Genomic DNA, 144,179 nt, shown 5'->3' on the forward strand with positions numbered 1-144,179 from the left:
GTTTGGAGTACAACATCAAAGGTAAATATTAATAGAATCCACATATTACAGAAAAAAGCTCTCCGGCAAGTTGCGGGAGTTTCTTGGGACGCACCATCAATGCCTCTTTTTCAAGCGTACAACGTTTTACCGTTCACTAACTTGTACAGCTACCGACTGATAACGCGATATAAGACATGCCTGAAATTCAATAATAAGGCATATCTATCACTGCTTAATCTGAAACGGCCTCCTGACGTGCAATATTCTCTTCGGAACCAGGAATCATGGTTGGTTCCGTTTTCTAGGACGGGTCAGGGGTGGAACAGCATTGAAAATCATATAAGCAGGCTTCTAAATGAGTTAATCTCAAAAAATGTAAATGTATACAGCATGAAACCGGCCGAACTTAAGACGTATCTGTTGAATTTTTAATAAATGTGTATGCAACTGATCACTCCTCAAGGTCAAAACAACTAAATCTTTGTAGTAGTTCTTTTGTGTACCTAATTTCGTTTTGATTGTGGTAATTATGTCATGTTATTTCAGTCCTTAGTGATGCTTTTTGTTGCACTGTACGCCAGCAATTTGTAAGGGCGCAGGGGCCCTGTCAAGCTGTCTTCTGACAAGCTTTTTTGTCCCTGTGCCCTGCATTTCTTTGTATGAAGTGCAAATAAACCATTGATTTGATTTGATTTGATTTGAATGAGTCTACTGCAGGCACGTATCTAAGGGGAGGCCTGAGGCCCCCCTTTCCCCCTTCCAGCTAGAAAATTACCTTGGGCCACTCCTGAAAAGAATTCCTGACTACGCACCTGGTCTACGTATGCTAATAGCTAATCTGCATAAATCTTCTCAATTTTCTATACTCATTGCAGTTGTCTTGCTCACATTTCATTTGGCATTAAGAGTACTCAGCGCTGCAGTTGTGTGATTAAAGGCATGCAATTCGTAGTTTTATTTGCACTGAGCATTTGTATGCCAATATTATTTGATGATGATGACAGTGAATTTTTATGGCACAAGGGCATCTATGGCCAAATAGTGCCGTGGCGCAAGGTATTTTCGTTTTCTCAAGGTGGGGTCAGAGACCCATTTCCCAAGCATTTCACCCTGATTAAGCCGAGCAACAGGCCAGGGGAAGCTTGTACCCATTGTGACATCAGTGGGTACCCGGCGGCACTGGGGATCGAACCCCGCACCTCCCGCATGCGAGGCAGATGCTCAACCACTAGGCCACCGCTACGGTATGCCAATATTATCTGCATAGCTGCATCAACTGTAGGACAGCGGCCTGTCCCGAATCCCTCTAACCCTGTCCTGTGCTCGTTAAACTTGCTAACCCCATCCACTCACCTAACCCTTCGACACCACCGCTATGCTTATCCTAATACAAATGTAATGGTACGAACACCCAAGCTCTAATGGGTTCACAGTAAAAGTAGAACCAATGTGCTCTGAGGAAAAAAACTTTTTTTTCACTTTCATTGCTTATTAGAGCACATGTACATTGTCGTGCACTCACTAGCAGACACAACCAGTACAGCCTAAAACATTTTTACACGTATTGCAAAGTACCATTAAGGAAACAAAAACAGGGTGTTAGCTGTCATGCGAATGGGTCAGAAAAAGAGGGAAAAAGAAGCAAGGCACCACATGACAACCTTCAGATCAGATATATTATCGTGGAAATCAAAATCACTAAGCACAGATATGATTACTTGACAGGATACTTGCGCTTTTTAGAAGTTTTTGGTGTACATTGTACAGAAGAAAGTCTGATGAACATACATTCAAAAATAATTGCCCATATGGATACAGATGCAAAAATCAAACAGCACATAAATAAGGAACACACAAGAAACCAAATACTGTGAGGACATTCTTGCAGGCTAGTTGCCATGCCGTTCAAATGTTAGCACACAAAATACAAGAGGCCTTTCAAAGCCCATCAAGACGACAAGAGAGAAAAAAGCTCAAATGGGATACTGAGGCACGAAATCAAAGCAAACAAACAGGGGTTGAGTTGGGATCTCGGTGCACTAGCCAATGTTTCGACAAGTGGACTTGTCTTCATCTCAGCCAGACCCAGACAAGTCCACTTGTTGAAATATTGGCAAGCGGACTGAGGCGCACCCTGAACGCCTCGCCTCGTTCAGTCTGCTTTGATTTTGTGCTTCTGCAATGAAAATGTCATTCTCAGTCAAATGGGACTACTGAATTGCACAGGTTGGTGAGTGCACAACATATGCGTGCGATTTTGTCAATTTGGCACTCACCATACTTGTTTAGTTTCAGCACTTCAACTGGAAGACTTCCACTAAGTATGGTATACTTGTTGCGTACCATTCCAATGACTCTTTCTACGTGTATCCGCGCATTTGCAATCTCTCTAGTCATTTCAATGTCTTCACTTGAAAGCTGTCTCTTTAATTTAGTAAAGGCAAGAATAGCTAGAGTTGCATGGCACAGTCCAACACTTTCGGAGATTAGGAACCCCGTGTCGGCAAGTACAACGTCTCCATATTCCAGAAGGTCAAGCACTCCACATTCCTCCGTGATGAATTTGTCGCTTGCCCGACCGCCATAAGCTTTGGACAAAAAGGTCACAACTCCTTGTGGGCTCACTCCCAAAAGAAATTTCACTGTGTTATGGTGTTTATAATAGGACCATGTTTCTGCCCGAGGGAGGTAAGAGCTTGCCCTGTCAATGAAAACCTCGAAGCAATCGAGAATAACCCTAACTTTTACACCAAAGTTATCAACGATAGCAACGGGCATTGTTTTTATTACTTGTTCTTTGTCAGGCCAGTGCACAAGAGGTCCGATCCGATGAAAGAATACATTCAACCATTTGTCGCAGATCCTCGATGCTGTTGATACCGACACACAGAAACGGTACGCCAAGTCCTGGTACTGGCATCCTAGCCTCATTCTCATTAAAAAAAGTACCATTTCCTGAAACTGTGTCAGGGAATGTTTTCTTGAATGAGATATGTGGTCCTTCACTAGCTTAAATAATGAATGAAGCATTACAAATGTTGGTAGCCCAGTGTAAAATGCCACTCTCTCGTCACAGCCATGTAGTGCCTCTTCAATAAAACTTGTTGAACGTGAAGCCTCTTTAGATGCTTGAAGTTGTTGTCTCAGGCCTGAAATTTGGTCTTCCAGGCTCCTGATGTCTGCAGCACCCAAGTCTGTCTGGCAGGCTGTATCTGTTTGGCAGAGGGTTTGAAAAGACCATCGAAAATTTTTTATTTAAACGGGCCATAAATCTTGTCACTGAAATTTGCATCACATTCTTGTGCACACTAAAATAATGAAAAAAGCTGCAAGAGGAGACATTGCTTCATTAATTGCGCCTGCTGCCTTTGACAAGCACTTACCAGCTAGAGAGCAAACCAGCGGTTCAGTTCCTTCGTCGCACATGGACGCGTCTTCGCTTGTTGCAGGCTCATCGGGTTCAGATCCACCAACTGCACCTAAAAAGAAAAAGAAAAGTCGGAATGCGGATTGACGGCAAACACGTTTTTTCTGTGTAGAAAACCAAGCGGGCTTACCAGCAGAACTGAACTGGCGATGGGATCGTGCTTTGCGACGATGATAGCGCGACTGATCTGGTTTTTTTAAGGCATAACCCAGGTGCAGCGATGGGGTCCAGTCGGGGCTGGAATCGTCGAAAAGTTTAGACGGCCGACCTGGAAATAAATGTACGCGTGTCACCAAGAGTGATCACTTTCGGCAGCAGTTCCTAACTTTCAAATACATTCGAGGCGCATGTTTAGGAAAAACTACGAAGAGACGCGTCGCGAGGTGCCTATTTTGCAAAGCGTAAAGCGCGTGTGCAGAAGTAAAAAACAAACGCGCAGTAAGCCAAGAAATCGTTGTACGCAACTGAAATGAAGTGGAGTGCACAGACTTTATACTTGTCTGGATTGGCGTCAGTCTCACTCCTGTTAATACGGGCCAGCCACTCGCGTCGGCGTCGATATGAAAGCTGCTTTGCTTTCTAGCACTCGTGCAGGCGTATTTCTGGAATCTTGAAGAACCGGCAGTCGGCCTGTCCTTTCTTCAGTTTCTGCGCTTTGCTTTGTGTTCTGCTGGTGCAGCCCACAACAGCACAGTACACCATAACGCCAGCACTGTTGCACGCACGTACTACGCGAGCGTAAAAACCAACGTGCGCTTTCTGCGTCGGCTGCTACCAAGGACGACAAAATGGCGGACTACCCAGAATGCATAGAGCCGCCGGCTTTCGTGCAAACTCCCTATAGAAGAAAAGCTGGCAGCGCTGCACTTCATCCACCAAGGGCATGCCGGAAAGAGGAAGCTCGGCTAGTGCTGGGCCGCAAACGTGGACAATATCCGTGGCAATTGGACGAAAACGGGATACAGGGGGGTTCAGAGTGCCGTGGAACGCGTAACGGCGAGAACAGTGGGCTGTTGCGCTGGCTGACGACGGCCTGAATATTCCAACTGACAACTGGCTTTGAGCATTTCGTTATAATGGCAAGAGTTGAAGTTTCTTTGCGAGAAAAGTGCACTGTGAATGCATAGGTTCCGGTATTTTCACTCTGCTGCCCCGTAACCGCCGACTGATTAGAGAAAACGTGTTGCGCTTTGAACTAAATTTGAAACGATGCGCCGCAACCACGTTTGCTGCACCGAGTGACTTACTGTGAGGAAATGTGGATCACATGGGTCCCTACGTCATCTAAAGATTGCTATATGAAGGGACTGACAGCATCGGCAACACATTCACTCAGCCGCGGTGGCGCCATAGCAGGCAAATCTCCAGCCGCTATGCTGCTCACTGCAATTTTACAGGTTATTTTCTTTTTCGTTTCTCTTTTTCAAAAACTTTTTTTCTTTTACATGGCTACCACTGCTGCTGCGTGAGTGTTTCCTTCACGATGGATACTTGTCTTGCCCATCACGAGTAGTTTCTCTATGAGGACGTTTTCTTTTCATAAGCGCAATGTATTTTTTTTACCACATCGACACTTGTTGCAGTGTTGCTGAAAAAGCCTGCAAGAAAATGTCTCAGGGCGCGAGGATAACCTGGAATTGTCCGACATGTAAAACCGCGAAGACCCGTCGTGGCAACAGTGCAGCAGAGAATACTGAAACGGGAGTAGGTCTTGCTCAGGAAATAGCAGATATTCGCCGCATGCTTGTCCAAGTTCTCATAATCAAAGAGAAACTGGACACGCTCGATAAGACAACAGTAGATGACATTGAAACATCCATTCAGATGATGTCAACAAAGTTTGACAAAGTGTTAGCACGAATGAAAACAAAAAGTGCTGACACATGCGGTCTTGAAAAGCGTGTGGAAAAGCTTGAGACAAATATGAAAAATGCAGAAATTGAAAGATTAGAAGAGAAGTAAAGAATCTTGAGCACTAATCAAGGCGCCAAGACATCTAAATGTGGAAGAATACACCGCCTTCCTACAAAAGAAAAAGAGGAAAACAAAGCTTATAGAATAGCTCCCGTGCTTGTACGTTTTACTTCACGCGTTGTCAGGGACACATATGGCTTGCCAAAAAGGGTGAACTGAAGTCTGCAGAATCAAATTTCTTTTTCAACGAGAACCTCAAAGCCGCGAACAAGAAGCTTCTGCGGCTCATGAAGTGCAACGCCTCCTGTGTGCGCCGTTCCAGTTGTAGTTGTTGTCGGTGGGTGGCGCGTTATTCACATCAAAGGAATAGAAGTTTGCCTGGGTGTAAAAATGGAAAACTGTTTGTGCGACGAAATCCCCGTGAAATCCCCGTGCAACCCTTCAAGACTTAGAACTCATATGATAAACCATGACCGAAAGGAACTTTCACAGATGGCTGTTATAAACCATGACTTGTTTCCCGGAGATAAACCTTCCCCCGACTATCGGAGCTCAGAGTCCTTTAGGCGTTGCAAAGCTCAGAATAACTCAAGTTTTTCATTGCTCCACTTAAACACGCGAAGCGTAAAAAATAAAAGGAACCTGTCGATTTGCTTTTACAAACTCTCCATCAGGAGGCTGATCTCTTAGCATTTGCGGAAACATGGTTCTCCAATGATCTGAATGTGATAAATTTTGCAGGATACAAATCTACATGGTAATGCAGCGATGGCGTAGAGGTAGAACATCCGCCTCGCGTGCAAGAGGACCGGGGTTCAAATCCTGGTGCCGCGCAATTCTCCACCGGGTTTTAAAAAAAATCCGCGTGTCGATGGAATTGCATTACCAGGCCTGGAGTGCGGCCTGATCTCGGTGACCAAAAACCGACAACGCACTCCCTCACCAGAGCAGGATTTGGCCACCCTGGTGTAGTACTTGGCCACAACCTTCTATGATCAAACCAATTAATAGCTGGCAACGTAGAGGAGTTCTACAGTATTAACGAGAGGGTAGCAGCTATAGTAATTAGGCTGAATAGGAGGTACATGCTGAAAGTGGTGCAGGCCTACGCACCCACATCCAGCCATGATGACCAGACCGTTGAAAGCTTCTATGAGGACGTAGAATCAGCAATGAATAAAGTAAAATCGCAGTACACTGTACTGATGGGCGACTTCAATGCGAAGGTGGGCAAGAAGCAGGCTGACGACCACGCGGTAGGTGACTATGGGATAGGCTCTAGAAATAGCAGGGGAAAGTTATTAGTCGAATTCGCGGATAGAAATAATTTACGGATCATGAATACCTTCTTCCGCAAACGAGAAAACAGGAAGTGGACCTGGAAGAGCCCCAATGGTGAGATTAAAAATGAAATCGACTTCATACTATGCGCTAAACCTGGCATCATTCAGGATGTGGCCGTCCTCGGAAGGGTGCGTTGCAGCGACCATAGAATGGTAAGGTCTAGAATTAGCTTAGACTTGAAGAGGGAACGGAAGAAGCCAGCGAAGAAGACCATTAACGAGTTAGCCGTATGAGGGAAAGCACAGGAGTTTAGGATAGCGCTGCAAAACAGATACTCGGCTGTAACTGAGGAAGATGATCTTGATGTTCATTCAATGCACGATAACCTGACATCAATAATTACGGAGTGCGCAGTAGAAGTAGGCGGTAGGACAGTTCGAAAAGATACCGGGAAGCTATCTCAGGTAACAAAAGATCTGATTAAGAAGCGCCAAAACATGAAGGCATCTAACACTACAGATAGAATAGAACTAACGGAGCTATCAAAGTTCATAAATAAGCGCAAGGTAGCCGACATAAGGAAGTTTAATATGGAGAGAATCGAGCATGCTATAAAGAACGGAGGTAGCCTAAAAACAGTGAAGAGGAAACTAGGCATAGGTAAAAACCAGATGTATGCATTAAGAGACAAGCAGGGCAATGTCATTAGCAATATGGATAAGATAGTTAACGTAGCCGAAGAGTTCTACACAGACCTGTACAGTAGCCAATGTAATCAGAGCGCTAATGAGAAAGACAGCACAGCACAGCAATGCGTCATCCCGCCAGTAACGAAAGATGAAGTAAAGAAAGCCTTAGAAGCAATGAAAAGGGGAAAAGCAGCTGGGGACGATCAGGTAACAGCAGATCTTTTAAAGGATGGAGGGGACATCGTGCTAGAAAAACTAGCCACCCTGTATACGCAATGCCTTATGACCTCGACTGTACCAGAAGCTTGGAAGAATGCAAACATTATCTTAATTCATAAGAAGGGAGACGCCAAGGACTTGAAAAATTACAGGCCGATCAGCTTATTATCCGTTGCCTGCAAAGTATTTACTAAGGTAATCGCTAATAGAGTCAGGGCAACGTTAGACTTTAATCAACCAAATGATCAGGCAGGCTTTCGTAAAGGATAGTCCACAATAGATCATATTCACACTATCAATCAGGCGATAGAGAAATGCGCAGAAGATAACCAACCTCTATATATAGCTTTCATTGATTACGAGAAAGTATTCGACTCAGTGGAAACCTCAGCAGTCATACAGGCATTGCGTAATCAGGGGGTAGAAGAGCCTTATGTCAAAATACTGGAAGATATATATAGCAACTCCACAGCTACTATAGTCCTCCATAAAGTCAGCAATAAAATTCCAATAAGGAAGGGCGTCAGGCAAGGCGACACGATCTCGCCAATGCTGTTCACCGCATGTTTGCAGGAGGTATTTCGAGGCCTGAATTGGGAACAGTTGGGAATAAGAATAAATGGAGAATACCTAAATAATCTGAGATTTGCTGATGACATTGCCTTGCTGAGTCACTCGGGAGGTGAACTGCAAATCATGATCAACAAGTTAGACAGGCAGAGCAGATCGATGGGTCTAAAAATTAACATGCAGAAAACCAAGGTAATGTTCAACAGCCTAGCAAGGGAACAACAGTTCACAATTGGCAGCGAGAGCCTAGAAATTGTGCCGGAATACGTCTACTTAGGGCAGGTAGTGACAGCTGATCCGGATCATGAGAGGGAGATAACTAGAAGGATAAGAATGGGGTGGAGCGCATATGGCAAATTCTCGCAGATCATGAGTGGCAGTTTACCAATTTCCCTCAAGAGGAAAGTGTACAACAGCATAATCTTACCGGTACTCACCTACGGGGCAGAAACGTGGAGGCTAACGAAAAGAGTTCAGCTTAAGTTAAGGACAACGCAGCGAGCCATGGAAAGAAAAATGATAGGTGTAACGTTAAGAGATCGGAAGCGGGCAGAGTGGGTGAGGGAACAAACACGGTTTAATGACATCCTAGTCGAAATCAAGAGAAAGATATGGGCTTGGGCAGGGCATGTAATGCGAAGGCAAGATAACCGCTGGTCTTTAAGGGTAACGGAGTGGGCTCCAAGAGAAAGTAAGCGTAGCAGGGGGCGGCAGAAGGTTAGATGGGCGGATGAGATTAAGAAGTTTGCAGGCAAAGGGTGGATGCAGCTGACAAGGGATAGGGTTAATTGGAGAGACATGGGAGAGGCCTTTGCCCTGCAGTGGGTGTAGTAAGGCTGATGATGATGATGATGATGATGATGGAGGCGTACCAAGTACTTAAGAGTCTTCAGTGTTACCGCCGTAGGCCTCGTACACTGCCCTGGACACTTGGTGGTTTGTGTAGTTTTGACCTGGAGACCCTTGGTTTACATGATGATTTTGAAGTCGCCCTTCGGAAGCGGCAGCAGTTTGTGGCGTTTTATAGCCGGGGTGTTGGTTTAGAGGATGGGGTGGAGTAACAGGAGGTGTAGATTTTCCTCCTACCGTAGCGTTTTCGCCCTTGACTAGGCGACGTTTCAAGCGCTTGTAGTGGTTGAGCAACCAGTTGGAGTACGTGTCCTCCTGCGCCGTCCCCTGTGGTAGGCATCCCTCCGGTGGATGTGATTGCATGTCGGAAAGTTCGTGACCTACCTCCGCTTCCGTGAGTAGCGAGCACGACCCGCTGTGGCAGGCTGAGGAGGCTTCGGCGTCGTCCATATGATGTGTTGAGGCCGCGGAGGTCTTTGTAAGTTGCTTGTGCGAAAATGAGGCGCACTCACAGGCAAAGAAGTCCTCGTGGAGGTTCCTTCATCATCATCATCATCAGCCTGACTGCACCTGCTGCAGGGCAAGGGCCTCTCCCATGTCTCTCAGTTGATCCTGTTCTTTGCCAGATGCATCCATGCTTTGCCTGCAAACTTCTTAATCTCATCCGCTCTCCTGACCTTCCGCCGCCCCCTGCTACGCTTACTTTCTCTTGCAATTCACTCCGTTACCCTTAAGGACCAGCGGTTATCGGGCCTTCGCATCACATGTCCTGCCCAAGCCCATTTCTTCCTCTTGATTTCGACAAGGATGTCATTAACCCGCGTTGGTTCCCTCACCCACTCTGCCCGCTTCCGGTCTCTCAACGTTACACCTATCATTTTTCTTTCCATGGCTCGCTGCGTTGTTCTTAACTTAAGCTGAACACTTTTCGTTAGCATCCACGTTTCTGCCCCGTAGGTGAGTACCGGTAAGATTAAGCTCTTGCATTCTTTTCTCTTGAGGAATATTGGTAAACATTCAAGGTCTGAGAGAGCCTGCCATAAGAGCTCCACCAAGTCTTATCCTTCTAGTTATTTCCCTCTCATGATCCGGATCAGCTGTCACTACCTACCCTAAGTATTCCTTTACCAATTCCAGGCCCCGCTGCCAATTATTAATTGCTGTTCCCTTGCTAGACTGTTGAACATTAGTTTGGTTTTCTGCAGGTTCATTTTTAGACCCAGCATTCTGGTCTACCTGTATAACTTATTGATAATGATTCGCAGTTCACCTCCTGAGTGACTTAGCAAGGCAATGTCATCAGCGAATCACAGATTATTTAGGTATTCTCCATTTACTCTTATTCCCAACTGTTCCCAATTCAGGCCTCGGAATACCTCCTGTAAACAGGAGGTGAATAGCATTGGCGAGATCGTGTCTCCTTGCCTGACGCCCTTCCTTATTGGAATTTCATTGCTGACTTTATGGAGGACTATGGTAGCTGTGCAGTTGCTATATATATCTTCCAGTATTTTGAGATAAGGCTCTCGTACACCCTGATTACGCAATGACATTATGACTGCTGCGGTTTCCACTGAGCCGAATGCTTTCTCGTAATCAATGAAAGCTATATATAGAGGTTGGTTATATACTGCGCATTTCTCTATCACCTGATTGATAGTGTTAATATGATATATTGTGGAATATCCTTTACGAAAGCCTGCCTGATCATTTAGTTGATTAAAGTCTAAGGTTGCCTTGACTCTATTAGCGATTACCGTAGTAAATACCCTGTAGGCAACGGACAGGAAGCTAATCGGTCTGTAATTTTTGAAGTCCTTGGCGTCTCCCTTCTTATGAATTAAGATAATGTTTGCATTCTTCCAAGATTCTGATACGGCCGAGGTCCTAAGGCATTGCGGATGCAGGGTGGCTGGTTTTTCTAGCACGATCTCCCCTTCATCCTTCAACCGATCTGCTCTTACCTGATCCTCCCCAGCTGCTTTTCCCCCTTACATTGCTTCTATAGCTTTCTTTACTTCCTCTTTCGTTACTGGCGGCAGGGCGCATTGCTCTGCGCTACTGTCTCTCTCATTAACGCTATGATTCCATTGGCTACTCTACAGATTTGTGTAGAGCTCTTTGGCTATTTTAACTATCTTATCCATATTGCTAATGACATTGCCCTCCTTGTCTCTTAGCGCATACATCTGGTTTCTACCTATGCCTAGTTTCCTCTTCACCACATTTAGGCTACCTCCGTTCTTTATGGCATGCTTGATTCTCTCCATATTAAACTTCTTATGTCGGCTACCTTGCGCTTATATAGCTTCGATAGCTCTGTGAGTTATGTTCTATCAGTAGGGTTAGACGCCCTCATGCTTTGACGTTTTTAATCAGATATTTCGTCACCTGAGATAGCTTTCCGATATCCTGTCGAACTGTCCCACCGCCTACTTCTACTGCACACTTTGTAATGATGGCTGTCAGATTATCGTTCATTGTATGAACATCAAGATCGTCTTCTTCAGTTAAAGTCGAATATCTGTATTGCAAAAATATTCTGAATGCCTGTACTTTCCCTCTAACCGCTAACTCGTTTATGGACTTACTCTTCACTAGCTTCTTCCGTTCTCTCTTCAAGCCTAAGCTAATTCGAGACCTTACTATTCTCTGCTCGCTACAGCGCACCTTTCGGAGGACGGCCACATCCTCAACAAAGCTAGGTTGAGCGCATAGTATGAAATCGATTGCATTTTTAGTCTCACCATTGGGGCTCTTCCAGGTCCACTTTCTGTTCTATCGTTTGCGGAACGTATTAATGATCCGTAAATTATTTTTATCTGCGCATTCCACTAATAACTCTCTCTTGCTGTTTCTAGAACATATCCTATAGTCACCTACCGCTTGGTCGCCAGCCTGCTTCTTTCCCACCTTCGCATTGAAGTCGCCCATCACTACAGTGTAGTGTGATTTTACCTTATTCATTGCCACAGAAACTTTCAACGGTCTGGTCATCATGGCTGGATGTAGGCGCGTAGGCCTGCACCATTTTCAGCTTGTACCTCCTATTAAACCTAATTTCATTAGCTGCTACCCTCTCGTTAATACCATAGAGCTCCTCTACGTTGTCAGCTATGACCTGGTGGATGAGGAATCCCACACATAGTTCTCGTCTGCCCGCTAATCTGCGATAACACAGTGTGTTCCCGTCCTTTAGTACTGTATGCACCTCACCTGCCCTGCTAACCTCACTAAACCCTATAATAGCCCATTTAATTCCCGCTAGTTCCTTGAACAGCACTGCTAGGCTAGCCTCACCAGAGAAAGTTCTAGCGTTAAACGTTGCCCGGTTCACATTCCAATGGCGGCCTGTCCGGAGCCAGAGATTCTTAGCACCCTCCTCTCTGTCACAGGTCTGACCGCCGCCTTGGTCAGTTGCTCCGCAGCCGCAAGGGACTCAGGGCCGAGGGTTAATTGGTTTGTTCATAGAAGGTTGTGGCTAAGTACAACACCAGAGTGGTCAAATCCTGTTCTGGTAAGGGAGTGCGTTGTCGGTTCTGGTCACCGAGCTCAGAGCCGCACCCCAGGCCTGGTTATGCAATTCCATCGACACGCGGATTTTTTTTTCAAACCCGGTGAAGAATTGCGCGGCACCAGGATTCAAACCCCGGTCCTCTTGCACGCGAGTCGGGTGCTCTGCCTCTACGCCATTGCTGCCATCCTTGGTTCCTTGGATGTTCACAAAGCCCTGAGGTAGGAATCTCGGGTACTATGAAGGGTATTTGGGAGAATAAAGCAGGAAGTTCGCAGAGGCCATGTGAAGCGCGTCCGCTCCGCTCGACTACCAATGGTGTTCTAGCGGCGCTGAAACTTTTCACTCAGTCTGCCGCGGCGAATGGGCGTCCACACTCGCACACCGTCAACCGGCTCGCATACCGCATATCGTCGGCGTAGGTTGTAGCGTCGTGCGTCGGTGCGCTGTTGGCCTAATTCGCAGGCAGGCCAGGCTTCGTGCTTCTTCCGCGCGCTGTAGGTAGGTGGCGACGTCGATGTTTTCTTCAGTAACGTTGGGCACCATGGCGTCTAGTGTGGTCGTGGCCTGCCTGCCATGGACGAGCCTAAGAGGCGTCATCGGGGTGGTCTCTTGCACTGCGACGTTGTGTGCGAAGACAACGTAGGGCAGGATGTCGTTCCAAGCGTTATGTTCAGTGTTTACATAAAAAGCAACCATGTCTGCTATGGTCTTGTTCAAGCTCTTCGTAAGACCTTTGGTCGGCAGATGATACGCAGTTTTCCCCCGGTGGCTTGTTTGACTGTAATGAAGGATGGCTTGCGTCAGTTCCGCTGTGAACACTGTTCCTCTGTCCGTGATGAGCACTTCGGGGGCGCTGTGTCTCAGAAGCATGCATTCCACCTAAAATTTGACGACTACTGCTGCTGTTCCGTTCGGTGGAGCTTTTGGCCTCAGCGTATTGCTTAAAGTAGTCGGAGGCTACGATGATTTTCTTGTTTTCAGACGTTGTCTGCGGGAAAGGGCTAAGCAGATCCATGCTGACATACTGGAAGAACATTGACGGGGGTACAATGGGGGTTCAGGAATCCTGCCGGTCGAGTGGGGGCCGTCTGTCGTCGCTGACAATCTCGGCGTGTTTTTACATAACGTGCGACATCAGCAGAGTGCAGTGGCTAGTAATACTTGTCGTCAATGCGCGGAGGGTGTGAGAAAACTCTAGATGCCCAATTGTCGGCTCATGGTGCGATGTTCGCAGAACTTCACCGCAATGAGTGGCGTATGCGAAAAGAAAGTAAGCGGTTTTGTTCGATGCGAAGTTTTAGAGCGAAAGCTCACTACGCTAGTGCGAAGAAAATTTTCGCTGCGTGCTACCGGAGCCTCGAGCGGAGTAGCAGGTGGTTAGCAATGGTGCCCCTAGCAACCGGATCTGCGTCTATCGAAACAGGTGGCCGCTGCGCCGAGCTTCGCCGCGGCGTAGCTCCGCTGGATCGCTAGACTAAGTATATAGTCGTGTATATATGGCAGTTAGTGTGGTTAACCATGACGACGTCATATTAGAGCAATGAGCGTAATTAGTAGTACACATTAGAATGTCTCAGTTATACAGCACTGGGAAGAGCAAGTTCAGCCTAGTTAAGGAACACAAATTAGAATTATTACCGCAATTAATACGTTGATATGTATTTTGCTACACCAACAAATAACAATAAATGCTGAACACGTGACGTGACCTTCAGCTTGATCTTGAATTTAGCAAAATATAAGAATAACAATGGGTGAACGGATGACGTCATATACGGTATAACGCAATATAAGTCACGCGACTAAACATGACGTCAGTCGACGTGTTGAAAAGGCGACTACCGAGGCAGCTCTCGCCACAGGCGGGGGCGACTTTGACGGGAATGAAGACGCAGCCGCTTCGACGTGCTCCGGTGATGGCAGTTTCCCGGCACGCACTCAACGTTACAAACGTCAAGCCGCGTCTAGTTGCCCGATACATCAGAACTTTCGCTCTTTAACCAGGTTCAACAGTAGTTAAACCACAGCTAACTTAATCTTCACGAGGATATTATTGTGTAAGCAGAACTAGGACAATCCCCGTTTGAACGAGGCTGCGAGTGAAAAACCTTGATTTGTGTACGTACGTACTTGATGAGGCGTTGGATGCCGGGATGCGAGTGTCCCTGATGTACAGAGTTGTGGGTAGACACCTGGCAGGTGTGTATACAACACAGTTATACAACAGCTGTATCTTACCGGTGCTCACCTATGGGGCAGAAACGTGGAGGCTAACGAGAAGACTTCATCTTAAGTTAAGGATAACACAGCGAGCCATGGAAAGAAAAATGGTAGGTGCAAAGTTAAGAGACCGGAAGCGGGCAGAGTGGGTGAGGGAACAAACGCGGGTAAATGACATCCTTGTCGAAATCAAGAGGAAGAAATAGCCTTGGGCAGGGCATGTACTGAGAAGGCAAGGTAACCGCTGGTCCTTAAGGGTAACGGAGTGGATTCCAAGGGAAAGCAAGCGTGGAATGAGGCGGCAGAAAGTTAGGTGGGCGGATGAGATAAAGAAGTTTGCGGAATACGGTGGCCGCAGCTCGCAAAGGACAGGGTTAATTTGAGAGACATGGGAGAGGCCTTACAAGCTTCGCGTTATAAGACACTGTGATCGACCTTCAAAGAGTAGGGTGATGTGATTTCTCATCAAACGGTTTCTTCTTTATTACGAAAAAAAACACCAGTAAAAACGCTTTCACAAGGGGAAGGAGCAGACAGGACGGCACTCGAAACAACTGAATTTTTTCTAGGAGAAAGTTGTCACAAGAGAGCCGTGCGCAAATGCGCATAAGCAACAACAATGCTGACGCTGTTGAGAATAGCACTCCGAGAGAACAGCAATGGATAAGTTCTTTGCGAATGATTTCATTCAGTGGTGTGGAATATACCCTTTCAAACATTCTTCCTTCATTTAAATCTGTTAGAGAAATTGTAGAGTTGTCATTCGAATTAATGCAACTGCAAAACGTTTTTGGTTTTTCAGCGAGTATTGAATACAGAGCCAGTATTTTCTAGAAAAGTATACGCAACGGCAAAAGGAAGCTCATGTAAGCATCGGCTTCAGTTTTATTTGCCAACCAACATTCTCCCGCACCAACTCTTCGCTGAACTATATAGGAATTTTTGGACGTTAAACAGCCTCCTGATGATTTTGTTGTACCACGGAGCTTCTGGAGTCGAAAGTATCCTGCAGTGTGGAATTTTTTAACCGCACAAACTAAATCTTCCACTTGACCTCACTATTTGAGTGTGAAATTTTTGCAAAAACTTATCTAGAAACGGGAATAATTCCACAATACGGCATCATAATTGGCGCGGTTATAATCGTGGAATGTTTTAGTTTTGCATCCAAAAGTTTATTAACGGCCATCACATAAAGGTTCAAAGAAATCTCACTTGGACGAGGCAGATCAGTTAAATCGGTGGACAAGTCAGGCGCATTAGTTGGGACTAAATCAAGAAAGTTTTTAGTTTTACCCAATGCTCTTGTAAATTTCGCTGGCTACTTCCCTGGGGAGGTCAGGGTAGTCTCCCCAGCCTGTTACCCCGGCTTTGGGCCCCTGTAGTAGCACCTCTATTAATTTCTCCTTCGGGTGGCAAAATCGCTACTGCCTACGGACCTCATCTCTTGTACAACAATTGAGGACATACCCGCGATACAGTAGCGCTGTGGATAACGCCATTTTCCTTATCCATTTAAACCGCCTCAAACCATATCCTGTACATGAGCTTAAGGCTGCTTCAGAACAACAGTCTGCTAGACAGGGCAATTTAGACCGAAGTATGGAAGACGTCAAAAAATGTCACAATGCATTGGATAAAAACTCGATGACATATGCAAACGCCTTCTTGCATGTAACTGAATAATCACAGGACGATCACGGTCGAGTGTGTAGCGCGAATGTTGGAGCGTTAGGTGTGGTGTGACAGCAAATAAAGGAGCCGGAGGCAGGGCAGATGGATGCTCACACCGGCAGTAGGGTTCGAACCAACTACCTGGGACGCCCAAGCCACTGATTCACCCGTCCGCTCCCAACTTCTCTTCCCTGTCCCTCCTGTCCTCAAAATGTGAAGGCGGGGATTTCCATTTCTCCACTCTTCCAGCGGCCGCCTCCTACCCTCTTTCCTTCTCCCGCCTGTCACAAATCTAGGTTTCTACCGTGCAGAAAACAGATTATCTAAACGATTCCTCGGTCTTGTAACAGTTACTGTGTATACTATGTCGGGCAGACCAACCGTTGTTGGAATGTCCAACTATTTGAAACAAGAATTCTCCGACGCCAGCCGCACTTGAAAACTTAGCTGAACGTTGTGCACAACGTAAATTCTGGCCCCTTTCTGATGGAATTAATGTGCTTAGTAAAGCTCGAAACCAGCGCACGAAGAAAATAATCGATGCCCACCATATCATTAAAGACGGGGACACTTGTGTAATGGAGCTTACTTCGGAAGCACCGGCGAAATAACCGCCTCGCAAGCATATGTTTCCATGTCTGCTTTTGACTCGCTTTTAACTAACTACCCTCGTATCACTTCTGTTTGTTTTTTTACCCTTTGTCTGTATAGTTCTTTTCTCATTCTCCTCCTATATATCTGTAACCTTCCTAATAAAATTCAGCTGTGAGAAAGCGCTCGGATATGTAATTTTACTTTATGTCCTTCTCTTTTTAGCGTCGTATCTGGGAACATGCATCGCTCCAAAATCGCACAATTAAGCATCGTTTTGCAGTTCTCTACACAAATATCCGAAGTTTACTAAATAAACGTGGAACCCTTTATTCTGTTATTGACGCATGCGAAGCTGATATCGTTGTTCTCGAGAAGACCTTGTTACGCGGCGATATTATTGATGATGACGCCTTTGAATCTGCAAGCAATTTGAATCCACATGAGCGCGAACGCGTTTCCAGAAAATCAGGCGGAACTCTTATCGCTGTAACCTAAGAATATCACTTCATCACCAGTTCACTTCCTTTGCTCATTTAAAGCAACTTAGGTCTGTGTTGAAACCACCGCGAAAAAACTTATTATGCGCCAGTTAGGTTCCCGTTCTGCAAATAATCCGGCACTGTCGTCAGCGGAGGCGTGACCAAAAATCTGGATTGGTCGAAAAAGTTGCTACGTGGTACACACATATCAGGCGGGGCTTTATATTAAAGCCACGTGGTCTTTGACACCATTATTGTGATTGTGAAAGAGAATTCAGTGTCGGTGTCTGCGTGGACACCAGGAACCCCTGACGGGACCAATTAACGCTGTCGCGTCATACCTTTAAATGCGAAACTAAGTGTCCCAATTTGTTTTTCTTTTTTCTTGCTACAGACTCTCTAAATCCTCAACTCACTGCGGTGGCTCAGTGGTTAGGGCGCTCGATACTGATCCGGAGTACCCGGGCTCGAACCCGATCGCGGCGGCCGCGTTTCGATGGAGGCCAAACGCAAAGGCGCCCGTGTGCTTTGCGATGTCAGTGCACGTTAAATAAGCCCAGGTGGTCTAAAATATTCCGGAGCCTGACTGACTGATGTTTCTGAGAGAAAGAAGGGAAAGGAAAGAGCACGAGCCTGCCTACTGGCTCAAGCCGAGCCACACTCGCTGCCGCGTGCTGAAAGTAGGAGGGGTAAAGCATAGGAAAGCGAAGATTGAAAGAAAAGACGCGCCGCGCTATATGCCCATGGCCGATCCCGGAGGCAGTGCAATACCGGGCCGACCCGCGCCAGAGTGCTTCAAGCCATGCACTCCTCCATATTCCAAAAATAAGTTTAAAATCTTAGGTCCAAGGACCCGTTGCAGATATTAAATCCGGATACCCGGATACTAAATCTGGAGATATTAAATCCGGATACAGATATTAATTCTGGAACCCTCCACTACAGCACCTCTCTCCAATTCTTCTTTAACCCTTCTCTTACGGCACGGTTCGTGTGTCCGCCGAGATGTGAAAAAGATACTGCGTTATTTGCTTTCCCCAAAAACCAATTTTCATCTCAATTTTCATTTGTTAGCAAGCTGAAGGACTTTATTAGTTTTTTTCCTCACAAAACAGAATCAAATCCTTGCTCTGCAGACGTGGCTAACGTATGTTCACGCGGTAAAAGCTAAAGAAATAGCCGTAAACAGGGATAAGTGCCTTTTATAGCAGTCGCTTGTGTCATATCCCGGCAGTGTTGAAGCGGCTTCGTTCACTAAATGGATAGATTGAAGATTGGCACATCCTCCTTGAAACGGGGCTGTGGCAGTTGCCGCCTTGCTTGGTTTTTATTCTTTATTTATAATTACATAAGCAATCTGTCAAACTTAACGACGTTATCTATAAATTCACTGTTTTTTTAATTTTTAACACTCAACCTGTAGCCTTACGGCGTCTTCCTGCTTTTGAGACGTCAATCTTCCACTTGCTATTGGCTGACTTCTACCGCAGATTTCTTCACATGAACACTGTTTTGCGGAAGAGTGACTGCGCATTGATCGATATCCGAATGAATACCGGCCCATTTCAGTATTTGATGCTCTACTAAAGGAAGCCTGTTCACTAGCCACTGTGCACCTAATAGCAAACTCTGTACCTTTTTCAAACTTTCTCGGAAGCTTCATAGGGAGTAAAAAGGTACTGAAGGGCTCTGGTACCTATAACCACCACGACATGCCGACTCTGCCCCAAACCACGTAAATCTGTGACTTTGACCTGGCTGTAATAAACTTTACCGTATCCCTCTCACCGCAAAACAGGAAGAGTCATATACGTCTTCACTGAACAGCTTGACAGAGAGAATGAGGGAGACCCTTCGCTGAGCAGTAGGCAGGCGCTTCTTGAGAACCTCTCCGTTTTCATCGTTCCTTTCTGGTGCTCACGATTCCTCTACTTCTCCACCACGAGCTCACGACTTGCAGATATGAATGAGTTGACATCATCATCATCAGCCTTACTCCAGCCACTGCAGGGCAAAGGCCTCTCCCATGTCTCTCCGATTAACCCTGTTCTTTGCCAGCTGCATCCACGCGTTGCCTGCAAAATTCTTAATCTCATCCGCCCACCTAACCTTCTGCCGCCCCCTGCTACTCTTACTTTCTCTTGGAATCCACTCCGTTACCCTTAAGGACCAGCGGTTATCTAGCCTTCGCATGACCTGCCAAAGCCCATTTCTTCCTCTTTATTTCGACTAGGATATCATTAACCCGCATTTGTTCCCTCACCCACTCTGCCCGTTTCCGGTCTCTTAACGTTACACCTATCATTTTTCTTTCCATGGCTCAATGCGTTGTTCTTAACTTAAGCTGAACTCTTTTCGTTAGCCTCCACGTTTCTGCCCCGTAGGTGAGTACCGGTAAGATACAGCTGTTGTACACTTTTCTCCTGAGAGAAATTGATAAACGGCCAGTCATGATCTGAGAGAACTTGCCAAATGCGCTCTACCCCATTCCTAACCTTCTAGTTATTTCCCTCTCATGATCCGGATCAGCTGTCACTACCTGCCCATAGTAGACGTATTCCTTTACAACTTCCAGTCTCTCGCTGCAAATTGTGAACTGCTGTTCTCTTGCTACACTGTTGAACATTACTTTGGTTTTCTCCATGTTAATTTTTAGGCTCAGCCTTCTGCTCTGCCTGTCTAACTCATTGATCATGATTTGCAGTTCACCTCCTGAGTGACTCAGCAAGGAAATGTCATCAGCGAATCGCAGATTATTTAGGTATTCTCCATTTACTCTTATTCCCAACTGTTCTGAATTCATGCCTCGGAATACCTCCTGTAAACAGGCGGTAAATAGCATTGGCGAGATCTTGACGCCCTGCCTGACACCCTTCCTTATTGGAATTTTATTGATGACTTTATGGAGGACTATAGTAGCTGTGCAGTTGCTATATATATCTTCCAGTATTTGACATAAGGCTCTTCTACCCCCTGATTACGCAATGTCTCTATGACTGCTGAGGTTTCCACTGCGTCGAATGCTTTCTCTTAATAAATGAAGGCTCTATATAGAGGTTGGTTATATTCGGCGCATTTCTCTATAACCTGATTGATAGTGTGAATATGATATATTGTGGAATATTCTATACGAAAGCCTGCCTGATCCTTTGGTTGATTACCGTACAAGGTAGCCCTGACTCTATTACCGATTACCTTAGTAAATACCTTGTAGGCAACGGACAGTAAGCTAATTGGCCCGTAATTTTTGAAGTCTTTGGCGTGTGCTTTCTTATGAATTAAGGTAATGTTTGCATTCTTCCAAACTTCTGGTACGGTCGAGGTCATAAGGCATTGCGTATACAGGGTGGCTAGTTTTTCTATCATGATCTCCCCTCTATCCTTCAACTTATCTGCTGTTACCTGATCCTCCCAGCTGCTTTTTCCCTTTCCATTGCTCCTATGGCTTTCTTTACTTCATCTTTCGGTACTGGCGGGATGACGCATTACTGTGCACTACTGTTTTTCTTATTAATGCCCTGATTATGATGGATGTTAATAAATGAGTTGTGCAAGCTAGCAAATCGCCGCTGTAGCAGATTTTAAGACTACAGATTTCCCGTATTTCTTTCGCTGTGTGTTCCTTGTGCCCTCGTGTTTAAGATTGCCCTTTGGCAATACATAAGAGAGCAAATAAAATTAGAATGTGCTTACCTTTGGAGGCAAACAGGGATCACAGGGGCCGAAAGTGAACTGGACAGACGGATACAGAAAATTCTTCTTCCACGCCAAGTCCGACGCTGTAGCCTTGTTTCTACGACTCTGTTCTTGGCTCGCTATGGACGCGCTAGTTAAATGGAGGGCTAATAGAATAGGAGAAGGGCACCGCATTTGTCGCGTGCGTTTTATAAAGCTCTGAGGAAAGAGAAAGTGAAAGTGCAGAAGAAGAAAAAGAAGTATCCCAGTGTGTGGCGACATGTTGCTCCCACTGCGCAGCGCAATTTATATAACGGTGGTGCTTCCCGTAGCAGTGTGCTCTTCAGACCTGTTCACTTCCACCCAGGATATGCAAGAGTCCATCGACGCAGAAAGCACTGCGCTTGAGGACGGCCGATTCTTTCTGCTCCTGCAAGAGCACCTCCTGTACGAGGCAGAGGCTCTCCATGAAAAGCTCCAGGCCATTGTGCGGCGACGAGGCGGTCACGAGGTCTTGGGAACATTCCTCTCCGTCAGCAGCCTTGCAGCCTTCGGCATATACTCACCGCTCTGGAAAGAGCGTCCCGTCTCAAGCCGCCTCCGCGCTGCTTTCAGCTCGCCTTCCTCGAGGAAGTGGTGGCCTGCGGACAGTGACGTCACCGGAGCGGCCGCCGGAATCTGCAAGCTCCAGCAGGTGTACGACATTCCGGCTACAGAGATGGCGGCCATGAAATCTCGTCTGCTGCCGGCCGCTTCGGCTGAAGACCTCAAGGAAGTGGCCAGAGGTTGCTACATTGTGGGGCCGTTCGGGAACACGACAGCCTGGTCCTGTGCTGCGTTACAAATAGCTTCTATTCTAGACAGCGGCAGATCCCGCAAACTGCAGTTAGGTCTTCGCTGGCTGCAGGACAACGACAAGCGGTGGCCGCGGCTGCGAAGGTCGAGAATGTCCCATCGGCCTCTTTACTACCCTGGACCGCCGGATTCCGACGTTGGTGAATACAAGTCCGTGTGCGTTCAGGAGGGAGATCTGCGGCCCTCTGGCGGACGATTATTCTGCACTATGTCTACAAACTATGGAGACCCCCGTCTGATCCTGCAGCCCTACAAGATTGAAGTGCTGTCGTTGCAACCACGCATCGTAGTCTTCCCCGGCTTTCTCAGCTCGGCGGAAGTGGATTACATCCGAGCCGCAGCACGCAAGGGATTCAAACGGGCCGGCATCTACTCGCCCACAAACGTTTTGGGTTCTCCCAGTTGGAAACGAATTGGCAAGGTGAGAGAGAGAGAGCAACTTTATTTTCATGAAGATTGCGGCCACGAAAAGGAGTAGTCCTCTCGTGTTCATGCTGGGCCTCTTCCTAGGCCGGATGCGAGGGGAGGGCGCCCTTACTATGCTGGGTTGAAGAAGGCAGGAACCAGGCCTTTGGTACCGCCGCTGCCTCATGTGGCGAGATTTTTCATCTTGTTTTGGAATGTTTAGACGCAGGAGATGGAAAGGATGCCCTTTCTACAAATTTTTATTTTGTATAAACAGCTGATTAGCCTTAAGGCACTGCGTCTGAAATGGTGATGCTGTCGGGTGCTCATGTTTTTTTTTAAGGCGTTCTTGACCAAGTAGCGATTTCTTCGTTTCAGACCAATTTAGCATCCTATATCCTACTTTTAGTGGTAGAGGAGGAGGAAGATAAACTTCATTTCAGTCGAGAAAAGTGGCAGATGGTGTGGGGTGTAGCCCCATGAAGTGGCCATAAGCCCTAGACTCTCGGCGACTTCTAGGGATGTTATCGCAACCCGGATCTGTGTGTGAAAGTCGATATTGTTACTGGCACCTCCTAGTATATCAACTTAGTAAATATATCGTCCTAGTATATCAACTTAGTAAATATATCGTAAGTCAAGCAACCGCAGCGCCATCTAATAACTGCACATGCAGTCGAAGTATAGTAACATAGCTCCGTACTGCCGTGAGGAGGCAGCCCCCATTCCGGGACGTCATTTGCCACCACCGCTGCCTGTGCTCTCTGGACCAGGGCCCGCTGGGCCTCCACGTCTGAGCTGGACAGGGCCGCCTCTCAGCCCTCCCTAGTTGGCTGACTTAAAACGGTTATATGTGTATTGAGCTGGCAGGCCCACACCATGAGGTATAGATTAGCATACTGCCCGCCAAAGTTCCACCTGCCCTTGAATATTGGGTCCACGTGCTTTAGTATGGCGGAATTTAAGAGAGAGACCCGGTATTAAACCGTCTAAGGTGGCACTCCTCGATTCTGTCGAAACCCTTGGCAGGTCCGAAGAGTACCCTCGGGAAGAGGCGTAAATGGTTTGTAATATCCGCGTAAGATATTGACGGGCTTGATATGATTGCTGCGGCAGAACCGGAGGACTGAGTGGAATCCGGGGGAAGGAGTGCTCGGGCAGCTGAGTGAAGGGCCCCATTCCACTCAACCCTCTGGGAACCGGGTACCCATACTATGTTTTTTACTAATCGCCGAATCCGAATTGCTCTCAAATGCTAACAGTATCCTGCGGGCGAGTGGCGATATATCCTACCCCGCACGTAATTTCGCCAGGCCTGCTGCGAGTCCGACATTATGCAAGCTGCGTCGGAGTGGGTGGCGGCCAGTGCAATCGCCACTTCCTCCAACATTAGCGCGTCGCTAGTTTTTACTGTTCTTCTGGCTTCCCTAGTGGAGCGCCGCAATGGTGCATATTACCTTCTCGGTTGGACCCGCTGCATCCACGTAGTATATGCCTGTCTTATTCCGGTAGTAATTTTGAATAAATTTTTCCCTGGTTTCACGCCTCTCCTGATTATACTCTCAAATCATATGTTTGGGGAGCGGCTTAACTATTGAAGTATTTTTCCATGCCTCCGGGATGTCGACTCTTCGTTCGGTCGTGGGGAGCAACGCGTTGCTGAGATCCCGGAGGACTTGTCTGCCGGCGCTGGTCACCGAAAGCCTGGCAGTTTGGCTTGTTTTGTGTGCCTCAATCAGCTCCTCCGCCGAATTTCGGGCACCAAGTTGGAGCAGGATCTCCGTAGACGCTTCGGCAGGGAGCCCTAGTGCCTTTTTACCCGCCGCCTGAATCATCGTGTCGAAGTTCCCGCGGTCGCTCTTCCTCAGCTTCAGGTAGGGCGCCACATACACCACGCGACTGACGATGAACGCCTAAACCAGGTGAATGGTTTCTTTTTCGAGAAGTTCATCGTGCTTGCCGGATATCCTGCCAGTCATCCTACTAATCTGTTCGCAGGTTGACTTTATTTTTTGCAAGGCCGCGGCATTGTTACCCTGGTTGATTATTTGTAATCCCAAAATCCGAAGTGTCTCCCCCACTGGTATCTGGGTGTCGTTGACGTAAATTTGCATCTTCTCACCTAGGCTCCTATCCATTCTAATATGTAAGAGTTCTGATTTGTTCGGAGTGCATTCCAGACCGCACTCCCGAGCGTCCCTACAGCATCTTCAATTGCATTCAGCCGCTGATCATGAGGACGCTGGATGAAATTTGGTGTTCTGTCTTCTGCGGCGTTCACTAGCTGACCGTAATGACGCAGTATGAATTCGAAGGCGTGGCGGTAGAATTTTTATGAAGGCCAAACGCAATGATGATGAATCGACTTTTATTAAGCCCGAAATAAATCGGTGGTGCACGCAGGCACCAGACTGGTGGTTCCCTGGTTACGGGACCCATATGTTTCCAGCAGCTCCTGGCCCCTGTCCGTCAGTGCGAGCTGAATCGGTTGGGCGGGGCTGGATAACAAGTTCTCCCATCTCTCAAGTGGTTGGGGATTGGGGGTGCTGGCGGGAAGGGGAGGAGGGGGTCCTGAGTTTTGTGCATTCTGCCAAGACGTGCGGCAGGGTGCCCTTTTCTCGTTTGCAAAAAAGAGAGCATATCATGTTCCGCACGGTACATGCGGTTCATCAGTACGGGATGCGCAAGCGATCCCGCCTGCGCTCGACGCAGGATCGTTTCTTGTTGCCTGATGAGTTTGGGGTGCGATTCTGGCAGTCTGCACCTTTCCTCGCTGTGCATGCGGGTAATGTCCCGAAAGCGGGTAACCGGTTGCGGTAGCTCTTCGGGCTCGTGCTTGGCCCGGATTGACATTTCTCGGGCATGGTAGTCGGCGATGATGTTGCCTGCTACCTCCGAGTGAGCCAGGACCCACACAAGCTCTATGGCTCTTCCTGGAGGCTTGCACTTGGATAGAATGACTCGGGCCGCGGAGGAGATTACTTACCCCCCCCCCCCCCCTGCGGAAGATTCTGTAGGCTGTCTTTGAGTCGGTGACCACGGTGTCCACGCTCGGCTGTGCAAGTGCAAGGGCCACGGCCGCTTCTCCGGCAACAGCGGGGTCTGTTGTCTTCGGGGACGCGCTGACGATCAACCTGTTTTTGACGTAACCACCACCGCTGCACGCTCACTGTTTTCGGAACGAGGCGTCCGCGTAGAGGACCCTGGGGTTCTCTTCCAGCTTCCGGGCTATGATTTTGGCCCGCGCGGTGCACCTCTCGTCGTCCTTGCCCGGCGTCATGTTCCTGGGAAGGGGTTTGGTCTGAATGGTCGTCTTCCAGTCCTCCGGAAGGGCCGCCTTCATGGGTACTGGCTCGATCTGCCATCCTATCTTGCGTAGGACGGCTCGTCCGCGTTCCGCGTGACTGAGCCGGATTCTCTGATTAGAGAGGTGGGCTTCGATGAGCTCCTCCACCGTGTTGTAGGCGCCCATGTCTAGCAGTCTGTGCGTGGACGAGCATATGGGCATGGCCAGTGCTTGTTTCGTTGCCTTACGAAGCATCGTGTTTAGAGTGTCCATATTCGCCTCCGTCAGCTGGAGATACGGGCGGAGTGGGTAACCCGCGACACGACGAACGCGCGTAGCAGGCACATGACATCGTCCTTTGAGGCCTCGGTTTCTGTTAGATACCCTCCGAAGCATACTACGTATCTGTTGGGTTGTAGTCTCGATCTTTGTGACGGCGGCGAGTGCCTTCCCGTCGCTCTGAAGTAGTAGGCCGAGAATCCTAATCTGCTGTGTTGGCTTGATGACCGTTCCGTCGATGGTGATGATCACATTCGGCGGCAGCTCCTTCTTGGATTTTTCCGGTTGGATCGTGAGCAGCTCTGATTTCTGGTGAGCGCAGCTCAGTCCGCATGACTTTGCGTACTCGTGCACGGTCGTTGCCGCCCGCTGCAAGGCTTCCTCCGTCCAGTCATCGGACCCGGCTCGGGTCATCCACACCGTTATATCGTCGGCGTAGAACGCGTGGTCCACGCCTTCGATTTGCTTGAGTAGATCAGGCAGGGACAGGAGCGCCAGATTGAAGAGCAGGGGCGACAAATCCGATCCCTGAGGGGTGCCCCTATCGCCGAGCTTGACAGGGTCCGACTTCTCCTCCCCTATTCTGAAGGTCGCCGTTCGGTTTGACAGAAAATCTTTTATGTAGCCGATGGCCTTTCGGTCACACCTGGTCTTGTTCAGACTCTGCAACACGCTTGCGTGGGACAAGTGGTCAAACGCTCCCTTCAGGTCGAGGGCGAGTGTCCCGCGCGGCGCGTGCCTCGTTGCGGGCTTGACCACCAGTTCGTAGAGTTGGATCAACACGTCTTAGGTGCTGAGATGTTGCCTGAAGCGGTACATCGTCTCCGACATAGATGCCAAACGCAAAAGGCACCCTTCTGCGCGATGCCACTTCATGCATGGTATGAACTTCGTTCTTGGTTCTTGCGGAATGTCTGTATGGCTAAATGAAAACTCTCTGCATTTAAACACCTCTAAAACTAGATATATTTTCTCCTCCAAATAAACGTGACCAACACGTGATGCAAATTATGTATAAAACTACGCGCATTCAGAAAACATCAGAGGAGAAATTCCTAGGAGGTTAGTTCCACGAGTCTCTGGCTTGAACATGTCTTGTTGAGCACTTGGCCGCCGATATAGCCCAATTGATCGGATACATTGCAAAAATTTCTACAATACCTTTCTGGTAAAAAAAGCTCTTTATTACAGTTTAATTTATTCAAAGCTTTCCTATTGTTCGCTAGTTTTTGGCACCACTACTCAGCATAGCTATAAGAAATTCATGGTATTACCAAAAAGAGTGCTATGCATTTTTCAAAATTATGCAGGAGACATCTGTGATTTACGCACTAGAGAGCTATTTTTTAAACCACGATATAATCATAGGCAACCAAACATACTTCTATAAAAAAATTCAACATATATACGCCACACACATTTACAAAGATATCTGGGTAACAGTTGATAACCAGTAAGGTTTCAGGCATCACACAAGAAGGCTTCTGAAGGTTCGAACAAATTATGGCAAACAGTCATTGGCCTACTAAGCAATCAATATTCTAAGTAAACACGAAGGCGTAATAAAATGTACAGATAGCCTTGATAAATTAAAAAGATTGTATAGAACTTGTGACAACCACATGCGCTATGTAGATTGCTCCATATTGCTGTCATAATATGAGCATTTTATTTCTGATTTACTGTTTTTCTGTTTTTATGCGCAGTGTGTGCTGCTGCATCAGTGCGCACTAAATAACTAACTCGTTAAAATTCTTACGAAGTTTGTCTGGGCATATGATTTTTTGCCAACTGTGTATGCGTTTATGCTGTTTCTTTTCCTGGTAAATTTTAAGTTATTTTTGTTGGTTGTCGAATGGAAAACCGAAATTCCTATATCAAGTGCACCTTTTTGCTACTCTGTGCGAAAAAAGCGGGGGCAGAGACCTCGTCAAGCTGTATTAACCTTTAGTCTCTGTCTCCCCGGGAAATGCCTTGAAATAAAATGTTCTGATTTTATTTGATTTAATTGGAAATGGCGCAGTAATTGTGTGACATCTCGGTGAACAATCCCACCGCGCTGTAAGAGAAAGAATAAAAAAGGGGTAAAGAATTGAAGAAAGAGGCACCGTAGCGGAGGGCTCCGAAATAACTTTCACCACCTGGGGATCTTCAACGTGCACTGACATCGCACAGCACACGGCCGGCTTTGTGTTTTGCCTCCATCGAAATGCGGCCGCCGCGGCCTGGTTAGAACCCGGGAACTCCGGCTCAATAGCCGAAAGCCTTAACCACTGAGCCACCGCGGCGTTGACATTCCTGGTTCGAGGGAGAGACAGAGAAAAACTTTATTGGCGCCAAAAATTGGTTGATTCAGCGGGACCCGGGTGTCTTTATGTTGAAGTTCCGAGTCTTCCAGGGGTGGTGCCATTATTCCAGGGCCCCACTGAGTCTTGCTACCTCATATGCATGCTGGACCAGTCCTTTTTGGACCGCCAGCACGCTGCTGGTGAGCAGGCTCTCCCACTGTTCCGCATTGGGCTCTTTTAGTTTATGGAATAATTGTTTTTACACTCCCATGTAATATGGTATAAAGTGGGGGTGGCTCCACACCACTTGCATGTGTCCGCGTACTGGTTCGGAAACATTTTGTGAAGTATGTGTAAGTTATGAAAGCTTCCTGTTTGCAGTCAACGCCAACCGACTGCCTTATATTGCGTTAACAGCTGGTGTGGTGGAGGATCCTCTGTCCTCTGTAGAAATTTAGGATTTCCGAATACGATGGTTCCACCGTTGTGGTGGGCTCAGGGTCACTTGATGTATCTGCGCGGTTGGTAAGCTCGCGAGCTAGATCGTAGGCCCTCTGATTCCCAGTCACCCCGGTGTGCCCCGGCACCCAGAAAATTTGTGCTGAATTTCTTTGTTCGGGGGTCCCGCCGGGAGGATGATGCGTAGCGCTTCCTTGCTGATCCTACCATTAGTGTAGTGCCTGCATGCTTCTTTGGTGTCAGTGATTATTGTGAGCGATTTATTTCTGCGGTATCCTTCAGCTACTGCTAGCGCAATAGCAGCTTCTTCCCCCTCGGATACTCTGCAGCCGCTCTGTGATATACCGGTGACTAGGTCCTCTTAATTGTTGACCACCACCGATATTACTCTGTGTTCCTTCGTGTTTCTGTTCCATCGATGGAAAGCCGCATCTGTGTATGCTACATTTGTTTTTCAGCTAAGTGCTTTTCTACATACTCTGCTCTCGTAGCCCTTCTCCCTGCGTGCAGATTAGGGTCCATGTTGCGTGGGATTGGGCACACCCTGAGTGTTTGGCGAATGTTGTCAGGCATGCCCGCAACCCTATCAAGCTTCTAACCTATAACCCTATGTAGCTTCTGCCTTGTCTGCCTCCTTGTCTCCCCCTTTTGTATGCCTTCCTTGCCAGTCTCCGGTTGCGTCACACCGTCTGCGGCCGCGTTGACTGTCGCCACTTTGCTGTTGTTGATGATTCCGAGCAGGGGTTGGGCGCTGTCTTTTCCCATCTGCTTTGCCCTCTTTTTCTGTTTCCTGGATTGGTATATTGTCCATCCTGGTTCTGTTTCCATGTCCCATCTGCTAACGCTCATCGCGTTGTCTTGTTGCATGGCCCCTGCTTCTTTAGCTTCCATGGGTTCGCCGTCCGGTCCCACGCCGTTGCACGTGGTCGTCGGCGCGATCGCCATTTCCTGGTAATTGTCTTGTTCCTGGATAAATCCAGGTTCCATATTGCTTGCAGTACGGTTATTGTGTGCCCGAGTCGCCGTTATCATCGATCCGAGAGCTTCCGGTCCGGCGGGGCGCCCCTGTGGGCTCCAGGGTGGTTAGGCCTAACCGTTAGGCCTAACTTCCTGCCACGTGGTCTCCGCTTCTATCCTCGATAAAAGTCCAAAATTTGGGCCTACCGGGATGAATTTGGTGTCCTCGTGGTCCTGGTGACTTGTTCTTCTGGATTCTCCTAAAAATTTGGGTGGCCCGATGATTAGTCGAGCTTGAGTTGCGCAAATTCGCGGAGGCCATGCGACGCACGTCCGCACGCCTCGCTTGCGCCACAGCGCCCCTGTTCTGGTTCGAACAAAAATTAAAACAAAAAACTTGTTTTTGAGGAAAGGCTGCCTCGACTGTCTCACTCCTCGGTGGACTCCTCAACCGCTCCGTGAGGGAAGGGGCGAAGGGGAGAGTAAAAGAAAGCAAAAATTTTAAATCGCGGGGTATTGCACTCTGCAGCAACAGATGGGGGAGGTCTGGGGAATTTTTAGTCAACCTGAAGTTCGTTAACGTGCAGTAACATGTGCCATAGAGGAGGGATTCATAATAATTTCGACTCCATGAGGCATCGCACAGACGACGAGGAAGTGGCGCAGGCAGTGTCTCCTCAAAGAGTTCGGGGAGGATACTCTTTGGGAGCGCAATGGAAAGAGAGGCTTCCTCCTCTCTCGCCAGATAAACCTGTTACCTTGCACCGACAGCTGTCGCCAGCGCCATCCATGACTCGAAGACGACAAGGCAGCTGACACAGGTCACTACGCACGGGAGAGAACGTAGGGACCAGCTGGTAACCACTACTGTCCTAACCACTACTCTCCAAACCAAAGCACTGCGATAACCACTAGTGTCCTAACCAAACACTGCGAGAAAGCACGGTGGTCATCGTTGATGGTGCACTTCGACACACGGCTGTCACTGGTGGTAGGCATTTCGATTTATAAAACGAGTGGAGCCGAAAACAAATCGCCACTGAAGAGGCTGTGCCGCGTGAACTGCAGAAATCCGACCTTTCAAACTAGCAAATATATGTTATACGGGGGCTGGTGATGTTGCATTACGGTTTATGGTTTCTGGGGTTTAGCGTCACAAAGCGACTGAGGCTATAAGGGACGCCTTATTGGAGGGCTCCGGATAATTTAGACCACCTGGGGTTCTTTAACGTGCACTGGCTTCGCACAGTACACGGGCCTTTAGCATTGCGCCTCCATCGAAATTCAACCGCCGCGTCCGAGATCGAACCCGCGTCTTTCGGGCCAGCAGCCGAGCGTCATAACCACTCAGCCACCGCGGCGGCCCTGATGTAGAATTACGTTGGTAGAGAAGTTTGTTCTGATTTTAAAATAGTTATGTTTATTGAGGAAAGGAAATGGCACAGTAACCATCTCACCACTCGGTGGACACCTTAAATGCGCTCTAAAGAAAGGAGAGGTGAGAGTGAAGGAAGAAATAGGTGCTGTATTGGAGGGCTGTGAAAAAATTTCGACCACATGAGGATCTTTAACATTCAGACATGGCATGGGCGCCTTTTGCGTTTAGAAAGTCACGGGACGACATTAAGGAGAACTGTGCTTCGCAGTGTGCACTTCACTGTCTGTTTTATGTTGTCCTGTGAATTTCTAAGCAGCGCACAAGCTTCTCTACCAATGTATTAAATTTAATAATAATAATAATAATAATTAGTTTTTGGGGAAAGGAAACGGCGCAGTATTTGTCTCATATATCGTTAGACACATAAAGGCACCGTAAGAAAAGGGATAAATGAGGAAGTGAAAGAAGAATGGAAGAGAGAGGTGCCGTAGCGGAGGGCTCCGGATTAATTTCGACCACCTGGGGATCTTTAACGTGCACTGACGTAGCACGGCACACGGGTGCCTTAGCGTTCTGCCTCCACAAAAAACGCAATAGCCGCTTTTGCTTTCACACCATTGAAAATTGTTTTTGAGGAAAGGAAATGACTCAGTAACTGTCTCACCTCGCGGTGGACATCGACGGAACCGTGACGGTAGGGGGAAAGTGAGAGTGAAAGAAGAAAGAGGCGGTGGTGGTATAAACGTTTGTGTCCACTGATATAAATAAGTGGTGGTGGGGTGGTGGTGAACACATTTATTGGATATACAGGAGACTGGAGGTATGCTTGGATCAGCCCGTAAGGGACCGGTCCTTACAAGCACTAGGTGGAGGTCACTAGTTATGGGGAGAAGCCCCCTGCATGGCACTTGGGTGCGCCCTCGCTGTGGAGGCACCCTCACAAAGCAGAGGATAACCCTTGGAGCGCAATCTATTGGAGAGTCTCGAGTGCAAGTGCTGGTCAGAGGAGTCTCCCTGTAAGACTCCGCCGTGGACAGTGATGGGAGATGAGGGAAGGTGTGGCATGTGAGGAGGGAGTGTAGGAAGTCTCCTTCTTTGCCGAAAAGTTTGCATGAGGAAGGCAATTGGTCTGGTTATCGGGCATGTAGTAGTTGGGGTATGGAGCAGTCCGAGTTTGTAGTCGTCGCAAGTGCGTGGCCTGCGCTATTGTGAGGAAGGAGGATGGGGCTGCTTATGCCCCTCGTTTGTTGCGGCAGTACGAGAGAATACCATGCAAGGAGAGCAGGCGCTCACATAGCCGTAGAGGGGCCTCGCCTCCTTCCCCGAATGTGAGACCTCGAGCTAGGGAATGAGCCTCCTCGTTGCCAAGGAGACCAGCATGTGCTGCCTTCCATATGGGGGTTATGGGGCTCCGGGGCTTCCAGAAGAGTAGTTAGCGAGCAGTGGTTTGGGACCAGAGGTTTCGTAGTGGAGGGCTGCGGGTAATTTCGATCACGAGGGGTCTTCATCGTACATTGAAATCGCACAGCACACGGGCCTCCAGCATTGCACCTCCATCGAAATGTGATCGCCGCCGCCGGGACCGAACCCTCGTCTGTCAAGTCTGCAGCCGGGCGTCATAACCACTGAGCAACCGCGGCGGGTGTAACATTACTTTGGTACAGAAGTTTCTGTGCTGCTTAAAAAAATTACGCTCTTTGAGGAAAGAAAATCGCACAGTAACTCTCACTTATCGCTAGACACCTCAAATGCGCTGTAAGAGAAGGGAGAAGTGCGCGAAAGAAAAAAGAGGTGCCCTAGTGGAAGGCGGCGGAATAATTAGAGCGCACTTGACTACTTACCTGCTGTGAATGCGAAAACATGCACGCGGAGTGTTAGACTGCGGCGATGGCGTACTACTTTAATGCAGAGGCCGGCGAAGCTGATCTCTCCACACCGGCTGGGGTTCGAAACCAACTTCGGAACGAACTGTTAATTTTTCTCTCTTTCCTGGTGATGTAGAAACTCCGATGACGTCATGAGGTCACGTGAGGGTTTCGGTTCGTTTACTCGCGGACGTTTACCAAAATGGCTGCCTCCGCTGGTCGCGTCCGCTTGTTGGGGAAGCTAGCAAAATTGCTCACGAAATCCGGCATTAGTGCTGTTCAGTCATGTCCCAGGGTGGCATTCGGTTAAAAGCTTTGTTTACGTTTTGTGTGGACAAATTTGTGTGCACATTGACAATGATCACCGTGTCGTGTCGCCTACTGCGTCATCGCTCCGTGCTGTCGGGATTCGGGAGACCACCTCCGTTAACTGTGATATTCGCACCCTTCATTGGTGATTCAAAACGCAGTGTGCCGTTGAGCAGCCGTCATCGGCCTTTGCGGATGTTTGTTTCTTGCGCGTAAACGTCTAAGTACGTGTGCACGGATTTGGACGCGTCCAGCGGCATCTATCGTACGGCTTTTCGTCTACTGCGGCACAGCTGAGGGATGTCTGGAACCACCGGTGTTTACTGGACAGCATTCACGCTGCTTGCTCACCGGTGATCCAGTACTGCGTGCGGTATAAAGCAGCCATCGGCATATTATGCGAACGTTTTCTGTGTTGTTCGTGAAAAAGGCGTGTGTCTATGAATGTGTGCACACCGCTCGCGAACTCGTTTCAGCCCTAAGTTTCCGGTAGCCCCCCCGTATACCTCGCCACTGAGAACTCGTTAGCATGTACATCTTATGCGCGCTCTTTCAACGGTCAAAATTATGGGAACCGGTCATGGTTATAAAATAACGTGGCAATACGATCCAAACAAATTTACACTAAAAACTTTGCCTAGGGATCTCGTGGGTGAAGTGTTTAAATGCATTCTAGCAAAGAAAGATTTTCTGCAGCCTCATGAGCATATATCACAACTCTCCAGTGAAAAGTCATTATGTTTTCATAGCATCAATTGTTGCAGAGGGCAAGTAAACATACAGACTCAACCAGCAAGCCGGACAAGGGAAAGCTTCTAGGATAGCCATGTACAGGAACTTCAGGAAGCTGACTCAGTTTAAAGCAGTACTTTACACTGCATTAAAGCGGACTATCTAGTGCAGAAACATCACGAAGCATACAGCGTGGCCCAAGATACACACTCAGGCAGAAACAATAGAATATAGACGGTGCAGTCTGGCAAATAGATTTCTTTTGGTAACACTATGTATAAAGTACTGTCAGCAAAAAAAGAAAGAACCACAACAAGTGCGCTCTTAAATGTGCATGCTAGTTTTAGCTCTCACTTGTTCTTTTATATTTTTGCTGGAGCTATGTACGTATGTATGCAAAAGGTCGCTGAATGACAACTTCAGTTGTGAATGCGATGTATATAGCTTCGTGTGCCTTCTGCAGTCTGCAACTGGTATTATGCTAAATGCATCATGAGGTACTTTGAAGTTTTATTGTATATGAATGCTCATTTCATTCTTTTACGAAAGAGGAAGTAAAGAATCCCTTGGGAGCAATGGTAAGGGGAAAAGCAGCTGGGGAGGGTCAGCTAGCAGCAGATATGTTGAGGGACGGAGTGGAGATTGTGCTAGAAAAACTAGCCACCCTGTCTACGCATTGCCTTATGACCTCGAGCGTACCAGAAGCTTGGAAGAACGCTAACATTGTCTTAATTTATAAAAAAGGAGACGCCAAGGACTTTAGATATGACAGACCGCTCACTTACTGTCTGTTGACTACAAGGTATTTATTAATTGCGAATAGAGTCAGAGCAGCCTGCGACATCAATAAACCAAATTATCAGGCAGGCTTTCGTGAAGAATATTCCACATTCGATCATATTCACACTGTCAATCAGGTGACAGAAAAATGCGCAGAATATAACCAGCACCTATATATAGCCTTCATTGATTACGAGAAAGCAATTGACTCAGTGGAAACCTCAGCAATCATGCTGGCATTGCGCAATCAGTGTGTAGAAGAGCCTTATGTCAAAGTACTGGAAGATACCTATGGTAACTACACAGCTACCATAGTCCTTCATAAAGTCAGCAATAGAATTCTGGTAAGAAAGGGCGTTAGGCAGGGAGAAACGATCCCGCCAATGCTATTCACCACCTGTTTACAGGAACTATTCAGAGGCCTGAATTGGGAACAGTCGGGGATAAGAGTTAATGAAGAATACCTAACTGATCTGCGATTCGCTGATGACATTCTCTTGCTGAGTCACTCAACATATGAACTGCAAATAATGATCAATGAGTCAGACAGACAGAGCAGAACGGTGGGTCTAAAAATTAACATGCAGAAAACGAAAGTAATGTTCAACAGTCTAGCTAGGGAACAGCAGTTCACATTTGATAGGTGCTGGAAGTGGTAAAGGAATACGTCTACTTTGGGCAGGTAGCGACAGCTGATCCGGGTCCTGAGAGGGAATTAACTAGAAGGATAAGCAGGGGTGAAGCGCGTATTGGAAGGTTCTCTCAGATCATGAATGGCAGTTTAGCAATATGGTTCAAGAGGAGGGTACACAACAGCTGTATCTTACCGCTACTCACCTATAGAGCAGAAAGAAGGAGGCTAGCGAAAAGGGTTCAGCTTAAGTTAAGGCTAACACAGCGAGTCATAGAAAGAACAATGATAGGTGTAACGTTAAGAGACCGGAAGCGGGCAGAGTGGGTGAGGGAACAAATGCGGGTTAATGACATCCTAGTCGAGATCAAGAGGAAGAAATGGGTTTGGGCAGGGCATGTAATGCGAAAGCAAGATAACTTCTGGACCTTAAGGGTAACAGATTGAATACCAAGAGAAGGCAAGCGTAGCAGGGGGTGGCAGAAAGTTATGTGGACGGATGAGATTAAGAAGTTTGCAGGAATACGACGGGCGCAGCTGGTAAAGAAGAGTTTTAATTGGAGAGACATGGGAGAGGTCTTTGGCCTGCAATGGGCATAGTCAGGCTGATGACGATGATGAATGCTCATTCGAATTATTTGGTCAGTTCTTGTCAATTCTCTCTTGAGCTGCACTCAAGTGACTCAGATTCCTCATGCTGTAGCAAATAAGGCTTTCATAGATGATATACATAAACTGCTCAGGCACTTCATCATAATAGCTATGTTCGTTGTGATAATAAGTGCTGAAGATACAGTGAACAGTGATAGCGAGTACATTAACTCTGTTACGTTCTTCTGCGCCAGCATGACACCAATCGCATTACGCGACTCGTGCATGAAATGTTTAACTAGTACACATGAATGAGAACCTGCCATATTCCGTGGAGGTTTATCATCCAGAAGCAGAGCTGTGGCTACGAGATCTGGGGTTATGGAAATCAAACTTACTCTAACCTTTGCTATTCACCTGGATGATTTTGTATCCCACTGCCACTGAAGTATGGTTGCATTGACGAGGGTCAGATTTGCAATCGATGCTGTACAAACGAATGTCCTCGCCTGTGGGCCGGCATTTCCAGAGAATAACCATGAATTATGAGCGAGTGAAATCTGCCCGACACATAATTTCGTTAGGATAGCACGCTGTTTCAATACAGAACTGGTTTGTATCCCTCATGTGCCATAGATCGCCTTTCCACGGCATGGGCTTTTGCATTGAAATATGGTATCACATATTTAAAAAAGACGGCACTGCTTTTTCTTCTTATTCCTGTCAGTATAGTGTTCGCATTTGAGGCAATGCATTACTGGCAGAAATAAGAAGAAGAAACAGCAGTGCCGTCTTTTCCTCCGTTCTACTCTTGTTATCGGGCGAGCTTCCGATAGGCTGGCCCGGGAAATTGTAGAGGGCCTTAAAATTAGTACCACGGAATGCTGCGTGAGTTAAGGCTTCGGTGGCCTTTCTCAAAAAAGAACTCGCCTTTCTCCGCAATGGATAGCCTCCTTTTGTTGTTCTATTCCGATTAGTTCTGATAAGATTCTGCGTGTGCCTATTCTTGACGCAATTTTTACTGTACCTATTTGCGTGCTATTTTCTTCCCACACGTGATGTTGTGGATTTTGTACGCTTGCGCCCTTTCTGCTTCTTAAGGCGGTGTATCATTTCTGAAAATACAGTTGCAAGTTTGCGCTCGTGTGTGTGTGCGTGTTTCTCCCTCCCGTCCTGTGTTATTCTGCGCAAAATTGTTTAAATATGTCGCTACACAAACTGGCCTAACGTTCTACCCTATTATGGCATCACATCCTGAGTTTTTTTTTCACTGATAGTATGATTTGTATTTTAAGGATGCATGTAGACCACATTTTTATATCGTCGTCACCAAAAGTTTTTTGGCGACAGGGTTTGTTTTCCGGCCGCATGTTGAGCGCTAATGACAACCTTGAAGACCAAACAGCCTTCAAAGGCTCGTACATAGGTTCTTCTCGCCTTCCTGACGTTTACAGTTTTCTGGGTTCTTTGAATGCACCACTGCACGGCTGAAAAGCAAATTCTGTGCCCTGAAGACTTGGCAGGGAGTGTACTTACTTTGAAGCTGAATATGCGTGGACAGAGTGCAATGAGCACTCACAATTAGCATTGCGCTTTCGGCTGCATTTGTGCTCGAGGTAGCTGTCCCTCTGGGCTTCCCATATTAAGGCGAAAGCCTTTAATGGCTCGGCGCCGCGGTGGCTCAGTGGTTATGGCTCTCGGCTGCTGACTCGAAAGACGCGGGCTCGATTCCTTCCGCGGCGGTCGAATTTCGATGGAGATGAAATTCTAGAGGCTTGTGTGCGGTGCGATGTCAGTGCACGTTAAAAAACCCCAGGTGGTCGAAATTTCCGGAACCCTCCATTACGGCGTCCCTCATAGCCTGTGTCGCTTTGGGACGTTAAACCCACATAAACCGAACCTTGAATGGCTCATACTCGCGACCCTATCCGTCCGTTCGTTACACTCAACTCGATAAGAAAAAATCTTTGTGCACGATGGGATTCGAACCACCATCCTTCCGTTCCGCAGCCGAGCATGCAAACGGCTACGCTACTTCATGCCAACGCGTATGTAGTTATCCTTGTCTAGGACGCTGGACAGTGTTTGCGGAAAGATGTCGAATCAGACGGATGCCTCCCAAACGCCCTCTAGAGTCTCCAGCATTTCAGATTCAGAAACAATTGTATACTTAATTCTCATCTTAACCACACATCAGTGACACAAGCTGCAGCACCGCGCAAAGGCTTTCCCCTCACCGCACTTTAGGTCAATTAAGTGACCCCCTGAAATTTTTTTATTGGCTTACTGTTAGCATCACCAGTAGTTCCTCTAGGGGGCACTAGCTGCATTTTGTTTGGCCGAGATAGACTCAATACAAAGTTTTGACTAATACGTCATTGTTGCATTACTCTGACCTTTATAAAACGTTAATGCCCAACGTGATGCATAGAAAAACATTGCACATGCTTTTGACAAGACAGACTCTGAAGCCCATTGAGGTGAAAGTCGAGTTTTCACCGAAAATAGGTTCCTGCACAAGTATTCCCAATATATGAAGAACTTTCAATGGCATTACCCAGTTCATACATGAACTAGGATTTTCCATTTTGTGGGGCTTGACAACAAAAAGCTAAAGCATGGCTACGAGAGTCACTGTTGTCGGACGCTTGCACAGATTGACTTGGACTATCTCAGGTATCTATTATAGATTTTGCGATGCAAAGCACACTGGTGTTTTTGCATTTCACTGCAAATCAATAACAATAGCTGGGGTCCAACCTGCAAACTACACTCGCCTGTCGAACGCCTCAACCCACTTGCCATCACGGTCAGTGAATAAGCAATTCGTCATGTTGCCGGGAAGCTTTGCAATATTTATTTGTTCGTGTTTAACGCTGCCGGCACGCGGCTTTATCGCTTTATTTACAATGCAAGGCGCGATCAGATTTATCTCGAGTGATCGCAGCCAGGCTAAAGCGATTCTACGTCGTTCCAGACTGTTGCGGCTTTTTTGTGGTGCTTGGGTAATCTGTATGCGCGCAGATTCTGCGAGGCAAAACGGTTTATCTTGCGCACGTGGGTGGCCCTTTAACATGTCATCCATTCTCTTTGCAGAACTGCCGGTGAATGTACCATTATTACCAAGCAAAACAACCCATCCTCGCCTTTAGTGTCTGAACACTGTGCAGTAGAATGGCGGCGATTTTTTTCCTGCCATTCCAAACGACTCATAGTGTGTGGGAAGTGTAAGCTAGGGCTCCTTGTGTTATTTTACTATCTAGGCTCATATCAGGGACGTATATCACTACAGCACGCACACTAATACTTTTTTCAAGCATAGCAGATCAAGTATGTGTATATGCGACCCTGCTAGTGATCTATGCACTAAAAATATGCACTGGTCGAGGCATGGGATATGAATTGATGTATATAAACCTGTAATGATTTTCTGCGATCGCGCTTTATGCCATCCTGGAATGCATGGTTTACGCTACACAGGGCTCCGCGCAAATTGATCTGCAGTTCAGTGCCGCTATTCGATGTGTATCATGCTGTAGTTATCACACGAATGCCGTAATTATGCATCTAAAGGTGCGTCATTCAATGGAAATGATACCATGTATTAAGAAGTGTGCCTAAAGTGACTATTTTAAACACAGCACTTCTACATAAAGGCATACGTTATATATGTCACCCAATAGACCAGACAACAGATTGAAATCTGGTTGCTTATCGTAATTGGTATATTATACTCTAACAAGCCATGCAACTGGCAGATTAACCTCCACATACACACAATGTTATGCTAAACATAAAATCAGTTCAGAAGTGGTAGACTGCGCCAACTTCTCTCATTTTCTCTTCTGTATCAGAAGACGTTTACGGCTTGACGAGCCGCCCCTCCCCCCCCCCCCCCCCCCACACACACACACACACAAACACGCACTGTTGAGTTAGTCGGAGCAAGTGAGATGGGGAATCAATTGAAGCAGGATTTCTCATCTTTGCTCTTTCAGAAGGCAATTTTCGGCCGGCCAGCTATACAGATACGCACTGTTTAGCTAAACTCTCAAATGGGCATACTTAGCACCACTTTCAACAAATTCCGCTCGCCTTTAGTGTCGTTTGTGCAGTGTCAGGAGTTGAACCTCAGTACCATACCCTGCAGGTAGCATTCAGCTCACTTTGACGAATTCACACTAGTCCGCTTGGGTGCACCTGACACTGTACACCTGAGCAGTCAGCCTCCATGTGAGGCGAAAATTGCCGTATAGTGCGAGAGTGCGGCCTTAATTCCAGCGCTTGGTTTGAAAAAATGGCGGGGTTCTCTAGCCCAAGCAAATGTGTAGTTGCCGTCAATACACAAAACTGCAGCGCAGTGCACTGCATGTGGAACACTAAATCCGCTTAGCTCCAGACTGAAAAAAGCAGGTGAACTGACTATCATTCTCTAGGCTGGTCAGTGAGGGGACCATACGCATGAGTGTAGGCTGAGAAGATGTTAGAACTGTGCCTAATATATCTCTCACACTGGGCCTCTTTGATTTCCCGCGCTCGGGAAGCCCGCTGGCTGCCAGAGAAAATTCGCCCGTGACAGGAAAGCGCATCATGGTCACATGGGCTGGCGTCCACCGGATACAGATGCTCTCCGTAGCTTTGCGTTCTGCTGCCTCTCGTTGCTACGCTCGCGTACGGCAGAAATAGTTCAAAAACTAGGACCTCAAGTTATTTAGAGCGGCCGCAGAACAAACAGCTGATGATGCTCGCACACGTACACATGCAGGGAACGCCGACGCGAATGTGCGCCTTCCGTGCGCCGTGTAAGCTTCGAGAAATCCTCAAAAGCGTTCGATGCGCAATCTCCGTCTAACGTCTTTCAGTCGACATCACATCGGATGGAACAATTGCCCGTGCTTTGGTCATCAAACGTCACGCCGCACTCTCGGAGTGTTTCTTTTTACTACGCAGTAAGTGCGACTGGTATGACAGCAGACCCTGCATGGTGATTGACTCTGCTGTGTTTGTTGCGATTTATAATTTCGTCAACTGCTTCCTGTGGGCTGCAATCATAAAAGAATTGGGATAAGCTTCGTTCAACTTAGTCTGACAGTCGCTGGTTGCTGCCGGTTAAGAATGCATGCATTATCTCCACAAAAGCGCATATCAGCTGGTTGAGCGTTCATCTAGAGCAAGCGGGCGTACTGTACAAACTTAGCCGCGCATCATATTTGCAATGCCACAGCTTTACCGTAGAGGGCTGGTGCTGAAATTAAGGGCGCTACAATCCGGCCTTGCGTGTCGGCGGAGCGTGTGCTTGCATGATAATCCGTGCTGGAAATCTTTCTCATTATCTCTATATTGCCCCAACGCGAGGAGATGCGTGCGTACGGTTCTTCTGAGATATTTTAAGCATTTGTAGGAGAAGGTCCGAGCATCAAGTTGTACGGCAGTCGGCGACAAAAGAATCTGCACTCGCCTCGGCTACCGTAAGCGCCACCTGTGTGGAGACACATATATGCCCTCACAGATGCCTCGAGCAATGTGCTCGTGAGGACTTTTAATAACAAACATGTTTCAATCAATCAAGCATTTTCATGTTTCAATTGCACAGAACTGAGTGAAAACCATACGCTGCCGTATCGCGCTACACCTCGCCAAACACATTCAGCGTACCGCGAGCTGGAATTTCTGGAAAGGCCTTGAACACCATCACAATATCAGCCGAGCGCACGAAATTAACAGCCGAGACATTCTGTTAATCAGAACCATGCGATCAAAATATGAAGCGAGCATCTGTGCTTGTGAGGTGGTGAACGATCGAACTGCGATCACACACAAACACGTACGCAAAACAAATAAACAGCGAAAACCACCTCCAAAGCCGCCATAGCAGGCGACGAGGACGATATGCACCGTGGTCTAGTGGAAACAAGCGCTTGCATCGCTCAAAACATCGCATGAAGAACAGCCGTCCTTCTAGTCCATATAAAAATGGCCGCATGTGCTTCCCGCTACCATACCATACCATTCCACACCAGCTCAAGAGAGTGGCAAGCAGGCATGGGGTCCCTCTGGCGTTTTTTGCGCCGAAAAAGCTTTGCAAGCTGTGCTCCCGCACGTGCGGGGATGGAAGGCATGGCTGCCAAATCAGGCGTGAGACAACCGTTGTTTCTTTCACCACCAGAGTTGTGTATGTATTCCCACTCTCGTGTGGAAAGATGTACATCGGGCAAGAAGGGCGATATGTAAATGAGCGACTCAGGCATCATGCGCTAAATGTAAAGAACAAAAGTTACAAAGGTGCACATCTTTTGTTGCACATTAATGACTGCAGAAATTGTGCACCGCGATGCAAAGAGACGGCGATTCTGCGCAGAAGCAGAAAGGGCCACGTGCGCCTGGCTCTCGAAGCATTTCATATTAAGAAAAAAGCTGAAGGATGCACAGCGATACTTGCATATCTCTCTACTCAGCCGAGTTTAAGTTTTTGTGCTCGCGTTGTTGCCACTAATCTCAGATGACTTGCGTTTTGTTTTTGTTCGCTTGCGCAGGTGTGGCAAAAGATATATATATATATATATATATATATATATATATATATATATATATATATATATATATATATATATATATATATATATATATATATATATATATATATACATATTCGCAGACAAGTTAAAGGAAATGAGGGGCCCGTTTGACAAATTTATGAAGGGAGCCAACAGTCACCGAAACCAAGGTGCATAGGGGAACGTTAATTTTTTTTTTAATGTGTTATGCTTATCAGTGGGATAATAATACTTAGATTAATAAATCGCTTAAAGAAAATTACTTATAAAGCAGCAGAAAAAACAACCATGCCGCCGGTGGGATCCGAACCCACGACCTCCGAATATCGTATATATATATATATATATATATATATATATATATATATATATATATATATATATATATATATATATATATATATATATATATATATATATATATATATATATATATATATATATATATTTATATATATATATATATATATGCGCGTTGGTTTAAGAAGAATGAAGTAGTTGTGTTGCGCCTTTCCTTTTGTTTCCTCGTGTACGTGGATTGTCTAATGTTCTGCGCACATCAATCGTCTCTAATATTACCACGAAGAGAAGCACGGCACCCGCTTAGAAAGGCGATTTGATGGCGTTCTGGATAAATTACGGCAAGGTAGTGTTTTGTCGTGGACAATGCCTCGTAACACTCGCGGTTGGAAGAAGCAGTGCCTACGACTGCTTCCTGCAAGGAAGTCGCGCAGGATTCGCTGACGTCAAATAGGGCTGCTTGGGAATCGAAAATGTTGTGAATGGAGCTCCTGAACCTTGTGGCCTCTACGAAGGTATCGTGTTGATAGCGCATTCGAAAAGGTGGATGCATTGTGCTTAGGCTGGCATCCTACCACTGCGAATTCAATCCTGATGAAGCATGTTGTGGCAGCCAGAAATGCCTAATTTATGCTGGCAGATGTGGAGGTTCCCTTGAAGAAGCCGCCAGAGTAACTGCAGAGCACCTGGCTAAAGCTTTCATAGCAGTGACAAAAAGTTAATCCCAGGCAGCAGCGGAAGTCAGAAGTGCACATGTTGAGCCCATCACTATCCAATTGGATAAAGACGGTATGGATTCTAAATGTGACATTTCTGTTGTTTAGGCCCTTGAATACATGCCGTGTGGAAGCGGTGGTGCACCTAGTCTTCTCCTCTGCCATTTCATAAATCGAAGCTGCTGCACCTGTTAGTACACATAATGCATTTCTTTGGTCAATGGCGCGGCACACAGGGCTCAGGGCAGAAGTGCTATTCCTGGTATTCACCGGTCTTTTTACCGGGACAACCGTCGACGAAGCCGTCCTCGCTGTAAAGTTTTACCGAAATTGATCTTCCGGCTCACCTTCCTGTACCTGACGATGTCATGAAGGTAGCTTTGCTGCCAAGCGACGATGTCGTCCAGCTCAATCAGCCGGAAGTCGCTACCGTCTCACTTCTGAAGGCTATATTATGTAGCAGTCGGCGCTCACTCCATGGTTTTACGGGGACATCAGCGGCCATCTTCTTTGCAGTCTCGATGGTCGGGATCTCGCTGCGACGAAAAAACCGATGCACCAAGACCGGGAAGTCGTCGTCCTCTTCAGTGCATCCTCTTTTGCTTGCACTTCATGGGCGCCTTCGGGAGGGTGCTGAAACATTGCCGTCATTTTCCTTCATCTCTTGCTTGGCATCCATCATCAGCACCACGCCGACTCCAAGAAGGTCACTCACCCCTGCGCATGTTTCTTCTACTCTGCGCTTTAACTGCTGATACCACAAGCGAACCTACGCATTCCGAATCATCTCTCATCCGCAACTGCAAATGACACGGCCGCTCTTCATCTTCTTGTACTACCAGCGTGACGTAGACCTTGACTCTCCGCAGATCTCACTTGAAAAGGATGAAGCGCATTTCGATGTCACCTCTTTGGACTCCATGGCGGAAGAAAGATGCAGCGATGGGCACAAATAAGCCTCTGAAGGGGCTGCGTGAAAATCCAGAAGAGCTGGAATTCTCGGCCAACATCAAACTTGTATTGAATTAGTAGTTCTACCTGAATCACTCAGATGGGCGAAAGACGAGTTGGGCTAACATTCATGTTTTTGCTGGAAAAGACGACGTATTAAGGTACTACTTGCAAGCGCGGACGCATTCGAAAAGGCCACGCTCGAAACGCTATTCATAGATGCAAGGTGGTCGGCCGGGACATCACGGTAACAGGCCAGCGCTGTTAATTTTGGAGGAGGGCCCTTGGAGGGATTGTTGCTGGTGCGTTCTTAAGCTGTATCCGATTATATTCTCGAACACTGGGAGGCTGCATTGCTCAGCTATGACACGGACGTCTAGCTCCGGGCTGAGACAATGGCCACTGCAGTCACCGAACGCCAAGGGCTCAAGGCCATCCCACGCTCGATAATAATAAATGTCGACGAATGAAGGTGTTCCGCCTCCTTCAATAAAGTGCACTGACATCCCACTGAGAATTGGTAGTCTTACGCGATAGCCTAAGGAGTTCGTTCTGCTCAAGCCTCGGCGTCGTCCTGCGTCTGTCGGGAAAAAATCCCAGAATTTTCAAGTAAACTAACGAATTGGCGAAGAGGTTCCCCTTATGGGGGTGTTTCACAACGTAGGAGTAACCCATAAAAAAGAAATTAGCCGCCACTGGGGGTCGAACCAAAGCACACTGCTAATTTATTTAACCAGTTTCTTTTTTATATTTTTTTTGGAATACAGCCAGTCTCTAATTGAGACCTTATAAGATGGGCATTACATGTATCATAGTTATCAAAGGATAACATTTCTAAAAGCAGCTGTGCAAAAGACAGCAAGAATCTAAACAATTCATAGCACAAAAAAACTGAAAGAAGTTGACAGATTTGCTCAAGTAACTAAAAAAATATGCATGTTCAAAAACATTAACATTAATATAGGCAAAACACATCTTCTACTCCTGGAAATAAACAAAAGTGGAGAAAAAAGCTATCTAACCAGAACATTTGATTTTAAAACGGTGCTTCTAGAGAGGAAAAAAAAATTGAAAATGAAGCAGCGTTAGTTATGGATGCGTCTAGACGGTTTCATTCTCTTGTTATTAGGAGGAAGAAATAATCTTTGAAAGTGTCACTGCAGTAAGGATATTCAGTTAACGTATACGCGTGCTGGTTCCTTAATGCGCGCTTTTGTGACAGTGAAGTGTACGTTCACGAATCATCTTAAAAGTGCTTTTAAAAACCTGATAGAGGAATTTCAGTCGCGCGCACTTTGCCCTTGTTGATAGTGTTTCGAGACTGGAGATTACAGCTAGTTGTGCTGTTGAGTCGATTTTTTGGTTTTACGTTCTATTCTTTCAAGTCGGGAATAAGTGGTTACAGGTTGAGGAAGCCAAACAAACAGTGTTACCATATTGTGGTACAGGTCTAACAAACGTTGTAAAAGCTAAAAGTTTAGTTTCTGTTCGCACAAGATGAAGAAACCTTTTAAGAAAAAACAGCTTCCGTAGTGCAGTTGAATTGATGTTGTCGATGTGTTTTCCCCGTTTAAGATAATTATTTTATGTAACTTCCAAGTATTTGTGTTCGTTAACGAAGGCCAGTGGAGTACCAGTGATTTTGTACAAGAAATTTTACGGGTTATTTTCTAGTTACTGCAATTGCTCCAGATTTAATCTTGTTAATTGGCATTTACCAGTCATTACACCGGGTGAAAGTTTTTGTAATGATCTGTTAAGTATGGCGTGATCTTCATGGCTGCTGATTTCTCTGTAAGCTATAAAATCGTCTGCAAAGAGTTTGATGTTTCAGGTGATGTCGGTGGTAATGTCATTAATAAATATAAGAAAGAACAATGGCCCAAGGACAGAGCCTTGAGCAACTTCGGATGTGGCTGGTACCGTTTCAGATTGAATGTTATGATACAAAATGAATCCGGAACATTGCCGCAAGAAATCCTCAATCCAAGCCAAAAGTTCCCCATCACCGATGAAACCCCGTATGTTTGCGATTAGTTTGGAATGGTATACGCAGTCGAAGGTTTTAGCGAAGTCGAGTAATATGATGTCAGATTGGCTATTCTTGTCAGTACTTAAAGCCAGGCCATGCACAACTTCTGTGCATTGAGTAACTGTTGATAACCCGCGGCGAAATCCATGCTCATGAGGTGATAATAAGTTAGTGTGCTCTAGTACGCGCTTTGAAATTATGTGCTCTTGTAGTCAACATGTGCCACTAGTGAGTGATATCGGCCTGAAATTCGAAAAGTAAGAATTATTGCCTGCTTTATGGATCGGTAATAAATTGGGGATTTTGCAGTCCTCTCGTAATCTGGAAGTTGCAAGGGATTTACAATAGATTGGACCTAGGTACCTCTTTCAGGGTTCGGCATATCGTCTTAAAAAGGCATTTGGAATTTCATCTGGGCCACTTGCTCTTCTACTCTGTAATATTAAGGGGATCAATTTCCGAACCATTGCATAATTCTGTTCTGCGTATAACCCCGTTATCTACAGTGAAAACTGGTTTATGGTTTATGTGGGTTTAACGTCCCATAGCGAATCAGGCTACGAGGGACGCCGTACTGAAGAGCTCCAGAAATTTCGACCACCTGTGGTTCTTTAACGTGCACTGACATCGCACAGTATACGGGACTCTAGAATTTTGCCTCCATCGAAATTCGACCGCCGCGGCCGGGATCGAACCTGCGTCTTTTGGGCCAGCAACCGAGCGCCATAACCACTCAGCCACCGCGGCGGCTCGACAGTGAAAACTGAACGAAAGTAATCATTATAAGCGTTTGCTTTTTTAAAGGACTATAGACATCTAATTTTGGTGGCATGTTTTTTTCTTCAGTGATGCGGAGGACATAGCTACGCATGAATCACCATGTGATATTCGCCTACGACCGCTAAATAATTTACAATCGAATATTTTCTGTCATGCTGTTTCGGTTTCCACAGCCGAACGATGGCTGTGACGTCAAAGAGTGCTTTTGTGTCACATGAGGCATGGAAAGACGTCCATAAAATCGCTGTTTTATTGTTTTAATTTACAGCAGTGTTGAAGCTAGGCTTCCTGAGCAGCCGGGATGACAACCAATGTGGAAGCAGCGACTATACTGCAGTTTTTTTTATGTCTAACGTGACCTGTAAGCACACGTTGACGTCACAGTCTTCATTCGGCTATTGAAACCGAAACCGAGAAAGCATGAGAAAGAAATGCGATTTTGTATTATTTAGCGCTCGTAAGAGAATACCAGCTGGTAAGGCATGTATAATAACGGCTTCCGCATCATTACAAGAAAACACCCACCAAAAAGCTAAGTGCCTATACTCCTTTAATATTTTCTTCAACTGGCAAATGAGAAGTATTATTTTTGTTGGCGCTAAGATGTTTCCAGAACAGTCGCAGATTATTCGTGAGAAATTTAGGAAACGTAACCTGAAAGTAGCGTTGTTTGGCCTCTTTTGCTTAAACTGTGAAGAAGTAGCATATACCAGTCTTCTTTCAAGTGCGGTTACTCCTTTGGATTTCATGTTCTGCCTGAGCAGTTTAGCTCGTAATTTTGCATGAATGACCTCACGTGTAATCCAAGGATTTTTCGTTCGAGGGCGTTTTGCCAACACAAGTACAAAATGATATGTACAGTGACCTACAGTGTTCTTAAACGTAAGCCAGAGAGCGTTAATATCTGTATATGTGTTGCATGAAAGCGTGGAAAAAAGGAGTGAAATTCATGTTCGAGATAGGTAAGTATGCTAGCATCGTCAACTTTGTCAAACTTAACGCATGGTTGCTAATCCTGATCGAGGCGTGATAATGATTTTCAGGGGTAGTACGCTAATGGGAATATCATGGCCAGACATTCCTTTGATGATGTCAACCTGTGACTGACCCAGCGGAAAATTATCGCTGAGAAATATAAGATCCAGTATTGTTTTCGTTCCATCTTGTGCGCGCTGTATCGTTTCGTTATATCTTGTAATTTATTGTGAAAAATATCCGCCATGGTGCCGCACATCGGAGTCGGTGCCATGGCAGCGTCCTCTTCTCTATTCCGGCTGGTGTAGTTAAGAGGTGGGCAGAAAGAAAAAAAGCTCAAGAGAAACCTCCTCGGTGCAGGAGTTACTGCTTTAATTATCACCTGTACCGCTGGCTGTCAGAGACCGACTTAATCGGTGTGAGTCACTATTAATTATCGTTCTCAAGTTAAACAAGTTTGCTATTTCCACAGCGAGAAAATTTTCGCTTTATTAAAACGAGATTTCTCATACAGTAATTTTCGTTTTGATTGAAATGGAAATTTTGGTTACTTCCTCGTATCCCGCTTCGTTATACGTTATAACGACGTTCGACTAATTTCCCAATATGCAGGTATCATGGCTTTGGGACGTCCAACACCCCCTGCTTCAGCGCCTGACTCGACGCATAACCACAGCGACGAGTCTATCGCTGGAGTCGGCCGAGGCATACCAGGTGTCCAACTACGGCCTCGGAGGTCACTACACGCCGCACACGGACGCTCAAAGCTTCGAACAAGCTGCCGACAAGACCAACGTCAACGACGGAGCGCGGTTGGCCACCGTTATCGCATACCTCACCGACGTGGAAGCAGGTGGCGCCACCGCCTTCACTCATCTGGGTATCGGCGTGAAGCCGCGTGTCGGTGATGCCCTCTTCTGGTACGACATGGAACCGTACGATGGAAGCGAAGCCCCCATACACTTCTCTTTCTGGCACCAGAAGAGGAGGGTAGACGAGCGCACGGAGCACGTGGGGTGTCCCGTACTGTCTGGCTCCAAGTGGATCACGACCAAGTGGATCCGAGAGAGGACCAACGTGATCGTCCGCTACAACACGCCCGGCTGAGCACAGCCATGGGTTGGAGCAAACAATAATTTTGAACGGCTGAGGGAATATTTTTAATCTTGGATATTCCATAAAGCTTCCTTTTTCTTCTCCCTACTTTGGCTGTTGAAATGAAATTCGGCGCGACACACTGAGAGTTGCACAGCAGAAGTGTTGGAGTCGGAGACGCTGACGATGCTTGCCGAAGGATCTGGCGTCGTCCAAACAGCGCATGCCCAGCTTCGAGATGTCCATAGCTTGTCGCACCAGTGCTTACAGTTGCATCACAGTTTCAACTGGTCAGATCCGCAGAAAAAAATGCTGTTCGTATGAAATAACGGACAGAGTATTTGCATCCACGGGTGTTTATTTCACGATGCAGTTAAAGCATTCCTTACTGTGTAAACTGGTACCGTCGCTCTCTTTTTATCGAGTCGTGAATGTTTTCACACAGCGTATTATTCAGGTTCTTCATCCCAGCACTTCTTTCACTATTGTTAACTTCCCCCATTGCAAAAGAGCTGCTGAAAATAAAATTGCACAATGTCAAGGGTGCACGCGAGCTGCATCTATAAATGGGTCTTCTGCAGCAACTTCTACTTTCTCTGGAGTGAGCCTTGGTTTGGCTACTTCGGCCGTGCCACTCTTCCGTGGTGCAATACCGCCCTTCACACTCCGCATAGCGAGGCCCGACAGAGTCCACATTGTCTGGGCCGTCTCTTTCCCAGGTGAAAATTTCTAAGTGGTTTCCAACTGGTCCCAGTCCACCTGGTTTAAGGAACAGATTTCCAGTTGCAACTGGGACCAGTTGCATCTGGGACCAGTTGCATCTGGAACCAGTTGCAATCCCAGATGCAACTGGAACACGTTGCAATCCCAGATGCGGCGGGGGCCTAATGCAGCCCATTCACAGACGTCTTCACGGGAGCGTCGGGACGTCCAAGCACTCTAGCTAGCTCAAATACATTTGAGTAAGCGATTGTACATGGCCGTCACGGGAGATCAAAACACTGAAGATAAGCTTTGAGTGCGTCAGTGTTTATTGCCCATTGCACCTTCACTGAATCTTGAATCTTCTCGCTGAGCCCGTTCGTCATGTTTTAAGACAGCTGCGGGGGCATTAATACTCTTTGGCCGAGCCTCATAGGTCGGCGTTGCTGCAAAACATGATAGTTCATTTTTATAGGTGAAAAACATGAGAATCGCACACAGCAAGTACAAATAAAATTTACGCTATTTACCCACGCAAGTCTATGAGGCGTCCAAGGGTGCTCTTTGCAGCATTAAGACGCAATCGTGCTGAGCGGAGTTCGCTTCCACATGCACTTCGCACACGATCCGAACGCATGCCCACTTCTCGTATAGTAGAGATCAGTTGCATACATCACCAGCCTTTGTTTCAATGAACAGCGAGGTTGGAAAAACAGCCAAACGAGTGAGCGTAAAAATATAACGCGCCATTAAATGCGCTAGAATTTTTTCATTACGAGCGCAAAAATAGCATAAAATACACTTAAATGAGTGAACTGAGTGCGCACCTGGAAAGGGCATGATTCCATCCGGTGAAAACGGCTTGTAGTCTTAATTGGTATTGACGGGTACACTTTGCCGAGTAGTCAAAGCAAGCACTCTCTTCCTTCAGCACCATCAAGGAAAGAACTGCTGAACAATCTCGCCAACAATAGTATGCGAAAAATTAATTCTATGTCGAGGTTCTTCAAACACAACGTTCCCGCGGAAAACGATGAGCAATTGCACACGCCATCCGCGCGACTATTGCCGCAATGGCTACCCTAGCACGGACGGCGTGTGCGAAACTGACGCTTGTTTCGGCAACTTTTTTTACTTACTACTCTGGCTTCACTAGCATAAAAAATAAGTTAATAATTTTTAAATTGTAGCAAATTACTTTTCTCATAGCTGTAATTCTCATGCATAGTTTGTGCTATTATTGACAAAATACGTTACGAACGTCAACGCGATGGCGGCGCAGAGAATACACCCGCACCCGGTCTGCTGATGGCTGAAGACACGGCATGTCGCGGAAGTCACGATCTTGGAAGTTCGTTTTGGGATGGTTCGGCAATTATAAAAAATAAATATAATGTCACCATGTCCGAAACGGCTATGTCACAACGGGTTGAGACAGAAAGATAACAGGCTTAATAAAACAAAAAATTAAGCAGTAATGCGTGCACACGATATTTTCGCAGCATATGCGTGTCGACACATGTTTTGAGGGAAGTGGTGTTATTCGCCAGGAGAGCGCCTACGGGCGTTTTCACATGCAGTGCACACAGTGCAATCGGAATGATGCTCGCCAATAAGCCAGCTTCCATCTAATTTCGCATTACGTTCACTTCTGCGCCTAATGACTCAATGTGCTGAGCCGCAGCAGCATTTATTTCCTTCTCGACATCCCTCCAAGCAGTAAAAAACTTACCATTTGGTTTTAACCCACGACCAGTTCTACCCAGTTGGCCCTAAATTGGGAATTTTTGCTTCCCACTTGACCCACAAATGGAACCACTTACTTCCCAGTGGGTCCCCAGTTCCTACTGCTTGGCTCTCAACTGGGAATTGATGTTTCCCAGTTGGTGGCCTCCCACTTGGTCCCCAACTGGGACCAGTTGGGCTCCATCTGGGTTTCCAAGTGGAACCAGTTGGCTTCCATCTGGTACCGGTTGGTCTCCAACTGGTTTCCAACCGGTACCGGTTACTCCCAGTTCAAACCAGTTACTCCCAATTGAATTTCGAGTTGAAGATTTGCACCTGAGTTAACAACACGGGTTGACGTCTTGTGCGTCATAATTTGGTTGGCTTGCACTTTTGAAAGTATAATGCCACTCTAGAGGTGAAGCTGTTATCAAACATTTCATGCTCAAAATATGAGCCTGAAAAATGGGCTGGTTTTTCACATGCAAATTCACTTAAAGCTCAAGCCTCGTACTGTCGTGCACAGACTAAAATAGACCGCGCCTCCGGATTGAAAACGCGGAACAGCGCCATCTTGTTTACGGGCCACCTGGTATCGAGAGGTCAGCTTGCGCATGCGCGTCCTGTCTTGTGTGCAGTTTATCTGATCGCTCGCTTCCGCTCGATGCGCTCTTTGATCTTAGCGAGTGGCGCTGCATCACGCCACTGTACAGAAGCCATTGCCTTTGCGCCATCGTTTTTAGATAAGGACACAGCCGCCGCGGTGGCTGAGTGGTTATGGCGCTCGGCTGCTGGCCCGAAAGACGCGGGTTCGATCCCGGCCGCAACGATTGAATTTCGATGGAGACGAAATTCTAGAGGCCCGTGTACTGTGCGATGCCAGTGCACGGTAAAGAACCCCAGGTGGTCGAAATTTCCGGAGCCCTTCACTACGGCGTCTCTCATAGCCTGAGTCGCTTTGGGATGTTGAATCCAAGAAAAAGATAAGGACAGTTAGAAAACTAGCTCCCAGGAATCGCACCCACTTCCGTAGCCGGTTTCATCGATCGATCGATCAACAGACGGATGGATGGATGGATGGTCGGACGGACGGACTTGCTACAGCACGACAGGGCTCCGGTAGCACTGTAGCAAGTACAGACCGTCTGTGAAAGGCCCTTCCGGCACGCAAAGAAGCAGTGTGTGCTCCAGGATGCTGCAGCAACGCGCATCCGTGAGGCAGCCCTCTATGCGGACAAGCAGGCCCAGGCCGTCTTTGCTTATAGCGCCCCACACATTCACTCAGCAGGACCCGCTGGCAAAAAGGCTTCTTGTGTAGCCTTCGAGGCATCTACAGGAATACAGAAAAAACAAGCGAGCAGGATATTTTTACGTTGAGCAAGCAAAGCGTGCTTACACAGAGGAATCCTTGCAGATTTGTTTTCTTATAGGTGCTTATAAAAGTAAACAGCAAAAAACCTATGCAGAATCCGGTTTTTAGTCTTGAGTGCTTGCAGTCGAGTAAGATAATGTTCATGGCGGCATGCGAATGTAAAGGGCTTAAGGAGAATGTGTGGCATCTGCTGCAGAACATCACGGCATTCTTTTTGGTGTGCCATATATTAATCTCTCATAAAAAATTCTTCATTTTACCGCTGCCCATTGCCACAGGTTAGCTTTAAATTATAAAAAGACCGCATAGTTACATACCTGAAATGGAAAGGACGCCAGACGTTGCTGTTGGTTCCAACGTGTGGAGAATGCTGATTCTTTCGTAAGTACTACTTCCTTCCAGCTTGTGGGGTATATAATTGGGAAGATAAATACGTTCGCCCTGCTTAACCGCGGCTTACAGAGTACAAAACCGCCGGGCCCCGCCCTGTGATCGCGAACGCTACCGAGCGCACGTCGACCACGGCGGGCCTTGCTCTGAGGGAACAAAGGAAGGACGCACTGGCTGACACAAACAAGAAATTTATTAATATGCAACAATGACTCCGAGGCCGGACGGGACGAGATACAGGAGCAAGTCTCCCCGCGACTTCCTGGCCCCCTGGCGAAGAGCGGAGCCACGAGCGACACATCCGCTCGCACCGACGACCTCAGCCGAAGAGAGTGATGCTGTAAGCTACGTCCCACGCGCGCGTGCAAGCAGTCTCTGTGGCGCCCTACCCTGTTACGGTAACTAAACAGGGAATGCGCTCCTCCCTTGAGGAGATGCTGTTGCTGCAGGGTGCATCGCGCGAAAGCCTACAAAGGGGACTCAGGGCAGGTCTTCACAAGCTTTCTACGGTCCATCCAGCAACTTGCAGTGCAAATTCCAGTCGTGTCCTCCTCTGCCCTTCCGTAAGGTGAATCTTCTGGGCAGCGATGCGGTTTTAGAGACCGGCCTCTTGTAGCCTTCTTTCTATCGTTTTGAATGAGACGTGCAGCGCGCCATTTGGATGGTTCTTGCTGTTAGAAAAGGATCGGCAACGGCTGCTGCGATTATCAGCTGATCCTGCTGCTCTTTTGTCAGCCTTTGTCGCTCTAATCAGTGCGCGTCCCCGAATCTGGCCCCATCCCGGTAAACTTGACTAGGCGGCTTATCGCCTTCTTGTTCCATCAGTCCGCCTACAAATTTCCTGTTGGCTTACTCTTATGTAAAGGCGTACGATGAGTCTCCTCTCCTCAAGAGGCACCCGAGCCGGCATTTTCACCGAATACAATGCAAAGTACGCGGGAGCTCTTTTTATAGCTTCCTTTCAATACTCATCCAACGACGAAACATACATGAATCCTGCTGTATCATCGAACCGCAATGCCTGGTTGAAATTACTTTGTTTAATTATTTTTATCGTCGACCAACAGAACGCCTCATCATTTTTGCTGGGCTCAAAGGCGACGAGATACGTCCAGGCCATTAAAAGGGATCTAGGTCGCACGCCACGGCTTCTGTGATGATGTCAGAACGCTCTGTGCAAATTTGCCGGTCACGACCTAACAGATGGCGGTCCAAAACGGCGTTCGTTGTAATTCCCAGCCAGTACCAAGAGCGCGTGTTCTTATTACCGCCATCTGGTTCACTTCCTTTTAAGGGCACAGTCGCCCGCCACAGAGCGCTTGCCTGCGTATCTGCTGCAGTGACGTTAACGAGGCTCCTGGCTGACTGCCGAAAATAAATGCGGTTTCCTCTTTTTATCCAGCCGGCATAAATTATCAATGAGTATACCGCACTGTTAATTTACGCTTCAGCCATAATTTATTCGCCGCTGCGCTGCGCATAACCCCAAGTAAGGTGCTGACAGCTAGTTCGTGTTTTCATCCTCTTTTTCGAAAGGCAATAAAAAAGCACAGTACCTGACGGGTACATGGCAATTTAAATTTCCGAACGGTCCGCTGAGCAGCAGCGGCTTCCACTTTCAAATAAAACTTTGTTACGGTCACGTGTTGTAACTTCTAGAAGCTGCTTACGGAATAAACTCTGAAGCAGGAGCCCTCCGCTATCGCCGCCGCCGTATACTCAGCAATGCGGAGTGCGGCCTGATCTCGGTGACCAGAACCGACAACGCACTCTCTCACCAGAGCAGGATTTGGCCACCCTGGTGTAGTACTCGGCCACAACCTTCTATGATCAGCCAATGTAATCAGAGCGTTAATGAGAAAGACAGCAGTGCACAGCAATGCGTCATCCCGCCAGTAACGAAAGATGAAGTAAAGAAAGCATTAGAATCAATGAAAAGGGGAAAAGCAGCTGGGGAGGATCAGGTAACAGCAGATCTGTTGAAGGATGGAGGGGACATCGTGCTAGAGAAACTAGCCACCCTGTATACGCAATGCCTTGTGACCTCGACTGTGCCAGAAGCTTGGAAGAATGCAAACATTATCTTAATTCTTGAGAAGGGAGACGCCAAAGACTTGAAAAATTACAGGCCGATCAGTTTACTATCCGTTGCCTACAATGTATTTACTAAGGTAATCGGTAATAGAGTCAGGGAAAACTTAGACTTTAATCAACCAAACGATCAGGCAGGCTTTCGTAAAGGATATTCCACAATAGATCATATTCACACTATCAATCAGGTGATAGAGAAATGCGCAGAATATAACCAACCTCTATATATAGCTTTCATTGATTACGAGAAAGCATTCGACTCAGTGGAAACCTCAGCAGTCATACAGGCATTGCGTAATCAGGGGGAAGAAAAGCCTTATGTCAAAATACTGGAAGATATATATAACAACTAGGACAGCTACTCTAGTCCTCCATAAAGTCAGCAATAAAATTCCAATAAGGAAGGGCGTCAGGCAAGGAGACACGATCTCGCCAATGCTGTTCTCCGCATGTTTACAGGAGGTATTTCGAGGCCTGAATTCGGAACAGTTGGGAATAAGAATAAATGGAGAATACCTAAATAATCCGCGATTTGCTGATGACATTGCCTTGCTGAGTCACTCAGAAGGTGAACTGCAAATCATGATCAATGAGTTAGACAGGCAGAGCAGATCGATGGGTCTAAAAATTAACATGCAGAAAACCAAGGCAATGTTCAACAGCCTAGCAAGGGAACAACAGTTCACAATTGGCAGCGAGAGCCTAGAAATTGTGACGGAATACGTCTACTTAGGGCAGGTAGTGACAGCTGATCCGGATCATGAGAGGGAGATAACTAGAAGGATAAGAATGGGGTGGAGCGCATATAGAAAATTCTCGCAGATCATGAGTGGCAGTTTACCAATGTCCCTCAAGAGGAAAGTGTACAACAGCATAATCTTACCGGTACTCACCTACGGGGCAGAAACGTGGAGGCTAACGAAAAGAGTTCAGCTTAAGTTAAGTACAACGCAGCGAGCCATGGAAAGAAAAATGATAGGTGTAACGTTAAGAGATCGGAAGCGGGCAGAGTGGGTGAGGGAACAAACACGGGTTAATGACATCCTAGTCGAAATCAAGAGAAAGAAATGGGCTTGGGCAGGGCATGTAATGCGAAGGCAAGATAACCGCTGGTCTTTAAGGGTAACGGAGTGGGTTCCAAGAGAAAGTAAGCGTAGCAGGGGGCGGCAGAAGGTTAGGTGGGCGGATGAGATTAAGAAGTTTGCAGGCAAAGGGTGGATGCAGCTGGCAAAGGATAGGGTTAATTGGAGAGGCCTTTGCCCTGCAGTGGGTGTAGTAAGGCTGATGATGATGATGATGATGATGATGATGATACTCAGCAATGTGCAGGCTAACCACGGTTACCAGGACGCTGGAGCAATATATATATATATATATATATATATATATATATATATATATATATATATATATATATATATATATATATATATATATATATATATATATATATATATATATATTTGCAGTTACACCACGCGAACCTTTGCATCCGGGAGCTTAAAACTTGCATCTGCGGCGCGAATGATTCGGTCCGCTTCGAGCACGGATAACGCCGTGTTCGAGCGCCGATTGCCGGCATAGTCAGCGCACACCCTTCGCAAACACAGATAAGCCTACCCCACATGTAGTCGTGGCCCATACGCAGCTGTCATTCCCTGAGAAGATCAAGCGATATGTGGGCGTAACCCTGACGCAGTGCGCTGACAGCGCTACAAAAATGAGCGAGCAAGAATTTTCCTACAATAGAAGCAGCAAACCTATGTGTATCCTCTTAGTGAAATGTTTCATTTGAGGAGCTTCCTAATTTAAAATATTTAGGATATGCCACAGTTGGAATCCATATGGCAAATACATAGTCGACATGGAGTATATGGGCCTAGCATGACTTCATTAACGCTATGTAGAGATAATGCGGAATTTGTGGGGAAGTACATTTGGACCGTTAAAAAATGTGAGGAAAGTACTCCATCACTTTCTCTATATCGGTTTATATCACAGGTACTTTTATCTAAGGTTTCAAATGAACGAATTATCCGGAATGTTTCAGCATTGTGCAGTGAATTTCAAGAAAATTAACCAAAAGCGCAAGAATATGGCACGGGAGAAGTCCTGCAATTAATCTGAGAGCACAACTAGAACTGATTTGATGGCGAACACACGCCATGCATCGCGCAGACACAAAGGGAGTTTCAAAAATTTACCGCCATCATTGACGTGAACGTGATTTTCGCTGCAAAAGCTGCCTGCTGCATGCTAGAATAAGTGTCCACAACCTTCCAGCGCGCTATTAGCGGCATGTGCTAGGTCAGCTCTTTAAAAAACTTTCATAAATACGAGCTTTTGGTGGAGGACAGGGGCTCAAGAATGGATAGCATGGCGTCGAGCTCAACTCACTCTTCCACAGAAGAAAAGCGGCGAGTCGACTGGTAATCACATTCTGCGAAAGTAGACGACAGCTATTTATCTGCTGCTTACAAAGAAGCAGTGCTTGTAAGCATGCCGCATGAAGCTGTAAGTGTAACCATTAAAGTATGTCAACACCCTACACGAACCGTCGTGCGCCGGTAATTCGTGGCGAAACAGGCAAGCCGCCGCATCGTTCACGAGACGTAAAATTGCATACCGCCGGCAACAATGACGCAACATTTGCCAGCTTCAGCGGGAGCAGGGCGCGGAGCAAGATCATCCGCGCGGAAAACGTCTGGAACAGCGCAGACGCCGTAGTACCTTCTAGGCCACTGTAGCCGTGCATAGCCTCCTCTATTTTTCTGTGCCCGCTCAAAGGCTGCTGAAGCGCCGTCTGAAGGCAACGCCCCTCTGCCGAATTCTTCCGCGGGGCGGAGCTGCCAGCCCCGGGGAACGAAAATTTTCATATACCTGTACATAGGAAATGTTGACACGAAATGTAGAAAGCGAACCAGAAAATTTACACGCAAATATCTGGACAGCAGAAGAGGCCAAATCAACAATTATCGGTCAAGAAAAAGGTTAAAGAAACGGAGAGCTCTGTTGAAACTAGGGATGCTGACGAAATCGGCAGTGGGAACATACAGGATCTATAAGCAGGAGATTGCCAAAAAATATGATAATTTAGGGGAAGCCCTTTGTTTTTCGAGGCGAGGACGGGAGTTTTGCGGGCTAAAACATATAGAGTCAGGTACCACGAGATAGACACGTTGTGTCGTGCGTGTGAAGAGACTTTTCTGTAAAGGGCTTCACCCTAAGTGGAAAGCAGCTGGGCTGATTTATCCCAAGCATTGGGGTTTAAGGACAGTGAAGGGAACGTAGATTTTGAGCGGGTAGAAGTAACCAAGCGAAGGTTATCTGATTGGTGGCTAAAATCAAGACAAGAGTAAAATTTCACAGTTCATGGCTAGGTGGCTTGAACCACCGCCCGATTTAAAGGGTTCAGCCTTATTTATCCATCCGTCTGACAGAGCATGAAAAATATGTAATGAGTAAAGCTAGTAGGAATGCAGCTGTCATCAAAAGTAGGGCACTGTTCAATTGACCCTTTAGAAAATTTAGCGCCATCTGGTATGAGGCGCGCGGACTGCGGTGCCTCCGCCATTACTTGGGCATAAACCTGCTGGACTGCGCTCGGGCCGCATTGAAAGGTACGGCGCCCAGCGCAGCCACAAGAAACGAAATTTTTTTGTTATGTCCTAGCCATCTTCCTTGACATTGGTTCTCTGCTTCAACCTACAGTCGCGATGCCGGCATGCTGCTGTGTGCCCTTCTGCAGCCAGCGCGGCGTAAGAGACGCGCACGGAAACAAGGTGTGTATCCAGAGCACGGAGCGCATGCAACCGCTGCATGCTTGCTCCTTCTGGTCCGTGACCTGTTCGTTTTCACGTTAAAATAAATGATATAAGTATTGCAAGAGCAGCGAAAAGTTCCTTTGTAGCCTTTCCGCTGTATAGTGAGCACAAATATAAAGGCGCTACCTTCAGTGCACTCGAGCAGATGCATTGTTTCCCATGCTGGCGACTGTTTCGGCTCGTCACAAAATCAAAACGTTGCTCTTGCGCACTTCTTTTCGATTTGCTAGCATCCGCGTCTCAAACATGCATAGTGAGTTTTGTGTACGCGAAAAAAAGCACGACGATGCGGCGCGTGGAGGAGCGCCGTCGTTCTCTCCGTTGCGAACCTGCAGCAAACGACGCCGACATAAGCGGAGTGCAGCAGCAGCAGAGGTGTTTTCGTTGGGCCAGTGTCTGCGCACTCCGGCTTAACAAACACTCCCGTAATCTGTCGCCTTTATCTGAAGTGAGCAAACCGCGAGTGATTTTGCACCGACAGCTAGACGCACCGGCACTGCTGATCGAACGCCCGTACCCGGATCGACGCGCATTTCGCCCTGCAGTGCGCCTGCTCGTAGTCGACTCCGCTCCAAGAGTTGTTAGCCCTCCTTTAACGACAATACATTGATTTACTAAGTTAAGCTAAGTTTTGCAGCTCTGCCTCACAGTCACGGCAAAAGGAATATTTTCTCTACGGCAACGGCGCTGACCCAAGCCGGTGCGCTTGCTGAGGCAACGACAGATCATGGGGAGGAGCGCACAAACTAGAAGCCTAAAACAAAGCATAAGCGGCTTGCATTTCTGGGCTACGGGCAACATTTTCTGTGAATGCAGAACATAGCGCGACACGGAAAAATAGCGCGACAGCGCCATATCAAGACAAGAGTAACGTTTCGCAAGTCATGGCTAGGTGGTGTGAACCACCGCTCGATTTAAAGGGTTCAGCATCCATCCATCCATCCACCCACCCACCAATCCATCCATCCATCCATCCATCCATCCATCCATCCATCCATCCATCCATCCATCCATCCATCCATCCATCCATCCATCCATTCGTCCGTCCGTCCGTCCCTCCGTCCCTCCGTCCATCCATCCATCCATCCGTCCATCCATCCATCCGTCCATCCATCCATCCATCCATCCATCCATCCATCCATCCATCCATCCATCCATCCATCCATCCATCCGTCCGTCCGTCCGTCCGTCCGTCCATCCATCCGTCCGTCCGTCCGTCCGTCCGTCCGTCCGTCCGTCCGTCCGTCCATCCACCCACCCACCCACCCATCCATCCATCCATCCATCCATCCATCCATCCATCCATCCATCCATCCATCCATCCATCCATCCATCCATCCATCCATCCATCCATCCAAGGCACGTTTGGGTGTGCGGGCTGCGGCGACCGAAGGTATCAGTTGGCGTTTTGTTTGCGTTGTCTTTACGCATCGTTTCTCGTGTGCCATGAGTATGGCATACTTCTGTGTACCGGGATCCAAATCAGACGCCAAGGGGAAAGTGCCAGGGGTTTTATTTCATGAAACTCCTAGTGACAACGATTTGGGATTGAAGCGGCATGGACTGGGTGCCGAATACCACGTCAGGCTATTCGGTCGTTTGTAGCAAGCATTTCCTGCCGGACGACTACAAGGAAGGATGCAATACTAGGAAGCTTAAAAGAGGTGCGACCTCCAGCGTGCTTCTGGACTATCCAGAGTATATGCAACCACCTGCTAAGAAGCCCTAGGGCGGTGCTGCTTTGAGAAAACGGGAGGCTGCCGTTCTGCATTGTACGTCCGTTGCTCGTGCTACTAAAATTTGCCTGCCTAGCGATGTCATTGCCGACTCTCTGCTACTGATTGCATCGTCCCCCGTGTTTGACTTCTCGAACATGGATGTTGCAAGTGGTGACGATCGACTCCACGTCGAGCCCTGCTGCACTACGAAAGAGAAGGCAACCCAGGTAGAGGTTCGCAGCTCGATTTCCATCGTGGGACGCCACTTCTGGCGTCCCACGATGGAAACGTCACGAGTGGCGTTCTCGCTTTTAGCCTACTGACTGTGCCTATTGCCTAGCAAGGTTTCATTCTTTTTTATTCATACTCTGATTGTACACCCCTTGTCATCGCCATTTCACCTGTCATCGTCGCGTTTCTTTTACTCGTTACTGCCCCTGGCACCGCCGATGTTAATGGCAGAGGCACAAGCGCGATTCTCATTTATCTGTGGTCCGTTTATCATTAGTTTAGTAATGCTTTTGCATGTTAGTCCTTGCACGTGTCATGAGTGCTTTTTCACTGTTTAATAATCGCCAGCGTCTGAGGCGTTTTTTCACAAATTCCACTGGCTGACAGCGTGTCACGTGGTCCACGTGAATGGTATAAATTGTGCTGGTGTTTTTTTTTATGACGCAATAAAGAGTTGGTAGTCAGCGCCCGTCTGTGTTTCGTGTTTCTTCTGGTCCTCGTTCCGTTTCGCTGTGTCAATCTGTGTCGTAGAAAGTATGAACCTACCAGCCCACACCAGAACCCTCTTAGAACTTTGTGATGTGTGGGGGAAATATTTTTCCACAGAATACTGGACCATGCACACTCACGTGTGGCTGTGCACATGCTGCTCTATGAGAGGCTTTTGAAGAAGCTGCCGAAAGACAGCGAAAAAAAAACATTAGGTGCAACAAAGAAGGGCATTATGTCTTCCCAAGTGGCAGTCCGGAAAGCAAGATTTACACTGTGTACTCTAACATCGGCTAGCGCACCTGCCGCTCTAGTCATCAGGGCGTATTTTGTAAACGCCAGGCACTTGTGCACGCATTTTTTGGTGGGATCTTCCTAAATGTACCTCTGCTGACCAGAGAAGCTCGCTACAATTTTTTTAAAGCTGGCGCTCCGAGACATCTGTCCTGGCATTGATTTCGTGCAAGGCCTCCACGAAAAGACACAAGCGCTGCAAAATGCTGCCGCCACAGTGCGTTCCACGTTTGTCACGATCAGTGCAACTAAAAAAAATGTTGGACAGCGGTCGAATTGCAGCGGTGGCTGATGTTTTTAAGTATTGTATGCCTAGATGGCATATTGCCTGAGCGATACCTCACTCGTTTCAGTCTTCTATTGAAGGGTAATTTTCTGCTTCTTCAAGATTGCGAGTGGCATTTCCACGAACACCGACTGCCCAGGGCAGTTTGTTTTAGGCATCCTATTTCTCTATGCTGAGAAAGACATTACCCCAAATGTTCACCAGCTCCTCCACATTTCAAAAAGTATTGTGCTCTAGGGGCACATTAGTCTTCCTGCTTTAAGGCAAACGTGGGCAGGTTGAAGGGTGTGCCTCATAAAATTATGACACGCGGGTGATGGCACACACAATGAATGCATGCAAGGCAGTTACAAGAGCGCATGTTAAGTCTCCTCAAGTTTGGCATGCCTAAGGAGAAACCAGCCGCCCTTCTTGGCAAGCCATGATTGGTAGGAGGACCTCTCCCTACACTGATTTACAAACGGGTCCCCGAGCAGATCGATGCCCCTTTTGTGGAGTATTGCAGAGTACGCATCTCTGGCCGTGTATTCCACAGCGAGCAGTACAGCAGGCCAGAAAACAAACTGTCAGCGCAGCCGTGAGACTACCAAACAATGTATGTGAAAAAATTCAACACATTATCGCATTATGTCATTTGGTGGCAGTGACACAGAAAAAGCCTTCATAATTTTCAGAAATTGTGTAGCAGCTACTTAGTTTGGCACCACTCACATCGGAAAGGTTGAGAGGTGGTGCTCGCTGAAAATCATTAAAATCAATGCAAGTGCAGGGCCATATTTAAGGCTACAATGTGATGGAAAATTTTTCTTTTGTAACCTTGTGAATCATTTCAAATCTTGATTATTTGCGTCCAGAGCTACCGTGTGCATAAAGTGTCATCACATAAAGGGCAGTCAACATCTCTGTGTATCTTATAAGGCGGAATCTCAATGTGCGGGTTTTCTGTGATCAGTTCACACTGGGTAAAATGATTGCCTAAACTACTGCCTTCATCTATTCTTGCCTGCGTCCTATATGGGCCATAGCGTCAATGAGTATTGGGCTAGATGTTTTGCTTTCCATATTTGGTCCTTTTAGTTCCTGTTATGTATTCAATGATACTGAGAAATTTGAAAATTAGTTCTATATTGATGGCTTTCACATTTCTATGTTGATTTTCACCATGTTGAATTGGAATGGATGTTTTCTGCATGTTTCAAGTGATGCAAAACGCCCGCACGACCACGATCCACAAATCACAAATGACGCCAAGCCAATCCATCCATGGGTGAAAATAACGCTTTCGTAATTACGACCAGGCGGGAATAACGATTTGGCTTGGCTTTCCGTTATTACGACCAGGCGGAAATAACGCCGGCCTCCTGTTCTGCAAAAATATCCGGCGCCGTCGTCGGCGGAGGCGTGACCAAAAATACGGATTGGTCGAAAAAGTTGCTACGTCACGCACACGTACGGGGCGGAGCTTTATATGTATGCCGCGTGGTCTTCCGCATCATTATTGTGACCGTGAAAGAGAATTCAGTGTCCATGTCTGCATGGGCACCAGGAACCCCCGACGGGACCAATTAACGCTGTCGCGTCATACCTTTAAATAAGGAATGAAAGCGTCCCCAGATTTCTTTTTGCTTGCTACAGACTTTCTCATTCCTTGATTTCCTTCATTAGGAAGCTGCACGACTCTAATAGGCACATAATTAGGAGTTTTCCTTCGTCCCTGCTTGTTACTATCGCTGATTAAACTTCCCCTAAATCAATGCACGAATGTTGAATGGACCACGTAGAGTTGTTGTCCCCACTCGAGGGACTTTTCAGACTTGTGCATTCTATTTAACTTGTCCGAACGTCTCCAGCACAGCCAATAGGAACGATGCACGTCTAGTACGTAGCTGGACAGTAGCAGCTTCTCGCTTCGTTTCCTATTGACTTATTTCGCTATTAAGTTCGTGCTGTAAACACAGGAGCTGTATGTGCTTTAGCTTTGCTTTTTATTGTCACAAAAATATGCAGGTGAGTACAGACACAATGTGGTTGCGGCGTGTCTCGGCATTGCAGAAATTGATAATGCAGACCTACTGCGTAAACAGCGATTGCGCGTCAGCCAAGTGTAGTGCTGGTCTCGTGAAAAACCGTGACAATGAGAACGCTGGAAAATAGCCCACCGGCAGCTGTCGTTTTCTTGCTGTGGCGGTAGAACTACGAGTGTGCGACTTTTTTTTAATACTACTTGTGAACGTGTTGTAACACGCTACGGGGCGACAATAAATGATTCACTGGCAGTTCGCGCACTAGTTCTTTGTTTTGTAACTTATCAGTATATTTCGAATACCTATCCGATTCGGGGATATTTAATTATTTGTAATTGTTTATAAACTAGATTGTTTCATATCTGTTCTCAGCGTTCGCCATCGAACAGTCTTGCAGCGCTGCGGTAAGTTCGCTCATAGGATGGAGGATTTCAAAGCTCTGTGCTAGCATTTCACATTCCTAGCGCTGGTTCAGCCAGGTTCTGCCCAACTTATTATTCCTTACAAATACTTCTTTAAGACGGCAAGTGCGCCAAGTAGGGACTGCGGCACTTTGGCGATGCATTGGGCTATGCAAAGCGTCTACGGATTGTTCGAGTGCGCTGTATCTCCTGTTCTTCTTTTCCGCAGAAAGCAGAATGAAATAATTATTCTGCAGACGTGGATAACCAATATCCATGCGGTAAAAGCCAAATAAATAGCCATAAACAAGCATACGTACCTTTTATAGCAGTAGCTTGTGCCATATTCCTGCAGTGTTGAAGCGGCTTCGTTTACTAGATGGATGGGTTGAAGATAGGACCATCCCCTTTGAAACGGAGTAATGGCAGCTGCCACCTTGCTTGGTTTTTTCTTTATAATTAGTTAAGCAATCCGATAAACTTAAAGATGTTATCTATAAATTCGCTTTTTTCTTTAAATGTAATTTTAAATCCTGAACTTGTACCCTTAAGACATCACCCTGCTTTTGAGACATGAATTTTTCAGTGGTTTTTTGCTGACTTCCACCGCAGATTTATAAACGTAAATCTGCGCGTATCTGCGCGTTTACTGATATGCGGATCAATACCGGCCCATTTCATTTCCTGGATTTCATTTCTGGACAACTCCACGGTTTAACATGTCATGAACTTGTTGTTCTATTAGCTCACGTTCGGTCGGTGATACGTGGTAAGGCCTCTGTCGTATTGGAGGTGCGGAGCCAGTATCAATCGCATGATGAATGCGAGAACGTGGAATGGGTGCTGGATTGTCTCTGGAAAAATCAAACACAGGGACATGCTTCGAAAGCCGTTACATCAAAATGGGGTGCTCGGTCGTAGAAAGGGACTTATTAATCATTTTCTGAACTTTGGACTCTTCACAAGGATGCTCCGGCTCTTCAAAAGCGTGGTTACTGAGCGCCGCAACTGAAGCAGACAAGCCTTCCTCGAAATGGGCAAGTCTCATGGCACGAGGTAACACAGCAGGCTCTTCCGAATAGTTCACTGTCCACAGCGCAGTGTGGCCACTAGTCACTGGTACTATGCAACGGTGCAAGAGGACACTCTTCTTAGCGCACGTGAGTGCAGTGGGTTCTGCCACGGCGTCAAAGGCGTCTCACAAAATTTTAGATGAAACAACCGGCACGAATCCGCGGCGGACATCGCCGGGACAAGTGTGTCGTCGGACTCAGAGAACGCTCCGACGTTGCGTCCAATGAAATCCCTCCAGTACGGCAGTCTAGCGTTGCACCGCATTACTGCAAAAAGTCGATTCCAAGTAAGACGTCATGCCTAGAACGCGACAGCACAGTAAATTCACCCCTGAACACTTGTCCACCGATAATAATATTCGCGGAGCAGACACCAAGTGGAACTAATGTTTCACCCCCAGCACCCCGAAACACCACAGCCTGATCCCAACCGAACATTACTTTTCGCTCCAAACAATTTTTAAAGTTCAAACTCATTACAGATACTGTCGCACAGGTGTCTACTAACGCCATAGTTTGAATTCCGTCGATAAGCATTTTAAGTTTCTTCTTTAGCCTAAGCACGGGAAGAGGGATTGCTGATATAGACTCGCCGACGGCCTCACCTCCATCGGCCGCGCCGTCTGGTTTCTTTGAGGGTGAGAGCGGTGCCGAGGGAATAGTGAGCGTCGTTGACGTGAGGGTGGTGGTGTCGGGCTGCGGTCAGAGGCAGGCGAGGCGTTTCGCAGCAATGCCGCTCGGTAGGTACCCAAGAGGATGTTAGCTTTGGGTGCTGAACTTCAGCATCGGGGTTGAAAGAAGTGTCCGACCACGGGCGGTGGTCTTGTTGCATCGGGCCTCGTCGGCAGCTGTATCGGGATATATGTCCGGTCATACCACAGTGGTAACACACAGGTGGAGGGCGCCAGCGGGGTCAGAAGGTTCGCTGTAGTCAGGTCGAGGCTGTTGTCGCGCCAAGTCTCCTGTGTACGCGCGCCGTCTTCCCACAGACTGGTTGGCGGACCGTAAATCGCAGGGTCTCCGGTCAACGAAGTTCTGCGCACCGCTAGCTGGAACGCAAGAAGTGGGTGGTGTTGCAGGCTCTGCCTGTAATGCGCAACCGTCCTGCTTTGCGTCATCACGGCACGCAGGATCTTGATGCCGGAGGAGTTCCTTCACACAGTTTGGCGAATCATGCCAGCCATCGACCCTGGAGGAGCGACGTCAACGCTGGCGACGGAGGTGACATTGGCCAGGCGCCCAATTTTCGGGACAATACGACCAAGTTTCAAGGCCTCGAACGTTCTGCAGTGCCTGATGACGCCGGCCGTAGACTTCAAACTGTCTTTGCTGATGAGGAAGTTGTAGACATCTTCCGCGATCCCTTTAAGTAAGTGTCCAACCTTATCTTCTTCAGATATCCGTGGATTCACTGCCCTGCACAATTTTACGATCTCTTCGGTGTAAATGGCGGAAGTCTCACCAGGTAATTCGGGCCGTTGAAGCAGCGTTTGTTCGGCGCGTTTCTTTTTCGCAGATCCGTCTCCAAAAAACTCATTGATCTCTTCTGTAAAACGTTCCCAGGTAAGACAGTCTTCATGGCTGTCGAACCAAATCAGCGCTGTCGCTTCCAAAAATAATATGACGTTGGCTAGCTTCACAGTAGCATTTCATTGCTTATACCGACTTACCCGCTCGTAATTAGTCACTCGTCGACGTCTTCGTCGGACCTTCCAGCAAAGATGCGCTGTTCACAGTGATGTTGCCAGTGACTCGCCGCGGGTGCTGCTTGCTCGGCATCGCCGTCCTGAGGCATATCCAATGGAAGCTGAGGTAATCCAACAACTCTGCGGCTCTGTCGAGGACCAGAGGGATCCGTGTTGGCACCCAGCAACGTCCACTACAACTGCTATGTACTCAGCTGGCACTGAGTACCTCTGGGACGTCTATTTAAGAGGTTTAGCGACGGGGCGGAGAGCTCAACCCGGCCAGGCCGACCATCTTCGTTTTTCCTCAACGCGTCCGATCTCCTCCGCTTCGTCGTCGACACAAAGCACGTTACACTATGATGTTTTAGTATGACTCCTGACGGCCGCTGCAGAGCTAACGGCAACTTCTGTACCTGGTATCAAACTTGCTGGTGAGCTTCGAGGACTGTAAAAAGATATTGAAAGACTGTGGTACGTGTAACCGCCGCGACATGCCAGCTTTTGCCTGCACCAGGTCACGTAAATCTGTAACTGACCTGTTTGCAATAGCCATTATCGTACCCGTCTCAACGATGAACAGGAAGAGGAATAAACATCTTCACTGAACAGTTTGTGAGAGAGAATGAGGGATACCCCTTGTTGAGAAGGATGAAGGCGCTTCGTGAGATGCTCTTACTTTTCATTGTCCTTTTCTAGTGCTCGCGACTCATCTACTTCTCCGCCACAAGCTCACGACTTGCTGAGGTGATTGCGTTTAAACTAGCAAATAGCCGCTGAAACAGATCTCAAGACTACAGATTTCTAGTCTTTCTTTAGCTCTGTGGTTCTTGCGCCCAAGTACTCATGAGTACCCCTGGGCGGCACATAACCCAGTAAATAAAATTTGAATTTACTTACTTTTAGATGCAAGCAGGGATCACATGGGTTGTAAGAAGAAAAGCGCGAAAAAAAAACACACGGACGCAAGAAAGGCGGAGGACAAGCGCTACTTCTTATTAGAAACATGGGAATGTATAGGCACATGAAGGGGGGGGGGGGAGAGACAAAAAACTAACAATTACAGCAGCATGCAAAAAGTCATGTCACTCGATTTCAGCTCAGATACATAATCTCCTTTTTTTAAACACCGATTGATGGCGTGCTTACGCAGCCACTGCCCGTCCTACCAATTTCTAGCGCCTCCAATATCTCCCTTGTGATTTTCTGAGGATGCCGGTCGACAATTACTGATTGTGCTGGTGGTGGTAGTGGTTTTATTAAAAATAATAGTAAAAAGGAAGGAAAGGATTTTTGCTAGCCCCGGCATCTGCCATCGATACTGAAGCACCTGAGCTGGGGCAGCGGAAATAAAGGATAGCAGGCAGAATGGAGAAATGAAATGAAAGAGGTGAGGGGACAGGAAGAGAAGATAGGGGTGGGAAATTCGGAGCACAATGGCCGCCACCCTCATAGTCGCAGCCACGGCAGTGAATTGCAAAAGTTTCACATTGTTGGCGTGGTCTCGGAAACGCTTGTTCACGCATCATTCACTCTGACCGACGTAAAAACGGCCGCATGTCAGTGGTATCTTATAAAGGATGCCTTCAGTGCAATCAACATGCCTGTTGGCATGTCGTGTCCGGCATCCTGAGTCTTGTCCTCCTGATGGGTTCGTCAGCCTGCAGAGCGTGCTTAGTTTATGGGGTGCTGAAAGCACCAAGTTGATATTCTTTCTCCGAGAAATCTTCTTGAAATTGTGTGATAAAGTGGGAATATACGGCAAGGCAACGGCCCTCTTTTTATCTGGTTTTTCTTTTGCAACTTTCCTACTGTCATCCTTTCGCTTTTTGAGGATGCCCTCAGCCACAGCACAAAGTAGATGGGAGGGTAGCCGCTCGCCCTTAGGCGATCAATCTGCCTCCAGAAACTGTCTCCAACTAAATGGGCGAAGGAATTTTCTAGGGCATTGGACAGGCAGGTTTTCACAATGCCTCTTTTTACAAGCTTCGTGTGCGCCGAAGCAAAAGGCAGCAGCGCTTTCTTACCTCACGGCTCGTATACCCAGCACACATGCGAATCTGAACAAACAAGCCTGAGGTCCAGGAATTTAAGAGACGACCCACCGAGAACCTCGTAGTTTAAAACAAGCGACTTTAGGCCAACCTCGAAAATGGCTAAAATGCGTGCTACTTCCTCTTCAAAGCCGGCATCGTCCACATTTAAATTTTACTAAAAAGTCATCTACGTACCGAAAGGTTCGAAGGACTTTCGAGTCTGCAAGGTAGTCGGCAAAGGCTCTGTCAAGTTGAGCTAAAAGTATATCACTCAAGATAGGAGCGATGCTTGACCTTACGCAAATTCCTTCTTTTTGTATGAAAACGTCATCGCACCATGTTACAGCCGTGGACTGTAGATACATAGAAAGCATTTCTAAGAACCAGCCTACACTCACACCAGCTGAGTTTTGAAATCCGACAGCCCCAAACTTAACAATGCACTCCTCAACAGACTGCAGTAGGCCTTTGTGCGGTAGAGAATAAAACAGGTGTTTTATGTCAATAGAAAAAACTTTGCAGCACATGCCACTCTGGCTATGTAAAAACTGAATGACACTTTCCGAATTCCTTATCAAAAAGGAATCGTCAACATTCAGGAGGTTCAGCCCCACCTGCAAAAAGGAGGCAATCGCCTTTTGTCACGTCCCCCGCTCCGTGACAATAGCGCGCAAGGGCCAGTCAACTTCGTACGTTTTTACGGAGAAAAATAGTTCGAGGCTATCGGCCTTGCTTTTCTCAGTTTGTTTTGCGTGTCTCGTGAACTCAAACTTATTGCACAACCTTTTTGCTTGTGCTTTTATCTTTTGGAAGTCGCGTGTTCAAAAAGGGCTTGAAAAACACCTCGATCGCGTGCTTAACCTTTCCTTTTAACAAAACGGTAGGGATCGCAGCGAATCCCCGTCCCTGTCTGCTGCAAGAACACACAGATCCTGTTCCTTCAAATAGCGCTCAACACGCTTCAAATGCAAACTGGCAGATGAAAAAAATTGGAGGACGCTTAAGCTTCGCCTTTAAGAGTGGAACGCGAAAGCGTGTTGCAGCACTGCCAGGGAGTCCACGGAACGCCATCGCCCGTTCGGCGCGACGCCTTGCCCGTTATGGACATCCTTCACACCGCGACGTCACGAAGATGCGGTGGCGCTGATGTTAGCAGCGACTTTCGCATGGTAGGCAAAACAGGTTCCGCTTGCCCGTGCCTACCGCAGCTGCCGCAGCTACCGGCGGCTGCTTCAAGCCTGTGCACTGCAGAAGCAGCATATATTGACCAGCTGCGTCACTGCTGGATCCGCGTAGTAGCATAAAAAATATTAAATTAACCTCGATAGGTTTCTCGCGCATAAATGCCGCATTCGGAAACTGGCTAACAGGCATTGGGCCACGGTAGTAAAGCGCGAAGTGTGTGAGTCGATAGGCACTGCCACTCAATGCACTTAATAGCATGCAAGTTACTGTGTTCATTCACCTGAACTTCAGGATAGTAGGCTGATAATTGTTCAAGGAAAAAACAAGACATATGCAGCTGCACACGTACTTATCACCTTGAGCCGGAGTGCACGGGACGCCGACAGGTTCACTCGCCCCCAAGGAATGCGTTTTTTTGTTATTAGCACACCATGTTTTAATGGCGCGTTTTATTACATTTAATATTTACTTGAAACTGTTTCTTGATATGACGACGTAATTATTTCATTCGAGTAGAAAGGAGTCTGGTAAGTTGTGTCAAGCTTGCGCGGTCGCGTTGGTGTGCTTAGAATAGCGTACCTTCAGTGTGCTAAACGCCATATGCTTTTTCATTGCATCATGCATGTGTCATGCTTCATGAGGTAGTACATGACCGCGAAGCTTGTTTGGAAAGAAGCAGCCGCAGGCGTGCTACTAACAGACACGTGGCGAGATTGAGAGTGACGCGGCAATGAAAAGTGTTTTCGTTATTCATGCATGCGATATGCAAGTAAACTTGGTGCAAATATGAAATTCCTACTCTAGTTTCAGTAATTCCTTTTATTTATAGCTATACCTGGTGCAGTTCTGGGTAATTATAATTAACACCGTCGTCAAGTCCCACCAAGGTCTCAAATAATTGAGTAGATAGTGCGCAGTTTTTTTATGCCAGCATGTACATAAAGCCCTGTTCTGTACGATGACGCGATTAGTTCTTTTTCTATATGATCAGTACTTATGCATGCATAGTTAGGTGAAAACGTTTCTTACAAGAAATAACTAACACAGTACTGCACGTGTAGGGAAAAAAATCGAGAGGATTTATTACGCTCCTCAACGTCTCAGGAATAGTTTGCGACAAATGGAATCATTTGATTTTCATGCGAATTACGAAGGTGAGTGATCCAGCCGCAGAAAATGTGAGAGGTCAGAAAACGAACCTTAAGGTTTATTCCCTCGTTTATGGCATCTTCGCTTTCGCTTTGGTCAAAGAAATGCGGCACTGAAATCAAAGAAATTACCTCACAATTTTTGACGACCACACTTCTAAAAAGCGTAATTTATAAATTTGTACTCAATATTTTGCTATAATTTTTCGTCACGAAACTAGACTTCAGGGCTAGGAAAGAAAATAATTCTAGAAATCAAAAATTTTCACCAAATCGACCAGCTTAACAAGAGCACAAGTCGGCCTGGCTGGTGCGTGGTCATACGGCTAAAAACAGCGCTAAGCGAGACAGGAGATCAGGAACACGACGCTGTCCCCACTTTTCGCACAGCGCGACACGTACGTATGTCACCAGACGATGAGCGCATGTCTGCTCCGACGAAACAAGGCCAGCGCTTCCCCTCACTATTTTCTAGTGCAGAGTGCAAAACTAGCGCAGTGACACCAGTGCATAGTGTCAAAACTTGTTTTACTCAATGCCTAGCGCATAAATAAACGGCAGGAACGCTTTCTACATGTTTACTACTAACCATATATACAATACAGTGGCAAACTATTTCAGGCCGCACGTGACCAACGCGAGCTCGTGTACTTCAACAAATTACTAAGTTGGAAGCATCGACCATTGCCATGATTCGCAGAAACTGGAAACGCGCCTACAAGCCTTGAAAACCCGCGCTCAACACCTATCCGCGACGCAACTCCCCGACCTTTTGCCTACCACGAGCTCGCTAGCGACTGCAGCGCCACCTAGTTTGTTTACAAACATGCAGGAGGTCTATAGTCCTTTACCACCAAAATTTGTAGCCAAATACAACGCAAGCGATTTTATCGATGCAGTTTTTATGAAAAGAATAACTAATAGAATTTTGAATCAACGAAACAACAGAAAAAGGACGCAAGATTTTGGCCCTTTTGCTTGGACCTCAAGAGGCTCTAGAAGCACTTTGCAAATAAATAAATTATTAAATGCTCGGCGCGCATTGATAATGAGCTTGCGAGAGCAATTTTGTCACATTTTAGCAAACAATTAACCCCGTACGACGTTTGCGGGCAAATGGTAGGCGGAGCTGCCAATTAGGACAGCATTAATTGGAGAGAAATGGCAGAGTCCTTTGCCCTGCAGTGGGCGTAATAAGGCTGATGATGATAGAGTGCAGCACACGGGCGCCTTTTGCGTTTCGCCTCCATCGAAGCGCAGCCGCCACCCGGGAACTCCGGCTCAGTAAGCGAGGGCCCTAACCACTGAGCCACTGCGGCGGGCAACAGCCGCAGACCGAGCATGATTTTGTTGTGCGTCTGTTTTGGAGCAAAAGCTTCACTACGCTAGTTAAAGCCGATTTTGCCGTGCGTTGCCAGTAATCTTCAAGTGAGCGAGAGGTCAAATGTGGCTATGGGCCTTACCATATATGGTCCATCATCGTGTTGCACCACTTGACCTTTCAATTCGCCTGTAGAATAGTCATGTGACAAATGCGTGATGTCGCACGATGGAAGCTGCCGTTGTGACATCAGTCTGGGGGGAATATATAGGCCACAGTGTGCAGTGGATGATCAATCTCTCGCAATCAACCATTAAACTGCCACCTGCCAGTGTGGCAGGGTGAGCAGGCGTGTGCGCTGCATATATCCAGTGTGCACAACGCACTCAACGTTACATATTCAAGACACGTTTAGTTGCCCGATACACCAAAGCTTTTGCTCTATATCCACGTTCAGCAATAGTTAAACCGCAGCTAATTTTTAATCCAGTTTGCACAAGAGACCCCGCACTCAGTGTCAATATGTGTTAAAAACTGGAACTGACAAAAAATTTCAATGTTCCTTGTGCCCGGTGAGGTAATGGCATTCGCAAGTGTCATTGTACGATCCCATGATGCGTGATCAAGCTCACACCAATTGTTTACAGTTACCATTTGTGATTCAGGCTTGATGTATGACTATTAAAAAGGATTGGAGGATGCTTAAGCTTTGCCTTTGAGTGGAATGCGACAGCGTGTTGCAACGCTGCCAAGGAGTCCACGGAGCACCATCGCCATGCCCGTTGGACAAATCGCTCGGAGTCTCTAGGAGACCTCTGAAAACAACACATACGCTGCTCCACACTAGCAGTCATAAAAGGTAGTTTCATGATGTTTCGAATTTCGCGGCTAGGGACACATATTTCTGAATCCAAGCCATATTAATGCTCTTGTGTCTTAGGTATGCATTCTGCGAGTGCAACTGGTGTTTGCCGTAATTTGAGTCTGCCTGCGTACTGTAATTTGGACCTTGCCTCCTTTACTTCATATGAGGACCAGCTCATTTACTGCATTACAGTAGTGCACCATCACCGCAGCCAGAAACCCCGTGTGCATGCACGTAAGTAGTCTTAGTGCTTCCATAATTTTTTCTGCCTTCATGATTTGGAAGATAAAATGAGTGTTGTATGCACGACGGGTGCAGGATTGGGCAAAATCACAAAGCAGAACCATAGCCTGAATGAAGCTGCCTCAGAAATGCCAGTGCCAGACACATGGAAAGGTACAAGGAAAGTAATTGCCTGCCCAGAGAAAAAAAAAATATTGGGTCAAATTGGGAATTCAAGTTGGATCATACTGGAATCAAATAGCCTCAAAAGGTCAGCCAAATGAACTTGTGAATCCAACTGGGTAACCCAATTGGTTTCCTTACTCCCAGATGGGCAGTCAGTCCAGTTGGGTCTCCAATTCCAATTGGATCATCTGATTGCAACTTGTTGATGGCCTTCAAACCAATTGAATCATATTGGAGCTACAAATCCCATATTTTGGTTTTCACGAGTGCAGGGAAATGTAGGCACAAGGGCTTATTTCCATGGGCGCGGGACGTGGGACCTATCTTTTTGCACGCAGTACTAACATCCGCGTCGCACCACCGACATCGACAAAGCGGAGGCGTTCGGACATGCCTCCATTGTCCCTTCGGAGGTGCTGAGGGCCCGTGTAGCAGGCGGCACAGGTAGTCTTTTGTCAAAAATATACAGCCCAAAGGGTTTGGTTCCGCGCCATGTTGCTCAGCTCTTAAGCACATTTGAGTCCTAAGCTTGCGAGGGTTGAGGATTTAAGTTCCTCTCACCTTCTCGAAATCGGGGTCTCTGGAGCCACGCTGCAGGGCTCAGAAGCAGACCTCTTGGACTGCATACTGTTGGCAAAGACTGTAAATGTGTATGTGACCTCTCAGTCACGTCAACGTCTGGTCCATGCGTCCATTGTGTTAGCCCAGGTTGCCACAAATTGTCTAAGACTTCATAGTAGGTCTAGGGGCTATTTTGCATGGTGCAACCAGAATGAAAAATGCAGCAGTCGCTGATATCGCTGCACGTCTTCTGGTGAGTACTGTTGCACGCAACACACACCCAGCGAACTTGGTTGGAGCGGAAAGCAGGTTTGATGCTCTGCTCCATCCGCAGGCAGCTCCCATGTGACCACGTGACATGTCATGGCGCCTTCCATTGGTCAGTTTCAAAGCGGCCACACTGATGGTGTCTTCGACTGGTCGCTCCCGAGATCCGGTTAGGATCCGACAGAGTGGGAGCCGCTCTCGCTCTGAGCGCATAGCAAGACTAGTCAAGCAGAACGGTCAGCGAGTTTTTAGAGCAGAAGCGCAGGAGGCAGAAGGGGGACGTAACTTCCGGAACCACTACGCGGCAGCGCTGCTGATGGAAACAGTAGCCGCACGTAAGGTCTCTTGATTACCTTTAGCAGCACGTGGTCGCACACAGTTTGCATCGCGGTCGCCGCTTAGCCTGTACTGATCGCTACCCCGGCTTTCCGTCCCACGGGACGCTCATTTTTTGAACATCGCCTTGTGGATAGCACTCTCGTCCTCGTCTGAGCTGCTGCTGGAATCGCTGTTTTCATGCGACAGCAACACAGACCGCGCTCCTAGTGTATACTTATCCAGCGTCTCTTGGACATTTTGCCTCACACAGCGCGGCATCCGCAAAACAACACAGCAAGGACGCCACCACTGCGTCAAAAGCCTACACTTCCTTCTGCCTACGCGCAGGGGACGCCAAGGCCTCGCACCACTTTCGCGAAATGACGGAAGTGGCCCTGTCACGTGGACGCATCTCGGAGCCGCTCCGACTTTTTTCTCGGAGCGCGTCGGAGCGCTCTGAGCTGGAGGCGAGCGCTCGGAAAGAACCAGCCAAATGTAGCCAGAGCGGCCGGTTTCGACCAGCCGAATGTGCGGTCACCTCTCAGAGTGCTCTAGAGCGATCTAAAGCGCGCAGTTGAAGACATCATGACATAGCGAAATCCCAAATGAACGGAAACCCGCCTCGGACCAACGGAAATCCGAGCAGCAAGACAGGCAGCCACACATCGACAACTTTTGCAGAGTTTAGCGCATTACAAAGCAGGTTGTAAAAATAGTTGGCAGTTTTTTCTGCATTTGACATGGTTTGGAGTCATAATCATCTGAATATCATGCGCAGCACATTTCGCGTAAGTTGACCGACCAACTGCGACACCTCTGGTGGAAGTTTGGAATGTAGGGTGTCGCTCAGGTTTTTGCGCAGCCAACGTTTACAGGTTCTGTGAGGCTCCTGCATGCGAACATTAGGAAGACAAGTTTATGTCGTTTCATTGTCATCTCTGCGGACCTTTATTCCCTGCACATCTCTAATATTCTGCTCCCTCATGCCTTGAGAGATTTCTTTTTTGAACAGGCATACGTATTGTCCTCCGAAATGATGCTTTGAACAGTGTTCAGAGATGTGTGTGTGCTTGCTGCTACACGAAAGTCTCCAAGAGATCGAAGTTTTGGATGTCCATTGTAGTCTGTGCCAGACTCCAAAGGGAAGGTCGCAATTTGCGATTCCAGTCACTCTAGGTATATCCTGGTCCCGTGGTGTATGTGGGCATATGGCTACAAGGGATGATAGTTCTCTTGCTGGCTTGTCCGGTGTGTCACAGTGGATCACATGGTACCAAGGGAAATTTTTTAACCTAGAGAAGAAATGGAGGCTAAATTGGTGCACCCCTTTTTCGGAGGGTGAACAGGGTTTTTGAATGAATAAGAACTTATGCAATTAACTCAAATATTTTTGCAGAGGCGCCGGGCACCATGCACAGAGCCTAACGCAGGGATGGGACTGAAACTTCCTGCCCATGTCAGCTGTACAGCGCTGTTATGGGCACAAACAGCATCACAAATGTTGGTTTTCCCACAAGGTTAACCCTATTCGTCAGGAAAGAGGGAAAAAGAAGCAGAGAAGACAGGAAAGTTGCAAGAAAGAGGACAGGAAACTGAAGGATATAGCAAAGGACAGGAAAAGGTGACTGCAGATTTCCTTCCATCGAGCCATCCCAGCGGGGTGCCATTTATGGGAAACAGGGGCCAAAGTAGTGTGCTGCCTCAGCCGAGGAACCTTAAAAATGCCCAAGCACCTGGGATCAGCTCAACACCCAGAATCCCCTCTCCCCGGACAAAGCCAAGTGTACACATGGCTAGATGTGGGTGGTCTGAGCCCACATAGTATGCTCAGATGCAAATATTTGCTATCAACAGATGCCCCAGTAGGAAAGGTGGGAGCCGAGTGCATGGCTGCCAGTGGGCGTGGTAAAACGAACACACTCAACATGCCACAAGTACAGCAGCATAGCGCGAAGTTACCGGGAAAAGCGCTCATCACTTGGGTGTTTATTAAAGCCCTCAGGAACCATGCACAGGGATCACCACACTACACAACGTGCTAGAGCTGGATAAGCAGGGTCTGCAAGGTGGCTACACGCTTCTGTTCTTCCAGCCTCAGTTTGTTTTCTTGGAACCCTCGGAGTAGGGCGGCGGTGGTCCATCCGGCTGCTGTGGCAACAAAAAAACAAGCAAAAGGATCATTACGATATCATCACACCAGAGCATAACTTTCAGTAACACCTGCCAAAGCAACGAAAGCACTGCCCCAAAGTCAGGGTGTCTCCCGAGGAAATGAGCAAAAAAAAATTTCTTACAACTTGAGCTGGGCTAGTAAACTGGCACACACCTTACAGGTTCACAGTGATAACGGAGCATGGCAGATTCCCAGTTAAATTCCAACATTTGACTGTTCATCATGCTCTATGGCTGTGGCTAAACCAATAAAAAAACTTAAATGTAGAGACTGGCTAGTTTTACAACAGGATTGACGCACAGTGGTGATTCAGGCTAGCTGGTTCATGGCTTACAAGGAACGACGGCAGCGCAACCAGAAAACCCCGCCGCGGTAGCTCAGTGGTTAGGGCGCTCGACTACTGATCCGGAGTTCCCGGGTTCGAACCCGACCGCGGCGGCTGCGTTTTTATGGAGGAAGAACGCTAAGGCGCCCGTGTGCTGTGCTATGTCAGTGCACGTTAAAGATCCCCAGGTGGTTGAAATTATTCTGGAGCCCTCCACTACGGCACCTATTCTTCCTTTCTTTCACTCCCTCCTTTATCCCTTCCCTTACGGCGCGGTTCAGGTGTCCAAAGATATATGAGACAGATACTGCGCCATTTCCTTTCCCCAAAAACCAATTATTATTATTATTCTTAACCAGAAAATGGACAAACACAAGCACTGACTTGTGTTCATCCGCGCTCGTGTTTCCTTGTTTACTACAGGAGTAGGCAGTAGATCTGGAAACACGTTTTTGGAGACAACGATGCAAAGACTGAGAAACAGACTGCTGTCAAGTGAGCAGTAATATGCTGGCAGATTTTGGCTAGTAAATAACCCTACAGATATATGACTATGAAACCGCCCCATGTCCTCCAGATAGCAGCCACATCACCATAAAGAAGCCTTTTAAAATACTGGTAGCTAATAGGATGTTCACCATTTTCCTGAAGTAACAAGAACTGACAAACTGCATGGCTGTGCCCAGGCAGTGCAATAAGTGAGCCAATATTTTGCGAATCCCCACACACAGCTGTTGCTTGTGCAAGCACTGACATGAAAGGATCAAAGACGCTTGAACAACCCTTAAGAGTACAATGCAATAGCATTAGAGATCCCTCCCGCACAGGTACTCCTTCTCTTTCCTAGATTGTGGGGAGTCTTCATCCACTCCTGGTGCAGTGGTTTAGCGATGCGCCACTGCCCTGGCAAGTGGCTCTTTCAAACATACCCACCAGTGGGGCTCCTGACACCCCACTTCCCGTAAGACTAATTTTGTCTATCTCGCAACCAATGAGCTGATGCGCAATGCCATGGTGGGCAGGTGGCAATCACAATGAATTTATTTGAACTAATTTCACTGCCACCTGCCATGGTGAGCAGGTTGCCCACAACCTAGCAGGCAGGTTACCACCTGCTCACTGCAGTACGTAGGGGCCACCTGCTTTGAAGTGATGCGGACGGACGCCAGCTTTTCGAACGGGACCTCTAATGCGATACAATAAATGCAATACATGAGACAAAGTATCTGTTCGCATTAGTTGCCCCCTGGGTGGAGATGCCACTGCCAGGGTCAGAACATGCGAGCGGGTGGTGTGATCTAGTCCCTCAACCCCTGTGTAACAGCCGTACCTTTGATCCACTCTCCTGATCCAATCCAGCAATCAGTGCACTATGCTGCACCCCTCTCCACTCTCCCCGCCCACAGACTGACTGGCGACCGCAGTGTCCCTTTTGCCCCCCCTGTAGCTTCACATCCCCTCTTCCCTCTCCCCTAAAAATGCAGAGGGAGATTTCCCTCTCTCCACTATGCCTTCTGCGCCAGGCACTTTTTGCAATAATAGGCGTTCTAATTCTAAGCCATTAAAACAAAGGGTGGTTCTGGTAAGGTTAGCCTAAATTGGTAGTGGCTCAACCAAAATGGGAAAGAGTCAAGCAGTGCCAAATGACAAAGCACAGGCCCAAAACAATTCAATAAGCCACAAGTCCAAGCAATATGCCCACTGCCCTCAAGCCCAGATGCTGAGAAGAACTTGTGAAACCAGCTTGACTGACACCACAACAGGAACTTTGCTCAGAAGCATGTCACAGTCACTACGTTCTGAAAGAGGCTAAAAGTGGAATGCTGGATCAGAAATGGTACAGCTGTTGCTTCTGCACACCAATAAGAACCTCAGAGCTCTTTGGGTTCAGCCATTCTTTTTAACCTGTCTGGAGTTGACGTAACAGAAGGGCAATTTCACTTCTCGTTCCTTACAGCTTTTTGATGACTGATACTTTACAACTCTGCAATATGTTAATGAAGCCTTAAGCCCTTCTTCCTTACTGGATTGCACAGCCTACGGAAAACTAGTGTGCTGGACTGGCATTGTGAATCTGTTGTTTCAATGAAATCCCATTACATCCAAATGACTACCTAGGAAAAATACAGGTGCTAACTTCCAGACACAGATAGAAGAAAGCTAAAGGACACAGCGACAAATGACTTCGTCGCCTCAGAGAAGTGTATGGACCAGACAGACTTGGTGATGTGCTCAGCCTTGCCTCCTTTCCTCTTTTGCCTTGATGCATTTTGAGATCATTTTGATATTGCTGCCTAAAAGTTTCGCGAATTCCATGGATGCTGCGGGTACTCGCCCCGCTTCATCCCCTTTGGCTTGCTTCCCCACGATGAGTCCCTAACAAGGGAGGGCACCGGCACTGCAGCAACACGAGCGCCAGGGACGGCGTGATTGCTGCGTGTGTGCGTGTGAGTGATAGCTTTTCCTCTTCGGCTCGGGAACGAGACATGTGCGGATGTTTCAGCACGGCGCTCCACTCTCTGCCAGTGAGGCAAGGCTTTGTGGGGACCTTTTTCCTGCACGCTAGTCCTGTCTGGCTATGAAGCTTCTCCCCTGCCTTTGCTTTGGCGAACATTCGCTCGTAACCTTGCTGGTGAGTCAGATGACCTCAATTTCTTAGCGTATTTTGTTGCTAGCTGGCATTACTGCTGTTGCAACAATAAGTGCCTTGTTCGTGTCAGCAAGTGTCGTCCCTTTGTTTCCCTTAGAGTAAAGCCCGCCGTGTTCGGTGTGCGCTCAGCAGTAGTTGTGATCACGGGGCGGGGTTGGTGGTTTTGAACTGTGTCAGCCACGGTTAAGCGGGAAGAATATATTTATCCATTCCATTACAACCCCACAACACGGAGTAGCGTTTCACTGAGATAAATACCACATTTGAAAAAAAAAAAGAAAGACAGGATGAGCGAGTCCCTCACCGGAGGTGCACTGGCATTGCCCTGGTCGAAAGGAGGTGGTGCAGCCGGCACGTACATGTACTCTGGGTTGGCCGGATTATAGTAGGCCGAATTTTGTGCCGCCTCAGCTGCCTTGGCCATGGCCGATGCCGCTGTAAGAGGAACACACATTCATTTCCACTCATTCATACTGTCAGCCCTAAACAGGGGCTATTATGGGTGTAGATGACCAAAGCGTGGCTCAGAAAAGCAATACAAAAAAAACCTGTTTAGCATCGCTAAGCACAGGATACTGTGCAAGAGCACTTGTTATGGTGGGCATTTAATTACATGCTAAAGGCATTCAATCTAAAGGCCTTTACATGGAAGGCATTTATCATGAAGGCCTTCACCCTAGAGGCCTTTGACCTAAAGGCCTTTGCCCTAAAGGCATTCACCACAAAGGCCTTTACCCTGAAGGCATTTACCTCGAAGGCCTTTACCACGAACCAAACAGGTTGCCCACAACCCGATGGGCAGATGGGCCACCTGCCACAAAGCAGGTTTCAGACACGCACATATGCCCGAAATTTGAAAATGCGCCTAGTAGTGCTCCTGCACTAAAACGGAAAACATTGAAACCTGCAGAGAATGTTAGACGAGCAGAGTTAGCCACTGGTACAGAATGTGACTGGAACAGAATTCAACCAGAAGATAAAACATTACACAGGTTATCTAAGGATTCACTAATGGGTTATAACGACAGAGAATGGTAGCATGTTCTATTCCTTAATGGCCTCCAGGAAAAATGGTTTATGGTTTATGGGGGTTTAACGTCCCAAAGTGACTCAGGCTATGAGAGACGCCGTAGTGAAGGGCTCAGGAAATTTCGACCACCTGGGGTTCTTTAATGTGCACTGACATCGCACAGCACACGGGCCTCTAGAATTTCGCCGGGATCGAACCCGCATCTTTTGGGCCAGCAGCCGAGTGTCGTAACCACTCTGCCACCGCAACAGCCTCCAGGAAAAAGGTAAGCTTGGAACAATAATTACGGGCAGTCATCACTGGGATGTACAAACATGAGCACAGGCTTGTCTAGAGCACTGCAGTGGTGCACTGCAGAAGAACTAAAGTGAAGTGTTAGTGCAGCGGCTATCCTGAGGGCATGACGCTCGAACATTCATTGCTCATAGGTCTATGCGGCTTCACTTGAGCGCAAGCACTGTATCTGAACCCAGTATTTGCTTAAAAATTCCAATCAGTTTGCTTCACACAGGGACACTTGAGTGCTCTAGACAAGCTTGCTCATCTCTGTGCAAGCTGTGACAATACTGTGATGATTCTCCCATGCTAATTTCTAAGTGCAGCAGAACCTCGATAATACCACTTTCAGGAGACTGCGCGAAACCATCGTATAATAAAAAATCTCGCACAACCGACGCATTTGTGTAATAGTACCGTATTTACTCGCATAATGAACCCACTTTTTTTCCAGAAAAGTTGACATCAGTTTAGAAGCTGGAAAAAAGTTTCCAACAGATTTTTTTGGAAGGGTCGAGATATATCTCTGTCCGTTCTTCCGTCATCAACAAACGCACCGAGTCAGACGGGTTCATGGGGCTAGTGTTCAGCATCCTTCAGTTGGATGCGATGTTGTGCTAGCCGGGGGTGCCGGCCAATAGCGGCGAGGTAACGGGAACGTGGTGGTCACCAGCCCTGAAGGTCAGGCGCGGGTTTTCTACTGCAAGGTCTAATTCGCATGTTTAAGCTTTAGCTTAGAGCGCACGTCTTGGCGCTCTGCCAAGTTCGCAGAGGGCACCGCGCCTCCCACCCCTCAGCAGACTGCCAAAGTCTGCTGCGCGCACTCCGTCCCTTCCTCCCACCCCTCTGGCTGGAGCTCTCCTCAAAAGATCAAAAAGTGGGGATGGTGCGCTGCCAAGGTGGACGGCAGCGAAAACTGAGTAAACTGAGGAACTCGCTACGCTGGAAAACAAGGAAAAAGGTAAATTGTGGCCGACACATGTAGGATGGGGGACAGGGGGGGGTTCATTACGCGAGTAATTACAGTAATCGCGTCTGCTACTAAGGTTTTCAAAAATTAATTAAAATTCCTTTCCCTGCATGTTATAAAAGAGCCCACTTTCGTTCCGCAAGAATTAGTTCAGAGACTGTGCGTAGCCAGGCATTTTGGCGTCAAAGAAGACGAGGCAAGCAAGCGCTGCTGTCCCTGCATGTTAATTTGTGAATAATTGGGTTTGCGCATAGATGAAATGTTTACTTGGGATGAACATGTCATATATATTTGTAAGAGGCTAAGGCAAGTTGCGGCATATATGTACAAGTTGTGAACAACTGTGAAAACGCTTTGCACTGTGTTTCAGTCTTTGGGCGAAAGCATCCTACAATGCGCGACAACAATCTATGGCAGTTGGTCTGTTACTCAGTAAACAAAGGTTACTAAACTGCTGCACAAGATTTCCAGAAATATTGTGTATGGTACAATACTCCCTGATAGACAACCGGAAGATGTCATGAATGATCTATGACATCGGTTTCAAAGAACCTGTGAACGAAGAAAGAACACTAAGCCCAAAGAAAAGATTTGTGATGCCACGAGTTTAAATTATTTATGGGAAAAGAACTCAAAGGTATTAGGTATGTGCCACAGTTGTTTAACAGCTTACCTGAACAGCTCCTGAATATCAACAGTAGAAAAAAAGAAAAATTCCTGCTAAGAAATTGGGCACTTTCATGATGAATTGTGATCTTCTTTCCCTTTTTTTCTTCTCTTTTGCTCGGCATAATTGTCTTTGTAAAAGTGCTGCAATTTTCGTGATTTCTCACTTTTGTACTTAATCTATTACTTTATTTCATTTTTTTTACTCAGTCCCGTAATCACGACTATGTTTTCAGTTAAAGGGACTGTGCAATGAATAAAAAGTAGCTTGTAAATGTTTTCAATGCTTAGAAATGAGGCTAAGAAGCATTCACACCAAGTATGAGTCCTCGGAACTCTGCCGGCAATTTATTATGAATTTTTAAAAACCGTGTTTCTTAAAATTCGCGGGCCGATTGGTGTGCTCGTACTGACTAATTTTGAAACTAAAATCGTGAAAAACGACGTCACTGTACCCATGACGTCGCCAGGCCACCACACACTCTCATTTGCTGGAGCCACGGCAGCCACGACATCACGGGCACACTTCCGGTAGCCGTGAAAATCGTCTGCTCGTGCCGCCACGCGACTCTCGGGCAAGCGCGAGCCAAGGCGTTGCCTTCACGCATATGGTTTCAATTTTCCTCTGCCGCCTCCTTCTGTCGGGAGTTTCGGAGCCACTCGCAGTGGCTCGCCGAGTCGCTACTGTCGTCGCTGCATGAACGCATAGGGCTCGATGCCCATTGCGGCCGTTAGAGCGAGCAGTCACGCCTCAAGGTCCGAGGTGTAGTTAGCATTACTGCTAACAACAACAGACGACAAGCAAAGAAACCCGACGCGCGCCGCAATCACGCCGCCGCCGCTGCTGCTGGGGTGCTAGGAGCTACAACCGGAAGTTGCAAAAGGAACGTCAGCGGATGACGTATTCATGGGCGGGGCCTAGTCCCAGAGTTGTTTTCTTTATTTTTGTCTGGTGCCCCGCGTGTACGAGTTGAGGGGGGAGAAGAGGAGCGTAATTTTTAATTGTCTATATCTTCGGTGTTATTGATGCTAGCTTAAAAATTCTTGCGTTGGGGTGACGAGTGATGAAATGCCTATCTCTCGTATGCTTTACGTAATCTCAATTAATTTATTGCATAGTCCCTTTAAGTAGAAAATCAAAAGCGGAGTTGAAGAATTGGTTTTAATGTGCATTGTATCTTTTTTTTTCTTTTAGTGTCTATCATACTCAGGAGAATTGTGTGTGAAATTTGGTACTACTTTTGTGAAGTTTTATTCTTGATCTTATGTATATTGTTTCGTCTTTTTAACTCAGTAGCAAGACTGTGGTATCGATTTTTGAAGATGTACATGTTTGTTTCTCTTCTTTTTGTTTTACTCAATAGAGTTGATTCATGAATTAAACTTGTAACATTTGAGAGCACTGCGTTGTCCAGTGCATGGTATGCACTGCTTCTGCCGGCCCACCCACAAGCACCAAGGTGCTTAGGGCAGCAGAAAAACAATGCGTAAATGTTGCAGACAATAAAGCTTCTGTTGTTATTATTATTATTAAGCATTCATCATGTGCACTTCAAAAACGATGACATGAACGATGCGTAAAAAATATAGCAGCTCCGATCTTTTGAAGACGTTTTGCGGGACACAGTACGACCATGCCAGTGGCATGTCTTTCTGTTCAGACTTCTTCTAGACCCACTGTCACTCCACAGCAGAAGGTAGCAGTGTCTGTACGGTGAATTCCACTGTTTCTACCTCACTTATATTACTGCTTCTTAGTATGGAGCAATACAACGCAGGCAAACATAAATAAAATATTCATGGTCCAAAAGAAAGCAGTTCAACACATAGCAAATCTGGATTACCGTGCGCACACAGAGGAATTGTTTGCTCGCTTTCACATCACACCAGTTCATCACCTATAAGAATATAATTTAGTAATGAGATGTAAAACGTATCCGCTACCACCAAAAAAAACTTTCTAGAACTATCCTGCCTCAAAGCAACCATTCCAACATATGCATTTCGCGATCAACGATTTTGGTGCATTCCCTTCTGCTGCACAGAATACCGACGTTCGATAATGTGCTTTGCTCTTCCACATTTATTAAATAAACTGCTGAGTAAAGGCATACCTGTGGAAAAGAGCAGCCCGCGTGAAATTCGCGATGCTCTGATATGGTGACTTTTATGCTTTCTTGATATTTATGCAGAAATACAGGAGATTTTTTTCCTCAATCTTTTCTGCTCAGCTAAAGTTTTATGAATAAATTTTCTGTCATACTATGAAAATACGTAAATAGCCTTACCAATCTTCTTTCTCTGCCTACTTCCTCTTTTTTTTTTTTCCTAACCACATGTACCCGCACTGTTAAATGTTGCTGAATTCATATACCTTCCTGCCCAGCTAATCTGCAGTATACATCTGCAGTATACATCAGTTACACAACATGCTCTGTCATTTTCATAGCATTTTGCCTTGCACAAGGGGGCCCGGACTGCGCTTCAAGTGAAATGTGCTTCACTTTTTTGCCCGGGCCTACCTACATTGTCGTGATGTAAATAAAGACGACCTGACTTAACTTAAAGAAAAAAAACATGATGTTCACTTGCGACGTGCCGCCCACCGAGTAGCAGCGTGCTGCCCGCTCCTGGCTCACTCTGTGTTGCTAGGCCTAGCGTGCTCCGCACTGAGGGCACAGCAGAAAGCGCTTTCGAACTAGCCGCCGATGATCATAGAAATGCCTAATCTTGTTACTGCCTCTACAATAACTTCATGCTGGTATGAATGAACAGTTGATTTCCCTAACACCTTCATCAGCGAAGCACGTGGAAAAACGGGCCAGGCGAGCTGCCTCGCACAGATGGCTGTGGGTTGCACGCACGGAGTCCAGAGTCTGAGCTGTCAGCAGAACTGTCACAGCAAGCTATCGTGCACTCAATCATATTGTTGCGCGCATGTCTCCGTCTTGATTCAGATCTAGAACCAACTTGATTGGCACCACGTCTGCGAATAAAGTACTCCGCCAGCGCCTTTCATTCCAGATGACTCCAACCGGCTTTTGTACGAAGCGGGGTGTGCATATTTTTCTGTCGTGTACAATACAGGCCTTTAATGCATTATCCCTATGGGAGACTCACCAGGCCCGTGCCAATTTGTCATAAAATGTAGGTCGTCGTATGAACGGGGACACATAATAGAGGTTCCACTATCTCGATTCATCACGATCATCACCAGCCTGACTAGGCCCACTGCAGGGCAAAGGCCTCTCTCATGTCTCTCCAATTAACCCAGTCCTTTGCCAGCGGAGCCCACCATATGCCTGCAAACTTCTTAATCTCATCCGCCCACCTAACCTTCTGCCGCCCCCTGCTACGCTTGCCTTCTCTTGGAATCCACTCCGTTACCTTTAAGGACCAGCGGTTATCTTGCGTTTGCAGCACATGCCCTGCCCAATCCCATTTTTTCCTCTTGATTTCAACTAGGATGTCATTATCCCGCGTTTGTTCCCGCACCAACTCTGCCCGCTTCGGGTCTCTAAACGTTACACCTATCAATTTTCTTTCGATGGCTTGCTGCGTTGTCCTTTACTTAAGCTGAGCCCTTTTCGTTGACCTACACGTTTTTGGCCCGTAGGTGAGTACTGGTTAGATACAACTGTTGTATACTTTTCCAGCTTTTGACAGACATTGGTAAACAGCCATTTATGATCTGAGAAAACCTGCCATAAGAGATCCACCCCAGTCCTATTCTTCTAGTTACTTCCCTCTCACGATCCAGATCAGCGGGCACTACTTGCCCTATGTAGACGTATTCCTATACCACTTCCAGCACTTGGCTACCAATTTTGAACTGCTGTTCCCTTGCTAGACAGCAGTTTACATTCATCGAGTTTTATTTAGCGGTTAGTTTCGAAAATAAACACTAGACTCTCAAATCTAGTTCTCCAATGAAGCATTTGAAGATTGAAACAATTACACGGGGATGTTTGGGAATCAGCATGTCAGTACGTATAAAATATAAACCTTGCTCTAAGATATGAATTCTTTCCAGCTTGGAACAAATGCAACCAGTGTGGGGGGGGCCCAGACAGTTTTTCTATATTCGAGGATCAATCTTACCTGTAAAGGTGAGCCTTTCTATTTCACAAGGCTTCACAGAGGCTTGAGGCTTCATTACATAGATTAGCTAATCTGTGTCCAAATTCCAACAGTCACTTGAGGAAAAAGAGAATGGTGCCCCACTCACACTGGTAGGGCCCAGATGGTTGCTGAGCAGCATAGCCAGCTTGGGGCACACTGAATCCTGGTGCAGGGGCAGGCCCGGCAGGTGGCACTGCACCGTTGGGGTAGTACTGGGGAGGCCCATTCACCCCCGGGTAGGGCGGTGGCATGTCACTCATGAAGACCGTGTTGGCTGAGGAGCAAACCCAGAGGAAAGAAGCAGAGGAACCAAAGAAAATCTGTCAAGTGCATTCACAATGCCAGTTACCGTTGTCATGCAGCCAAGCACACATAGGACAGACAGGCTGATGCATCAATGAAAGATTAAACGAACACAACAACTAAGGGGACTCTTTTGCGATCTCGGAAACATTGGCCACACGCTGTTCAAGCTGCTCATCCAAAAAGGAAGAAATGCTATCTTAAGTTCAAGCAAACCAAAATCCTTGCAAGACACAAGGAAAGCAGAAAAATCCCTGGAGCCTATCACATGGCATCCGGAGCCCATGTCACGTGCGTCAGCGTGCCTTACATGGCCCTCAGCGAAATCAAGTTAACATGATTAGAGACGATCACACATGAAGCTTATGTAGTGTTACCTTCAAGGTGATCATCCCTTTCATGTGACCTTGTATTTTGTACTTAACCATGTCTATTTTTCTAAAATAAATCGGCTGCTGGCTTGCACCCATCTCGTGTTTCTGTCCGTGCCTCTTTATTCTACACGTACTGTCACAACGTATGCTTTCAGAAAGCACGGTAACAAAATAATCGCTCATCAACTGCCACCACCGATCCAGCTCCTTACCCTACATCCACCCACCTCCACCTACCTTCACCCTCTAGAAAAATCCAGTCGCATGTGTGAAGCCTCAGCTTAGAATAAAAGCATTCATGAATGCTTTTAGAGTGAAAACATCAAAGTAATCAAGGGTAAATCCAACTTATATCACACTTTTCTCCCATCAAGTTTCATCAACCTGCTATCAATTTTTTTCCTATATAAGCATGCACCTCAGAGCACTGTTTCTGTCCTTGTGGATCTCTCCAAACAAGAGGGTATTAGCCCGGCCTCAGTGTCAGTTAACAAGATCATAATTTGGAGCAGCATTTATCTGCCTGTAGTTGTGTGTTTAACTATGCCATGCTGAAATCTGTCATCACTGACATTAACTTGCAAACTTCGGGTTTTTTTTTTTTCTTTTCGTAGGGTGTGTTACCCTGCCGCCCTGTCTCTAATCTTGTTTTTATGCCATGCTGTACGTAGTTTATGCACTGCAGGTACTTGTGACAAATAAATAATAACTAAAGTGCCCACTGCCTCACTCACCCGGTGGGGCATCTGGGAACACGTTGTAGGGGACATTGAAGCCATAGTCGGTGCCCTGTGCCGGCATGTACGCAGGCGGCGGTGGTGAGTAGTAGGGGCCTGGTGGCGGGAAGTATGGCGGAGGCGCCATGCCAGCCGCATGCTGCGATGCTGCAAGAAACAGCACACAAAGCACAAAAATTAACAAAAACAAGGATGACCTGGACAGATTAAAGTATATCCTGTGACAAGTCAACCAGAACTGAGTATGCTGTTCCCACCAGTCCATACCCACAAACATGTATAGAGCACTGCACAATACCAAAGTGCCACCTGGTATCACATCATGTCAGTTTATTTCTCCAAATTACACATTTAACAGGCATGCCTGCAGAAGCGCAAAAAAGGGCACCTGTCTGGGGGAAACAACAGCCATCCGAAGTGTAGTCCCAGCAGAGACAAAGCAATACAGTTTCGTAACATGGTGGAGACATGAAAGTCATATACATAGAATACAAAGTTCGACAATAACTCAAATACAAGGCAACGCACTTCAGGAGTAACAACAATCACACAAGCGCACTCTGCAAAAACATTCGTTGCATTTCAAATTTCATAATGAAATGACTCGAAATGGCACGACACCGCATCGAGTATGCAGCGTGCTCAGCTACTGCTATTGCAGGTGACCGTCACCTGGGCCGTTTGCTCAGCACTTCCCGGCACGTGCAGACTGCGCACCGATGATGCGACACCACCTCGGCATGCCTTGGTAATCACGGCACCGAATCCAGACCAGACTTTAGCGCACATCTGGCAACGGCGATTGGGGACTACAACGGACACCACCGAAAGAGGACTTAAAAGCCAGCCAGCAAGCGTCCACTTCGGGCACGGCACCGCATCGAGTATGCAGCGTACTCAGCTACTGCTATTGCAGGTTAGTTACGTACGGTATGCTTCATGCTTTAGGAGTAACAACTGCTGTTTGATCGTGGTGTCGTGCCCACTTGAGTGGATTGATGTCTTAAAGCGTTCTAATTTACTTCTGTGTTCGCTCTACTCTGCAATGTTTGATTTGCTCCTCTTGCTTTCTGGCGACATTGAGACGAACCCAGGTCCAATGTCAAAAGCTGAGGCAGATGCGTTTGCCTCGGCTCTTGAGTCGATACAGAAACTAGAGGCCGCACAAGAGGCGCTCTTGACAGAATTAAAAAGCGCAAAGGACAAACAAGCTGCCACTGATAATGAACTCGTCATTCTAAAAGCCAAGGTTGCGGCGCTTGAGTTGGCCACTTCCTCAGAAAACGCTGCGGATTCGAGCGTGAAGGAAAAAGGAATCGAAACTTTAAGTGATGTCTCAGATAAGCTGCAAACAATAACATCAAGATGTGAGGACGCAGAAAACAGGCTCAGACGAAGTAATTTTCTGTTTTTCAGGATAGAAGATGACCCTGATGAGGACTGGGCTACCCCTGAAAAGGAAGTCATAAAATTCTGCTCTGAAAAACTGCAAACTGAAACAATCAGTTCGCAATTCGAACGCGTACATAGGCTTGGGAAATACCAAGAAGGAAAGAACAGACCTATAATAGCTAAACTAACTTTTTTTAAAGACAAGCAACGCATCTTGTCATCTGCACACAAATTAAAAGGCTTAAAATATTCAATCGGTGAAGATTTCTCCCCAGCTACGCAACAAGCTAGAAAGAAGCTACTTGACTTCGCCAAACCTCAAAAAGTTCCTTTTAAACTGTCAGTAGATCAGCTGTTTATAAGAAATCAGACTTACAAAAACACTGATACCGTTGTCATGTCGCAAAGATAGCTAGACATAAGCGCTTGCTCACAGGCTCTTCCACAGTCAAAGCTACCTATCAATGGGTCTTTGTTGACACTATCTTACGCAAACATACGAAGCATGAAGCATCATGCCCAAGCGCGAATTAGTTTGCTCTCTGCTTGACGATAACAAATCTAATATTCTTGTTCTTACCTTAACATGGCTAAATCCTGACATTACTGACCACGAAATTGTTCCTGATAACCATTCTTATATTTACCGCAAAGATCTTCTTGGTGATAAAAAGTCATTATCTTCACTTCTTATCGACTCGAACTCATCTCTTGAGATTGTGTGGGTTGAAGTAATAATAAATACGACCAAACTACTGGTAGGTGCTTGCTACCGTCCACCTGACTACAGCACTTCTTTCGTTACAGAACTACGCAATAGCATAACCACGGCCCTCCAGCTCTGTCCTGCGCATTCTGTTTACTTATTCGGTGATACAAGACACGACGACCAGAACCTGACGTACGATGACCCGACTACGACCCGAACCAAGACGGCACCCCCGCCCAGGCTGTGCGGCGATCCCTCAACCCTTGACCTTCGGCAGTGGGTGACTGACCGCTGGACCTGAAGCTCCGGGGGCAACCGTCCACCAGACCATCTCCTTCATATTTGTGGCAAGCCTTTCATCTTCTTCTATCTATCCTGATCATCCTCATTGTCACCTCACCATTCGTAATTCAAGCAATCGATCGGGACGATCGCTCTGAGGACCGGGGTCATGTTATGAAGACGAAGAAGAGTGCAGTGGCGCGGGACGGAGTGCTCGCGCTAGGCCCTTGAGCCATTAAATCATATCTTCATTCTGTCATCATGTCGTGCTTTCCTTGGCTTGCTACCACGTAACAATATAATTGCTACTCATATTTATAATCACCTAGAGTCCAATAATTTCTTTTTTCGCCATCAACATGGTTTCAGGAAAGGATTATCATGTGAGACACAGTTACTCGAATTCAAGACTGATCTGCACCTTAACATGAACAATAACCAGCAGACCGATTGCATTTTCCTTGACTTTTCCAAAGCATTTGATCGTGTAGCTCATTGTCGCCTTATTGCTAAATTAACTGCACTTCGAATTGACTCCTTCACTCTAACATGGCTTCGTAATTTTCTTTCGAATCGTCAACAGTTCACAGTAGTTAATAATATTGCTTCATCTCCTACTTACGTTACTTCTGGTGTGCCTCAGGGCAGTGTTTTGGGCCCTTTACTCTTCCTAATTTACATAAATGATTTGCCACTTAATGTTTCTTCTCGCTTACGTATTTTCGCTGACGACTGCATTATTTACAGATCAATTAACAGTACTGACGACCACCTGGCCCATCAAAATGACCTTAGCCTAATTCATAGTTGGTGTAACACCTGGTTAATGGCTCTAAATGTGTCAAAATGTCAGGTAATTTCTTTTAGTTGTAAGCGTGACAACTCACATTTTTTATACAATGTCAATAATAACGAATTGTTACATACAGTATCATATAAATATTTGGGTGTTCACCTAACCGATAACCTCTCCTGGACAGACCATATTACAGCCGTTTGCGCAAAAGCTTCAAGGACATTAGGTTACCTACGTCGTAATCTGAGTAATTCACCTTCCCACATCCGCAAATTGGCCTATCAGACATTTGTTCGTCCTCAGCTCGAGTATGCATCATCCATTTGGTCCCCACATCCTACATACTTAATCGACATGCTTGAATCAGTCCAGAAGAGAGCTGCCCATTTCATTTCACGTAATTATAGCCATCACTCCAGCGTAACGCAAATTAAACTCGATCATTCCATACAGCCTTTAGTTCTTCGCCGTAATATCGCTCTGTTATCCTTGTTTCACAAATATGTTTATAATGCCACACAATCCACACTACATATCCAGACCGCCTCGAACACGTCTCGTCGTTTAAATAACCACTTAAGTTTTGCGCGCATGTACGGTACGACACATGCCTTTAACTTTTCCGCACTCCCTACCGCCATTCGCTTGTGGAATAATCTGCCTGATCACATTGCTTCAGAGCCAGATCAAGAAAAATTTCGTCATCTCCTACACGAGCATTGTTCATAATAGCACTTACAAATAACTTTATCTTGTTTCTTACACTTGGCAATCTGCTTCGAACTTCTTGTGATATTTGTGATGCATTGCTATCTCGCTCCTGTGAATTGCTATTTCATGCTGCGTCGTGTGTTCACTTGTATGACCTGTATATATTATTGCTTTTTTGCGTCTTTTTTCCTGAATATCACTTCAAGAATTGTACTCCCTGATATGTTCATTCTTTGTGTATTTTACTTTCTAGTATTAATGCCTTACGTTAAGTTTTACTCATGTTCTTTCCTTAAGTGTACCTTTGTGGCCTTTCATTACTACAGTTGTTCCTGTTTCATGTTTTTATCTTGGTAGTAATGTTGATGAGCCCTGTATTGAGGTGTATCTTTTGTATACCACTTTAGAAGGCTGCTTACTCTGTAACCCCCCTTACACAATGCCTCCATGGGGCCTGTAAGGTATTTTAAATAAATAAATAAATAAATAAATAAATAAATAAATAAATAAATAAATAAATAAATAAACACTTCCTACTCTATTCACAGAGACTTGTGAGGCAAAAGAGAAAAGGAAACTGTGGAGACAGTGCACTTTCTAATCACTTGACTCTCCCAGCATTTATAGCCACAGCCTCGAAACACTCAGCCACACACCTTGCCTGTTCCCCGCCGGGAACTGTCACTGTCAGAAACCTGTTCTGCAATGCTTCGTTACAAGGCAAGGACCTCAACTGTCTCAAAACAGAGGGCTCATCAGGTTTCACCTTCCAAACTTCTCTTTTGGGCTAATTGCCTCAACACAGAGTCTTGAAGAACAGCATGAAAAGGCATGACAAACACTTAAGAGACTCAAGTTAATTTCTAACTCACTGTATTAGCACATATTTAGAGCCACACACAACACCCAGTGAACAAGAACAATCTATGACGATATAGGCAGAAGAAAACTACAAAGAACAAAGCATGCAAAAGCTTTTGAGTGAACACCTTGCATGTCATGTGTATATGACTATGTCTAACAGCAGAACCAGCTAAAAACAACGCCCCCCCCCCCCCCCCCCCCCAAAAAAAAAAGCAGCAGCTTAAAATAAAAACAAGGAAACAACAACAAACAGGCAATAACAAATTATTAACAAAAAGTACGTCAGCAGATGTAAACAAACAAGAAAAAATGAGAGGATGCTTAAACTTCGCATTTAAGAGTGGAATGCAACCGCGCATTGCAACGCTGTCAGCAAGTCCATGGAATGCCATTGCCCATTTGGCGCTGTGCCTCACCCCTTGGACAAATCGCTCGGAGTCTTTAGGAAGCCTCTCAAAACAGTCCATCCCCCCCATGAAGAGATCACAAACAGGCTGCAGTGACCCTGCTACCTTAACTGGCAGTTGTGCGTCTCTGTTGTGACTGATTTTAGAGGAAAGGGAAGGCGCAGGAACTGTCTCACACTGGTGGACACCCCAACCACACCCTGAGTAAAGGGAGGAAGTTTGTAGTGAAAGAGAATAGACAGAAAAAGAGGCCATAATGTAGGTGTGCGTCTTTGTTGACATTTCATTTGTTGACCACAACAGCACACAGACCAGTACATCACAGGGGCTCCAAGTTCCAAGATACTCCAATCGTTGACACCTCCACAAAAGTGATGCACTGCTGCCTGCTTCTCTGAAACCTGAAGAGGTCCCGAACGGTTATCATGTGGGCTTGCCTTCAGGCCAGTCAAGGTCTTCGAAGGTTTCGTCTGCTGGGCCTCCAAATTCAAATCCACAACCCCTGTGCGATGTCAGTGCACGTTAAAGGACCCCAGGGCGCCGAAATTGCCGAAGCCCTCCGCTATGGCGTGTCTCATAGCTTGAGTCGCTTAAACTCAAACTGAACATGGTCATAATGTGACAAAGACGATGACGCTGGCAGTGGCATGGGACGGAGCGCTCGCACTAGGCCAGCAGCCATTAAATCACCTCTTTGCCATTGTTCATCTAGTCTCTTTCTTCGGCTGGCCGCCACATAACATTTGGTGGAGCTTGCAAGGTATCATCGGCATCCTGGTTTGCTGGCTTCGGTGTCCTGCATCAGCCATGGTCTTTGGCCGTGAGTGCTCCCCCGCCCCCCACTTCAACCACCCGATGCGACAAACTGGAACAGATGCCACAACCGACCCAAGATGCCGCTCACACGTAAGAACACCGCCTCTTGCCCATGCCGTTCGGTGCGCCCAAGGGCCTCAACCGTCAGCTCCTGTTGACCTGGCGCCCAGAGGCTTCACGGACCAGGAATCATTCGCCCATCTCCTTTATTGTGGCAGCCAGCACCTCAACACTTTCTCCTTCCTGTTCAAACATCCTCTGAAGCTCATCGCCATTTCCTGCGTCTCAACGATCAGGACAATAGCTCGGTGCCCCTGGGTACTGTGACGAGGACAACAAAGCCCTTAAATCATCTCTTTGCCATTGTTCATCTTGTCTCATTCTTCAGCTGGCCGCAACGTAACAATAACACCACCTATAGCGCAAGATGTTCATATTTACTTTCATTTTTACAGATAATGCTGCATTGCCACAGCTCATAGCAATCTGTTGAAATGCTTTATAGAGTAGAACGCGATTGAGACACTTCATGAAGTCAAAGACCACAACGCATTCAATAGGTCCACTTTTATTCACTTCGAACCAATGAGCCTTCGTAGCTTGTTCTGCGCGCGTGCACCTCCCAACCTGAAAAACTTGGGTTCGATTCCCCATATCTCCACAAGATTTTTTTATTTGGAGATTCTTGTGTTGCAACGCCAGTGCCAACAACGCAACATGAGGTCCTTATCGCTATCGTGTTAATACATGAAAACCGCCCTTGCAAGGTGTCACATCATATTATAAAAAGGCTGAGGGAGTGATAAAAGGATTAAAAAAAAGTACACTTAAGCTTTGCCTCAAAGTTACGATGTGATAGCGTTAATGGGTTAATGCCCATATTTATTATTCACTCGTCATGAGAGGTCGCTCGGGAAGAGCGACCTGGGCAGCACAAGCCCCACCAAAGCAGCATCTGCCATCGCTTAACCGCTGCAACACTGTGCCAGGAGTGGCATGAGGACTCCCAAGGATCTATGAATGCAAAGTCGAGAATCCCCAATTCTGCATGTATATGGGCACTAACCCACCAAAGCTTTTGTGTCATACCCTTAAGGCGGAGCTTAGGTGTTCCCTCCTGATTTTTTTTGTGCATGCATGCATATTACTCTGTTGTTGGTTTCTATGTTTTGCACACTTCATTCACTAGACAACAGATGCAAGTTGGCGACTGTACTGTCGTTTCTTACTTCATGTCTGGGCTACTTTCTTGGCATTTTCCGATATTAAAGCAGTGAGACAATGGTCCATAACAAGACAGGACACACACACACACTGAGCAGCACAACCAGGGTGCGACAACCTAGGCAAAAAAAAACACACAAACATTGGATCCAATTGTGCTTTCAAACTGTAACCAATTTAAACGTTCCAACTGGAGCTTTCAATTGTTCTGAATATAAAATTGGAACCACAATGGACATTCCAACTGGACCCAATGTTTTTTCTCCCTGGGAATAGCTGAAGAGGGCACCAGGGATGGATTGTGCTCACAGAACACACTTTGCAGGCCGAATGTGCAGGCCTGCCGGGTGAAATTTCAGAGGCTGCCGGGTGAAATTTCAGAGGCAGGTGCAAAATATAACAAAAGCACAAACAAGCACTTCACAGCTATTAAAGCGCTATATTTAATTCAGTATTTGTTTTGCATAGCGGAAATTGGAACAACAAGGAAACAAATAACACAATCATGTATACAACTTCGAGTGCGAAGCATGGTGTGGCACTGCTGAGAGGCCATGTTATTTGGGTTCTGGATATGCTTGAAATTCATTCTGCTCGCAGTACCTCCATAAATATATGAAAACTGCTGCCATTGTTCAAGAGTATATAGAAATGATTTCAATGTGTGAAACAAGGAGTTCTCATGAATCTGTCATTGCTAGCTTATGCTTGGCAAACTACCAGCTCTCGCCTGCTACCGTTTCCAGTACAAGCAGAGTCATTCAAGGTGCCAAAGCAGGCCCCTGCAAGTGCACTCAACTGAGGGGTATTAAACTGGAACTATAGAAGACTACATGCAAAGCTCAAGAGAAAATTCACATACAAACAAAGGCAACACACTCAGCAGGTAATACCATGAAGTGACTGGACTACATCAGTGGGCACCTAGCTAGTCTGATTTGGGCCCTGGTAGCGTTTTCCTATGAGCCATCTTGGCTCAAGCTGCTCCTCTTTGGCCTGCCCTTTTTTAGAACAAGTTTTACCTTCTGCGCCAACAAATGTAAGAACACGGCATGGAAATTAAAAAAGGTGAACAAAGAGAACAACTATCACAAATGTGTGAGCAACAACTGTGCAGAACACTGTAGATGTGTTCAGCCACTGTTTAGTGCACAGGGACCGTGACCATCAATCTTTCTTCTTTTAAACATCAAATGCTTTTAGCCCCCGTTGTTGGCAGGCCACAGGTGACCTTGGCTCCACAACGGAGGGAGAACAAGGTGCCAAACTTAAACGAGCTTTGATGAAACGTTCAGTGTGCCCTGTGGTGCCTATGAGCAGCACTGCCACAGAAGCAGTGCACACGGCAACAGGAGCATCTTCCTAGAGCCATGGTGGGCAAAGCTGACACGTGGCGTGAAGGGGCCTACGCTCAGTCCTGCAAGCTGAGCAGTACCTACGAAGCCCTCGTGACGTGTTAGCAAAGCAACAGCGCTGAGCATGTTGCACAATATGTGTGCCTGCGGGCAACTGGTCTCACGCACAGCCACGGTGCCATCCTTCAGTGAGGCGTGGAACCCGTAGTAAACAGAGAGGGCAGCAAAAAATAGTGGTTCTGGACAGTGCATTCTGCCGCCTGAGTGACACTGCGGACGGGTAGTTGTGTTTGGCCGAGACGAGACCTTGCAACCAGATTTAGTCTCTAGAATGTGCTTCGCCAGTACTGCAAAGCATTTGATGCTTACGTCTACACTCGACCACAAGAGAGAGTGCATTTTAGGGAGGGGGGGGCAGGGTTGAGGGGGAGGGGAGGGAATGGGACTACTGGAAATATTTTCTGGCCCCACATGTGATAAACTGTAGCTGCTGTAGGCTAACAGCAAGGGTGTTAGAAGCCCAGCTCAGCCCACTTGCCAGGCCAAGACTTTTGAGAATAGCCCCATACTTCGCCACCATGTCGTTCAAACAACACCATTAGCTACACATTCTTCTGCGACATAGCACAACACTTGCAAATAAATACGAGCCATCACCTCTGCCAGGGTGCCCTTTTTTCTCAGAGCCTTTAATGCGAAGTTGGCGTTAGACAGGGCCACCTCAGAATTCAGGCCAATGCTCCCGCCTGCACCCAAAGAAAACATGGAGAGCAAAGTTGGCACTGACCACTCTTGCCGGCTTCCATCATGGCCTGGCCAAACTCGATGGCACCACCTTTCATGAACTTCAGCTTGAAGGTGCACTGGCCGGTCCAGTTGCCTGCACACAACAGGAGCAGGGGAATCAATGCACTACACAGCAAAAGGCATACCGTATTCAAACCATTAAGTCAACCTATTTTTCATAAATTTGAAAATCCGAAGTGGGGGGGTCTACTTAAAATCAAAACCAAGGCATCGCACCATAAATAAAGGTGAGAGAAACGAGATATCAGGCATGCTACAGTGCGGTTGCATTTTTGCTGCAGAGCTCCGTTGCATCGCTCTTGGTGCTGGCCTTAAGCAACTATGTCAAATGCAGAACCAGCATTCCCATCCCGCGCGAGGCGGCCGATGGTGGCCGTCAATAAGCAGCAAACCGGCACCAGCCCACTCCCCATACGTTGCCGCAGATTGCATCTGCTGATAAGCAGCGGCGGCCTGATAACGCATTCGTGTTCTACTCTTAATAGGCGTCATCCAAGTTTTTTTTTTTTGTATACTTTCAACCGCTCACTCGGCACTCAAGGGAACATCGATAGCCGATAGAAGGGCCGCTGTTCCAATTGTGGCGGCACCCCACTCGGAACCGCAGCGGCGCCGGGAAGTGTCGGTAGCCGACGGAAGAGCTGGCACCGCTCACATGTAGTTTCTCTTTGGCTCTGACGCATTCGACTGTTGCCAGCCGCTTTTCACAAGTTTTTAATGTAGCGCTTCATCAGTCATCATTTGTGCTCTGCGTCCGGTAAACAACCGGCGCTCGTTCATGGCTACATTCAAGATGGCTGTCATTCTTTGCGCAGGAGAAACTAATGCGCGCCGGGCTGCAAGTTCGACGTTCGCAACGGGTGATACAGGCGTGGCAGCTGCAGCAGGGCAAAATTTTCAGCTGTTCCACGCGATGTCGTCATGTTGCTGTTTGCAAAGGGCGGGATTTCGCTGCACGACGGTGTTAGAACGACGAGCTGTGGGACTGCAGGAGCAATCACGACGTCAGCGCTAGTGAGGACGATGGCGCAAGTGTGGACGAGTAGTCCGGTGACTAATCCATTTTCGTTCTGGAATGTGCCCATAGGCGCTCCTGCGTGCGGCAGCCGATAGTGGCTGGTGATAAGCGGAGGCTGCAGGATAGTGCTATCGCATTCTATTATTAAAGGTTAAGTGTACACGACCTCCAGGTTTCTTTTTTCTTTTTTCTTTTTCAGAAATGTGATGTGGGGGGAGGTCGTCTTACATTCAAGTCGACTTACTTGAATGTAAGGTGCGGAACAAAACCTCCAACTGGCGCTCTACCTATAGCTGGCACCACCTTAACCCAGCAAGTTTCCAACTGTCTGTCCCACCCAACTCTCTGCCAACCCTAGCCTCATTTCCCTTGCTTTAGCATGTGCTTTCTTAGCCTAGAATATCACCAGCTATCTGTACTCCACACTTCACTACCCAGCCCAACTCTGCTCTCTCCTCCATATTTCAGCTCGGTCAGAAATAACTCCACTGTATTACTTAATCCAAGCTTGTTTTTCTCCGTTCTTAATAGAATCCCTTCTTTTCATCTTGCATAGCTAGCTGCCCTAAAAGACACTTTTTTTTTCGAACATGGTACAAAATGGCCTTTTAGTACCCGTGCTACCTTCTGTGGGCAAACCAAAGGCTCCTTTGGACAAGCCTCACCTGCCTAAAACCAGGCACACAGTGCCAGAAAGCACATGGCAAGCTGGACACAACAGGAGCCAGAAATGATAGTCGGATTGTGATGAGCCTGGCTTGTCCAAATCTGCTATGCTGTTAATAACTTTGAGGTTTTTTCACTGACCATTTTTTTGTGCCACAGGTGTGCACCAGCAGGATGTATTCGCAACACACTTTCCCCGAACACATTTCTTCTCAGTGCCTTTCTACACAAGTCTTTTGAGCATTTAAAACTCCCCAAGGCCACCTGCAAGATGCAGAGTCATGTTTCCACTGGCCGACCTCCCCTCCTTTCCTATTGTTGTGGGAAAGAATATATTTACAGCTATGCACACCAGCGAAGGAACAGCTACGAGCGGCACTGAGAACACAGCCAGAACTTCGTTGTCGTCTTCATCTGCATCCACTCGTTCACTCGCCCAATGTTGTCTACCCGCTTCAGGACCCCCAGCTGATGAAACGCCGTCTCGGCGTTAGAGTGGCGACGTATAGGCGTCGTGATAAGGTTTTAGGCGGCATACATGAACGACGTCCGTGGTGGGGCCGGAGGACGATGGCGAGGACGCAAGGGGAGCAATTTCATAGTTCGCGTCAGTGACACGGCGCACCACACAGTAAGAGCCACGGTAGTGAGAAAGTAGCTTCTCGGAGAAGCCGACGCTGCATGACAGCGTCCAGAGGGCGACGAGTGATCCGGGGTTATATTTGATGGCTCGGTGATGGCGGTCGTAGACAGACTTCTGGGAAGCTTGAGAGTCACGGAGCCGACTATGGGCTATTTGGCGCGTCAACGTGGCATGGGCGATGGCGTCCTGAGCGTAAGCAGTGGTGGCGACTGAAAAAGACGGCAAGAGTGTGTCCAAAGGCAAGATGGGGTGCCGACCAATCAAAAGGTAGAAAGGGGAATAGCCGGTTGTGTCATGCCGTGAAGAGTTATATGCAAAAGTCACATAAGGCAAGGCAGCGTCCCAATCTCGGTGGTCTGGCGAGACATACATTGCTAACATGCCGGTGAGCATGCGGTTGAACCGTTCCGTATGTCCGTTGGTTTGTGGATGGTAAGCTGTCGCGAGCTGGTGCTACGTGGCATATGAACGAAGAATGTCATTAATCATTCGGGACAGAAAATAACGATTGCAGTTGGTGAGCAGTTGATGAGGGGTGCCATGGTGAAGAATTACGTCTTGGAGAAGAAAATCGGCGACATTGGTGGCGTAGCTGTTAGGCAAAGCACGCGTGATGGCGTACCGAGTCGTATAATCAGTTGCGACAGCGATCCACTTGTTGCCGGAGAGGGACATGGGAAAAGGGCCAAGAAGGTCGAGGGCAACACGGTGAAAAGGTTCCGGCAGGCAGAGTGGAGGGCCTCTGCCGACGTTGACACAGGTCGCAAGCGGCAACGTAACGCTTGACGGAACGATACAGACCAGGCCAAAAGAAGCGGCACCGCACTCGAGCATACGTGCGGGACAAGCCAAGGTGGCCGGCTGTCGGCAGATTATGCAATTCTTCAAGGGCAGAAGAGCGTAGCTGTTGCGGTATGACGAGCAGTAGCGGAGGACCATCGAAGCATAAGTTGCGGCGATACAAAATGCCATTCTGGAGCACATAAAGTCAAAGAGACGGAGATCGGTTTGCAGAGCGGAGGCCATCAAAGATAGGTCGTAAAGATGAGTCGTGGTGCTATTCGTTGGCGATGTCGGTAAGAGCAGTGATAGCTAATAGGCAGGGCAGGGTCTCAGCATCTTGTAGGTCAGGTGGCTCCACACGGTATCGGGATAAATAGTCAGCGTCCTGGTAGTGACGATCGGACTTGTACACGACGGAGTATGAATATTCTTGGAGGCACAAAGCCCAGCAACCAAGGCGACCGGTGGGATCTTTTAGTGAAGACAGCCAACAGAGAGCGTGGTGATCAGTGACAACAGCGAATGAGCGGCCGAACAGGTACGGTCGGCCGCTTATCAAATATGTTGCGGGAAAAAATATGTTTACAGCTGTGTACACAAGCGAAGTAACAGCTACGAGCGGCACTCAGAACACAGCCAGAACTTTGTTCTCATCTTCGTCTGCGTCCACTTGTTCACTCGCTCAATGTCGTCGTCTACCTGCTTCACTATCATTAAAATTCCTTTCTCTCTCTCTCAATACGCAGCAGCAGAAGATGAGCAGGCATCACTGAGGGCTTTAACAGTAGCACGCATTCCCTATCAGTAGTGACGGTGCTTACTCTTAATGGTCCAAGCGCAGCATTGGCGGCTCAAGAAGGCCATACACCAAGGTGTTTTCGGTCTGCAAAAGATGGGGGTCAATGACCTGCATCGCAAGCATTTCGACCAGCAGAAGTCGAACACCAGGCCAGAGAAAAGCTCACACCCACTAAAATCCGGTAAGCATTTGATGGCACTAGGGATCAAACCCCGCACCTCCCACAGCATTTTGTCAGTTTGCCCATACAATGATAATACACTGCCAAAATTTACGTCAGGCACAGATGGGTGTCAAACCACAGGTCACATGTTTGCCAATAAAGGCTTACTTAAGCTTAACATCAAGCAGAGAACAAAAGCAGAAAAAGAACATGTTCAAAGTACATTTCTCCACCAATACACAGAATGAAATTTAAACACCTTTCAATTTTACATAAATGGAATCCTAGGTGAAACCAAGAGGAGGAAATGAGTGGGCACAATGTGCAATGCACAAAAGGAACAGCTGATAGCCTGTCAAGGTAGCAGCGTGTATTCCAAGGGAAGCAAAGGAAGTTGCAACAATTGAGGTAGAGAGACGAGATAAGCAAGTTTACACAGGCAGGGTGGCTGCAGCTGGCACGCGGCAATCAACAGCACAGGCATTTGTCCTAATGTTTAAATTGTTACAGGCATAATGAAGCTTCCAGTGTGAAGGGGTGCCACGACAATACCCTGCAAGTACTTTACAGTGGAAGCTCACACAACAAAACTGTAGGTGCCACCACCTATTAGCTGACTAGTGGTGCTCTCTGGGCTCAAGAAAGAATTAGGGCTGTTGGGAATAAAGGACTTGGGAGTTCTGTTCTGGAGCTGTGCAGTCTGTCTTGCTCTCTCAGCTTTCCGTCGTGGCATCACGGCTCGACCACTCAGGAATGCCACACGACTGATACAAAGCCACCACCAAGGTTAACCTTTACCGTATATCCGCTCGTGCGAACCCATCTTTGAAATCAAAGCATATAGTGACGTGACAAGGACAAAGACAGAAGGTGGTGCCTGCGAAGTTATGTCCTTCACTGCTAACCAAGAAGATGGATCTCTGCCAACCTTGGTGTGTTACTGTATGCGTGACTAATGCCTTGCAAAAGCTCCCTGGGCTTCCAGAAGGCGGCGGACGTACCATTCTGCTCGGCCTTGACGGTGCCCTTGATGTAGTTGGCACCAAAGATGGGCTGCTCGAGGCCCAGGCTGCTGATGGTGAAGAAGGGAAAGCTGAAGGACTGCAGGAAGTCTCGGCTGTTCTTGTTGGTGAATACCATCTGCAGGAGGGAGAAGGGTCGTGTTATTTCCTCCCCCTCAACTGAAAACAGCCAGTCACAATGGCACGGCATCGCCTGGACAGCACTCACAGGCGACACACGCAGTATTCCTAGTGCTTGTCACAGTTACTCCCCATTATCCCTAAAGCAGGCATCTAATACAGCTTGAGAATGTACCTTGAGAAAGCATCCACTAATGGGCTGCCACAGCTGTCTCTCCCACACAAAAATAGTTTCGTGCTGAGCAAGTCGGTACACTGCAATGAAAACTATCAGCTGTAAGCAAATTGCGAGGATGAAAGAAGGAAGAAAAAGCTTGCTTAAAATTAAATTAATTTACAACTCAGAACCTACATTTTAATGCGACAGTGTCAGAGATCCTCTTCACGAGTAAAGCCAGTGTCCATCCGTTCGTGTCACAAAAAAGCAGGTTGCCCACCTGTGATAATGGGCAACCCCCAATGAAATTAATTGAAACAAGTTCAATGCAATTGCACCTGTCCATCGTGACACTGCACATCTGCTCAATGGTCAACAGACAGCCTCCTGAAGAACTATCTGTGCAAAAATTAGCCTTACAGGAACTCAGAAAGAGCAATCTGGGTCTCGTAAGCCTCACCTGTGCCTGTGTTTGAAACAGCCACCTCCCTGTGCTGTGGCGCATCACTTTACCGTGCACCGCTGCGGCAGCAGTGGTATGAAGACTCTCCGTAATTTATGAAAGAGAAGGAGTACTTGCCCAGAAGGGATCTTTAATGCTATCACACAGTACTCTTGGGGTAGGTTAAGTGTAGCCAAGTTTTTTTCCCTCAAAGATAGTTTTATACAAAGGGTGCTACCATGGGTATCCCACAGAAGGAGTGGTGCCCCTGTGTGTGATACACCCTGCTCTCTTTCCGTGGTTCTGGATGCACCCACTTTCAACAGCTCCAATCTCTTGAGGCAAGCCAAGGGCCCAAGGGTACACAGCTCCACCGGTTGACCAGGGCTACAGCACAGTTAAACCTAAACCGATCTGTCCCAGTGCACCCCACCAAGCAGCCCATTGGGATGTTCAGCTTCAGCGGTTGCGTCTACAAGAATACGACAGCTACGCATCGTCTCTCCAAGTGTACCTTGCAGAGCTGATGCACCACTGTTTACACATGCCACATCAGGCCTGGCGAGACGGTGGTGCCACGCCCAGTGCACACAGCGGAGGGCCCCATCTTGAGTGCAGTCTGCTGTGTTGTCAGGCAAAAGGGGCATTGTATGGCCAGTGCAGGCAGCAGGAGAGAAGCCGCCAAACCCCTTTCCATTGACTGAGCAAGTGGACTTGCCCTTCTTGATCTACCCTTGCCTGGCAGATTAGCGTGACGAGCTCTCTTGGTGTATTTGTCACCATTTACATGGGTATGACATACCAGAAAGTTGATGATGTGCTGCTGTTTCATTCATGTAAAGACAGTGTCTAGGCAGATAACTGCTATGCCATTTTGCTTCACACACTAAACTTTGCAACACTCCCCAAAGCCACATTTTTGGTTGTGCCGGCCCTAAGACCATCCAATACAGCTGCCAAACATAGAAGTCTTATTTCCACCAGGAATTCACCAGCTCCATGTCCACACCAGAAGTGTATGCAATCCTTGCAAAAACAGATGCACTGGTTAAAGTTGCGAAACAACAGCTGTCACCATTCTAAACAGATGCACCAGCATGCAGGCATCCAAGCAGCCCCTTGAGTCTCCAAAAAAGCCTTGAAGGTATCACATTTCTTTTCCCCATGCAGAGGGGGGGCCCCATTTGAACTATGCATTGCTTGGACATTTTTGTTCGCAAAAAAATGGGCTGCCCAATGCAACTGGGGACAAAAGGTACATGGCTGCTGCAGCTCAATCTTGACAGTATAGCATCACCCTTCTAATGCCTCTGGTCTGTGCTCTAGGACCTGCACAGTGCAAGGGGCAACTTAAAACAACTTTTAAAACCACTTTTTCCCAATTCCTTCAGAGTGGCAGCAAAGTTGGCTGACGTACGCAGGACCTACAACTAAACATGGGTTTAAATGATCACTTATGATAACAGTGTTATAAAGGCAGATACACGCAGGGCACCACAAAGGTGATTGTTATACTAGGAATGTAAGGCAGTGGTAGCCGTACCACTTCCAAATCTAGTGGGGTGGAGAGGGAGTAGGAATGCAGTACTCTGAAAAAATTTCCGGGTGCATAATGTGCTATCATGGATCAGCGTGGACAGATGACAACTAGGTGAGGGATTCCTCATCAATCATTATATAGCTGGCAACATAGAGGAGTTTTATAGTGTTCAATAGGATTAATGGAAGAATAGCAGTTATCATAATTAGGCTTAATAAGAGGTACAAGCTGAAGGTGAAGCAGGCCTACGTGCCTACAACCAGCCACGATGACCAGACCGTTGAAAGTTTCTATGAGGACGTGGAATCGGCAATTAACAACGTAAGATCATGGTACACTGTACAGATGGGCGACTTCAATGCGAAGGTAGGTAAGAAGCAAGCCGGAGACCAGGCGGTAGGTGACTATGGCATAGGCTCTAGGAATAGCAGGGGAGAGTCATTAGTCGAATTCGCGGATAGAAATAATTTATGGATCATGAATACCTTCATCCGCAAATGACAGAACCGAAAGTGGACATGGAAGAGCCCCACTGGTGAGACGACCAAAAATGAAATCAACTTCATACTATACGCTCATTCTGGCATCGTGCAGGATGTGAAGGTCCTCGGAAAGGTGCGTTGTAGCGACCACAGAATGGTAAGGTCACAAATAAGCATAGATTTGAAGAGGGAACGAAAGAAGCTAGTGAAGAGGAAGCCCATTAACGAGTTAGCAATAAGAAGGAAAGAGAGGAATTCAGGTTATCGCTACAGAACAGATATTTGGCTTTAAGTGAGAAAGACTATCTTAATGTTCAGAAAATAAACGATAATCTCACAGTCATCATTACAAAGTGCATCGTAGACAGGATACCGAAAGCTAGCTCAGGAGATGAAAGATCTGATTAAGAAACACCAAAGCATGAGGGTGTCTAACTCTACAAACAGAATAGAACTAGCAGAGCTATCAAAGTTAATAAATAAGCTCAAGGCAGCTGACATAAGGAAGTTTAATATGGAGAGAATCGATCATGCCCTAAAGAGCAGAGATAGCCTAAAAGTGGTGAAGAGGAATTTAGGCATAGATAAAATCCAGATGTATGCGTTAAAGGGGCTCTGAAACGCCTTTCGAGGAGAGCACATCACTGTACTGTGTTGCCATGAAAACCAGAGCCAAATAATACTCTTCTACGCGCAGCAGACGACCCACAATCACGCGTCAAAGTTGGCGAGCCATTCCCGGCGACATTTTCATGCTCGCACCCTCCTCCATCCCCCGCATCTGCGTAGACAAGGTGAGAGGTGGCCATTGGTTAGATTCTTTCAGACGTCAGGCCGCTACCGTGGCCACGGCCAATAAGCCGCTTAGCTAAGGCGGGTCGGGAAGCTCCGCTCCCAGAGGGGGGTCGGCGAAGGAGGGCCTACCTTCCAGCGTGCAAAAAGTGACAAGAGGAGAGGGAAAGGCGCGAAGACGCTGAAATTCAAATTTTAACTACAGATAACTCAGCTTCCACAAAGTTCATTTAAAAAATCCTTGCTGGACACTATTCGTGAAGTGGTGTGTTTCATTATCCCAGGCATGCCGCAACTTTATTAGAGCCCCCTTCACAGCCCCTTTAAGAGAGAAGAAGGCAATGTCATTAGCAATATGGATAAGATAGTTAAAGTAGCCCACGAGTTTTACACAAATCTATACAGTAGCCTGTAAACAGAACGTTAATGATAGAGACAGTAGAGCACAGCAATGCGTCATCCTGCCAGTAACGAAAGAGGAAGTAAAGAAAGCCTTAGGAGCAATGCAAAGGGGGAAAGCAGCTGGTGAGAATCAGGTAACAGTAGATCTGTTGAAGGATGGAGCGGATATTGTGCTAGAAAAACTAGCCACCATGTATATCTAATGCCTTATGACCTCGAGCGTACCAGAAGCTAACATTATCTTAATTCATAAAAAAGGAGACGTCAAGGAATAGAAAAATTGCAGACCGATCAGCTTACTATCCGTTGCCTACAAGGTATTTCCTCAGGTAATCACTAATAGAGAGAGGGCGACCTTAGACTTTAACCAACGAAATGATTGGGCAGGGCTTCGTAAAGGATGCTCCACAATAGAACATATTCACATTATCAATCAGGAATGCGCACAATACAACCAACCCCTCCCTATAATGGCCTATTTATTACAAGAAAGCATTTGACTCAGTGGATACCTTAGCAGTCATGCAAGTATTGCGGAGCCATAGTGTAGAAGAATCTTATGTGAAAATACTAGAAGATATCTATAACAACTGCACAGCTACCATAGTCCTCCATAAAGTCAGCAATAAAATTCCAATAAGGAAGGGTGTCAAGCAGGAAGACACGCTCTCACCAATACTATTCACCGCCTGTTTACCGGCGGTATTCAGAGGCCTGAATTGGGAACAGTTGGGGATACGAGTTAACGGAGAGTACCTAAATAATCTGCGATTTGCTGACGACATTGCCTTGCTGAGTCACTCAGGAAGTGAACTGCAAATCATGATCAATGAGTTAGACAAGCAGAGTGGAACGGTGGGTTTAAAAATTAACATGAAGAAAACCAAAGTAATGTTCAACAGTCTGGCAAGGGTACAGCAGTTCCCTATTGGTGATGAGGTGGTGGAAGTGGTAAAGGAATACATCTACTTAGGGCAGGTAGTGACAGCTGATCCGGATCATGAGAGGGAAATAACTATAGAAGGAAAAGAATGGGGTGCAGCGCATATGGCAGGTTCTCTCAAATCATGAAAAGCAGTTTACCAATATTCCTCAGGAAAAAAGTATGTAAAAGATGTATCTTATCGGTACTTACCTATGGGGCAGAAACGTGGAGGTGAAAGAAAAGGGTTCTTATCCCCCTTGGAAGATGTTTCACGCGCTGTCTGGTCTACCAACAAGCACTATGTGCTTAGAATGACCAGAAGACTTTTGTTCACTATTAGTGGGAATAAACATTAATTTGATTGGTGTCCCCCTGAAAAGGAGCCACTAAGTATACCTCTACCCAATTTTTTATCAAAGTGAACATTGATTTCATGCCTATTTCTGGCCATGTTAATGTTTGTTTGACAGCAAAAGGTGCATTTATTGCTGAAAAAATTGGATTTGAAACATTTTCCCCCACCTGATTCGAACTCGTGCATCAAGACAAGAAAGACCGTCATAATCACCATTTGGAAGCAAATGGCAGCGAATCTAGCTTCAGCTATATACGTAGAACTGTCTTGACAGACCAAAGTTTTACTTGTAAAAACGGCTTTTTTGGGTCTTTTTTTTTACCTTTTACAGCCTATAAAAGACCTGTTCACAGTGAGAACAGGCACTTTGTCATTAGAATGCTGCAGTTTATTGCTACAGGCTGACATCAATTTGTCCTTAGTGTCCCTTTACTATTTGGTCCTAAACTACTGTTTAGTCCTACATCAGCAGTGGTGTAGGACCAAACACCAATGCTGGTCTTTTTATCATGGCCACAAACAGGAAAGCCGGCTCACCCTGTGTGTGGTGAGATAGATGCGCCCCTTCTTGGTACCATGGAACTGCTGAGCATCCGGACCCTCAAACGCCAGCTCCACTCCATCACAGTACAGCAGGATGCTGGCACGAAAGAGGCAAAAACAATTGAACAAAAATGACTCTGTGGCCTATTTGGTGTTGCACGGTCAAAGTGGAGCACAAAAAGACACTGGATGATGCTGAAGTTCCAACATTTTGCGGTGCAAAGACAGCTAATAAGAAAGAGTGGCATTTAAAGGGTTAGATGGTAAACTATGCCTATGAGGACATGGGATGCAAGTGGGACTGAAAGAAATATGCCGAAAGAAGGGCAAATGCAGCCTCTCACCAATGCCTCTATCAGCATGTCCTCCAGACCAAGATTTTCAAATCCCCCTGGTTTTTCCGGGCTTTGAATGTTTTATTTAAAATACCCTGACCAAGTAACAGTGGTAGACACTGATCCTGGAAGCATCCTATACAGTTTCTTGTGACAGTACTAATACAGTTGATGGACAGGGAGGCAGGCATTTAAGCATCACTTCATCAGGTGCATGTTTATGTGGTTACAAGAAAGAAGGATCATACGCACGACTCCCTTTGTGCAAGACAGAAAGTATATAGCATGCGTTATGGCACATTTACCCTTTCCTTCTATCACTTCTACTTTTAATGTGATATTGTTAAAGCACCCGTTCTGCAGAAAATCCAGCGTCGTCACCACCGAGAGCGAGAAATTCCCGGAGAAGCAACCTCAGTGGGCCACCTAGGTCACGCGACCTTGTGGCGTCATCACAACCTGCCCACTGGATTGTGAGCGAACTGATCCCCGTGGCAGGTGGCAGTCAAATTAATGATTGGTTAAATTAATGATTGCTCTTCTCACAAGTCCCACAGGTGGCAGCACCTACCATCGTATCGCTTAACCACTGCACCACTGTGCTAAGGGTAGCATGAGAACTCCCCGAGGTCTGTGAATGTAAAGTAGCTGGATGACAATATCCCGCATGTATGGGTATTAACCAATTAATCCTATTGCATCATATCCTTAGAGCAGAGCTTAAGTGCCCCTCCAATTTTCTTCAAAAAGCTGCAGGCAGCCCAAAGCTTGGCTGGGGTGGAAAACAGTACTTTTCTGTCATGCTGCTTGGCGATATTCGTAACACCACAGGACGAACAATGCATGCGAGGTATAACTGTAGATCTCCTACACTCTGTACAGGTTTCTTTCCACTAAGGAGTCAAACCTTTCCCCAAAGAATCACAACATTCTTTACCTACATGAACAATAGATTATAACTGACTGCTTTGAAAACCCTCAGAACATCTACCAGATGCTATGGCGACCAACCTTCATAACATCGATACTTGTTTCAAGAACTGGGTTAAACTGATTTCCCCAGGCACTGGGTCAAAGTTATGAAGGTCTCCAGGTGTGTGGGTCCTGGTCTGCCATTCATGTTTGAAAAACTAAAAAAATGTGTCATAAAATTTTAGATGCTGGAATGAAAATTTATCAACAACGCTTGTGTTGGATGTACTGTCACAGTAAAACTTTCAACTTGCAAGCGTCACCACAAGCATGCCGCAAGGCACAGTTGTGAAGCGACATGCCCCTATGTAATGCCCGAAAGGACCCTTAGGGTAAATAAATGAAATGAAATGAAGAGGGAGGCCTCTGCCATTCTAGGGAAGAGCGCGTCTGCCTAAGCTTTTTTTGCTTCCGCTTCCCATTGGAACTGCACAGCACACAACCACCATCTCTCATGCTTCATTTTTATTTGGCTATCACAAGTTGTAAATGTCAGTTCAACAATCACCATGTGCTTGCAGTTTGGAATGAGCAATATTGCTGCATTAGAACTAGGCACACGTGGTCCATACTGCATGCAGTTGTTTCCGGTGCAAAATCACTACTCCAGATGTAGCAACCCTAAGCAAGAATCTAGTTTTGTGTGATCAGAGTAACTCTGTTAACTGTGGGAAAGTTCAGAGGAGGCCTGGCACCAGCTGCTGATGAGTGTAAAGAGGACGATGAAGAGCAAGAAATGCAGCTACATGCACATGCAGATGACAGAAAGAAGAGGCGAAGAATGAACACAAGCTTCCACACGTCTGCTCATTTTAACTACATCAAAACCCTACCACTTTTCATTTAAAACTCATCCTCAAATCAAATTTTTCATATAGCACAGAGCCGTTGCTATTTGCTTTAGTTGAAAAAAAATGAACAATTTAGCAAGTTAAATTAAATGCGACGAAAGTGAGCTAGGCCAATTTCACTTTCATTGGCATATTGCACCAGGTACATCTTTTGCATAATGCGGTTTTCCACTGTCTGCTGCAATTTGAGCAACGTGACTAGAACTGGCGAGACCCGAATATTCTCCTTTCCATTTAGCTGTCGCTACTGTGTAACCTGTTCCTTCTTGAGAGCAACTAGTGTGACATGATTTCCTTCTTTCAACACTGATGCAGCTAGCGTGACACTTGGTTGCAGCTGTCCTGAAACCAGTGTTCTTACTTTCCACTTGCCCACTGTGTTGTTAGCAGCCTGCCATCTTCAGGCATCATCTGCAACCAAGAATGCATTTTCTTTAGTGAGCCAACCAGTGCCAGTGTACTGAAAAATGAAGCGAGTTACTGGCAGAGAGTAATCTAAGAAAGAGGCTCAAAGCTTGTCCGCACTGGAAACTTGGAACAGACGGGCGCTGTACTTTGCACTTTGTTGTAACGAGGAAGTGATGCAGAAGACGCCCATCTTTGGAATGGCAGAACAATCTTTATTTCCTTCTCTATACTTAGCAACAGCTTTTCTTGGCAATGAAGAGAAGCTGCTGGGGCAAAGCAACCACCAAATATCACCAAATAGTGTGGCCACACTATGGTGCGCCTCGCCACTCGGTGCCACCTATCGAAGCTTCTTGTAACCAGGTGTACCTAACCATTCGTTGAAATAAAAACTTTTTTTTCCGTGACTTCCAATATTGAAAGTTGGCAGTGCTAGGAAGATGCCTTAAATAAAAAATATTGACAATATTCTATACATTTTAAGAAAAAGCTAATAACTGCAAACACTACTGTATTGCGCTGCGTAGTAAGAGAGGGCGCGTTTCGATGTCATAGCTTCCAGTTCATTGCCAGAAAAAGATGTCGGGGAGTATAGCGCATGAAATGTGGCACCACGAGTATGCCCCGCAGAGAGCACTTTGGGCAGTGCTTGCGTGTTGCAAGCTGTAACATGCACAGTAGTTCAATCCGTGGCCATTAAACAAAGCACCATTATCGCATCCTTACATAGCCCTTTCAATGTCATGCCCACATAGCATGGGTGTAAATTTAATGACATTCGCTTCAAGGCTCATAAAGGCAAAATAACCACAGGTCCTTTTGGCACAAAGTTGTGAAAAGCTGCTGCACGAGCCAAAAGGTGGAATGAAAGCAGCGTGAAACACAGGAGACCCAGAGTTATACCTTACATGCACTGTGTGTTTTATAGTATTGAAGGGACCATGAAATGATATTTTTTGATGTTAGGGAAAGTGCACAAGCAATCGCTATTCCATCCCTCATCATTGCACCGTAAAAAGTTTTATTCTACAGTCAGTTACAAGTCAAGAAGGCAGTGGCGAATGACCATCAAAAGAGGCTTTCCAACCAATGGCGTTGACCAGTTCCATTAATGTTGCAGTTGCAATGCAGCAGAGGCCCAGCACGAAAAGGAAAGGATACGGTCCTCTGTCCAGAGGCTGTGGCGAGTGGGTTGTTGCTCGGGCTAGCGGTGTGGAGAGAGGGTGCAGAGGCGCTAGTGCTGAGGAGCCCACACCCACTGTTGTTGTTTGTACACCCACTGCACGGGAACAAAAGACTGTCTTCTCTTTCCTGCCTAGCCTCTGCTGCATTGTCATAAAAAGTTTGCCACCCATGAATATAGTGTGAAATCACGCGTGACAGGCAAGTGGTTCTGCGAAACTCATTCATTTACTTCAATGAACATGCACATATAAACACACAAACGGTCGGCCAATAGCCGAAGTTAGTGTAGGCTATTGGCCCAACTGCGATGTCACGACAATTACTTGACACCACTGGCTGGAGAGGGCCCCCTTGAGGAGTATTTGTCACTGCCTTCTTGCTTTGTATCCTACTAGCTTCATCAATGCTGAAGAAATTGGCGATTAAAAAAAATGATGGCACTGCTCTGTTCTCTAAACTCATACATACTGACCTGCCAGAAAAAAATAGGTAAACAGGTGGGGACTGCAGCCCACATCACTCACCCAACTAGAATGCTCACCCAGATTCCCCAATTTGCGGCTAAGAACGTGCAGTGAGAGGTCACCTGAACAGGTTGCGAGCAGCAATTCTTAATTATTTGCAAATTACAGGGTCCATGCAGAGCTTCCTTTTTCGCGTAAATGCTATGGCGAACAAAGAATATGTTACCAGGAATTCTTTACCGCTTCCACTCGGAAGGCATGGATGTAAAAAGGGGTTAAAAACAAACATATTTTGCAGATATTCTCATGCCATAGTGAACGTCTGTGATGCTAATGGAAATAATCAGTGTGGATAAGTTTTCACATCAATACAATTATTAGTGTTTTTGCTTCAGATAAGTCTGTCTTTTTTTTTTAAATTTCACATATGTTCCACATGTATGCGAAATAGATTATCTATAAAGGCAAATGCGTAGCGTGTGTATGACTGTGTCCCACTTGTAATTTATGAAAATTGGAAAATTGGTTTTTGGGGAAAGGAAATGGGCAGTATTTGTCTCACGTATCCGCAAAACCAATTTTCAAAAATTGCAAGTGCGAGACAGTCATACACATGCTATGCATTTGTCTTTTTAGACAATCTATTTCCCATGCATTTTGAATGTAAGTGAAATTTAGAAAAAAAATACTTATCTAAAGCAAAAACAGTAATAATTACATTGATGTGAAAACTGGTGCCTAGAGGAAGGGATACCTAAGGGAAAGGATAAAGGAGGGAAGGAAGAGGTGCCGAAGTGGAGGACTGTGGAATAATTTCGAATACCTGGGGATCTTTAACGTGCGATGTCGGGCGCCTTTACATTTCGCCCCCATCGAAACACTGCCCCCCCCAGTCGGGTTCGAACCGGGGAACTCTGGATCAGTAGCCAAGCGCCCTAACCACTGAGCCACCGCAGCGGGTCTTGTAATTTATTCGATTCAATTTTAGGGAAAGGAAAAAAGATATTTTTTTGCCCTGTAAACTATTACTGTTCCTTGTCTTGTGCCTTTGTAACTTTGAAATTTGTAGTCTTGTATGCAGTATATGTAACTTTTGAGATCTATAGCACTTCCTGTAATCTTGCAACGTGAGATATGCAAGCTGTTATTGTTGCCTTCGGGGGATGAAGCGCTGTCGAACTGTGTTCAAGCAGCTTTTTCTCCACCCTCTCTTTTCACTTTTTGGTCTGAAATAAAAAAATGTTCTGTTCAGTTCTTTTAAATTTGACCCGAATGCTCACGAAGGCTACCTCTACAGATTTGCTGCATTAGAATATAACCATCATTTAACGTTGACACAACACATTACTTAGCTTTACAAGAATAAATTTATAAAGAAGACATGATTATAATTACTGCACTCCACAATCACATACTAATGCATATGCCAACTCACTTTTCCCCTAGAGTAATAGCACAACGGAATTTTTTGCCACCTGCTGTTCCAGAATCAGACATGCTGACATTATTTGCAAACAGGATTATCAAAAACCAGTAAAGTGCATTTTGTACACGTTGTAACTTCGTACTCATGCTTGCATTGCAGTCTTGTTCTTTTTTCTAACAACTTTTGCATTTGGTTTCCAAAAAGCGCAAGTTTTTCCTGCCCTCCACCCTGTAAAGGCCTTCATTGGCCAAAACAATTGAAAAGTGAAATAAACAATAAAATAAAACATTTGAGGGGCACTTTAAGAACATGACAACAAGGCATGACAGGGACGTTGAGCATCTGCTGCAACAAAACATCCCGGGTTGTGTGCAGCTACAGGAAGAAAATAGGAAGAGAAGAAAAAGGGGTTAATGTGCCATAAAGCATGCCATATATTACACTTATTAAAAACACTTCCGCTTCTGCTACATGCAAACTTGCCTTTCGGAGGCATAAGTTAAAACAGGCACCTTCGGAATTAAAACTCCAAGCCTATAAAGCATTATTTTACCAAAACTCCAGTACGCTTAAGTGATGTGGGATCCCTTCCACATAAAAGACAAGTAAATGCTGGAAATGGTTCAAAGACGCGCAGTTGGTTTTATATTTAATAAATATGAGGCTACACATTCTATTTCAAGGGTTCATGCAGACAATAACTTCCAAACTCTTGAAATCGGAAGGAAAATAGTGCGACTTAAGTTTTTACTTGCCATTTGCACAAAGGGCCAAAATCTTAACTCGAATACTTATATTACGCCGTTTCCATCGCATTCATCCAGGCACCGCCATGTCCACAATTTGATCCCACATGTCGAGCGTACAAATTTGTTCAAGTCTTCATTCTTTCCACGAACAATAACCGAGTGGAATGATCTACCTCCAACAGTTTTTTTCTTTGGAAAATTTTGAGTGTGCTTTAACCACTGTGTTTCAACCTTGATTTATGATTGACGTTTCTTTGTGATATAACTGTGATTATTTTGAGCAAGCGCAGTTCCATATTCAACTTTTTACTGTGTTTATCGGTTTTGCTCGTAAGCCTCTTTGTTACATCATAATTTTGTTCTGTTGATATGTTTTCTGCTCTTGATAAGCCGTTGTACATGCCATTTTTTAGTGCCTGATTCTTTTGAACCAACCTCACTTTACCGGTATGCTTCCATAAGCACTGCTATGTTAAAATTTGTATCTGTATGCTACCATGTGCTTGGCCTTTCGAGACTGCAGTATATCTCAAATAAAATAAATAAATAAAATAAATTTGTTTTGTGCCTTGCACAAAGGGAGTCATGCATGTGATCTCACTGCTTGTAACTGCGTTTGTGAATACGATGTCAGGTGATGTCTCAATACGCAACTCAAAGAGCATACATGTTCAAAGTGCAGAAACAGATGCACCTTGGCCCACTGTAAGGAGAAATGCAGGTGTATGCCTATCTTTTAGGATAGAAAAATCTTGTTTCAGCACCCTGATCAACTTACCAGGAGATTGTGAAAACCTATTATATTACGAAGTACCTATAGCTCTGACCACAGAAGGTTTGGTTTTTGGGGGTTTAACGTCCCAAAGCGACTAAGGCTATGAGAGACGCCATAGTGAAGGGCTGCCTCCATCGTAGATCAACCGCCGCAGCCAGGATCGAACCCGCGTCTTGACCACAGAAGAATTGCTCAATCTGGAGCCATAACATGGTCACATAGAAAGGCACAAGTCAATGAAAGTGGGAAGAGCATAGGGGAATGTCTATCTTTTTTAATCTGTGGCGCTGATCAATGTGAAATTAGTACTGTAGACATTTTCTACATGAAAGGTAACAGACTGGAGAGTAGAAGGAAATATCCACCATATGCCTCAGGTGAGACTTGAGCCCTCGACCTCTGCATGTCGTGTGCGGTGCTCCACCAACTGAGCTACAGTGGTGGCTGGCATATCTTCTAGCATGTAACTTAGCCCTGAGTGTTCGCAAGCGCCACCCTTGATGGTAGTGGCGGACGAAGGAGCGTCCTGTTATTCCGCAAGTGCCAAGTGGAGCGTGATAGAGCAGCCAGGAAAGCAGCTGTGCGACAACCCTCCAAAGCTTCCTATGGCATCAAGACTGCCAGAACCAGGGCTCTTGCTAAGCAAATTAGCTGACAAGGACAGGCAATTGAGGGGCTCGCGACGACACACACATAGAGCTACTGTCAATAAAACCGAGAAGACTAAGGGCAACGTTTTTATTTTTTCAAATTTGTGGTGTTGATTAGTGGAATATTAGTAGTATAACTATTTTTTTTATGTGCCAGATAACAGATTAGAAAGCAGAACAAAGAAAGCAACCATGTGCCACCAGTGGGAGCCTCAGAGATAAATCTGACCTCCGCCTGCGTGAATAGCCTATAACAAAGCAAGTACGCTCAGCTGCCAGCCAACTGGTTTAGTTGCCCTTGAAAAACAGATCAAGTCAGTCGCAATACTTTGTGACTTTCCTTTTTTTGCAACCCTTGTGTGTCTGGTGTCACAGTGCCCTTTTATACTGCATGAGCTGGCGTTCTGTGATCTGAAAACACACTAAGTACTGTCGAGTCCTCACACTTGCAGTAGTGACCATGCCTCAGCATGTTTTCAAAAGAGATGCGACACACCAGTTCACATTAATAGGATCACTACAATGACCAACGGTTCATTGTAGTGATCCGACCACAGTGACCAAAGTCGCTTCATTCTTTCGTCCCCAATGATGGCCATTGCATCTCTGCAGTGAACCAGTGCTCTCTAACCTTGTCAGTCTTTGTCAACAGCTTACGTATCATCGTCATCTGAAAGTTTGGCTTGCTGCCAGCAAACAGCCTAATGCAGCAACATAAACACACATTTGCTTCTGTGACACTGTGCTTGAAAAGCATACCTCTCAGGAGAACAAACTTATTATCACGAAACAACAACAGTGGATATAACTGTTAAACGGAGGACTTATGTGATGCTCTCATTGCTCCCGAGGACCCCAACACACAATCACAATCAACCACATGCAGCAAGGGCCAGAAAAGGAGAAGTTTAACTACAGCGCCAGCAAACAAAGCAAGGGCTGTACTGGGATGCAAAAGAGCTCGAAAAACGGGGTCTAAGGAGTCAGTAACACAGAGCACTGACTCACAGCAACCCAATCACACGAAAACAAACATACTGCACTCAGAGGCATGCTGATAAGTTCTTTCTGATCCCTTCTATCAATTGATAAGTTGACTGCCCATGCAACTTGCAACATGAAGGGAGAAATAAAAAAAAATGAATGACGTGGCCGCTTCATACTACCGATGATCAAGATATGGGACAGCACTTTCTTTAAAAGTATTTGCGCTGGAATGCTGACATGGCTATCCCTATTCCCATGAACGGCTACAGCTTCAAATATCTCTTCAAAGTTAGTTTCTCTACGTCCTTAAGGTTGGAGTCTGTTTAAAACATGTCGATAGGGACAGCTATATCGCAGTATACGGCAAGATTATTGCTACGGGCTGACTTGGCGGAGATACGTTCACGCAGGCGTTGTCTACACCACCGTCGAAAGCAGTTCGTAAACTATTGCATTAAGCGAAGAAATGCACGATCGCCGCGGATCATGCCAGGCTTCCCTGGAGCACGCAGATTTTGCACTTGAACTAAAATCGCATGCCCCTCTCTGCACTACAGGCCACAACGTAGCACTTGAACGATTTTAATTGACTCGTGACCGTATAGAATTGCTAGCGATGTGCACCGGCCGTTTCTGCAGGCACGCCATCTCCAGGGTCGTTGCACGTTTATATACGAAAACAGCTGCCAAGCACTCCGGCGAAAACACCGCCGATGAAGACACGCAAACGAACCGGCGAAAGACGAGCGCAGTGCGACAGGGGCCGGAAGGGAAACTGATTGCATGTATGACAGTTATTCAGGCAAAGGCGTTGAGCGGCAAGCTCCGGACGTGACACACTCCCAGCGAAGCGTGTGTTCGGCACAGCACCGAAAAATCTAGAAGGCACCTGTTGCTGTTCGTGTGACAGCCGCGTCAATGGCGTGACGCAAGCGGTAGCAACCCGATCAATGGTAACACCCTGCGCAACATGGACCAGCACGAAACAGGCACTTGCCGCATGCACACATATGTGCAACAGCGAACTAATGAGTGGAACCACCGCACTTTCGAAGACGGAAAGGTACTACTGCCGAGGCCATTTGACGTGGTGGCAAATGGCAGTCGCTGTCGCGCAAACGGGAACTACGCCACACTTACAACTCGCCTTTGAAGATCAGTACGCCGCCCGGCGCGTGGGCGGTATTCAGGGACATGCTGGAGCTGTGGTAGGCACCCTACTCTCCGAGCACTGTCTTGACGCCTGGCACAGTCCACACAGCAAGAATGACAATCGTCGCCGTTATCGTCAAACAGCAAGCACTCCTCGACTCCACTTCCCGATCCAGCGCCGTTGCTACCGACGTTGCGTAGGCTGCGCCGGTCACGCCCCCTTCTGTCGCAGAATGTAAACACGTGGTGTTGCATTTGGTGGGAAGAATGGATAGCAGCTTATCCCTCTGTGTTGGTCTGGCAGCAAGCGCCACCTTGCCTAATATGGTCACTGGTATGTTGAGTGCCTTGTGGCACTGGTGGAGCCTTCTCTGCGCTCGTGCGATGCCGTACGTTCGGCTGGGAACATATGCCGCATTGTTATTCGATCATACAAGCTGAGAACACCATACCAGTTGCGAAGCTTCTCTTCATAACATGCCTGCGCAGATGATGGGGATGATAATGTGGCTATTTTGCATTGGGTGGGTGCGAGTTTTGCGCCCTAGCTGTTATACTGGGAAAATAAAAAATAAATAAACAGCGCGTGAAAGGTTTGGGGGCTCGCTGACTACCCGCACACGGCACGACAACAGAGGTGGCCAACTTCATGAGGTTTCGACTTCATGAGGTCGACCTCATCCTCAAAATGACCTCAACCTCACGTCGTGAGGTGAGGTCGGCTACCGCTCGAAATTTTGTGAGTGAGGTAAGCAAATCAGACCTCAACCTCAGGCGCGAGTTTGAGGTTGATTGATGTGGTAATGCAGTGAGGTCGAAATTTTCAGGTCGAGACTTTTTGCAGTTGCCGCGTCTTACTCGCCACCAGACGTTATCGCCATTCAGGACGCCAATGTTTGCAGGCAGCTGCCAGGATACGCTTTTATCCCCTCAGACCCCACTGATCTTCCTCGGGTGGTCACATATGTCAGTAAATCTTTGCATTACGTGGAGCACGTAATTACCTCCCCTATCGCTAACAGCCTTATTGAAATCTTACTGCCCACACCTGTAAAATCAAGCCTGTTCTTTCTTAACTGCTACCTTCTCCCACGTCAGCCAATTAACTTACTCCCCTCACTTCTCAAATCCGCAACCCAGTTGGCCGGATCGAACCCCCTACTTATTGCCGGAGATTTTAATTGCGTTCACGTGGACTGGGGCTATCGGCGCACCAACCACAGAGGCACAGTATTGTACAATGAGACGCTGGCGCTCCACCTGACCATCTTTAATGATTTCAGCTTACCTACGCGGATAGGTAACAGTGTTACTGCCGATACTAGCCCAGACCTCACGCTGGGTAGAAACTTGGACCACCTGCAGTGGGAAAGAATGCTTTCCACACTAGGCAGCGATCATCACCTAATTCGAATAACGCTAAACTATCGCCGATCGCAGCGCAAATTTACCATTAAGAACACTAATTGGGACGCGCTCCGCAAATTTAGACAAGCGCAGCCAACACAGGCCCCCTTCGACCTAGACACCTGGATTATTCAGTTGCAAAAAGACATTCGCCAACACACTCAAACGCTCGACTCTACGCCAGACACCCCTGTTATTGACAGCAAGCTCGCCCACCTCCTCCAAGCACAGGACAACATAACGCAAAGGTGGAAGACTCAGAAGCACAATAGGAGACTAAAACTCAAACTTTTCAATCCCAAATAATACAATATAGTGTCACTCTTTGCAAAGCTATCTGGGCTCAGGTTTGTGACGGTCTCCGCGGCAATCTCTCCACAACCCGCGCTTGGCATCTATTACGGCACATGCTAGACCCCACGCAATCCAAATCTCAGACGCGCCTTATCATTCGCCGCCTCGCTCACAACCATCGACAGGACACCGACGCCTTCCTCGCCCAGGTGAAATGCACCTATACAACCCCCGGTCTCCCTTGCAAGTATCCTGATTATGCAGGACCACCCCAGCCCGAACTTCACGCCCTTATTACAGAATCAGAATTTCGCGCCGCCCTATTGAAATTACGGAATACCGCTCCCGGAGATGATCAAATTACCAATGCAGCTATCAGAAATGTTGACGATGCTTCCATCTCTGATTTAGTCAACTACTTTAACGAATGTTGGGATGCAGGTACTCTCCCTGCCTCGTGGAAGCATGGAAAAATTATTTTTATTCCAAAACCCCACAAGCCTATCACCCTAGACAACATCCGCCCCATTTCTCTTACATCCTGTTTAGGCAAGGTCTTCGAGCACATAATTCTTGCTCGGCTAACAACGTACATGGAAGACAACCACCTTTTTCCCCACAGTATGCTCGGATTTCGTGCGCATCTATCTGTGAAGGACGCCCTACTTCAAATTGCGCATGACGTGCTTGATGATACCATCTCCCACCACACTAAAGCTACCCTGGCAGTTGACCTCACCAAGGCATTTGACAGAATTCGACACGATGCCATCTTGCGGGAACTGCAGGCTCTACAGGTAGGCCTTAAAACCTACAATTACGCTCGCGCGTTTCTCTCGGGCCGCACTGCCTCCCTGCACATAGATCAGATTACCACATCCCCTTATACACTCGGAGAGCTCGGAACCCCTCAAGGGGCGGTCCTTTCTCCCCTTTTCTTTAACGTTTCTCTCATCCCCCTAGCTCACAAACTGGCTCTAATCCCACACCTAAAGCATACCCTGTACGCTGATGATATTACCACATGGACCACTCATGGCTCTGACGGGAAAATTGAGGAAACTCTTCAGTTAGCAGCAGACACCATCTCCTCTCACGCGTCATCCATCGGGCTCGAATGTTCCCCATCTAAGTCCGCGCTCTTCCTAATTAGGCCAAAATCTAGCGCTAACTCGCCCATCCAAATCAATTTAAAAGGATCCCCTATCCCCATCACACCCACCCTCCGCATCCTTGGCCTCCACTTGCAGGATTCTGGACGAAATGAACATACCCTTAAAAGTCTCAAGGCCTCCACGCAATCCGTGTTGCACCTGCTATGCCGAGTGTCCTCCCTTAACAAGGGTTTAGACGAAGCGGACATGAAAGTAGTGCACGCATTTACGCTTAGCCGCATTCTATACGCAACCCCATATCTCAAATTGAACCGCACGGAAACCGAACGCGTGAACTCAATGATCCGCTTTGCGACTAAGGCAGCCCAAAACCTACCTCGTAGCACTAGCACAGCCAAACTTCTTGCACTAGGCATGCATAACACCATTCAGGAACTAGTTGACGCGCACCTTCAGACACAGTACCTTAGGCTTGCCACGAGCGCCACTGGCCGCCATATACTCTCTTCCCTTCGCATCAACATACCCGCTAACCAGTCAACCCTTATGCCCATCCCTCGACACATCCATACACCTCTCGTTGTGAAACCCCTTCCTCGAAACGTCCATCCCCAATATCACATCCCTCGCCGCGTAGCTCGCGCTAGTGCCCTCCATAAGTACTATGGGCAAGCCCACTATGCCGTTTGGGTAGATGCCGCATGTACAGCGCATGAAGCGGTAGCAGTTGCCTACAATCCAACCCTACCTCACCCCCTAACTCACCGTCTTCCCTCGGGCTCTACGCCTGAGGAGGCAGAGGAGACCGCCATCGCCCTAGCCCTTGCACATTCGGACGCCCAATACATCTTCAGCGACTCCAAAACGGCTCTATCCAACTTTGCCAGGGGCAGGATTCGCGCCCCTGCCTGGCAATTGTTGAACACCCCTACCCAAAATTTAACACGCAGGGTAGAGCTTCAGTGGGTGCCGGCTCACTCTGGGAACCCTGGAAAAGAGGCTGCCGATAAATTGGCCTGAGGTCTGATTTGCCGGGCTCAGGACAGTCTCGATCCAAGATTCTCGAGGGAGCGGGCGCACACCTTTGCGGAGCTCACGCAAAAACCCCGTTTGGACCGTCGGACTTACTCTCCTCCCCACCCCTCTCTTACGCACTCCCAACAGATCCTCTTCAGACGCCTCCAGACCCGCTCTCTGTCATCCCCTCAGCTTTTATCCCACTATTGCGGCACATCCCCTGCATGCTCCCTATGTGGTGACCCCCACGCCACACTCCCCCATATCCTTTTCGGCTGCCCTGCCGACCCTCCCCCGCGGGGACAGCACGCCATCTCGAGCTGGGAGGAATGGGAGGTCCTGCTTATGTCTGCAGACCCGACATCGCAGCTTGCTGCGGTGACTCGGGCTGCCGACGTCATGTCCCGGCATGACCTACTTGATGCAGTGCTGGACCGCGCAGTTGCCCAGGGACCCAGCTGGGTCTAAAACTCACTTGCTGAATAAAGTTTTTCTGTCTGTCTCCAAAGCGGAGTTCGAGCGCACGTACACCGCAGTGTCCATATACAGTGACGCTTGGTGCTCGGTTTCCCTTGTCTACACAACCGGATGCCGCAGTCCGCTCTTAGCTTTCTGTGCTGCGCCTTAATGTCCGTTCAGCCGGCGCCTACAGGAGAACGCACCACTCTGGTCTTCCTGGAAGGAGTGCTGCTGTCACGGCACGCCACCCTCTTTCCCTCTTGCCCCTCTGGCGTAGCACCCGTAGCTGCCTGCCAGACGGCTTTAACTCCTGAGAGCGCGCAAATCACATGAGCGGTAGCTTTGTTTGATGCCGCAAACAAATAAGTTGTCCAAGAAGCGCGCAATATATTTGTCGTGTCACGGATAGCCGCAAGCAAGACATGCTTCGTGTTCATGCTCGTTGCCGGCGCTGACTTCACGGCTCTTGCCTTGCTGGCGAGTAAATAGGATCCAGCTGTACATTGCAAGCTGACTTAGCAGAAACTGAAGCAGTCAGCACAGACGACATGCAAGGACATGCAAGGACACCTGCTGACTCGATGAAGAAAGAACGAAGCAGAAAAACCTGTATAACACCATCGAAGCTTTTGATCGATGCCCGTCACTCTCGAACCTTTTACTACTTCTGCAGGTTCCCATTACGAAATGCAAGCAGATGCAAATATAATTTCACTATTATATCCTTCCGGACAAACTCTATTTGGTCTCAGGTTCCTTGTTCCTTCTCGGAAATTAACTTATGCCGATACACCGCAGCACAGGATGAACGTATCAGCATAGTACTGGTGTTAGAGCGGTCAAAAACTGCAAAACTATAATGAATGTATGGTGATGTGGTAGCTGATTCCTTTTTCTTTTTTTTAAATGCAGGTGTGTGAATAGATCTGATTACGTTCTGGCGTTGTGCTGCTGAGTCGCTGTTTCAAACCTTCTATGACGTTTAATTGGGCACACTGTTGTTCGCTTCTGTTTTTAGTGCGCTTTGTGTTTATGTTTGTAATCATTCTATTTTTTTCCTTTTCTCGTGTGGGATCAGTTAGGTTGGTGGCCTGACTTGCAGACGACCAGGCACTAGCCTCATCTTTCCTTTAACTATTTTGCAGAGACCCATCGTTCACCTTAAACGCCTTCGCAGAATGCTCGCGCTCTGCTCGGGGGTTCAGTTTCAGGTATGAAGGAAAACAAGTAATTGATTTAAAGCAGCTTGTCTCAGACTGGTTGACGAAATGGCACCCAGAATTCTGTTCAGGCGTATGAGTATTTAGGCGGTGCTTCGTTTACCGGGGGGGGGGGGGGGGGGGGGGAGAGAGAGAGAGATTTCGCTGCGTCAAAATTTCAGCGGAGAGCTGTGGTGCTATTGACAGAGAGAGCGGTTAACTCTGCCAACTTCAGGCCAGTTGTTTTGACCCATGTGATTTTAATAGCCGTAATCTAGCCCTTTCTTGCAAAATGCCGCGGGATCACCGAGTCATTGGAGAATTCCCAGGATTTCGAAACCATTACCAATCGCCACCTGGAGGGAAGTGGCGGAAACGGGGGAGGGTCTTGCCCTCCCGGGAGCATAATCATCCTTAGATATCAACTGCAGGTAGTCCTGTTTTTGTCGCACAATAATTGTCTTCGGTTGCTGGGTAATATACAATATTTAATCAATATTCTGGCAACCTTAATTTTGGTAAAGGTATATCAGACTTCCCCGGGCTCATAAATATACACATTTAGCATCATCATCATCTCCATCCCCTCTAGGGTTAACGGCATGTGTCGTTGCAGGATTTTTGCAGTACGTCATACATGAGAATTATCGCGTTTACCCGCTGGACAATCTGAATGTCATTTGTGTACCAGGTTGTGGGCGCTCTTTGTAATGCGTCATGCGCGCATGTGCAGTAATGTGTGATCCATATGGATCTTGAAATGGGGGTGCAGGGAGCCTGGTATGACGTGCAATTACATCGTTGTCACGTGACTAGGTTTGACGTCATATAACACCGTCGTCACGTGACTAGGTTTGACCTCCCTATACGTTTTTGACACGTGACCTGGTATGACGGCAGACGCATATGATGCAAAACTAATCATACTAATTTGTCTTATCGTTGCATAATTACACTAATTGGCATTAATTATTTATGCGACGTCATCATCTTCATCACGTAACTCGTCGGCTCGTGACGTCACATGACACCTTTTCTTGCGGACATTCTTTTGCGGATATGATCTGGAAAGTGCGCCATCTAATGCTTTCGCATTAATAAAAGGAGCCGCTCGATTCTTCACAAATACAACGCGCCTCTGTTGGTGTACTACAGTCGCAGCTTGTTAAGTGTTTTCGAAGGCAGCATACAGAGGACTGAAAAAAACGTTTGCTGCGTGACAAATTATTATCTACGCAAAGTCCTCTCGCTATGCCGGATAGAGCTAGAAAATCGAAATATACTGACATGCGTCTGCATAGCCGTCGCATTGGAAAGTATATCGATGATCAGTTTCTTTACATTCGCTAACTATTCTCAAGTCTAAAAACAGTATCGTGAATACCTCCCCCCCCCCCCCCCTTCCCAATTTCTGGTAGATGGTGTAGAAGGTCTGTTTTTGTTAATTGCCGGTTCTTGAGTGAATGGGTGAGAGCCTTCCAATACGAACAAGTATTCACGAAGAAGGTTGCCGAATATCAGCACTGATAAAGTACTCACCGATGCATTGATGGTAACCGCGTGTGGCACACCCCTTCCCGCAGGCCATAAACTCTCCGAGGATTCCTCCCAGATTATAAGTTTCTCCTACGGCGTGCACATCAATAGTGTCTGTACACACCTAATTAAATAATGCCTTAATCATTTTGGCTTTCCTAACAGGATTGTTGGAATTGTTTATAACTTAAAAACTTCAGCGCTTTTTGTTGTTTTTTGTTATCTGAGGTTGAGCAGCCGACCTCAACCTCACAATCTAGCTGAGGATGAGGTGAGGTTGAGTGAGGTCGGCAGTGGCCTCAGGAAAAGTGAGGTAAGGGCGTCTCAGGAGAACTCAGCCTCAACTGATGTTGAGATTGACTGAGGTCGGCAAATTTCTTTTTTTTTTTGAGGTTGAGGTGAGGTCGAGATTTTTTAGGTGAAGTGCCCACCTCTGCGCACGAGTCACTGAGCGCCCCGTGAGACGTGACTGCGGTTTGCATAGAGTTTGTGCTTTGGTCTCCGAAGAAGCGTTTGTCGGGTCTTGTGGCCTAAAGATGTACGCGTCTTCTAAGCGCGATAAATACAAACCATCGTCGTCCGTCACCATATAAATGTATTGCTTGTTTTAGCTTTAAAATTATCCCTAGGTCTGTTTAATCTGTTCATTTTTGTACTGCACCAGTTGGTGAGCTCAAATCAGTCGTCTGGTGTAAGCGATTTCCAAACTTCTGAATCAAATGAATGTTGGTTCGAATTTTGGCCCGATGAGGCTGTAGGTTTTGAATACGTAGACCCCCTGAGAAGTTATCGCAAATGCTACGATCAAAGCACTCTGCTCGCTGCGGAGGCGCTGCGAAATCAGCAGCGTGCGGAAGCATTTGTCTGCGCCTTTGCGAGTGCTTCGTCGTTGCGAGTGCATATAGGTGCTGTTGTCATAGTTTTCCTGTAAAAATATTGGCGGTTTTCACGACGCACAGACGCCTGCGGCAGCGTCGCAATCCCGTCTACGCCCGACAGATTCGTGCTGCGTTCGTTCGATCTGTTGTTGCTGCGTAGCAAGCACTTTCTTGTGTCGTCCCTGGAACGTCGAGGCAAAAAGACAGACCTTTTTGTGTGTTAACGAGATGGAAAAGCCAGGTGGTATCATTCCGTTGCGGCAGGAAGCCCGAAGAAGCTCAATTGGTTGGCTGCAGGAAGTGCGGATTCGCAAGCCGGTCATAGCGTAGATGGTCGTGTTCGCGGCATTTTCAGACAGGCGCCGTTTTTCTTGCAGGAAAGGACTCGGTGCCATTGTTTCTTTATTTGGTTATAATTGACCGACTGTGATAATCGTGGCTGGTCGTTTTAATTTCTGCTGCGATGCAACCGTAATGCTCGTAAAATTGCTTCGCCGTAACCCAACTTGCAATTCAAGCGGCTTCATTTTATTTTTCCTCTCTGCGTTTTACGTCTTCGTATTGGTGCCTGTTCGTTCTGAACACTTCTGTTTCGAGGTCCGAAAAAAAAAAAACCTGCGCCTCGACTGGATTGCATCGAGCTTCATACCCTGTTCGTACTTCTGCTGAGTACCTCGCGGCCAAGGATTGACGGATTTATTTATTTATTTATTAGTACCTCAAAGCACCACTGGGGGCATTACATGAGGGGCGGACTAACATATCATTTATTTCGACCAGTGATGAATTATTTAAGCATTCCAGGCCAGGACGAATATTTTCAGATGCGCAGAAGTGGATGCACCAGTTCTGTGAACAGCTTTCGGATGACTGATACGAAGTTAAATGCAGTGTGCAGGGGTAATAACGAAACGACTCAAAGGGGAATGATAAAACCTACAGTATGGTTATTTTCCGGCGGGACTCAAGGCTGGGCAGGTTAGCTTTTGCTTTCAATGCGGTTACGGTCGTATGATATGAATAATCGGAATATATGAATCTTATCGCGCGGCTCTGGCTAGGTTAATTTGTTGGGGGTCCCAGACTGAGCATGAATATTCAAGTTTAGGACGGACAAGAGTTAAACAGGCAGACAGTTTCACGGAAGCAGGTGCCAAACGCAAGTTATTTTTAATACCTCATTTACACGGGCGACCTTAGATAACCAAGAACACGGTTAGCTTCGTTGGTGGCCGGGCTCTGCGGCTGCGCCACTGCGCAGACCGCTAATCTGCTTAACTTCGTCGTGCAGGTCTTTGCTCAGATCATCACCTTCGCTTTCCTGCCGGTCTTGACGGTCAGACCACCTGGCATCGTTGCAGACATCCGGACGCCACACCGGTCGCCACCGACACTTGGGAGCCCCTGGCAACGCCACTTCTCGAATACTGGACCAAAGAAGCTGCGTCGGCGGGCCCATAGTTACGGACAGCACCGTTTACGTCAGCTGTAAAACAGCGACAGCCACCTTCCGCACACTGTGGGCTCTGCGGCAGTGCCGTTTCGTCATGCAGGTCTGCCCAGATCATCATCTTCGCTTTCCTGCCGGTCTTGACGGTCAGACCACCTGGCATCGTTGCAGACATCCGGACGCCACACCGGTCGCCACCGACACTTGGGAGCCCCTGGCAACGCCACTTCTCGAATACTGGACCAAAGAAGCTGCGTCGGCGGGCCCATAGTTACGGACAGCACCGTTTACGTCAGCTGTAAAACAGCGACAGCCACCTTCCGCACACTGTGGGCTCTGCGGCAGTGCCGTTTCGTCATGCAGGTCTGCCCAGATTATCACCTTCGCTTTCCTGCCGGTCTTGACGGTCAGACCACCTGGCATCGTTGCAGACATCCGGACGCCACACCGGTCGCCACCGACACTTGGGAGCCCCTGGCAACGCCACTTCTCGAATACTGGACCAAAGAAGCTGCGTCGGCGGGCCCATAGTTACGGACAGCACCGTTTACGTCAGCTGTAAAACAGCGACAGCCACCTTCCGCACACTGTGGGCTCTGCGGCAGTGCCGTTTCGTCATGCAGGTCTGCCCAGATCATCACCTTCGCTTTCCTGCCGGTCTTGACGGTCAGACCACCTGGCATCGTTGCAGACATCCGGACGCCACACCGGTCGCCACCGACACTTGGGAGCCCCTGGCAACGCCACTTCTCGAATACTGGACCAAAGAAGCTGCGTCGGCGGGCCCATAGTTACGGACAGCACCGTTTACGTCAGCTGTAAAACAGCGACAGCCACCTTCCGCACACTGTGGGCTCTGCGGCAGTGCCGTTTCGTCATGCAGGTCTGCCCAGATTATCACCTTCGCTTTCCTGCCGGTCTTGACGGTCAGACCACCTGGCATCGTTGCAGACATCCGGACGCCACACCGGTCGCCACCGACACTTGGGAGCCCCTGGCAACGCCACTTCTCGAATAGTGGACCAAAGAAGCTGCGTCGGCGGGCCCATAGTTACGGACAGCACCGTTTACGTCAGCTGTAAAACAGCCACAGCCACCTTCCGCACACTGTGGGCTCTGCGGCAGTGCCGTTTCGTCATGCAGGTCTGCCCAGATCATCACCTTCGCTTTCCTGCCGGTCTTGACGGTCAGACCACCTGGCATCGTTGCAGACATCCGGACGCCACACCGGTCGCCACCGACACTTGGGAGCCCCTGGCAACGCCACTTCTCGAATACTGGACCAAAGAAGCTGCGTCGGCGGGCCCATAGTTACGGACAGCACCGTTTACGTCAGCTGTAAAACAGCGACAGCCACCTTCCGCACACTGTGGGCTCTGCGGCAGTGCCGTTTCGTTATGCAGGTCTTTGCCCAGATCATCACCTTCGCTTTCCTGCCGGTCTTGACGGTCAGACCACCTGGCATCGTTGCAGACATCCGGACGCCACACCGGTCGCCACCGACACTTGGGAGCCCCTGGCAACGCCACTTCTCGAATACTGGACCAAAGAAGCTGCGTCGGCGGGCCCATAGTTACGGACAGCACCGTTTACGTCAGCTGTAAAACAGCGACAGCCACCTTCCGCACACTGTGGGCTCTGCGGCAGTGCCGTTTCGTTATGCAGGTCTTTGCCCAGATCATCACCTTCGCTTTCCTGCCGGTCTTGACGGTCAGACCACCTGGCATCGTTGCAGACATCCGGACGCCACACCGGTCGCCACCGACACTTGGGAGCCCCTGGCAACGCCACTTCTCGAATACTGGACCAAAGAAGCTGCGTCGGCGGGCCCATAGTTACGGACAGCACCGTTTACGTCAGCTGTAAAACAGCGACAGCCACCTTCCGCACACTGTGGGCTCTGCGGCAGTGCCGTTTCGTTATGCAGGTCTTTGCCCAGATCATCACCTTCGCTTTCCTACCGGTCTTGACGGTCAGACCACCTGGCATCGTTGCAGACATCCGGACGCCACACCGGTCGCCACCGACACTTGGGAGCCCCTGGCAACGCCACTTCTCGAATACTGGACCAAAGAAGCTGCGTCGGCGGGCCCATAGTTACGGACAGCACCGTTTACGTCAGCTGTAAAACAGCGACAGCCACCTTCCGCACACTGTGGGCTCTGCGGCAGTGCCGTTTCGTTATGCAGGTCTTTGCCCAGATCATCACCTTCGCTTTCCTGCCGGTCTTGACGGTCAGACCACCTGGCATCGTTGCAGACATCCGGACGCCACACCGGTCGCCACCGACACTTGGGAGCCCCTGGCAACGCCACTTCTCGAATACTGGACCAAAGAAGCTGCGTCGGCGGGCCCATAGTTACGGACAGCACCGTTTACGTCAGCTGTAAAACAGCGACAGCCACCTTCCGCACACTGTGGGCTCTGCGGCAGTGCCGTTTCGTCATGCAGGTCTTTGCCCAGATCATCACCTTCGCTTTCCTACCGGTCTTGACGGTCAGACCACCTGGCATCGTTGCAGACATCCGGACGCCACACCGGTCGCCACCGACACTTGGGAGCCCCTGGCAACGCCACTTCTCGAATACTGGACCAAAGAAGCTGCGTCGGCGGGCCCATAGTTACGGACAGCACCGTTTACGTCAGCTGTAAAACAGCGACAGCCACCTTCCGCACACTGTGGGCTCTGCGGCAGTGCCGTTTCGTTATGCAGGTCTTTGCCCAGATCATCACCTTCGCTTTCCTACCGGTCTTGACGGTCAGACCACCTGGCATCGTTGCAGACATCCGGACGCCACACCGGTCGCCACCGACACTTGGGAGCCCCTGGCAACGCCACTTCTCGAATACTGGACCAAAGAAGCTGCGTCGGCGGGCCCATAGTTACGGACAGCACCGTTTACGTCAGCTGTAAAACAGCGACAGCCACCTTCCGCACACTGTGGGCTCTGCGGCAGTGCCGTTTCGTTATGCAGGTCTTTGCCCAGATCATCACCTTCGCTTTCCTACCGGTCTTGACGGTCAGACCACCTGGCATCGTTGCAGACATCCGGACGCCACACCGGTCGCCACCGACACTTGGGAGCCCCTGGCAACGCCACTTCTCGAATACTGGACCAAAGAAGCTGCGTCGGCGGGCCCATAGTTACGGACAGCACCGTTTACGTCAGCTGTAAAACAGCGACAGCCACCTTCCGCACACTGTGGGCTCTGCGGCAGTGCCGTTTCGTCATGCAGGTCTGCCCAGATCATCACCTTCGCTTTCCTGCCGGTCTTGACGGTCAGACCACCTGGCATCGTTGCAGACATCCGGACGCCACACCGGTCGCCACCGACACTTGGGAGCCCCTGGCAACGCCACTTCTCGAATACTGGACCAAAGAAGCTGCGTCGGCGGGCCCATAGTTACGGACAGCACCGTTTACGTCAGCTGTAAAACAGCGACAGCCACCTTCCGCACACTGTGGCCTCTGCGGCAGTGCCGTTTCGTTATGCAGGTCTTTGCCCAGATCATCACCTTCGCTTTCCTACCGGTCTTGACGGTCAGACCACCTGGCATCGTTGCAGACATCCGGACGCCACACCGGTCGCCACCGACACTTGGGAGCCCCTGGCAACGCCACCTCTCGAATACTGGACCAAAGAAGCTGCGTCGGCGGGCCCATAGTTACGGACAGCACCGTTTACGTCAGCTGTGAAACAGCGACAGCCACCTTCGGCACACTGTGGGCTCTGCGGCAGTGCCGTTTCGTCATGCAGGTCTTTGCCCAGATCATCACCTTCGCTTTCCTGCCGGTCTTGACGGTCAGACCACCTGGCATCGTTGCAGACATCCGGACGCCACACCGGTCGCCACCGACACTTGGGAGCCCCTGGCAACGCCACCTCTCGAATACTGGACCAAAGAAGCTGCGTCGGCGGGCCCATCGTTACGGATAGCACCGTTTACGTCAGCTGTGAAACAGCGACAGCCACCTTCGGCACACTGTGGGCTCTGCGGCAGTGCCACTGCACGGTGCGAATCTTGGGTTGCTGTTGGTGGCCCTGTAGCAGACGCCAAGTATAGAACCGTCTCCGGTGGAGCGAAACATATTGTTTATTTATTTACTTGACTATACTGCAGGCCGGATTGCCTCAGGCAGGAGGGGCATAAAGTAACACATACAAAATAATGATCAACACATTGCATGACACAAAGAAAGCAACACAAACGACTCAAAAGCTCCCAAATGATATGACAAAAAGCACAACAGCACGAAAGATTTGAATACAAAGCTGTAGGTATACCTAATTTAGAAAATAATTTTGAAGTTCCTCATCGACGGCTTTTCGCTTGTCAGCCTCAGAGATTTTCCCTTGAATTGCTGCACTTCCGGCATGACTTTGTTTTTGAGCCATCAGTGTAAAATTCTGCGTAGGTGTCATATTTTTATTGTAAGGCAAAGAACTTTTGCAGTATGTGCTCTTGTGGCATTTGCTCTTTGTTTACGTGTGTCAGTGTGAAGTCACACACCGTAGGAATGCTGTACCATGGTGGCAGATATTCATGTCTTTGTGCAATATTCGGTAGGGCGTTCAGCACTGCTAACTCTTCACATTTATCCTCAAAGCGCATTATTAGTGGCCTGATAAAATGTGGTTTATTATTGAATAATCTTCTAGATGGACACTTGATAACAATGGGATAGCAGAGATGTTTAGGAAGAGAACGGGTTTTTAGGATGTACGTGCATGTAAGTGCGACTCTTCTATCCTCTAGTGTGGGCTCATTAGCTTCAACATAAAGACTATTTACCAGGGGATGTTCTATATGCTCCAGTTGATAAGCGCAGACCAAGATTATGAACAGGGTCCAGTCGTTTCAAGTAGGATGCTCTTGCTGAACCATATACTATGCACCCGTAGTCTAGCTTGGAGCGGACCAAAGAGCGGTATATTTGTAATAGGCATGCTCTATCGGCCCCCACCGTTTTCGCGACAGTACCCTTGATACATTGAGGGCTTGGGATGCTTTCTCTTTTAGGTTGTTAATGTGCGGTAGAAATGTAAGTTTCTTGTAAAAAGTGACGCCTAAAAATTTATGTTCCTGTTTGACTGGCAGTGTGGTTTGATTTAAGCACAGATTGGGATCGACCTGTAGGCCTCGTCGTAATGAGAACAGAACAGCTACTGTTTTTTGAGGAGAGAATTTGAATCCATTTTCCTCTGCCCAAGCAGCCAGTTTATTTAGTGTGATTTGTATTTGTCTCTCGCAGGACAGTATGCTGGAAAAAGTATATGCTCTCTGTAGGTCATCTACATAAACTGAATACATTACGGACTTGGGTATTACTTTAGCCAAAGAATTCAGTTTTACTATGAAGAGTGTCATACTTAAAATGCATCCCTGGGGTACGCCATTCTCTTGGGTGAATGTCATTGACAGAGTTGCTCCTAGACGGACTCTGAATGTGCGGTTGGTCAGGAAGTCGTTCAAGCAGTTCAGCATCCTGCCGCGGATCCCTAGCTCCGCTAGGTCATGGAGGATGCCGAACTTCCACGTGGTATCATAGGCCTTCTCCAAATCGAAGAAGACCCCGATACAGTGCTGTTTGTGGATGAACGCCTCTCGCATGGTGTTTTCTAGGCGGACAAAGTGATCAGTGGTCGAGCATGCTTTCTTAAATCCACATTGATGTACATCTAAGAGTCGACGAGATTCAAGTGTGAAGGTCAGTCTAATGCTTATTATGCTTTCGAAGGATTTAGCAATGCAGCTGGTGAGGGCTATCGGTCTGTAATTGTTAGGACTTGTTGGTGCTTTTCCGGGTTTCAGAAAAGGTACTATTATTGCTTTCTTCCACTCCTCAGGTATATACCCAGTTGTCCATATTTTGTTAAAGAATTTCAACAATGCCTGCACGGTAGCCTCAGAGAGGTGGGCGAACATAGTGTAATGTACATTGTCTGGGCCTGGTGCTGTCTTTTTACCCGAAGATAATACCCTATTCAATTCTTGGAGTGTGATGGGTTGGTTGTAGTCCTCGTGCATACCTGCTGCAAATGGAAGTTTTTGTTTTTCTGCTATTGCTTTGTGCTTCTGGAACGTGTTTGTGTAATTGGACGAACTGGAAACTTCAGCAAAATGCTCACCCAGTATGTTGGCCTGTTCTTCTAATGATGTTTGTGTCCCAGGTGTAGTCAATAGAGGAAGTGTGAGGGGGGTAAGGTCACTACTGAATCTACGAACTTTTTCCCACATCTTTTTTGAGGTTATTGAGCTGTTTATTGAGGACACATATTTCTGCCAAGAGGATTTCTCGGCATTTCTTCGAATGAATCGCACTCTGGCCTTGGCCCTCTTAAGGGCAATCAAGTTCTCCGCTGTTGGATACCGACGCAGAGAGCTCCAAGCTTTATTTTGTTGTTTTTTTTGCTAATGTGCATTCTTGTGTCCACCATAATTTGTTTTTTGTGTACGAGTCCTGTTGTTTGTGGTATGGCTAGTGTAGCGGCCGATATTATGCATGTAGTAAACCTTTCGTTAATTTCGTCTATGGTGAGGTCTTCACAAAATTCTTTTCTAGTGTGGCATTAGCTATAAAATGTGACCAGTCGGCGAGGTGAAGTTTCCAGCGCCGTGGTCTTGTGGGGATGACTGGAGTAGACGATGAGAGGGTGATGATAATAGGTAGGTGATCACTTCCCAGAGGGTCATTTAAAACATCCCATTTAAAATCGTTAAAAAGCGATGGTGATGCGAAAGCTAAATCGAGGAAGCTCATTTTTGCCGAGCTTGGGCAACAATAAGTGGCTTTTCCTGTATTTAAAAGACAGATGATATTTGAGAGGATAAAATCTTCGATTGTTTGCCCCCTAGAGTCACAGCGCTCGCTTCCCAAAAATGGGAGTGAGCGTTAAAATCCCCAACTACCAGATATGGCTCTGGAAGTTCATCTATCAATTCTTTTAGATCATGGACTGTTAATGTAAAATGTGGAGGAATGTATACGGAACAGATTGTTAGTGTTTTATAGCTGACGACGCTGACTGCAATCGCCTCAAGTTTTGTATTGAGCTTGATTTCTCGAGCAGGGACGCCGCTTTGGGCGACAATTGCGACGCCTCCTGGGAGTCGATTTGCCTGCTCGCGATCGCGTCTAAAAGTTTGATAATGTTTCAGGATATGCACATGTTGTGGACCAAGATTGGTCCGCTGAAGACATAAAACTATGGGTAACGTTGACCCTAAAATATGTGTTATGTCGCTATAATTCCGCGTAAGTCCTCTGCAATTCTATTGAATTAAAAAATCTATGTTTGTGTTTTTGAGAGGAAATGAAAGGGGATTTACTTATGCGGTGGGCCCGTTATGAGGGGCCTGTCTTTTTTTCGCTCAACACAGCTGCTCCGCCGTTGTAATAGAGGCGGAGTGGGAGTTGTATCCATCACCTCAACAGAGGTGCTGGAGGACCGCGCAGCCGCGGTTGTGTTAGTTTCAGGTTTCTCCCGACGGGGGGAGGTCCTGCGGGATGCCGACCCATGGACCGGCGGTCCCTGCTTTGGCAATGACAGGGCAGCTTTCGCTGACCCTGCCTGGGGCGTGGATGGCCCTGCCATAGGCTCGGTGGGAGCTGCCTTGGCAGGTGCCGGAGTGCTGTGTGGTGCTGCGCCCCTGCGCACCACATCAGCGAAGTTTTGTTTTGCTGTGAAGGAGAATGTGTTTGTAAGCGCAAAACGCCTTCTCGCTTCTTTAAATGAAATGTTTTCTTTTGTCTTTATGGTGATTATCTCTTTTTCTTTCTTCCAGGACGGACACGCCCTGGAGTATGCAGCATGTTCTCCTTCACAGTTAGCACAGCGCAGGGCTGCGTCACATACATCAGACTGGTGATCGTTCGAGGCACATTTTGCGCAAGTTTTGCGACCGTGGCAGCTCTGTGAGCCGTGGCCGAACCTTTGGTAGTTGAAACATCTTTGAGGGTTTGGTATGTATGGTCTTACATTGATTTTCAAATATCCCACGTCGATTGTGTCGGGCAGGGTGCTGATGTTGAACGTCAGGATCATGTGTTTTGTGTCTATTTCCTTGTTGTCCTTCCGGATTTTGATTCGGTGGACATCTATGACGTCTTGGTCGATGAGCCCTTTGAGCACTTCTTTTTCAGTTATGTGAAGAAAATCATTTTTCGATATTACGCCTCGGACAGTGTTAAGTGAGCGATGAGGAGTCACGGAGACCGGGATTTCCCCTATGGACGTTAGGTTGGAGAGCTTAGATTGTTGGACATTGTCACACAGTTCGAGCAATAAGTCGCCGCTGGCCATTTTTGAGAGGTTATAGCCAATGCCTAAGGTTTCAGTAAAGCACTTTGACACAAGGAAGGGGGATAACATTCTTGCCTGTTTATCTGGTTGTTCACTGTGAATCACATGACATTTGGGGAAGTTACCTTTCTTTTTTGAAAGAAGTTGTCTGCCTCGTTCCGCCCTCTTTTGAGAGAACGATCAGGTTCTGAAAGTTGGGGAGCCATAAAAAAAATTAGTTTTTTGGTCATGGTGCCAGCCACCCACCACGGAGTCCAACAAGGGGACGGGACAGGAACTTGATAGCAAGTCCTGCCCACGCCAGCTGTACACCTCAACTATAACCAAATACGACGCAACTCAGGGTAGTTGGTCACACAAGGATGACCCTCGCCGCCAGGAAAAAAAGGAAAAACCAAGAAGCGAGTAGGAGATAGGAGAGTTGTGAGAAAGACATAGGAACGTGAAAGATGGAGGGGAGGATAGGAAAAGGCGACTGCCGGTTTCCCCCGGTCGGGTCAGGCCGGAGGTGCCGTCTACAGGAAGCTGGGCCAAAGTGGTGTGTTGCCTCCGACGAGGGGCCTTAAAGGTCCAAACGCTCGGCATCGGCCCAACCACCAGGATCCCCTTTTCCCCGGACACGGCGATGCCACGCACGGCTAGGCGCAGGTGCTGGGGTCCGTAGTGATGCACTGTTCACCATCATCCCCTTGCGGGGATGTCCCTGCGGATGCTCGGGAACCCGCGGTGTCGCCACTCACCGACGCCTGCAAGCTGCAGACGCCCCCCTGCGGGGCCCTCGCTACCAATTGTGAACTGCTGTTCCTTAGCTAGAGTGTTGAACTTTACTTTGGTTTTCTGAATGTTAATTTTCAGGCCCACCGTTCTGCTCTGCCTGTCTAACAGTAACGCGAGCTGCTCCAACACTATCGATTTTCTCGCCAACTCTATCCAGGTCCGCACCCAGAACTTACAAAGACGGAGTCCCTCCATTGGCGCCAACTCCAAACGGACACTTTTTCGAATGTCAGGAGATATAGGCAGCACGCCCACTTTGCCACCCTGGCAAGTGACCCTTAATGGTTAATGGCCTGAGGTCGGTCATGCAACGAACGCTGCGATCTATTGCTGCAAGGCGCGTGTCTGCAGGAGCGTTGCCAGCGCTAATGCATGCTGCCCACATCTCTCTCTCTCTCACCTATGCCACATACCTCAAAGAACGATTGAGGTGTCCACTGACCCAGGGAGCCAGTTAAGCACACTTCCTTTCCTCAAAGTCATCGGAGTCTAGAACGTTGCCAACGCCGATTAACGCCGACAGCTTTTGCTTTGTATGCATACTTTTGAAGCGAAAGCTTCACTACGCTACCTCGCAACGATTTCGCGGTACTTACGGTTTTTAAAGCGAAATCTTTACTCGCCGCGAACTTTACTATTTCTCCGGTGCTCTGAGGAGGCACATGACGTCACAACGCGCCTCGATTGCCGCGGAACCGAACCGGTCTGGCCGGGCCGGCGCCGGCTGGCGCACTCGGCGCGACTTAGAGACATGCTCCAAGTCTCCGCCAGTGCGGTCATAGTGCGCCGAAGCCGCCGAACGCGTCTGCGGTCAAGCGCAGTTGGAGTATAGAGGGTTTCGCTTTGGCCGACAAGACGTCGCCGTGCAGCGCGCGCGCGCCCGCGCTATGCCGGAGTATAAACCCGCCCTAACAGAACCTGCGCTTAACCGCTAATGGCCGATTCAAACGACGGTCCGTTCGCCTGCGGCCCGCGCATCACGTGTTCGTGCATCACCAAATCGAGAGGCGTGCTGTCGGCCCGCGGACTAGATAACCAAGGAAGTTGAAGTGCCTCTCCCCTCGCGGGAAAAGGAGGCGGACCGCGAAGATGCGCGCGCCAGCTATGGCAACCACCGCTCTTGCCAGTATTTCGGCTGCCGCATTTCGCTGAGTGGCGTTGAGCTGGCGCGCTGTTTTTACAAGCTGCACTGGGTTCGCTACCATGACGAAGTGACCGACGAGGCTAGATAGACGACCCAGGCCATTGAGGAATTGGACAAAGGGTCGCACCTGCACCATTCAGTCGCAGTCATGGGTCGGGAGGAAAAACCAGTTTGACCAACGTCATGAAGAGCAAAACAGGACGGGACTGAAGCAGGCGACAACACAGGGCGGTACTGACAACTGAACATTCGTCTGCAAGAGCATGCGCGCTCCTTCAGTAGGCCCGGAGGACCTGCCCTGCCCGTTCATTGTCGCAGTTGTAAGGGCTGCTATCCTAAGCTTAATTGTACAGAGATCATAGGAAGAAGAAAGAGGCAGTTGGAAAAGAAAATTGTCGAGGCTGTTGCCATCCTGGAATCGGAGCCAGATAAGTGTGTCAGCACGCCTTCTGTGTCTATTTTTCAGAAAGAGTTAGCTTTTTTGTCAGCGTTTCACTAGGTTTTTTGCTTGGTTTTGCGCAGGTTAGTTGTATCATTCTTGCTCGAGCCGCCGCGGTGGCTGAGTGGTTACGGCGCTCGGCTGCCGGCCCGAAAGACGCGGGTTCGATCCCGGCCGCGGCGGTCGAATTTCGATGGAGGCGAAATTCTAGAGGCCCGTGTACTGTGCGATGTCAGTGCACGTTAAAGAACCCCAGGTGGTCGAAATTTCCGAAGCCCTTCACTACGGCGTCTCTCATAGCCTGAGTCGCTTTGGGACGTTAAACCCCCATAAACCAAACCATTCTTGCTCGGTTTCATTCCTTTCGCCGCACTGAATGTTTTCGTCATGGTTGCCATTGATTTGTTTCTACATGCTTCATCTTCTTTTTATGATTTATGATTGCTTTCCAGATTACACGCGCGACTGATCCTTATAAGCTCTGCTGTGTTTCAATAAATGTTCAGTTGAAAGGTGGTCGTGGCAGTGGTGTTTTATTAAAATAATAGTAAAAAGGAAGGAAAAGATCTTTGCTAGCCCCTGCATCTGCCATAGATACTGAAGCACCTGAGCTGGGGCAGCGGAAATAAAGGATAGCAGGCAGAATGGAGAAATGAAATGAAAGAGGTGAGGGGACAGGAAGAGAGGATAGGGGGAGAAGTAATATGTACAAACTATTTACACAATAAGAAATGTGTCCAGGTTGTGCGCGTGATAAGTTCATTTTAGAGGAATTAAATCACACACGCGCACAGCACTGTGTTGGTTACAATGGAGTGGGGCGTCTAGTTATTAATCGTTCAAGGTAGAACTCGCGGAGCTTTCGGTCACTGCGTGTAACTACCTGATGGAGAACAGACGGAAAGTTAAGCCCGTGTGTTCGAGGAATGCACAGAGGCTCACCAAGGTTCGCTCACGAATGCGCGCACTGCCCTGCGGCCCCAATAGCGTCTTGATGGAGTCTGGCAGTATGCCCTGCGCCCTATAGGCCGCGAGCATATCGCGACGTGCATCGGCGTACGCGGCACAGTGAAGGAGCAGGAGTTCTAGTGTTTCCACTGCACCGCATCCGTCACACACATCACTCGTCGCGATTCCGTGACGCACCCGTCGTTCCCCAGGCCACACGCAGCCAATGCGCGCGCGGAGGATTATTGCACGTTGTGACTGTGTAAGTGCGCGATAGCCGGTGACACTATCGATGCGCTCACCTCCCGCTGCTTTCGGTGATGGTCGTGGATGCCCGCACGCACGTCCTCCAGCGGAAGGGGCAGATCGCTGGCAGGTAGTTGGTGTGCAGCGGTCGCGAGGTCGTCAGCTTCTTCATTGCCTGCGATGCCGCAGTGACCGGGCACCCACTGTGCACGCACGGCACAACCTCTCTGCGCGAGGCGCTCGATGCGCGAGCGAATTTCCCGCACTAGTGGGGTACCGCGGCCGTTAGATTGCAGGCGGCTGAGGGCGGCGCGGGAGTCGCACAGCAGAGCACTCCTGGGCGGCGGAGGGCCGAGGGTGAGCAGCAGGTCCAGCCCGAGCCGGATCCCCATCAACTCCGCCGTGGTGGAGGATCCTAGGAAGGCTGCGTGTTGCTGGCTGTGCAGTCGCAGGGCGGGATTGGTGGCCGCCGCAGCTAGGGAGCAGCTGTCGCGGGCCACTGAGCCGTCGGTGTACACGAGGAGATGGTCCTGGAACTCCTCGTGTATGACGGCTCTAGCCAGCTGCTGCACAGCACAGAGGGGTGTGCCCCGCTTTCCCGCAATGCGGACGATCTCTCGCTGTACCTCCGAGGCAGCAGGCCAGGGCGCGCAGGAGCCGTAGGGGGGTGGGCCTTCTGTCAATTGCTCATACTCGAGCAGCGCCGCGCCCATTCGTGAGCGCGGGTGCGAGCGCATACGCTGCAGCAGCGAGCCGCCGTCCGGTGAGCGGTGAAGCCGGTCGATGTGATTCAATGCCCTGCGCGCTGCTTGGAGCTGAAGTGGCCACGCTCCTGCCTCGGCCAACGTTGCGGCGCACTGCGAGTTTTTGGGCAGGCCTAGGCACACGCCCAGGGACTTGCGGTGCTGAAGCTCGAGTTTCTCCCAGCACGGCTTGCGCACCATGACGAGCGGCAGCGCATAGAGCACCGCCCCCAAAGCTGCGGCATTGTATAGACGCAGCGCGGCTTGCTGGGAGATGCCCTGGCCTCGAGCGGTGAGCTTGTGCACGGCGGCGGTGAACCTCTTCATCTGCAGACAGGCCTTGGTCGCCGCGGGGCGGAAGGAAAGGCGCCAGTCGATGTCCAGGCCAAGGTACCGCACCGATTTACGCCAAGGAATCGGTGTCCCGTCCAGTGACAGTGGCGCAAGGTGCAAGCGCGAGCGCGAAACGCAGGCCATGGTCAACGATTTGTCCGCGCTCAGCGACAGACCAAGGCCGCGCAAGCTGGCTTCGATTGCGGTCAGGGCTCCCTCAAGGCACCCCCGCACGCGGAGCGCCTTGTCCGGTGGTCCCCGGCACCACAGAGCTATGTCGTCTGCATATATGGACATGTACACATGGTGTCGGCCGGTCGTGGGGAGGGAGGCCGGCACCACCGACATGGCCACATTAAACAGAAATGGTGATAGGACAGAGCCCTGCGGCACGACCATGTCCACCGGGCGAGGCTTGGAGAGCTTACCCCCTAGTCGTACGCGCATGGTGCGCCCACTCAGGAAGCCATGAACGTACCGCAAAAGGCGCCCGCTCACACCAGCCCCCTCAAGCACCGCGAGAATTGGTGCGCGGTGAACGTTGTCAAAAGACGTCCAGTAGTAGCAGCAGCGCAACGTGGCCTGCCGTCCTGATATGCTCCAGAGCTGTAACAACGTCCGATATAGAATCAGCCGTTCACAGCATCCCACGGAAACCCGTCTGCCGCTCGTCAAACAAATCAGCCTCCGCAGCCCGCTCGTTCAGACGCTGCAACGCCATATGCTCCATGAGCTTACCTGCAGCCGATGTTAATGCCACTGGCCGGTATCCGCTCAGCTCCGTAGCAGGGCGGCCTGCCTTTCGGATGGGACAAACGACCGCGGTTCGCCAATCCTCCGGTAGCTCCCCGCGTGTCCACACCAGGTTGATCTGCTGCAGGAGGATCTGTCGTTGCTGCGCATCCAGGTTTCGCAGCATCTGGTATGTCACCCCGTCCGGTCCGGGCGCCGAGCGGCAGCGCTGCAGCGCATTGTTCAGTTCCGCCGCGGTGAACGGCGCATCACATGGACCTTCCGAGGCGACGGGCGAGGGACTGGCGTCGCTTCTGGGGCTCTCAGGAGCAGCTATGATAGCTGCGTTTGCGGGGCTGGGCGGCGCGAATCGATCGGCAAACCGCTCTGCCAACTCTACAAAGCTGAGCCCGCTGGAGATTGCGAGGGCGGCCAGCGGTTGACGGTTCGCCTGTGGTTCGGTGATGCGCCGCAGGGTGTCAAACAGCCTCCGCGAGCTGACATCTTCCTCCATCCTTTTGCATAGTGAAGCCCACTGCCGGAGGTATTTCCGCCTTGCTGCCGGAGGTATAACTTGTTGGCGTGGCGGCGCGCTGCGGCGTCCAAGCTGTTGTAGACAGTCCAGTCGGCGGCTCTTTATACTTTGCCTCTTGCGCTTTACGCAAAGGCCGCGTAGTCAGCCCGTTTGCAATGGGAGAAATCTGAAACAACGGATTAACGTTTGCGCGCTCTCTCCTTTAGCCTGGCTTTGTATGGTGGAGCGTATGCTTCGAGCACAGACGTCAACACGTTGTACCCATATAATTGGCTATAAAGCGAGGCTTTCAGCTTGTACAGTTCGTTTTTCGGCAGGTTCTTTATGAGTGTGTAGAATGATATGCGGCATGTACGTAATACTTGGACGCCAAGTTTCAAAGAGTAACGGATTCTGCAGAGCGAATATAGCTACTCAAATCTAAGTTTGCACAACAGAGCATGAGCAAGAATTTATGGTGCTACCCAGGAAAACGCGTCATACCATTCGCCAAAGTAACGGTTATAGACGGAACACAACCCTGGCCGCAGGAGCAGAGCACGTTGCAAGCACGCGACGTCCAACATCTCCTCTTGGAAAAGCATTCTGAAATCTGGCGGCGTCTCACGACCGCCCCCGATGACAACGCAAAAATTAAGTCAGTTGTGGACAGTATAACTTCAAGCATGAACACTCTGCCAGCAAAGCAAATTTAGGAACTGCGCTCTGTCTTAATAAAATCGGCCTTTACGAGCGAGCAGACTTATCTGAGAGGCGATGACTACCAGCTTTGCATTATTCTCTTGCATATCTGTAGCCTCGTCATCGCTTCCGATAAACCTCCCGTGAGCATGAGCTTCCCTCACGTCACTTAGGAAACAAAGTAGCACCACAAAAAGAAGTTTTTCGTAGCTTAACGGAGCTCCACTAAACTTCACAGCAATGCATGTTATACCTGCTGGCTTAGCTTACAATTGAAGGAACTAAAAATCAACATTGGCAATGCTTACACGTTAGTCCCTGAATTTAAGACAGTAGAGGGCATTGAACATTCAAGTGCATAATGTGACGTCTTTTACAATAATTTTTAAACCAAATATTCTGGGCAGTTCGAGGAGACG

At 47.7% G+C, this 144,179-nt stretch overlaps 2 protein-coding genes across 3 annotated transcripts; one reads left to right on the forward strand and one right to left on the reverse strand.

The window, feature by feature from the left end:
- Positions 1–21,363: 21,363 nt before the first annotated feature.
- On the forward strand, positions 21,364–49,777 carry LOC144101926 (prolyl 4-hydroxylase subunit alpha-2-like). Its single transcript, XM_077635158.1, has 2 exons — positions 21,364–22,369; positions 48,829–49,777. Exons 1-2 carry the CDS (start codon positions 21,374–21,376, stop codon positions 49,321–49,323), a joined length of 1,491 nt encoding a protein of 496 aa, XP_077491284.1. The 5' UTR covers positions 21,364–21,373; the 3' UTR covers positions 49,324–49,777.
- A 27,883-nt stretch (positions 49,778–77,660) lies between these two features.
- LOC144101929 (WW domain-binding protein 2-like) lies at positions 77,661–119,729 on the reverse strand. 2 transcript variants are annotated; one of them, XM_077635163.1, is made up of 8 exons: positions 119,509–119,729; positions 109,561–109,663; positions 103,788–103,926; positions 98,695–98,787; positions 89,349–89,498; positions 88,044–88,211; positions 81,178–81,308; positions 77,661–77,873 (listed from the first exon to the last, which is right to left on the reverse strand). In XM_077635163.1, the coding sequence occupies exons 1-8, from the start codon at positions 119,562–119,564 to the stop codon at positions 77,820–77,822; spliced, it is 894 nt and encodes a 297-aa protein (XP_077491289.1). In that variant the 5' UTR covers positions 119,565–119,729; the 3' UTR covers positions 77,661–77,819. The 2 variants fall into 2 exon arrangements, with proteins under 2 accessions (XP_077491289.1, XP_077491290.1); XM_077635164.1 differs by having other exon boundaries at positions 77,661–77,870; positions 119,509–119,715.
- Between the last annotated feature and the right edge of the window lie 24,450 nt (positions 119,730–144,179).

Source organism: Amblyomma americanum, chromosome 8 (genome assembly GCF_052857255.1).
Source record: "Amblyomma americanum isolate KBUSLIRL-KWMA chromosome 8, ASM5285725v1, whole genome shotgun sequence".
In the NCBI taxonomy this organism is placed as follows: domain Eukaryota; kingdom Metazoa; phylum Arthropoda; class Arachnida; order Ixodida; family Ixodidae; genus Amblyomma; species Amblyomma americanum.

Excerpts from the sequence above, each read along its gene's own strand:
- LOC144101926 (XM_077635158.1), top strand. The coding sequence starts at position 21,374 with ATGTTGCTCCCACTGCGCAGCGCAATTTATATAACGGTGGTGCTTCCC. Across the intron at positions 22,370-48,828 it reads GTTGGAAACGAATTGGCAAG|GTATCATGGCTTTGGGACGT; the intron begins GTGAGAGAGAGA and ends CCCAATATGCAG.
- LOC144101929 (XM_077635163.1), bottom strand. The coding sequence starts at position 119,564 with ATGTCCCTGAATACCGCCCACGCGCCGGGCGGCGTACTGATCTTCAAA. Across the intron at positions 88,212-89,348 it reads GTTCCCAGATGCCCCACCGG|CCAACACGGTCTTCATGAGT; the intron begins GTGAGTGAGGCA and ends TTTGCTCCTCAG. Across the intron at positions 81,309-88,043 it reads ACCATCTGGGCCCTACCAGT|CGGCATCGGCCATGGCCAAG; the intron begins GTGAGTGGGGCA and ends TTCCTCTTACAG.